Here is a 144179-nt window from a genome sequence, read left to right as displayed (position 1 = left end):
TAGTCACGTCTCAAGGCCCCTCTTATATTCTTTTGCTTTCCACTTTGAATTTTTATTTTCACAAAAAATATAAGATTTACTGTTATGCAGACTACTGCATTAGTGTAAAAAATGGTATAAATATTATTGGTGCACTTGTGAAAGAATATTAGACTCACCAGTTGACGTGTATTGCACGCTTGGCACGATTTGTTTACTTTTGAAGTTTGGTAAAAATCGAACACTTCTGCTACTTTGAGCTCAATTTCAAGGCACTTTTCATTGTAAAACCAGTCAAAATCACCTCAATTTCTGTAATATGTCTTCCATTCTATAAAATGAGACCAAGAAAACTAGAATACAACAATAAAAACCATACGAAAATACACTGCAAAGTCGCTGATTTATTAAAAAAAAAATGGTCAAAGTTTTTTTTTTCTCATTATGCACTGTGTGCTGCAGGATTTTTTTTAGACTGTGCACACTGACCACATAGACCCATTCTTTCATATGAAGGCCTACCAGCTTTCTCCCACTAGATTTGAGGCCGCTAGAATTTATGAGTACTAGTACGTCAAAAACCCCTACGCGTAAGACGTACTAGTACGACCAAAACCCTCAAAGGGTTAATTGTGACTATGAAATAAGCTACCATGGGCCCAGTGGTAAAGAAATTGAGCAACACCATAGCAGTGAAGGAGATAGTAGAAAAATACAAGAGTGGCGTTCGAATGGGGGAGCTTGCCAGGATGTACGGCAAAAACAAATCAACTATCACTTCTATCCTGGCAAAGAGAAAAGAACTCAAGGAACTGACTCAAGACGGGCTGGAGTTTTGAGACTATGACCGCGGGTTCAATCCCGGCCGGGGGTATGGTTTAACTCAAGGAAGCTGATGTTGCAAAAGGTGTTGCCATGTTATCCAAAAATAGATCACAAACAGTCAAAGAGGTTGAGAAGTTGTTGGTGGTGTGGATCAATAGTAAACAGATAGCGGGTGATAGTGTTTCAGAGTAGATCATTTGTGAGAAGGCAAGGCAGTTGCATGCTGATCTTATAAAGAAAATGCCTGGAACCAGTGCTGATGTTAGTAAATTTAAGGCCAACATAGGCTGGTTCGACATATTTAAGAAGAGTAGTGGCATACACAGTGTTGTAAGGCATGGTGAGGAAGCAAGTTCAGACAAACGTGCGGCTGAAAACTTTGTGAGTGAATTTAAGGGATGCGAAGAGACTGAAAAATTCAAACCCCAACAAGTGTTCAATTGTGAGGAAACAGGCCTGTTTTGGAAGAAAATGCCAAAGAGGACCTACATTACTCAGGAGGAAAAGGTACTGCCAGGACACAAGCCTATGAAAAACAGGCTAACTCTTTTGTTCTGTGTTAATGCTAGTGGGGATTTTAAAGTGTATCACTCAGGAAATCCCAGTGTGTTCAAGAAAAACAATATCATCAAAAATAAACTGTGTCTTGTGGAAAGCAAATAATAAGGCATGGGTCACGAGGCAAATTTTCAGAGTGGGTCCATGAAGTGTTTGGCCCTAGTGTGAAAAAATACCCCCTTGAAAACAATTTGCCACTCAAGTGACTCCTGGTAATGGACAATGCTCCTGCTCATCCTCCAAACTTGGAAGACCTATTGTCTAGACTTCAGTTTCATCAAAGTGAAGTTCTTGCCTCCTAACACCACTCCTCTCCTCCAGCCCATGGACCAGCAGGTCATTTCTAACTTCCAAAAACTCTACACCAAAGCAGAGTTTGAAAGGTGCTTTGAAGTGACCTCAGACACTCAGTCAACCCTAAGAGTTCTGGAGGAAGCACTTCAGTATCCTCCATTGCACAAGCCTTATAGGTAAGGCTTGGGAGGGAGTGACTTCCAGGACTTTGAACTCTGCTTGGAGACAACTGTGGCCACAATGTATCGTCCGGAGGGATTCTGAAGGGTTTGAGGCTGACCCTTACCCTGCTGACTCTCTGCCTGTTGTGGAAGGTATTGTGGCATTTGGCAAGTCCGTGGGGTTGGAGGCGAGTGGCGAGGATGTGGAAGAGTTGGTGGAGGACCACAGGGAAGAGCTACCCACTGATGAACTGCAAGAGCTTCAAATGGAACAGCATCAGACCACAGCTGAGGAACTTGCTTCAGAGGAGGAGGAGGAGGAGGAGGAGGAGGAAGAGGAGGAGGGAGTGAAGCAGGTGCCTTCTTCAGTGATTAAGGACATGTGTGCGAAGTGGAATGAGTTGCAAACTTTTGTTGAAAAGTATCACCCTGACCAAGCTGAAAAAAGCCATATCTGCAACATGTTCAGTGACAAAACCTTGTCCCACTTCAGGGAAATCTTAAAGAGATGCCAGAAACAGAGCACTCTTGACAGTTTTGTGCAACTCTCAAGCTGGTCCTAGTAGCCTTAAAAGATGGGAAGTAACCCCAGATAAGGACTTGTTACCTAAAGTCTTTATGGAAGGGGGATTCCCCTTCCAGATGCCAGCAAGTCTCTTCAATAAAGGTAAGGAAATGTTATTTTAAATGTTTACTTAAATTTTAATTTATCTACATATGTATATGTATTTATCTGTTGTGTGTATGTAAAACTATAGTTATTTAAAAAATTTATTTTTTGTGAATATTTTTGAGGGTCTGGAACGGATTATTTGGCATCAAAAAATTGGCTCTACCAACGACGAAAAACTCGTCTAACGGCATGCAGCCTGAGCGGGCCCAGCCACTCCAAGACTCTGTGTATAGACAGTATGCCAGTGTTTACAAGCTGTTGCGGTCGATTCCAAGTGTACCTGCGATATATTTTGTATTATTCCAGCGTTTTCAGTACTTGTAACTGCTAAATAAGCCACTATGGGCCCCAAGAAAGCTTCTAGTGCTAAAAAGGGTGAGAAATACTCTCAAAATACTATCGCACCACGGTCAATTGCTGCTGCACCACCGTCAGCTGCTGCTGCACCACAGTCAGCTGCTGCTGCTGTACTACCGTAAGATGTTGCTGCACCACCATCAGCTGCTGCTGTGCCAGTCAGCTGTACTACTTGAAGATGTGGAGAGTATTGTTGGTGTGGCTTATCAAGAATACCGAGAAACAATTAACCCCAGAGGGTTAGCCACCAAAGATAACCCAAGAAAGTCAGTGCATAATCAAGGACTAACTTATTTCCTTTGGGGTCCTTAATCTTGTCCCCCAGGAAGCGACCCACATCAATCAACTAACACCCAGGTGAACAGGAAAAAGTGCCTGGAACTAGTGCTCATATTGGTTAATTTAAGACCAGCAAAGGTTGGTTTGAGAGATTTAAGAATTGTAGTAGCATACACAGTGTGATAAGACATGGCAAAGCTGAAAAATTCCAACCCCAACAAGTGTTCAATTGTGACGAAACAGGCCTGTTCTGGAAGAAAATGCCAAACAGGACCTACATTACTCAGAAGGAAAAGGCACTCCCAGGACACAAGCCTATGAAACACAGGCTAACTTTCTTGTTTTGTTGTAATGCTAGTGGGGATTGCAAAGTGAAGCCTTTACTCATGTATCACTCTGAAAATCCCAGCGTTCAAGAAAAACAGTGTCTCATCACTCAACAATACTCTTCAATAAAGGTAAGTATCATTTTAGTATTTATGTATGTATTGTGCATGTCTAATTGCTTTCAGTGTAAGGAAATGTATATTTCATATAGAAAAAAATTAGTTTTTTAATACTTTTGGCTGTATGGAACGGATTAATTGGATTTCCATTATTTATGGGGAAAATTAATTCGACCAACGGCAAATTCGACTAACGGCTAGCTCTCTGGAACGGATTAATGCCGTTGATCGACAGCTCCTGGAGAGCGAAACGTTGCCACAATAAAAATGTCACATTAGTTGCACTTGTGTCCTTTTACTTTACAATAATATAACCTATGGAGAATGTATACATAATTGTAACACATTGTCTTTTATGTTTCAGTGATTAATAAGTACAAGAAAGAGTTCACATTACAAAAACAAACATGCAAGTCAGCCTTATACACTGCAAGAGATACAGATCAACATTCAGCACACAGCAGATGGCATATCAGGCATTAAAACAAATTTTCAACATGATTCATGTACATTTAAAAACGCATTCAAGAAGCATGGATAAGCATGTTAGATAGGAGCGAATGGAGACAAATGGCTTTTAGAATCTGACGTGCTGTTGGAGTGTGAGCAAGGTACATAACATTTACGAAGGGATTCAGGGAAAGTGGCAGGCCGGACTTGAGTCCTGGAGATGGGAAGTACAGTGTCTGCACTCTGAAGGAGGGATGTTAATGTTGCAGTTTTATAACTGTAGTGTAAGTGCACCTCTGGCAAGACAGCGATGGAGTGAATGATGATGAAAGTTTTTCTTTTTCATGCCACCCTGCCTTGGTGGGAGATGGCCAATGTATTAAAAAAAAAAATCAACAATTTTTCTGACTAATAAACATGCATTCTCCATCAGTTTGAATACCCTATATTATGAGACTGCTGTAAGAAATTTCTAATGTGGGTTTCTGTGAAAGCTCCAAACATTGCATTTCCTCTTGCAAGGCTATTTATGAAACAAACTATTTTCATCTTTAAGGCTTGAATATTGCTAGGCTTACCATAATTTCTGACTCAAACTGGGACATTTTTAAAGTTTTGGAAAAAAAATGAAATATAATAAAGTAGGTACATTTTTAATGCAAACAAATAGGAGTTAAACTGTACCAATTTCTCAATTAAGGATTACCGAGTGAAAAAGGACAAAATGCATAAAGTACAAAATCACTCTTTGAAGACCCATTCATATTTCTCACTTGCTTCAACTACAACTTATATCACTGTTTATTTTGCACTACATTAGCCCTTTTACTGAAGATTATGTCATTCTACCTCTTTCCTGAGACCATACATTGTTCATCAGTGAGAATAACCTTTCAACAGGAGCAGAAATGCCTGGTACACAAACATACTCCATGATATGGCTGAGGTTGGCTAGAGAATGTTCTGCTCCTTTAAATTATTAAAAAGTTGAACCCATTTTTTTTCACAATTTAACATCAGTTATTTTTCATGTGTGGCAGTTTGAAGAACAAAATGTTTTGGCAAGCACTACTTCATTAAACAGTTCATTACAGTATTGCCAAACATTTCATCAATTTTTAGAGCTGTTTCCATTTTGGGCCATGTAACATTATTGTTGCTTATTCAGATAAAATATTCTCCATTATCAAAACCTTTTTTCCACAGGTCAATATAAGACAGACATCCATCACAAAATTTTATAAACTCATAATCAAATCAGCATGGAAATCTTCGCTATCATCTAATGCCTTTAATTTTTTTTTTTTTTTTTTTTTTTTTTTTTTGCTCCTTGCTGTATAGTTATCTCTTCTTTCTTCAAGATGTGTTTCCTAATTTAAGTTCAATAACAATATTAGTTCATCAGTTGCAGTCACTTTCACTTCTTCCATACCAAGATTATTTTACTGAACTGCTGTAGCTGTCCATGAACAAATCAAATATATTTCACTACTTTTATTCAAAAAAAAAAAAAAAAAAAAAAAACAAAAAAAAAAAAAAAAAAAAAAAAAAAAAAAAAAAATGGGCAGTGTTCTTGAGAACAATAGTAAGACTTTAGTCCTTCATAAATTTGGAGGATTCTCTCAATAGCTGGAAGCAGTGAAAGAAATTGGGGATTTCTGTGCTGCAAAACCTTTTTGTACTCAACATATACAAATTGGCAGAATTCTCTCAGCTAAGTAACATGCAGTGTATATGTTGAAACTACTTATAAATTTTAACCGCTAGAGCTTCTACTTCAACAAGTAACATATCAGCAGCAATTTGGAGACAAATGTGCACAAAGTGAACACCACAACCAATGCCCGCAATCTCTCTCCCAATTTCCTGCTTTAATCGACTGTAAGCACTATTTTTGGCTTTTCTTTTTACATTTCCAAAATTTGTGTTGCAGTTATCACCACAAAAACCAACAACTTTTTGGGATAAATCATATCTGTTAATGACTGATAAACACTGTCAGTATTTCAGATGTTACACCAGGAACTGAAAGTCTAAAAGTCTGACTTTAATTCCATGTTCTGGTAAACAAACATAGCATAAAAGGAATAATTTTGTTATCCTTTCAGTTGGAAACGTCAATTGTTATGGTCACAAAATCTGACTTGCTTATATCTTCATGAAGTTCATAACCTTTCACTGGTGTAACATCATTCAAAACAATAGCCTCACACTTCGTTCTGGCAAGACAAAACTTTGGTTCAAAGAACTTAAGAGATTAATTTAGAGGAGCAATCAGCTGTTTTGAAGTTAAATTGTGAAAAACAGTACGAAATGCAAATGTTTCTTTGGCGGCTATTAACAATTCTATATCAACTGGTTCACTGCCTTCTTTGTCTGCAAAGACCTGGCCAGATGCTGTATTTCCCTGTTGACTACTTGTTCAATCAAGATGATGTTTACCATGGCCCACAGGCTTATATAGTAATTCTAACCTGGTTTATCTGGTACTACAGGAACTGGTCACATTTCACCTCTTGAAAATTATATATGCTGGAAGAAGACTGAAGAAGTCTGAGCAACAGAGGCTGACAGAAAATTCTGTCCTTATGGCGACTCTTCTTTTCACTACTTCAAAATTTCATCCTATATATCTCGTCTTAGCAATTTGTTTTAGCATAGCAATGTGACTTTTAGCAACCTCACCCTAGGGTGTTTTCCGGTCTGTGACCAGGCCTCCTGGTGGATCATGGTGTGATCAACCAGGCTGTTACTGTTGGCTGCACGCAACCCGACGTACGAGCCACAGCCCGGCTGGTCAGGTACTGACTTGTGGTGCCTGTCCAGCGCCTTTTTAAAGACAGTCAGGGGTTTATTGGTAATTCCCGTTATGTATGCTGGGAGACAGTTGAACAGTCTTGGGCCCCTGACACTTATTGTATTGTCTCTTAACGTGCTAGTGACACCCCTGCTTTTCATTGGGGGGATGTTGCATCGTCTGCCAAGTCTTTTGCTTTCGTTGTGAGTGATTTTCGTATGCAAGTTCGGTACTAGTCCCTCTAGGATTTTCCAGGTGTATATAATCATGTATCTCTCCAGCCTGCGTTCCAGGGAATACAGGTTTAGGAACTTCAAGCGCTCCCAGTAATTGAGGTGTTTTATCTCCGTTATGCGCGCCGTGAAGGTTCTCTGTACATTTTCTAGGTCAGCAATTTCACCTGCCTTGAAAAATGCTGTTAATGTGCAGCAATATTCCAGCCTAGATAGAACAAGTGACCTGAAGAGTGTCATCATGGGCTTGGCATCCCTGGTTTTGAAGGTTCTCATTATCCATCCTGTCATTTTTCTATCAGATGCGATTGATACAATGTTATGGTCCTTGAAGGTGAGATCCTCCGACATGATCACTCCCAGGTCTTTTACATTAGTTTTTCGCTCTATTGTGAGGTTGGAATTTGTTTTTTACTCTGATAAAGTTTTAATTTACTCACGTTTTTCTTATCCGAGTAATTGAAATTTCTCATCATTGAACTTCTTATTGTTTTCTGCAGCCTATTTTAAGATTTGGTTGATGTCCACCTGGAGTCTTGCAGTGTCTTCAAGCGAGAACATTAGCATGCAAATTTGGATGTCATCCGCAAAGGAAGACACAGTGCTGTGGCTCATATCTCTATGTCAGATATGAGGATGAGGAACAAGATGGGAGCGAGTACTGTGCCTTCTGGAACAGAGCTTTTCACCGTAGCTGCCTCGGACTTTACTCTGTTGACGACTACTCTCTGTGTTCTGTTAGTGAGGAAATTATAGATCCATCTACCAACTTTTCGTGTTATTCCTTTATCACGCATTTTGTGCGCTATTACACCATGGTCACACTTGTCAAAGGCTTTTGCAAAGTCTGTATATATTACATCTGCATTTTGTTTGTCTTGTCGTAGTGATCCAATAGTTGAGACAGACAGGAGCGACCTGTTCTAAACCCATGTTGCCCTGGGTTGTGTAACTGATGGGTTTCTAGATGCGTGGTGATCTTGCTTCTTAGGACCCTTTCAAAGATTTTTATGATATGGGATGTTAGTGCTATCTGTCTGTAGTTCTGTGCCATTGCTTTACTGCCCCCTTGGTGGAGTGGGACTATGTCTGTTGTTTTTAGCAGCTGTGGGACAACCCATGTCCATGCTCCTTTTACATAGTACATATTAAAAGCACACGATAGGGGCTTCTTGCAGTTCTTGATGAACATGGAGTTCCACGAGTCTGGGCCTGGGGCAGAGTGCACGGGCATGTCATTTATCACCTTTTCGAAGCCATTTGGCATCAGGATAATATCAGATAGGTTTGTGTACCAAATTCTATCTCATAAAACATTAATTTAGGTCTTCAACTCTGTCTGGTTAGCAGCTCACTAAAAACAGTCATATTGGGACTTGAGTAGCTCACTCATTTCCTTGCTGTCATCTGTGTAGGACCCATCTCGTTTAAGTAGGGGCCCAATACTGGATGCAGTTCTTGACTCTGATTTGGCATAAGAAAAATATTTTGGGTTTATTTCAATATCATTTATAGCTTTTAGTTTTTCCCGCGTTTCTTGACTCCTGTAAGATTTCTTTAGCTTTAGTTCGATGTTTGCTGTTTCTCTGACCAGTGTCTCCCTAAGTGCTGCAGATATATTGGCCTCTTTTAGCCGCTCTGTTATTCTTTGCCTTCGCCTGTATAGGGAGCACCTTTCTCTTTCTAGTTTACATCTTTTATTTTCCTTAAGGACATATGCCATGAGCATGCCTCAAGTGCCACACAGTCAATTAGTTCTTGACATAGGTTTGGATCAGTGTTGCTTAGGCTATCTTCCCAGTTTATATCATTTAGAACTTGGTTTACTTGGTCCCATCTTATATTTTTGTTACTGAAGTTGAATTTGGTGAAGGCTCCCTCGTGACTGATCACATTCGGTCGGTCTGGGGCCCCGCGCGTACATGTGTACCAGGTATTGCCATTCCAGAGTACATTCTGACTGCTTTGAGGCATTTGAAGTAATTTAAATATTTTGAACATTTATGAATAGCAAAAGATACCCAAATATTCCAGTTATGATCGATCTCTTGCCTCAAAAGGAACAGCAATCAAACTGCAATACCCCAGACACTAGATCACAACTGATTTGATTAATACTGTATTATCAATGGCATAACTTCACTCATTTTAAAACTTATAATTTAAGCTCACATTCTTGGTCTTCGATCCTTTTGCCTAACTGCAATTTCGGAAAAATGTCATGACATTATTCATAGGTCTTTCAAGTTTCTTTCATTCATTATATTTCATTATGATAATTTAACTGTGCTTGGTTTGCATTCAATATTTTATTATCTGGCAACAGTAACTGGTTTCCAGTGAACACCATATTTTTTGTCGCAAACAAACTATTATGAGTAGTTTGTAATTTTTCCATGGACTTCTACCAAGGCAGAAGGTATATTGTGCTAAACGAATATGCAAAGGTTTGGCTAGTGCTTTCATTTGTCTGCTATGATGTAAAACAGTTCAGAGAGCAGGATCATACCTTTAAGTTCCCAAGTTTTCATTTTTTTTTTAATGAACCAGTCAGGGTGACTTATAAAGAAAAAGTTGTTGTTTTTAAATTTAGTAATTTATACAGGAGAAGGGGTTAGTTGCCTCTTGCTCCCAGCATTTTAGTCGCCTCTTATAACATACATGGCTTATGGAGGAAGTGTATTTTTATTTTTTGATCAATTTTTTTTTTTTACTGCTTCCTTTATGAGCATTAGAAAGTCAAAAATCCAACTATCACTTCAGTCTCATTTGTCAACTGCTTTTGCAAAATTCCTGTACAAATCTGCATATACTTGCTTCCAATGACACTTACAGTGGTCTACTAGCTGTGATAAGATTTTACTGCTCCTAACCACATTGTCCTGGGTTGTTAAGTGTGGCTTTCTAAAAAACTAGCACAGTGGAACCCCAGATTTTGTCCTTAATCTGTTCCAGAAAGTCAGTCTAAATCCATAACGGATAAAAACCGAAGCAATATTTCCCATAAGAAATAATGTAAATCCAATTAATCCATTTCAGACACCTAAAAATATTAACAAAAAATAAATTTTATAGAGAATAACTATAGTGTTGCAGCTCTTCAGTGGTTAGCTCTTCCCTGTGGTTGTCCACTAACTCTTCCACATCCTGGCCACTCACATCCAACTCTATGGACTTCCCCAAAGCCACAACAGGTATAGGTTTGTCAAGTTTACACTAACTTACATTAGGTTAGTAATAGAACTAGGCATTAAAACACAATAAAAAGTAAAATACATGAGTGAATGATGGTGAAAGTTTCTCTTTTTTTGGGCCACCTGCCTTGGTGGGAGAATGACAAATGAAAATGACAAAGGATTCTGCTCTTGACTCTCGCCCAGGCAGGTCACAGCAGCTCTCCTTACTTACTCTGTCTCCCTACGATCCCCGCTGGGGAGGGGAACCTTTACCAGCATTGTCATCGCCTTGACTTACACGATGAGCTACGCAAATCGTGTAAAGATCAAACCAAGAAATGGTACCGTTGATGATTCAACAAAGATTGCTCTTGCAACTATTGTTCAGGGAGCACTGGAAGTAAAATTCAACACCATATTGTCACTGAAAGAAGCATTCATTGTTGTGTGTCACGATGATGCTGAAGCAGAGAAGCTACTCACTACAGAAGCCATCACTACTCTTACTACTCAAGGGTTTACTGTTACGTCATCTCCTGCCCTCAGGGCAAGGAAATCAGTATTCCTAAAAAAACTGGACAAGATTCTGACGTCTCAAACACCTGCTGAACTCAAGTCATCCATCGAGACGCAAAATACTTGGGCTACTGTTGACAGCATTACAAAAATCCCAAATGCAACGTCCATGATCAAGGTCACCTTCACCGACGTGAACATGGCTGCCACTGCACTGAACGAAGGTCTTGCTGTCTACTACTACTACTACATCAGCCCTACCTACATTGAAGCAGAGAGATATCACTGCATCCAACATTGCTGGAACTGTTATTCATACCATCACACCACCAAAGCATGTCCAGTAAAAGACAAGAAGTTCTGCACTACATGTGGTAGTGAGGGACACGCCTTCAGTTCCTGCACCGCTGCTGCTCCATCACAACCAGCGTGCTTAAACTGCAAGAGTAATGATCACCATACACTGGCAGCAAAATGTCCTACAAGAAAGGATATTATGAAGAAAACACAAGATGCAGCAAAGAAAAAACCTACTAGCAACACTCCAACGTATGCAGCAATTGCAAAAATACAAGCAGACACTACAAAATTACTTCAAGCATCTACTCAGCCCGCCTCCACCACCACCACTACCATCACTCCTCCAACATGTGACGTAACGAAGATTCACTACTGTCTACTATACGCTCATATGCAAAACATGGCTGTACCTGGATCATTTAACTCTACCATCAACGAGTTATTTGCATTAAATAACATGCCTTCATTTACATTTCCAGCATCTCCACCTTCTGAAGAAATTCTCAAATTCACCAAAAACTTAATCGCCAACTCTTCTGCAGAAGTTCCATCAACACCACCAACTAGTGACGTCAATCCAACAACGACCAATGAGAAGCCTCCACCGCCACCACCTCTCACTGAATCCAACCAATCAGAAGCCTTACCACCAGAAACATCTTCTAATTCGTCTACTGAAGTTGAAAACGAAGCAACACCACCTTCCTCTACTCCACCACCGCCTTCTCTACTTAGCTCACGTCGATTACCTGGAACACCATGGGTTAAACACAAAGGACTCATATTCTACACCACGAGGCTATACCCTGCAAGCATGACTCGTCTAGAACTCATCCAACATCTCCAAGACAACACTGTATCGTACCAAAGCGAAGAAAGACCATTCCCTACCTACAACCAGATACTCCACCACCTCCAAACCAACGAATACTACTACAGCTCTCCCATAAGTGTGATACAACTCTCCCGAAAACAATTTACCGCACTGATAAACGGTTTAAGACCATAACCAACTCATCCTGCTTGCTGCCTTCTGACACTCCCAGCTCCTACCGCTGCCTTCGCCATCCTCTCCTAGTGAGCCAAGCAATGACATCAGTCAAGCCTCTCTATCGACGTCTCCAGTACTTTTGTACCACATGTCCCAAAGTGGTTGGGCCACTTGCCTTGATTCCTCCTCTTCCCCTCCTCCCCATCCTTTTCCAGTTATTTCCATCCTTCCATATCCTTCTTCCTTCCCATCTTACGACAGATCTCGTCGTCCTCGATTCGATTCGATTCTGCCTTGGTGGGAATCGGCCAGTGTGTTAATAAAAAAAATATTTGTAGCTTTAATGTAGGGCGAAAGGCGAGTAGTACAGTGGACCCTCAGTTAATGATATTAATCTGTTCCAGAGAGCTTGTCCTTAACCGATTTTATTGTTATCCGATTTAATTTTCCCCACAAGAAATAATGGAAATCCAATTAATCCGTTCCTGCTGTCAGGAGGAATGACAGAATAGTACTTTAATATGATGCTATCATCAACTCTACAGCTTATTTATCTATCACAATTCATCTAATATGACATAATAAACAATATTAATAACACAGAAGCATGATATATACTCTAGAATGAATAAAATATGTCATAATGTATGAGAGGAGTAAGTGTTGGTGGTGGATTTGGGTTTATAATGGCCACTGAGAGAAGCCGTACATATTAGTGGTGGAGGAGGCTTCTGCCACCACCACTATCCACAAACAATATATGTATGTAATTTATAAATAAGAAATATTTACATTTTAATTTATAAATAAGAAATTTGCACTTACCTTGGAGATGTTAGTTTAACTATGTAGTTAGTTTGATGGAGTGCAGCAGGCATGCAGAGAGTGCAGCAGGCATGCAGGGAGTGTAGCAGGCATGCAGGGAGTGCAGCAGGCATGCAGGGAGTGTAGCAGGCATGCAGGGAGTGTAGCAGGCATGCAGGGGGTGTAGCAGGCATGCAGGGGGTGTAGCAGGCATGCAGGGGGTGTAGCAGGCATGCAGGGAGTGTAGCAGGCATGCAGGGAGTGTAGCAGGCATGCAGGGAGTGTAGCAGGCATGCAGAGAGTGTAGCAGGCATGCAGAGAGTGTAGCAGGCATGCAGAGAGTGTAGCAGGCATGCAGAGAGTGTAGCAGGCATGCAGAGAGTGTAGCAGGCATGCAGAGTGTGCAGCAGGCATGCAGAGTGTGTAGCAGGCATGCAGGGAGTGTAGCAGGCATGCAGTGTGTGTAGCAGGCATGCAGAGAGTGTATCAGGCATGCAGAGAGTGTAGCAGGCATGCAGAGTGTGTAGCAGGCATGCAGAGAGTGTAGCAGGCATGCACAGAGTGTAGCAGGCATGCACAGAGTGTAGCAGGCATGCACAGAGTGTAGCAGGCATGCACAGAGTGTAGCAGGCATGCACAGAGTGTAGCAGGCATGCACAGAGTGTAGCAGGCATGCACAGAGTGTAGCAGGCATGCACAGAGTGTAGCAGGCATGCACAGAGTGTAGCAGGCATGCACAGAGTGTAGCAGGCATGCACAGAGTGTAGCAGGCATGCACAGAGTGTAGCAGGCATGCACAGAGTGTAGCAGGCATGCACAGAGTGTAGCAGGCATGCACAGTGTAGCAGGCATGCACAGAGTGTAGCAGGCATGCACAGAGTGTAGCAGGCATGCACAGAGTGTAGCAGGCATGCACAGTGTGTAGCAGGCATGCACAGAGTGTAGCAGGCATGCACAGAGTGTAGCAGGCATGCACAGAGTGTAGCAGGCATGCACAGAGTGTAGCAGGCATGCACAGAGTGTAGCAGGCATGCACAGAGTGTAGCAGGCATGCACAGAGTGTAGCAGGCATGCACAGAGTGTAGCAGGCATGCACAGAGTGTAGCAGGCATGCACAGAGTGTAGCAGGCATGCACAGAGTGTAGCAGGCATGCACAGAGTGTAGCAGGCATGCACAGAGTGTAGCAGGCATGCACAGAGTGTAGCAGGCATGCACAGAGTGTAGCAGGCATGCACAGAGTGTAGCAGGCATGCACAGAGTGTAGCAGGCATGCACAGAGTGTACCAGGCATGCAGAGTGTAGCAGGCATGCAGAGTGTAGCAGGCATGCACAGAGTGTAGCAGGCATGCACAGAGTGTAGCAGGCATGCACAGAGTGTAGCAGGCATGCAGAGTGTAGCAGGCATGCAGAGTGTAGCAGGCATGCACAGAGTGTAGCAGGCATGCAGAGTGTAGCAGGCATGCAGAGTGTAGCAGGCATGCAGAGTGTAGCAGGCATGCACAGAGTGTAGCAGGCATGCAGAGTGTAGCAGGCATGCAGAGTGTAGCAGGCATGCACAGAGTGTAGCAGGCATGCAGAGTGTAGCAGGCATGCACAGTGTAGCAGGCATGCAGAGTGTAGCAGGCATGCACAGAGTGTAGCAGGCATGCAGAGTGTAGCAGGCATGCACAGAGTGTAGCAGGCATGCAGAGTGTAGCAGGCATGCACAGAGTGTAGCAGGCATGCACAGAGTGTAGCAGGCATGCACAGAGTGTAGCAGGCATGCACAGTGTAGCAGGCATGCACAGAGTGTAGCAGGCATGCACAGGCATGCAGAGTGTAGCAGGCATGCACAGAGCACAGAGTGTAGCAGGCATGCACAGAGTGTAGCAGGCATGCATGTAGCAGGCATGCAGGCATGCACAGAGTGTAGCAGGCATGCACAGAGTGTAGCAGGCATGCACAGAGTGTAGCAGGCATGCACAGAGTGTAGCAGGCATGCACAGAGTGTAGCAGGCATGCACAGGCATGCACAGAGTGTAGCAGGCATGCACAGAGTGTAGCAGGCATGCACAGAGTGTAGCAGGCATGCACAGGCATGTGTAGCAGGCATGCACAGTGTAGCAGGCATGCAGCAGGCATGCACAGAGTGTAGCAGGCATGCACAGAGTGTAGCAGGCATGCACAGAGTGTAGCAGGCATGCACAGAGTGTAGCAGGCATGCACAGAGTGTAGCAGGCATGCACAGAGTGTAGCAGGCATGCACAGAGTGTAGCAGGCATGCACAGAGTGTAGCAGGCATGCACAGAGTGTAGCAGGCATGCACAGAGTGTAGCAGGCATGCACAGAGTGTAGCAGGCATGCACAGAGTGTAGCAGGCATGCACAGAGTGTAGCAGGCATGCACAGAGTGTAGCAGGCATGCACAGAGTGTAGCAGGCATGCACAGTGTAGCAGGCATGCACAGAGTAGCAGGCATGCACAGGCATGCAGAGAGTGTAGCAGGCATGCAGAGTGTAGCAGGCATGCAGAGAGTGTAGCAGGCATGCACAGAGTGTAGCAGGCATGCACAGAGTGTAGCAGGCATGCACAGAGTGTAGCAGGCATGCACAGAGTGTAGCAGGCATGCACAGGCATGCAGAGAGTGTAGCAGGCATGCAGAGTGTAGCAGGCATGCAGAGAGTGTAGCAGGCATGCAGAGTGTAGCAGGCATGCACAGAGTGTAGCAGGCATGCACAGAGTGTAGCAGGCATGCACAGAGTGTAGCAGGCATGCACAGAGTGTAGCAGGCATGCACAGAGTGTAGCAGGCATGCACAGAGTGTAGCAGGCATGCACAGAGTGTAGCAGGCATGCACAGAGTGTAGCAGGCATGCACAGAGTGTAGCAGGCATGCACAGAGTGTAGCAGGCATGCACAGAGTGTAGCAGGCATGCACAGAGTGTAGCAGGCATGCACAGAGTGTAGCAGGCATGCACAGAGTGTAGCAGGCATGCACAGAGTGTAGCAGGCATGCACAGAGTGTAGCAGGCATGCACAGAGTGTAGCAGGCATGCACAGAGTGTAGCAGGCATGCACAGAGTGTAGCAGGCATGCACAGAGTGTAGCAGGCATGCACAGAGTGTAGCAGGCATGCACAGAGTGTAGCAGGCATGCACAGAGTGTAGCAGGCATGCACAGAGTGTAGCAGGCATGCACAGAGTGTAGCAGGCATGCACAGAGTGTAGCAGGCATGCACAGAGTGTAGCAGGCATGTAGGAGGCGAGAGGAAGGCAAGTTTATTATGCTTCAATATGACGCTAATTTATCTATCACAATTCATCTAATATGACATATTAAACAATATTAATAACATAGAAACATAATAAATACTCTAGAATGAATAAAATGTCAATGTATATGAGGAGTAAGTGTTGGTGGTGGAGTTGGGTTTATAATGGCCACTGAGAGAAGCTGTACATATTAGTGGTGGAGGAGGCTTCTGCCACCACCACTATCCACAAACAATATATATACGTAATTTATAAATAAGAAATATTTACTTTTTAATTTATAAATAAGTAAGCAAGTTTATTCAGGTATATACAAATACAGTTACATACAAAGATTATCACACATAGCAGCATATATGCAAAGTACCTAAGATAACCGCAAAAAAAAAAGTCTGAATGACTTGCGTATTTCCACTGGGGTCCTTAACCGAGTTTTTCATTGTTAGCCGAGCCAATATTTTGAAGCAAAAACACATCGGTACCCGATTTTATCGCTATCAGATAGCATCATTAACTGAGGGTCCACTGTATTTATTTGTAGTCCCAGGAGGACTACATCTGCCTGGGCTATACCTACCAGCTATATACACTGTGGCCCACAGCCATATTATTATTACTGGATGAACGGTTCAGAGAACCAACAAATTTATATAGACATGTGCAACATTTGGGTATTTTAAATGAGGAAACGTTTGACGCTACAGTGGCTTCATCAGTCCATGCAAAGGAGAATGATGGACTGATCACATTGACTCAAGGCTGAGGGACTGATTACCTCGAAATCCTCCTGTTCTTCACCATTCTTTGTATAGACTGATGAAGCCACTGTGTGGCGAAATGTTTCCTCATTAAAGATGCCCAAATGTTGCACGTGTGTCTAATTTATCATATTATTACCACTGACATACCATGTTCACTGAGTTTTAAGGGCAGTGACTGGGCCAGACACAGATCATACAGTTTTCTCTAATGCTGAACCAGAGAAAACGTGATGTTTTCCCTCCACCGACTCATCCCTCGATAGCATATAAACACTGCACATTTATATGGTATGCAACGTGCTTCGTATTTTTGAAGAAAATATCATAGATGGATTAATGAAAATGTCAATATTAATGTAAAATAAGGCATTTAATGTGCCCATGAGTGAGTCATGAACGTATGAGAGGCCCAAGGGGACACGTCTGATATGGACAATTTCCGGAACAAGGTATGAAATCCGGAGCAAAATTTTGCCAAAAAAGTGGTTTCTAAACCTGTATTCCCTGGAACGCAGGAGGGAGAGATACATGATTATATACACCTGGAAAATCCTAGAGGGACTAGTACCGAACTTGCACACGAAAATCACTCACTACGAAAGCAAAAGACTTGGCAGACGATGCACCATCCCCCCAATGAAAAGCAGGGGTGTCACTAGCACGTTAAGAGACCATACAATAAGTGTCAGGGGCCCGAGACTGTTCAACTGCCTCCCAGCACACATAAGGGGGATTACCAACAGACCCCTGGCAGTCTTCAAGCTGGCACTGGACAAGCACCTAAAGTCAGTTCCTGATCAGCCGGGCTGTGGCTCATACGTTGGTTTGCGTGCAGCCAGCAGCAACAGCCTGGTTGATCAGGCGCTGATCCACCAGGAGGCCTGGTCACAGACCGGGCCGCGGGGGCGTTGACCCCCGAAACTCTCTCCAGGTAAACTCCAGGTAATACGATATCCGGTGAAGATGAAATCCAGGGTTCCACCGTAATATACTTTCTAAGCACCATATCATGAATTTTATGGTGTTGAATTCAAGTGTGAATGGACAGTACTTTTTGTCACAGTCCACCGCCTCCTCAGTGATTTTTTTTTTTTTTTTTTTTTAGGGCCTTGAGAATTTCACCTGCATCTAAACTTTGTCCAAGGTACACTTAAGAGTCAGGTAGAATTTAGCCAATAATGGCTGACTAACATTACTTACTGAACTATGGAGCTCTCCAATGTGCTCATTTATCTACAGTACAATGCTCTTTATCTATTATTACTTACTTCCAACTGAGGAGTTTAAAATCCCCTAAAAGACATTTTGTGTACAATTTTCTTGTCTAAACAAATAAAACTGGTATTTTACACCAATTCCACCCTACCCTTTGACAGCAGTGCATTGTAAATGAAGATTATCAGCTTCTTATCTTGTAAATGTACAAGGTATGCAGGCCTAGCTGACATCAATGATATACATCCTACTATATAGAAAGCCCCTTGTTATGCAGAGCATTTTGGGCAAATTACATGAGTTTTGTCCTGGGATGCGACCCACACTAGTTGACTGGCACCCAGGTGCCCATTTTTTTACTGGTGGATGAACACGGACAACCAGTGTAAGGAAATACGGCCAATGTTTCAACCCTCGCCGGGGATCAAACCTGGATCATCACCTTGTGAAGCGAGAGCTTTTGCCACCATACCAGAGGCCACCTTGGCTCATCTATACATACTATGCATAACTTGGCAGCTAAACTTTATTGTGAAAATGGTTTAGAGAAAAACTTTGTGGCAGATCCAATGCACCAATGTTGCTCTTGTTTCAATTCTGGTGTAATTTGAGTCAAGATATGTTTACAACATTTCCTCAGCAACCCACAATTAACAAATCTGCAAATTTACCCTGGTGATATTTTTATCTGGGATAGAAAAATGCTAAGAAAACTAGGGTAAACTTGTTACAGATCTCCTTATTTTATATCTGAGTGTACAAACAAGCCCCACAAAATCTGGATAAACAAAATTTTGATATATAACTATGGAAATGCATCTAGTTTCAAAGGGCAATATAAATATGTGGAATAACAATTAGTTACAGGGGCATCCTTTCCTAGGCAGTGGAGGAACAATGAACGAAGCAATTGCATACCAAACTCACTACACATTCCCAGAGGACGTGTGCTAAATAGTCAATTAAGAAATTACTAAAGTTTTTCAAAAAGGGTGGATCAAAATTAGTAACAGAGTTACACTCTTGATGCTGTAATAAACAATGAGCAAGCACATCTTTACCAAACTATACTAATTTCTTAAGTGCAGAGAATACACTGCATAGTCACTCGTAAACATCACAAACTGAATTAATGCACATTTTCTTACTATTAGGGATTTAATTTGTTTTTGTATCAGTACAATATCTTTAAAAACAGTATTTAAAAATTGCTTTACAAATCTTATCACTTGCCTTGAGGTAAAGACACAGCATGGAAGAGTCAACCTGCCCAATTTATGAATCTATACATAGTCCCTACAAATTCACTGAGGATTACTTTCATATGGTAAAGCGAAACTAGATACTGCTATTAAAAAAAAAAGTTAATACTGACATTCCTAAAAAACAACAATAAACAGAAAAAATAGGCACTGGAAAGCCAATGAGTCAGAAAAAATATTGGATAATTTAATCCATTCACTAATTGCCCTTCATTTAAAATGTTGATAAATCAAAATTTCTAAATATGAAAGTATACAAATTTGTAGGGACAATTGTCAAGTGCAGGAAATACAAAAATTCATCAGCAAAATGAGCGATATATATATAGGGTGTATAAAGTGAACATAGATAAGAATAAGGTGATGATGGTATCAAATGATTTAGATAAAGAAAAATTGGATATCACATTGGATAGTAGTAGTATGGAAGAAGTGAATGTTTTCAGATAATTGGGAGTTGATGTGTCAGCATATGGGTTTATGAAGGATGAGGTTAACCACAGAATTGACGAGGGAAAAAAGGCGAGTAGTGCATTGAAATATGTGTGGAGACAAAAAAAGTTATCAATGGAGGCAAAGAAGGGTATGTATGAAAGTATAGTGGTACGAACACTCTTAAATGGGTGTGAAGCTTGGGTTTTAAATGCTACAGCGAGGAGGCGGTTGGAGGCAGTGGAGATGTCCTGTCTAAGGGCAATGTGTGGTGTAAATATTATGCAGAGAATTTGGAGTGTGGAAATAAGGTGGTGTAGAATTAATAAAAGTATTAGTCAGAGGGCTGAAGAGGTTGTTGAGGTGGTTTGGTCATTTAGAGAGAATGAATCAAAGTAGAATGACATGGAGAGCATATAAATCTATATGGGAAGGAAGGCTGGGTAGGGGTCGTCCTTGAAAAGGTTGGAGGGAGGGGGTAAAGGTTGTTTTGTGGGCGAGGGACTTGGACTTCCAGCAAGCGTGCATGAGCATGTTCGATAGAAGTGAATGGAGACGAATGGTTTTTGGGACCTGACAAGTTGTTGAAGTGCGAGCAGGGTAATATTTAGTGAAAAGATTCAGGGAAACCAGTTATTTTTATATAGCTGGACTTGAGTTCTGGAAATGGGAAATGTAATGCCTGCACTTTAAAGGAGGAGTTTGGGATATTGGCAGTTTGGAGGGATGTGTAATAGGACGGTATATATAAAACTGGGGCCCTGATATTATATTCTATAGGGAGTTTATTATATTAATTCAGGTCACTTTTTGTATTGTATCTTTATATGTGCTTCCAAACTGTTGTATCTGGGCACCTCTACAAAAACAGTGATTATGTATGAGTGAGGTGAAAGTGTTGAATGATGATGAAAGTATTTTTGTTTTGGGGATTTTTCTTTTTGGGTCACCCCGCCTAGGTAGGAGACGGCTGACTTGTTGAAAAAAAAAAAATATATAGGCTTTCACATTTGTGCAAAATTCTTTAAATATATAATAAATTTTAAAATGAAGGGTGAGGATATAAAACCAACCTTCACATAAACCCCAAAATTTAAAACTGTTCCAGTAAAAAGTATTCTGAGCTAAGAAAGTTAAACAGATAATTGGAGACATTCACCAAACTCAGGGAACATGTGTAGCAAATCTGATTTAGCTCTACCTGGTCCTCAATCCAGTGGCTCTTACATTTGTTAGGGAGCTACACTGCCTAATTATAACAAACTATCAATGAATTGGTAAGTAATTTAAAATTAAAAAGAAACTTAAGCTACTGCAATGAAACAAGTAATGGGAAGATGTCAATGAAAGCTACAAAGCCCAATATCTAATTAAAATACATACACAATAATGTTATACTAGCAAGAACAAAAAAAAAATAGATAAAGAGAGCCAAATGCAGAAAAAAACAACTGGAGAAGAAATGGTATTTGTCTGGAGACATTGGAAAATCTGACCAGGAAACAATTTGGGATTTTTAAAATTTGCAATTAATTCTATAAACATCTGAAAATGAAAATCCCCAAAGGAATGAGATGATTAGTTGTAAAGCAGCCACCAGGGAACCTTTAACACCTTACAATTACAAGGTATCACAATGTCAGTGCATAACTAAAGTGGAAGTGTAAAGGTAATCTTCTCCACTATTAGTCCTAGTGCTACACATTTTATTCCTGTGTAAGCATGTAGACCATGTTTCACTCATTTGTTTATAAAAAACATCTTAAGGTAACCAGGCACTTGGTGTCAGTATCATTCTCCTATAAATTACAAATATACCCACCTTTGGTTGAGTGGAAGGATGCAAAGCCCAACACATCTCTCATCTGCTTCTCCTCTGCTGTTAATTCTTGTACAGGAGAATCTAAAAAGAAACAGTTGGATAATTAACTGATTAAAAACTATCAATCTATCGCACTATCAGTAATTGGTTATCTCTTTGTAAAACAATATTGTAAAACCCTAACAGAGATAACAGTTATCAACAACCACTAATATTAGTGCCTTGTGACTCAACCTGGGGCATTTAACAAACATTTACCATATAAAGTTCTATCCCAAAAGTTATTACAACCCAAAGTTAGTCTAAACAAACCCAAGTTGCATTCTCTAAGCTGGTTTCCAATATATCATTGTGCAATTAACGCAACACTTAATTCAAATTAATTTGCCTTCCTTTTCTACCATGCGTGTACAGTAATAAATATGAGAACAATATACTTGAGATAGCATAAAATAATCTTAAATACTAAGGTGAAATGCATAGCCATTGCATGAATATTCTAAAGTACAATACTGTACTATATAACCAGTTTCACTGAAATCTAACTAAAAATTGTCGTATATCTGTCGAATGGTTCTACAGCGCAGCTTCAGACCAAATCTCTTTAAATCAGAATGGAAAAAAATTACATGAAAAACAAGATTAAGAAACAAAATTAAGAGAATAAAATACTGATTGCCAGTAGCAATACTAAAAAAATTTACCTGCAGTGTTATGTAGTGAGAAAAATCAACACTTGCCTGAGTGCAAAATGTTGATCAGAATACCCTTGCACTGAAGACAATAATGGTACTTTACCTCCCTGATAATTGCAAGCCACCACCCAACTACCTAATATCACACTTGTTAAACATAACACTAACCATCGTGTCGTCCAGATGGCCCTGCCATATAAACAGGAGATCTACGATGAGACCTAGGGGACCTAGATCTTGAACGTGACCTGGAGCGAGACCTACGATCTCGTCTCTCGCGTTCACGATCTCTATCACGTCTTCCTGGATCTCTCTCCCGGGAATGAGACCTGCAATATAATATACATACACTAAATGAAACAAAAATGAAGAAATATGGAAAAATTAAATAAATTTATTAATCAATACTGAATACAAAAATATATAAATTTCAGGGAAAGAAATGAAAAACTAAACATTCTTTAGTTTAATGACCTCTCATTTATCAAGGTGTACTTTTAGGTTCTAAACACATTATTGTTAGAAAATAAACAGAACAGTACTTTTGTTTTAACACACTGGTCATCTCAAGCCGAGGCAGGGTGATCCGAAAAAGAAACATTTCACCATCATTAACACTATCACTGTCTTGCCAGACACAGATACAACAGTGTACCAGATGTCCTAAACAGCAAATATCCCAAACCCCTCCTTTAGAGTGCAGACACTGAACTTCCCACCTCCAGAACTCAAGTCAAGAATATATAAAAACAAAATACACAGTGGAAAGACTCCAGATCTAAGACCTTAAACAACAATTGGTAGAGGCACCTTAAGATTCCACAAATATTTTGCTAAGCTGTCACCATCAGTCCAGTTGCACTTGATACTACAGGAAATACATTTTCAAGCAAAAACTAAATACAGTGGAACCTCTACTTGCGAGCGTGTCCACATGCGAGTTTTTCCAAATACAGTGGACCCCCGGCATACGATGGCATCGCGTTACGTTAAATCCGGCATACATTTTAACGCAAAAATTTTGCCTCGCCTCATGTTAAAAAACTCGCCTCACGCGATTCGTTTGGGAAGCATCCCACGTGTGGCCTCAGCGCCAGTGTTCACAAGCCAGCCAGTGCGGTCGCATCTACGCATACATTCGGTACATTTCACATTATCCCAGTGTTTTTAGTGCTTGTAACTACAAAATAAGTCACCATGGACCCCAAGAAAGCTTCTAGTGCCATCCCTATGGTAAAAAGGGTGAGAATTAGTATGGAATTTAAAAAAGAGATTAAGGAAATGTGTGCAAAGTGGCTTGAAGTGCAAACCTTTATGTATGAAAATCACCCTCACACAGCTATTGCAAGCCGTGCTGGTGACTATTACAATGACAATGTTGTGAACCACTTTAGACAAATTGTGAAGGAACGAGAGGTACAGAGCTCTATGGACAGATATGTTGTGCAACATAGGTCTAGTGACTCTCAAGCTGGTCCTAGTGGCATTAAAAGAAGGGAAGTAACCCCAGAAAAGGACTTGATACCTCAAGTCCTAATGGAAAGGGATTCCCCTTCTAAACAATAAGTTCGACACTCTCCCCTCCTCCCATCCCATCATTCACCACCTGATCTTCATTAAAGGTAAGTGTCATGTATTCTACTGTTAGTAGAGTACTACTAACTGTGCATGTCTTCTTCAGTTTGTGTGCATTAAACTTAATATTTCATGTGGTAAAACTTTTTTTTTTCATACTTTTGGGTGTCTTGCACGGATTAATTTGATTTCCATTATTTCTTATGGGGAAAATTAATTCGCCTTACGATAATTTCGGCATACAATGAGCTCTCAGGAACAGATTAATATCGTATGCTGGGGTCCACTGTAAGAGAAGTCGATGGGTCGATTTTTTTGCAAAATTTCCACAAGGCGGGTTCCTTGACACTAGTGAGGGTCTCTTGCTCTTGATCTCGGGAAGTGTGTCTTATTTGTTTGTTAGACTATCTTATTGAAACTTGGGCAATGTAAGATGGAAAGATGGTTCTTAACATACACCAAAATTGAAAGAAATCTAAGCATAGATAATGGAGTTCACTTCTCAGCAATTAGCCACCCCTTAGCGGTAATTTCGAATGGTTTTTATGGTTGTATTCTCATTTTTTTGGGTCTCATTTGATAGAATGGAAGATATATTACAGAAATCGATATGATTTTGATTGCTTTCACGACGAAAAGTACCTTGAAGTTGAGCTCAACGTAGGAGAAATGGTCCATTGCTTGGCTATGTTCCAGAGTAAACAAATGATGTCACTGTCCATTCCAATATGCAGTCGTGAATGGGTTGACATTATTTATACAATTATTGCAAATAAGGAATAACAGTAAATCTTTTATTTTTTGTGTGAAAAAAAATTACAAATTTATATAGTGTGTGAATAAAAATTACAAATTTATATAATATGAGGAACTTTTAAATGTTAAGGAAGAAACAGAGGCAGTAATTTCATGCACTGGTCAGGGAGGTATACCATCTTTTAGGAGTGAAGAAGAGCAGAATGTAAGTGTGGGGGAGGTACGTGAGGCATTACGTAAAATGAAAGGGGGTAAAGCAGCTGGAACTCGTGGGATCATGACAGAAATGTTAAAAGCAGGGGAGGATATAGTGTTGGAGTGGTTGGTACTTTTGTTTAATAAATATATGAAAGAGGGGAAGGTACCTAGGGATTGGCAGAGAGCATGTATAGTCCCTTTATATAAAGGGAAAGGGGACAAAAGAGACTAAAAATTATAGAGGAATAAGCTTACTGAGTATACCAGGAAAAGTGTACGGTAGGGTTATAATTGAAAGAATTAGAGGTAAGACAGAATGTAGGATTGCGGATGAGCAAGGAGGTTTCAGAGTGGGTAGGGGATGTGTAGATCAAGTGTTTACATTGAAGCATATATGTGAACAGTATTTACATAAAGGTAGGGAAGTTTTTATTGCATTTATGGATTTAGAAAAGGCATATGAGAGAGTGGATAGAGGAGCAATGTGGCAGATGTTGCAAGTATATGGAATAGGCGGTAAGTTATTAAATGCTGTAAAGAGTTTTTATGAGGATAGTGAGGCTCAGGTTAGGGTGTGTAGAAGAGAGGGAGACTACTTCCTGGTAAAAGTAGGTCTTAGACAGGGATGCGTAATGTCACCATGGTTGTTTAATATATTTATAGATGGGGTTGTAAAGGAAGTAAATGCTAGGGTGTTTGGGAGAGGGGTGGGATTAAATTTTGGGGAATCAAATTCAAAATGGGAATTGACACAGTTACTTTTTGCTGATGATACTGTGCTTATGGGAGATTCTAAAGAAAAATTGCAAAGGTTAGTGGATGAGTTTGGGAATGTGTGTAAAGGTAGAAAGTTGAAAGTGAACATAGAAAAGAGTAAGGTGATGAGGGTGTCAAATGATTTAGATAAAGAAAAATTGGATATCAAATTGGGGAGGAGGAGTATGGAAGAAGTGAATGTTTTCAGATACTTGGGAATTGACGTGTCCGCGGATGGATTTATGAAGGATGAGGTTAATCATAGAATTGATGAGGGAAAAAAACGTGAGTGGTGCGTTGAGGTGTATGTGGAGTCAAAAAACGTTATCTATGGAGGCAAAGAAGGGAATGTATGAAAGTATAGTAGTACCAACACTCTTATATGGATTTGAAGCTTGGGTGGTAAATGCAGCAGCGAGGAGACGGTTGGAGGCAGTGGAGATGTCCTGTTCAAGGGCAATGTGTGGTGTAAATATTATGCAGAAAATTCGGAGTGTGGAAATTAGGAAAAGGTGTGGAGTTAATAAAAGTATTAGTCAGAGGGCAGAAGAGGGGTTGTTGAGGTGGTTTGGTCATTTAGAGAGAATGGATCAAAGTAGAATGACATGGAAAGCATATAAATCTATAGGGGAAGGAAGGCGGGGTAGGGGTCGTCCTCGAAAGGGTTGGAGAGAGGGGGTAAAGGAGGTTTTGTGGGCAAGGGGCTTGGACTTCCAGCAAGCATGCATGAGCGTGTTAGATAGGAGTGAATGGAGACAAATGGTACTTGGGACCTGACGATCTGTTGGAGTGTGAGCAGGGTAATATTTAGTGAAGGGATTCAGGGAAACCGGTTATTTTCAAATAGTCGGACTTGAGTCCTGGAAATGGGAAGTACAATGCCTGCACTTTAAAGGAGGGGTTTGGGATATTGGCAGTTTGGAGGGATATGTTGTGTATCTTTATATGTGTATGCTTCTAGACTGTTGTATTCTGAGCACCTCTGCAAAAACAGTGATAATGTGCGAGTGTGGTGAAAGTGTTGAATGATGATGAAAGTATTTTCTTTTTGGGGATTTTCTTTCTTTTTTGGGTCACCCTGCCTCGGTGGGAGACGGCCGACTTGTTGAAAAAAAAAAAAAATGTATAATAATAATAATACATATAATAATAATAGTATAATAATATAATAATAATACAATTATAATACATGTATAATAATAATACATCTTTCTTTTTTCAACACAACGGCTGTATCCCACCGAGGCGGGGTGGCATATAATACATTTTTTTTTTTCCAACAAGTCAGCCGTCTCCCACCGAGGCAGGGTGACCCAAAAAAAGAAAAAAAATCCCCAAAAGAAAAATACTTTCATCATCATTCAACACTTTCACCACACTAACACATTATCACTGTTTTTGCAGAGGTGCTCAGAATACAACAGTTTAGAAGCATACACATACAAAGATACACAACATATCCCTCCAAACTGCCAATATCCCAAACCCCTCCTTTAAAGTGCAGGCATTGTACTTCCCATTTCCAGGACTCAAGTCAGACTATATGAAAATAACAAATCCATACTTTCCCTAGGCTTTCTTAACTTGTTTAAACTCACTCCAAATTTTTTTCTTATTTTCATTAAAATTTCTTGACAGTGCCTCTCCCACTCTATCATCTGTTCTCCTTTTGCACTCTCTCACCACTCTCTTTACCTTTCTTTTACTCTCCATATATATGCTTCAATGTAAACACTTGATCTACACATCCCCTACCCACTCGGAAACCTCCTTGCTCATCCGCAATCCTACATTCTGTCTTACCTCTAATTCTTTCAATTATAACCCTACCGTACACTTTTCCTGGTATACTCAATAAACTTAATCCTCTATAATTTTTACAGTCTCTTTTGTCCCGTTTCCCTTTATATAAAGGGACTATACATGCTCTCCGCCAATCCCTAGGTACCTTCCCCTCTTTCGTACATTTACAGTGGACCCCCGATTAACGATCTTTTTTCATTCCAGAAATATGTTCAGGTACCAGTACTGACCGAATTTGTTCCCATAAGTAATATTGTGAAGTAGATTAGTCCATTTCAGACCCCCAAACATACACGTACAAACGCACTTACATAAATACACTTACATAATTGGTCGCATTTGGAGGTGATCGTTAAGCGGGGGTCCACTGTATTAAACAAAAGTACCAACCTCTCCAACACTATATCCCCCCCTGCTTTTAACATTTCTGTCATGATCCCATCAGTTCCAGCTGCTTTACCCCCTTTCATTCTACGTAATGCCTCACGTACCTCCCCCACACTTACATTCTGCTCTTCTTCACTCCTAAAAGATGGTATACCTCCCTGACCAGTACATGAAATTACCGCCTCTGTTTCTTCCTTAACATTGAAAAGTTCCTCAAAATATTCTCGCCATCTACCTAATACCTCCATCTCCCCATCTACTAACTCCCCTACTCTGTTTTTAACTGACAAATCCATACTTTCCCTAGGCTTTCTTAACTTGTTTAACTCACTCCAAATCTTATTTTCATTAAAATTTCTTGACAGTGCTCTCCCACTCTTATCATCTGCTCTCCTTTTGCACTCTCTCACCACTCTCTTTACCTTTCTTTTACTCTCCATATACTCTGCTCTTCTTATAACACTTCTGCTTTGTAAAACCTCTCATAAGCTACCTTTTTTTCTTTTATCACACCCTTTACTTCATCATTCCACCAATCACTCCTCTTTCCACCTGCCTGCATTTTTAAAACCCAACCCTCTTCAACCCCCCCCCCCCCCACTACTCATCTTTGCACTAGCCCACCTTTCTGCCAACAGTCGCTTATATCTCGCCCAAACTTCCTCCTCCCTTAGTTTATACACTTTCACCTCCCTCTTACTTGTTGTTGCCATTTTCCTCTTTTCCCATCTACCTCTTACTCTAACTGTAGCTACAACTAAATAATGATCTGATATATCAGTTGCCCCTCTATAAACTTGTACATCCTGGAGCCTACCCATCAACCTTTTATCCACCAATACATAATCTAATAAACTACTTTCATTACGTGCTACATCATACCTTGTATATTTATTTATCCTCTTTTTCATAAAATATTTATTACTTATTACCAAATCTCTTTCTACACATAGCTCAATTAAAGGCTCCCCATTTACATTTACCCCTGGTACCCCAAATTTACCTACTACTCCCTCCATAACATTTTTACCCACTTTAGCACTGAAATCCCCAACCACCGTTACTCTCACACTTGATTCAAAACTCCCCACGCATTCACTAAACATTTCCCAAAATCTCTCTCTCTCTACACTTCTCTCTTCTCCAGGTGCATACACGCTTATTATAACCCACTTTTCACATCCAATCTTTATTTTACTCCACATAATCCTTGAATTAATACATTTATAGTCCCTCTTTTCCTGCCATAGCTTATCCTTCAACATTATTGCTACTCCTTCTTTAGCTCTAACTATTTGAAACCCCTGACCTAATCCCATTTATTCCTCTCCATTGAAACTCTCCCAGCCCCTTCAGCTTTGTTTCACTTAAAGCCAGGACATCCAGCTTCTTCTCATTCATAACATCCACAATCATCTCTCTTATCATTTGCACAACATCCAAGCACATTCAGACTTCCCACTTTGACATATATAATATATACAATAATATACAATATATATAATAATAATCCTAGGTAGTAGGTTGGTAGACAGCAACCGCCCAGGGAGGTACTACCGTCCTGCCGAGTGTAAAACGAAAGCCTGTAATTGTTTTACACAATGGTACGATTGCTGGTGTCCTTTTTTGTTTCATAAACATGCAAGATTTCAGGTACGTCTTGCTACTTCTACTTACACTTAGGTCACACAACACACTTTTTTTTTTTTTTTAACAAGTCGGCCATCTCCCACCAAGGCAGGGTGACCCAAAAAGAAAGAAAATCCACATCATCTTCAAATCTCTACTGCTCCTGCCTACTTTCTGTACTCAACTGAAGAAGCCTACTGTGTAGGCGAAACGTTTCAAAATAAAGATATCTAACTGTTGCATGTGTGTCTTACCTAACAACTTGTCGGTATTTTATACCATTTCGATGTTCACTCTGTCAGACACTGCAACACAATGGTATCTTGGTACAGAACAAAACTACTTGGACAACTTCTAGTGAGAGTTGGATTTGAGAGGGACTTGACCTCTCAGTGGCTACATTCTCACTACTACTACTACTCTGCACCTCTCCTTCTGACAGTATTTAAGTCTCAACACTGTCGTTTGATCTTCAGTTAGTTCCAAACTTTGGAACAGAACTTCTCCAGGCTGAGGGACTGACAACCTCAAATCTACGATTTCAAGGGTAATGGACTGATTACATCGTCTTCAAATCTCTACTGCTCCTGCCTACTTTCTGTACTTGACTGAAGAAGCCTATTGTGTAGGCGAAACGTTTCGAAATAAAGATACCTAACTGTTGCATGTGTGTCTTACCTAACAACTTGTCGGTATTTTATACCATTTCGATGTTCAAGGCAATGTAGCAAAAAAGCTAAGAATTTGGTCAACTAGAAGAATGGAATTGGCCTACAGTAGGACTCAAAGTCAGCGAAACTGCCAGCGAGTAAATTGCGCCAAGACCTCTAACTTTGCGCTTGTGTAATTCCACAAGTTTTCCATCAAATTTCATACTTTTGGTATCATTACATTCGAAAAAAGATTTTCAAACATTTCTTAATAAAAAGGGGAGGAGGCTGAAATTCTTTTGACAAAAAACAAGTTTCAGATCAGGGGTCTGGACTCTGAAAGGGATAAACTGTGTATGACATATATAAATGTGAAATTGTTTTGGGCCCCAAATTTGCTGAAAGTCACTATTTCTGCCTCGGCTCAAATGTTTGTGACCTGCCACCTTGTTACACCAAGGAAAACACTAATGAAGGGTCAGGCTGGTCAATGAAGTGCATACTAAATATCAGTGACTCAATAAGATACGTAAACAAGGTGTGTGATATGCCACTTTGCATTTATGCAAGTTTAGATTTAGGTTTAGGCTTTTGTACATAGTATAGAGTTTTATTTTACGAAAATCCATTACAGTGATGCATATTTTAAACCCAAAATAACCAGTAAAGCAAAACAACGTGACTTATTTCCATGTTGTGAAAGCTATCACACACTGAATCATTTGAAATATCATAAGACTATGTACACAGTGTTTTCAGTGCTTTAGGCACAAAAAACTACTTAATTAACAGTGTATGTATTAAGTATTTTTTAACCCAGAATAATTTTAATATAGTATAACCTAAGTGTTCTTATTACCATGTACCTTGCACTGACTTTAAATGCTTCTATGCACATGATCTATTTTAAATTGGATATCATTTATGTTTTATAAACACGTACAGTACCTAAAATACAGTGGAACCTCAGTACTCAAACTTAATTCATTCCAGAAGGCTGTTTGAGTGCCGATCAATATGAGTATCAAACCAATTCTTCCCAACCAATTTTCTTTTTGGTTGGCTGTTATCACTAATCTTCATAGGCTCCACAATGACTAATTTATACAAATATAAAAAAAAAAACACCCAAAAATGCGAAGAAAAACGAAATAGTTTACAGCAATGTTCTGGCAGGTCGTGTTTGTTTGGTCAAGTGCCGAGCTTTGTTCAAGATTGGAGCTGTTTGAGTACTGAGGTTCCACTGTACAGTATTATAGTCCTCCTAGTAATAAGTTAGGTTTTACCTTACCTGAAATGCTCCGCATAACTAATGGGCTTTCCATACAACTGATATAATGCTATCCAACTTTGTATAAATGATGTATCAGGTGGAAATAAATACCAATTAACTGACTGATTCTTATGGCAGCTACAGTGAAAAGCTGTTCTACAAGGTACAGTACTCACTCCAATCCTTTTCCTCATCCTCATATCTGACAGATGTAAGCCACAGCACTATGTCCTCCTTTGCTGATATCAGAATTTGCATGGCAGTCATCCATTAAGGACACTGCAAATCTCCAAGCAGACATTAATCAAGTCTTTAAATAGGCCTCAGAAAACAGTATTAAGTTCAATAAGGACAAATTTCAATTACCACACTACGGAAAACAAGGAAATAAAAACTGGATTAGAATATAAAACAAATTCCAACCACACAATAGAGCAGGCGGTGCAATATCCCCTCATTGAAAAGTAGGGGCCGCACGAGTACACTAAGAGAACACGATAAGCGTCGGGGGCCCCAAGACTTTTCAACTGCCTCTCAGCATACATAAGGGGGATTACCAAGAGACCCCTGGCTGTCCTCAAGGAGAAGCTGGACAGGCACTTAGTCAGTACCTGACCAGCTGGGATGTGGTTCATACGTCGGTTTGCATGTGGCCAGCAGTAACAGCATGGATGATCAGGCCCTGATCTACAGAGAGACCTGGTCATGGACCAAGCCCTGGGAGCGTTGTTCCCCTGAACACCCTTCAGCTCAAAATATTGCTTTCATCTTCCACCTACCTATCTATTAATTCCTTTCTTGATTTTAAAAATATAAAGTACCTGAAGAAAACTTACCTATGCCGGTGGTACCTTTCCCGATCTCTCTCCCGTTCACGTTCTCTCTCTCTCCCCATTTTGAACTGCCTGCAAAAGAAAGGTTTTATTTATGCAAATGATATTTATGCAAATGATATAAAAAATTTTTACTTAAACACGTGTATACAGTATTATGGCACAACACTACTGTGAAGCACGAGTAAATATACCAGCAAATATCAATTAGAAATTATGGGGACCGTGAGTTTTCTAGATTAATCAATTTTCCTGTCTCAGAAATACAGTTTCCAACTGAGTCATCTCCCCTGCCTTGTAAATCTACTAACATTTACATGTGTACAGTTAATTCAGAAAATGTGGAAGAGAAAAACTGTCTTGCACAGTACCATGAACACGAGCCATATACTGTATGTACATTATGATTATACATTCGACGAGCTTTGAGTTTTTCTATTCTCGGAACCCTGCCCTGCACCAAGCTTTAGAGATTACCTGGTCAACTAGTCACTGACTGGTTAATGGTCCAAGTCAGACTGAAATGTCATCGTCATTTGTGTATTGTTCCAGTCACGGTGTTGTGCCTTTTTGTTCTTTATTACTTTTTCCAATATAAAAATTAGAGTTTTTAAGGAGTAACAGACACACACTTGAGCCTTGTTTCAGGGCCTGACTACTGACATTGCATTTGTCTATATTAATTAAACTGCATCTGCCACTTCTCTGACCACTGCATCTGCCACTTCTCTGACCACTGCACCAGTCTATTCAAATATTCCTGGAGTGCTCTGTCCTCATTAGAATGAATTGGAAGGCCTAATTTGGTATCATCAGCATATAGTGACATAAGCAAATTTGCTGACGACACCACAAAACAGGCCATCCAATTCATTCTAATGAGGACATTAGAGCACTCCAGGATCAGGATGATTTGAACAGACTGATGCAGTGGTCGGAGAAGTGGCAGGTGCAGTTTAATATAGTATTAATACCAGTAGAATTACCAACGATATGTTAAGTAAACCTTCCCAGAGAAGCTGGGCAACAAGGGGTTATCCTAGATAATACATATGATAACTGTACTAGCTGTAATATATTTGCTACCTCTCACGTTTGTAATAATGCATAATTAAAATTTACGACAATGTATGTCTAGTCCTAAGTAGTGTGTAAGCACTGGGATCAGTCTGAAACGCACATGCATGTTAGCGACTTTCTTTGAGTTTAATATTTTATAACTATACTTCGTATACTACACAAATAAAATTTGTTAATGTACCTATGCCTAAACAAACTAATAAAAATAACAATAATAATGTTTATTTCTGCGAGTCATACAAATAATGTAAATAAATCTGTCATTACAACAGTAGACACAAAGCCACTAATTATGCAAATCATTTCAATCATATCACAGGCATCAAGAGAGCAAAATATTGTGGTTGTAAGTATATGATGCTTTTAAACCACATATAACACTACTCCTGGAAGGGCCAGGAGCTGTGACTCGACCCCCTGCAACCACAAATAAGAGAGTACCACAAAAATTTCCTCGCTAGCTTCTGGTGTTTCCCCTGTATGTTTAAGTACATAAGGACAATTAACATGTGTAAATTACCAAGATAATCCAAAGAAAAAGTAAAAACTATTTATTTTCATTAAGATCCTTGTAATATCTTATTATTTAAAGCTTAACGATACTATAAGTGATAAAAAAAATATTAATATTTTCGAGGTAATCACAAGGATCAATAAGTTATGTGCTAGCAATATTTATCACAACGTACACATAAAATATACAAGAAAATAAAATATTAAAGTGTTAGTACGTGGCAACACCTCACTTTATGGCCACCATTATCCTAATATAAAACTGTTAACTTTATCTCACTCTAGCATACTTATTATAGTAGCAGCAGTCTTCTGAAGCAATAAAACAATAATAAGAAACCCACAGAGGCTCCCGGCAAGTGATAATCACCAAATATATCATGGATGCGAGACTACACCAGAATTTCCCTTTTGGCGCCTGGAGTCAGCGTGTGAAAAACAAGATGACCCAGACGACTTATTTACCGGCTTATTACGCGTGTCAGGAGCCTTACTGGGGCACTGCCCATGCCCCACCACTACCACTACCCACCACTCAACACTACCACGCAACACACCATCACACACAGGGTAACTTACAGTAGAGAGCAGGTATTATGAGCGAGGTGATGGAGGACACAGTAACGACGCCGCCGCAACACCACCAGCAGCACTACTAACGTTCTTCTATCAGAATCCGCCCCAGCAATCCGGATTTTGCGCGCTTTGCGTCAAAAACGCTATCTCTCATCAAATTTTACAGTAAGTAAATAAGTGACCGGGGGAAGGTAATTGCTCATACTCAAAAATTTTGTTCATGATTGCAATTATCCCGAAAGTAATTCTTCAGTATTCATTACCTTTGAATTTTTGGGGCTCTTTTCCTTTGTACCTAGTTCGCTATAAAAATTTTGGAGCCCCCCCGGCCCCATTGTGTACCTCTGAATCTTAAATACCTTTGTAACTTGTAGTTGTGACTAGACCTCCCGGAGTTCATTCCCTTTTGAAATTTTTGGTTATTCCTTTTTTGGGACATTACCTCTCTTGCTCAGCTATAAAACTTTGAGGCCCGTCCTGGCCCCATTTGTACCCTGAATTTTTTTATCATACAGGAGGGGTTGGGGTATAATAAACATATTAAACTAACTAGAAAGTAAAAAATAAGTATAAGAAAGTATAAGAAGTCAGGTATACACAAATAAAAAGTTATATAGAAATTATACATGGGCCATATGTGGGGGGCCTGGGGGGGGTAATTTTTGAAACTGATTGAAGGCCATTGGTGAAATGCCTTGATTTTAAACTGATGGAAGATGGGGAGGGGTTGTGGAAAAAGCGGGTTTTTCAACACTGGGTTAAACAGAAAATGTATAAAGGCATTCAGCATGGTTAAAATAAAGACAATAGAACGGTCAGCTAACAAGGGGGCGCAGGGGGGCAGCAAGGACTGGCCCCTTTGGTTTACTATACTAATAGCAGGGGGAAATAAGATAGATAGCAAAGATTAATTGCAAGTGCAGAAAACATAGATAATTGCTAAAAGAGACCTGGCTCAATCTGGATAGAATGCCTCTGAATTACATACAAGGTATAAATTATTCCATGACAGGGTCCGGGAAAAAGGGGGGTGGCGTTTATGTCAGGCAATTTAAATTGTTGGGGAAGACAAGTTTAAATTGAAGGCAGCCCTGAATCTGTTTGGTTAAACTTCGGGCCCAAAAAACAATTTTGGGTGTATTTAAGGGCCCCAAATCTTGATAGGGGGGCAAAAACTTTGGGACGTTGGGGGCTCTACTACAAAAATGTTTTGCAATGGGAATTTAAATATGACAGATTGACGGGAGCAATTTGACAAAATTTAAGTCGGGTATTTTTATGATCCAGGTTGTTTTTAAAAAGTTTTAAAGAAACAGGGAAATAACCTCCGCTTGTTCTTGCCAGTAAAAACCCTTTAATAATTTTGATGTTTGTGGCTTGGGAATATAAAAACACTCATTTTTAATTCTGGAATTTCCCCCTAAAAATGCAATCAAGTCCCCGTCCCTACCTTGTGATTTCATAGGATGAAAATTACTTGGGTGGGCTGAACTGGAATGCCCTGACTAAGGGTAGGAGGTGGTATTTGGATATGATGTTTTCAGGGCATAGTTCAGCTGCTCAGTCAAATTATGTTCCAAATGGGAAATCAGATCAAACAAAATGATCCTAAAGGGATGCAATGATTAAAATATCGTTGGAAAAGAGAATATAAAATCAAAAGGGGGGAAAATTTAAAAATCGATATATTCTTAAAGAGAAAATAAAAAAAATTAGAAAACGAAAAAATTTTGATTTAAAAGTTAAAGAATCGAAGACAAACCCCAAAAAGGATTCTTTAGGTATACAGAGAAGATCAGACAAGATAGGCCCCCAAAATTTCCCTTATCACTGACATGATAAGAAATTTTAGAATTTTTTAACACATACTTCCCCCCAGTTTTTCACAGGAGGATACCAGCTATACCAGTAATGATAAATTATGAAACAGGACGATAATAAACTGTACTATTAGGGCCCAAAAAAAATAAAAAATTTTGAAATAACAAATGGGTATAACAAACAAGGGCTAGGAATGTAAAAGACTTCACACCGGTAATCTTTTCAACATACTACAAATGGCATGGCGATAAATGGAAAAAGGGAAATGTGATACCCATTTTCAAAAAAGGTGACAGGTCCTTATTGAATAAACCAAAGCCTAACCTCCATAGTGGGGAAAAATTTTTGGAATCCCCTTTGAAATTGTAATTGAAAAACTAAATTAATCAAGAATCTCGGGATGGTTTACAAGGGGGTTTCCCGCCTTACGAATTTATTAAACCCGGGTTTTGAGGGGGTAGATCATGGTAATGAAAATGATATTTGTATATGGACTTCATAACTTTTGGGGTAAACAGAACTTTTGGAAAATTCAATGGAAAGAGGGTTTTTTTCCCGGATAAGGGATGGTTGAAAATAACAAGAGTTTGTTGGGGGGGAAATCAGGTGGGGGTCACGACGGTGTTCCCAGGGGTCGTGTTCCCCCCGTTTTTAAAAACTACATAAACGTTTGATGAGGGGATAAAGGGGCATCGCAAGTTTTCCGTGCACCAAAATGGGGCCCTCAATTCATTCTGACGAGGAAATTGACACTCCGGAAATTTTTAAAAGCTGATGCATTTTGGGAAGTGGCAGATGGGAATAGACAAAACAAAGTTCTAAATGTTGGACAGGGCAATAACCCCATATAAACTAAATAATGATCAATATTGGATTGCGAAAAAGGGGTTCTGGTTAGTAACTGAAAAAAGACTGCAATGTTGCAATAAACTTGAATCCTTTTATAAAAAACATAATTAAAAGTCCTGGTTGTTTTAACTCTCCCTCTGGTTAGGCCCCTTTGATTATGCTGCCAATTTGGTCACCTTTACAGAATGGATATAAATTCTCTGGAAAAAGTCAAGGAGGATAAAAGTTGATCCCAAACCCGAAACCTTCCTATGAGGATGACTAAGGGCCCCGAAAAAACCCTCTCTAGAAAGACGTAGAATTAGGGGATAGGTTTAGGGGATAAAAGGGGAAAACAGGGGTAAAAAAAGGGAGTAAATAGCGTGAAAAAATCCCAAACCCAGACAGGGCTCCAAAAAATTTTTTGTTGGAAAAAAAAGATTCAGGGAAGGGTTAGGAAAGTACTGGTTTGGGAATAGATTGTGGATGGTGGGAAAACTCCCAAGAGTTAAGGCAAAATTGTTGCTTTAAAAAAAGGGGGATAAATCATGAGTAGATTGGGGGGTGAGTTAGATGATACTTTCTGGTCCCCTTGTTTCCTCCCTTGTCAATGTGACCGACCACTAGGTTGGGTGCATTTGGGTTGCCGGAGACTTGGACCTGCCTCGCATGGGTAACCCTGCAGGTTCCCTCGTTCTTTGCATTTCTTATGAGCCGAAACCCCGGGCAGACTGGTACTTTTTCCCAAAAATTTCTATTTTAATTAATATTAATATTTGCACTGATAATTCTTATAGTTTTTACCAGTGCGGACTTGAATGGGTCATTTTTTGTTATTTGTTTGATTGTAAATTATAGTGTGTAGATGGTTCATTACCTTTGTAACTTTGTAAAGTGTGCCAATCTCCAGTCATTACCTTTTTAACTTTTTAAAAATTTGACAAGATCTACCCGGGGTTCAGTACCCCTTTTAAAATTTGTAATGGTGCCAGATCACCTGGGTTCAGTACCTTTGTAACTTGTTCATGTTGACCAGATCTCCTGGAGATTTAAATTTGTCTTTTCATTATCATAACTCGGGGCCTTCCCGGACCCATTATTACCTTTGAATCTTTTTTACTACCACCCACAGGATGGGTCTGGGGTGGATAATAAACATATTAAACTAATAATAATAATAATAATAATAATAATAAAAATTATGATGATGAAAAAAAGCTCAAAAACAAAAAACATAAAAGAAGGAAAACTGCAGCAGGCCTCTGGCCCATGCGAGGAGGGCCTTCCCCCGGCCAAGCCAATGCACCCAACCGGTAGGTCGGCCCATTTGGGTTAAAGGGAGAACGGCAACCGCCTGGTCACAAACTATCAGGTCAACCCCACCCCCTTCCCCTCATGTATTTATCAACCTTTTTTGGTAAACAACTTCTGACCTCTATAACTGTACTTGGGAGTTTGTCCCCAAACATCCCCAACTCTTTCCCAAAACCCGTATTTTCCCATATCCTTTCCCGAATAATTTTCAACTTAAAAACCATTTCCCAAATCCCTTTTAGGGCAGATTTTCGCACCTTTTCTCCCCTTTTTTTTTCCCTTTTTTAAACTTATATCCCCAAACCTCTTTTTAAAAGCTTTGGGGTTGTCTATCCTCATAGGAAGGTTTTGATACCGGGGTCAACTTTGTCAAAAATTCGGTAGTCGTGGAGAATCTCACGACTCGGGGCTTTGGGGGGCCCGGTGGCCTGGTGGCTAAAGCTCCTTCCCCCACGGAGGGCCCGGGGTTGATTCCCGGGGGGTGGGGAAAAATTTCGCAGTTTCCCTTAAACCGTTGTCCCGTTACCTACGCAAATAATCCGGGGGTTTTGTCGACTGGGTGGGGGGCATCCGGGGACAAGATTTGGACCCCAATGGAAAAATTGCGTCCTCGATGACCCTGACTTTTTTGGGTTATCCCGGGGGGTTTCCCTTTTGGGGGTTAAAAAACGAACGAAATCTTATTTATCTTATTTTTCCCCCAGGTTGAGGGTGAACCTCATCTTCTGTACATAGTTCTCCTGTCTTAAGTTATGTCCTAATTTGTTTTTAAATTGAACATTTTAACTCTTGGGGATCTTTATTGGGGAAAAGTTTAACATCATCAAAAAACCAAAATTAAGTAAAAAAATCAAAAAGCTTCAAAAACACAAAAAAAAATTAAAACTACAAACAACATAACTGCATTAGGAAAAACACAAAAACTACAATAATACTAATAAATTGATTTATTTCCTGTAAAGTAAAAGGACACAAGTGCAACTAATGTGGCATTTTATTGTAGCAACGTTTCGCTCTCCAGGAGCTTTATCAAGCCATTAGCTTTATCAAGCCATTAGCTTTATCAAGCCATTAGCTTGATCAAGCTAATGGCTTGATAAAGCTCCTGGAGAGCGAAACGTTGCCACAATAAATGTCACATTAGTTGCACTTGTGTCCTTTTACTTTACATATTGTCGGTAATTCTATCAACTTTATTACGATTTATTTCCTGCAGTATACTGATAATGTAGTTTTACACGTAAAAACTGTTAGGCACAAAAGAAAGCCACTAGCATGTCGTGCATTTTAAAATCTTAGTTATTGTATATACTCGTTTATAAACAATTCAATATTCTTCAGTACCTGGAGTTTACCTGGAGAGAGTTTCGGGGGTCAACGCCCCCGCGGCCCGGTCTGTGACCAGGCCTCCTGGTGGATCAGCGCCTGATCAACCAGGCTGTTGCTGCTGGCTGCACGCAAACCAACGTACGAGCCACAGCCCGGCTGATCAGGAACTGACTTTAGGTGCTTGTCCAGTGCCAGCTTGAAGACTGCCAGGGGTCTGTTGGTAATCCCCCTTATGTGTGCTGGGAGGCAGTTGAACAGTCTCGGGCCCCTGACACTTATTGTATGGTCTCTTAACGTGCTAGTGACACCCCTGCTTTTCATTGGGGGGATGGTGCATCGTCTGCCAAGTCTTTTGCTTTCGTAGTGAGTGATTTTCGTGTGCAAGTTCGGTACTAGTCCCTCTAGGATTTTCCAGGTGTATATAATCATGTATCTCTCCCTCCTGCGTTCCAGGGAATACAGGTTTAGAAACCTCAAGCGCTCCCAGTAATTGAGGTGTTTTATCTCCGTTATGCGCGCTGTGAAAGTTCTCTGTACATTTTCTAGGTCGGCAATTTCACCTGCCTTGAAAGGTGCTGTTAGAGTGCAGCAATATTCCAGCCTAGATAGAACAAGTGACCTGAAGAGTGTCATCATGGGCTTGGCCTCCCTAGTTTTGAAGGTTCTCATTATCCATCCTGTCATTTTTCTAGCAGATGCGATTGATACAATGTTATGGTCCTTGAAGGTGAGATCCTCCGACATAATCACTCCCAGGTCTTTGACGTTGGTGTTTCGCTCTATTTTGTGGCCAGAATTTGTTTTGTACTCTGATGAAGATTTAATTTCCTCATGTTTACCATATCTGAGTAATTGAAATTTCTCATCGTTGAACTTCATATTGTTTTCTGCAGCCCACTGAAAGATTTGGTTGATGTCCGCCTGGAGCCTTGCAGTGTCTGCAATGGAAGACACTGTCATGCAGATTCGGGTGTCATCTGCAAAGGAAGACACGATGCTGTGGCTGACATCCTTGTCTATGTCGGATATGAGGATGAGGAACAAGATGGGAGCTAGTACTGTGCCTTGTGGAACAGAGCTTTTCACCGTAGCTGCCTCGGACTTTACTCTGTTGACGACTACTCTCTGTGTTCTGTTAGTGAGGAAATTATAGATCCATCGACCGACTTTTCCTGTTATTCCTTTAGCGCGCATTTTGTGCGCTATTACGCCATGGTCACACTTGTCGAAGGCTTTTGCAAAGTCTGTATATATTACATCTGCATTCTTTTTGTCTTCTAGTGCATTTAGGACCTTGTCGTAGTGATCCAGTAGTTGAGACAGACAGGAGCGACCTGTTCTAAATCCATGTTGCCCTGGGTTGTGTAACTGATGGGTTTCTAGATGGGTGGTGATCTTGCTTCTTAGGACCCTTTCAAAGATTTTTATGATATGGGATGTTAGTGCTATTGGTCTGTAGTTCTTTGCTGTTGCTTTACTGCCCCCTTTGTGGAGTGGGGCTATGTCTGTTGTTTTTAGTAACTGAGGGACGACCCCCGTGTCCATGCTCCCTCTCCATAGGATGGAAAAGGCTCGTGATAGGGGCTTCTTGCAGTTCTTGATGAACACAGAGTTCCATGAGTCTGGCCCTGGGGCAGAGTGCATGGGCATGTCATTTATCGCCTGTTCGAAGTCATTTGGCCTTAGGATAACATCGGATAGGCTTGTGTTAATCAAATTTTGTGGCTCTCTCATAAAAAATTCATTTTGATCTTCGACTCTCAGTCTGGTTAGCGGCTTGCTAAAAACTGAGTCATATTGGGACTTGAGTAGCTCACTCATTTCCTTGCTGTCATCTGTGTAGGACCCATCTTGTTTAAGTAGGGGCCCAATACTGGACGTTGTTCTCGATTTTGATTTGGCATAGGAGAAGAAATACTTTGGGTTTCTTTCGATTTCATTTATGGCTTTTAGTTCTTCCCGCGATTCCTGACTCCTAAAGGATTCTTTTAGCTTAAGTTCGATGCTTGCTATTTCTCTGACCAGTGTCTCCCTGCGCATTTCAGATATATTGACCTCTTTTAGCCGCTCTGTTATTCTTTTCCGTCGCCTGTAAAGGGAGCGCCTGTCTCTTTCTATTTTACATCTACTCCTCCTTTTTCTTAGAGGAATAAGCCTTAAGATGAGATAAGATTTCGTTCGGATTTTTAATCCCCGGAGGGTTAGCCACCCAGGATAACCCAAGAAAGTCAGTGCGTCATCGAGGACTGTCTAACTTATTTCCATTGGGGTCCTTAATCTTGTCCCCCAGGATGCGACCCACACCAGTCGACTAACACCCAGGTACCTATTTGCTGCTAGGTGAACAGGACAACAGGTGTAAGGAAACGTGTCGAAATGTTTCCACCCGCCGGGAATCGAACCCGGGCCCTCCGTGTGTGAAGCGGGAGCTTTAGCCACCAGGCCACCGGGCCACCGGGCCTTGTGCATACATCGAGTGCCACCGAGTTAATCTGTTCTAGGCATAAGTTTGGGTCTGTGTTGCTTAGTATATCTTCCCAGCTTATATCGGTTAGGACTTGGTTTACTTGGTCCCACTTTATGTTTTTGTTATTGAAGTTGAATTTGGTGAATGCTCCCTCGTGACTAGTCTCATTTTGTCGGTCTGGGGCTCCACGCATACATGTCTGAACCTCAATTATGTTGTGATCTGAGTATATTGTTTTTGATATGGTGACATTTCTTATCAGATCATCATTGTTAGTGAAGATGAGGTCTAGTGTATTCTCCAGTCTAGTAGGCTCTATTATTTGCTGGTTTAAATTGAATTTTGTGCAGAGATTTAAAAGCTCGTGTGAGTGTGAGTTTTCATCAGAGCTGCCTCCTGGTGTTATTACTTCTTCTACGCTGTCTTTAATATGTGATGATGATGTTGTAGTCTATCTCAGGGGCCCAGGACGCCAGGGGCCCAGGACGCCAGGGGCCCAGGACGCCAGGGGGAATAAGTCACCTTGTCTGACTTTCTTGAGTTATACTGGAGTTTACCTGGAGTTTACCTGGAGAGAGTTCCAGGGGTCAACGCCCCCGCGGCCCGGTCTGTGACCAGGCCTCCTGGTGGATCAGAGCCTTATCAACCAGGCTGTTGCTGCTGGCTGCACGCAAACCAACGTGGAGAGAGTTCCGGGGGTCAACGCCCCCGCGGCCCGGTCTGTGACCAGGCCTCATGGTGGATCCCAGCCTGATCAACCAGGCTGTTACTGCTGGCTGCACGCAATCCAACCTACGAACCACAGCCCGGCTGGTCAGGTACCGACTTCAGGTGCTTGTCCAGTGCCTGCTTGAAGACAGTCAGGAGTCTATTGGTAATCCCCCTTATGTATGCTGGGAGGCAGCTGAACAGTCTTGGGCCCCTGACGTTTACTAGGTTCTCTACACATATGCTGCTATGTATGATAATTTATGTCAAATAAGATAGGATTTTAAGATAAGATTTTGCTCCGATTTTTAGCCCCGGAGGGTTAACCACCCAGGATAACCCATGAAAGGCAGTGTGTCATCGAGGACTGTCTGTCTTATTTCCATTGGGGTCCTCAATCTTGTCCCCCAGGATGCGACCCACACCAGTCGACTAACACCCAGGTACCTACTTACTGGGTGAACAGGACAACAGGTGTAAGGAAACGAGTCGAAATATTTTTCACCCCGCCGGGAATCGAACCCGGGCCCTTTGCGTGTGAAGCGAGAGCTTTCCCAGCCAGGCAGTTTACCAGGTATTTACGTATAACTGTACCTGCATAAACTTACTTACAAACACTGTATACTTCTGTATACAGCATTATAAATGCTCATTGGGTCTTATCTAACAAAGACCTATTGTGACTTGTGTAATCTTGTTATTTGTTACCCAGTTATGATCAGTGTTTTTAGTGGCAATAAGATATCTTTTCATTTCGTATTCCATACTGTATCGTCCACAACATCTATATTTTTAACCCTGGAGTGTTAGCCAGTTACGATAACCCAGGATAAGGAATGCTACCTGGAGTTTACCTGGAGAGAGTTCCGTGGGTCAACGCCCCCGCGGCCCGGTCTGTGACCAGGCCTCCTGGTGGATCAGAGCCTGATCAACCAGGCTGTTGCTGCTGGCTGCACGCAAACCAACGTACGAGCCACAGCCCGGCTGATCAGGAACTGACTTTAGGTGCTTGTCCAGTGCCAGCTTGAAGACTGCCAGGGGTCTGTTGGTAATCCCCCTTATGTGTGCTGGGAGGCAGTTGAACAGTCTCGGGCCCCTGACACTTATTGTATGGTCTCTTAACGTGCTAGTGACACCCCTGCTTTTCATTGGGGGGATGGTGCATCGTCTGCCAAGTCTTTTGCTTTCGTAGTGAGTGATTTTCGTGTGCAAGTTCGGTACTAGTCCCTCTAGGATTTTCCAGGTGTATATAATCATGTATTTCTCCCTCCTGCGTTCCAGGGAATACAGGTTTAGGAACCTCAAGCGCTCCCAATAATTGAGGTGTTTTATCTCCGTTATGCGCGCCGTGAAAGTTCTCTGTACATTTTCTAGGTCGGCAATTTCACCTGCCTTGAAAGGTGCTGTTAGTGTGCAGCAATATTCCAGCCTAGATAGAACAAGTGACCTGAAGAGTGTCATCATGGGCTTGGCCTCCCTAGTTTTGAAGGTTCTCATTATCCATCCTGTCATTTTTCTAGCAGATGCGATTGATACAATGTTATGGTCCTTGAAGGTGAGATCCTCCGACATGATCACTCCCAGGTCTTTGACGTTGGTGTTTCGCTCTATTTTGTGGCCAGAATTTGTTTTGTACTCTGATGAAGATTTAATTTCCTCATGTTTACCATATCTGAGTAATTGAAATTTCTCATCGTTGAACTTCATATTGTTTTCTGCAGCCCACTGAAAGATTTGGTTGATGTCCGCCTGGAGCTTTGCAGTGTCTGCAATGGAAGACACTGTCATGCAGATTCGGGTGTCATCTGCAAAGGAAGACACGGTGCTGTGGCTGACATCCTTTGTCTTCTAGTGCATTTAGGACCTTGTCGTAGTGATCCAATAGTTGAGACAGACAGGAGCGACCTGTTCTAAACCCATGTTGCCCTGGGTTGTGTAACTGATGGGTTTCTAGATGGGTGGTGATCTTGCTTCTTAGGACCCTTTCAAAGATTTTTATGATATGGGATGATATGGGATACGGGTGCATTTTTTCGTTGAATATATATTGGGAATTTACTTTAATTTCTACTTTAGGTATTAAAGTAATCTTGTCGAGTGGTGAACAAGTTACAAGTAGCCTTACATAACGGGTCTAGGGACTGGACCCCAAAGTTTTGATAACTGAACAAGTTACAAAGGTAATAAACTCCACGTAGATCTGGTCACAGTTATGTAGCAGATAGGATTTACAACATATTAGTGTGTAAACACTCAGCTCACACACTGAGGTTCGTGGTTCAATCCCCGGTAGGGGTAGAAACATTAAGATGTGTTTCCTTAAGATACCTGTTGTCCCTGTTCACCTAGCAGTAAAATATGTACCTGGATGTTAGTCGATTGGTGTGAGTCGCATCCTGGGGACAAAATTTATTTAATCTGCCCGAAATTAAGATAAGATAAGATAAGATTTCGTTCGGATTTTTAACCCCGGAGGGTTAGCCACCCAGGATAACCCAAGAAAGTCAGTGCGTCATCGAGGACTGTCTAACTTATTTCCATTGGGGTCCTTAATCTTGTCCCCCAGGATGCGACCCACACCAGTCGACTAACACCCAGGTACCTATTTGCTGCTAGGTGAACAGGACAACAGTGTAAGGAAACGTGTCGAAATGTTTCCACCCGCCGGGAATCGAACCCGGGCCCTCCGTGTGTGAAGCGGGAGCTTTAGCCACCAGGCCACCGGGCCACACCACCAGGCCACCGGGCACAACAAGGGGCTTTCTATATAGTAGTATGTCACTGATGTCAGCTATGGTCTGTATACCTTGTACATGTGCTTGTAGAAATAAAGATATTATTATTATTATTAATATTAAATATGCAGGAGTTTCACTCGGTCATAAACGTTTGTAACACATTTCCTCAGTCTTTACCCGGGATGTTTGTTCCCATCAAACTCCAATCCTGTTTTTTTTTTTCCGCACTACCGCTGACAGGGTAAGTTGCTGAGTATAGGGTACGAAATAAACTAGCCGCTCACGGGGCACAAATAAAAACTGTGAAACACCGAAGGATGGCCAATTGGTCAAAGGCGCCATCCATCAGTCACTGCCCACTCTGCGGATTCCTAAGGCATAGGTTAAGCCTGTTGTTGACTCAGCCAGTGTGGGTAACACTGAACACACTGACTGATGATGTAGTGGCCAGACTCAGGCTTGGTTACAAGTACTGACTGATGATGTAGTGGCCAGATTTAGGCTTGGTTACAAGTACTGACTGATGTTGTAGTGGCCAGACTTAGGCTTGGTTACAAATACTGACTGATGTTGTAGTGGCCAGACTTAGGCTTGGTTACAAGTACTGACTGATGTTGTAGTGGCCAGACTTAGGCTTGGTTACAAGTACTGACTGATGATGTAGTGGCCAGACTTAGGCTTGGTTACAAGTACTGACTGATGTTGTAGTGGCCAGACTTAGGCTTGGTTACAAATACTGACTGATGTTGTAGTGGCCAGACTTAGGCTTGGTTACAAGTACTGACTGATGTTGTAGTGGCCAGACTTAGGCTTGGTTACAAGTACTGACTGATGATGTAGTGGCCAGACTTAGGCTTGGTTACAAGTACTGACTGATGTTGTAGTGGCCAGACTTAGGCTTGGTTACAAGTACTGACTGATGTTGTAGTGGCCAGGCTTAGGCTTGGTTACAAGTACTGACTGATGTTGTAGTGGCCAGACTTAGGCTTGGTTACAAGTACTGACTGATGATGTAGTGGCCAGGCTTATGCTTGGTTACAAGTACTGACTGATGTTGTAGTGGCCAGACTTAGGCTTGGTTACAAGTACTGACTGATGTTGTAGTGGCCAGACTTAGGCTTGGTTACAAGTACTGACTGATGTTGTAGTGGCCAGACTTAGGCTTGGTTACAAGTACTTCTGGCAGTTTGGGAGACACACAGATGATGATCAAACTAAATGTAAATTATGTGATCAGGCATATGGTCACTGTCTTGAGCACTATGTGCTTAATTGTCCACTTATTGAGGAATACAGAGACAGACAGTGTAATAACCTATGTGACATGTCAAGATATCTTATTAATGAAAATAAGATACCAGATATACTAAGCAAATTTCCTAAATTTGCTTGTAACAGATAAGTGAACTGTAGATATGTAGATAAATAAAAACCCATATGTACACCTGTTAACCCTTCTGAGGCCTAGTTCCTGGGTCTTTTGTGTATCCACATGCTCTTGCGCTACCGTCCACAGGATGGATATGGGGTGTAAGTAAGTAAGTTTATTCAGGTATACACAAATACAGTTACATACAATTATCATACATAGCAGCATATGTGTAGAGAACCTAGGATAACCCAAAAAAGTCAGACAGAGTGACTTATTTCCATTGGGGTGCACAATAAACTAGCCACTTCGGTGGCAAAATCTAAATCTACAAATACATGATAGCCCTATTACATACCTAGTTGACATCAATTCAAATTCAAATTCAAAGTTTATTCTCTATAAGGATTACAATGCTGAGTTTACAGAAATTTGGTTATTGTTTGGTTTACATGTAGTAAAATTGTGATTACAGAGTGTACCACTAGAACGCTTAGCATGGCTAGGCATTTCGGGCAGACTTAGTTTTATTCTTAATTGTAAAATATTACAAATTATGAGGTAAGTTGGTATTATGGCTAAGTGACTAAATACTAGTTTGTGAGTTTAGCAATGTGAATGCTTTTGTTTTGGCACAGTACATAGTTTCAGTATTGGAGTATAACAGGATTCATTATTTTAAGACTGAGGTTAATATTTCTGTTTATGGTCAAATGAGTGAGTGAGTGTAAGTGTGGTATTCGTGTAGTTAGTTGACGGGGTGTATCAGGGAGATAAGATGTTTTCTAATGGTAGTTTTGAAGGTGATGAATGTGTCTGCAGTTCTAGAGTTCTCAGGTAGGGTATTCCAGATTTTAGGGCCTTTGACATACATTGAATTTTTGTAAAGGTTTAGTCGGACACGGGGAATGTCGTAGAGATGTTTGTGTCTGGTGTTATGCCTGTGGGTTCTGTCACAACTATCAAGAAAGCGTTTTAGGTCAAGGTTGATATTAGAGTTTAAGGCCCTGTAGATATAGATTGCACAGTAGTAAGTGTGGATGTACTGGACTGGGAGTAAGTTTAGATCTATGAAGAGTGGGGGGGGGGTGTTGCCAGGGATGGGATTTAGTGATTATTCTTACTGCAGCTTTTTGTTGGGTTATTATTGGCTTTAGGTGTGTTGCTGCAGTTGATCCCCAAGCACAAATAGCATAGGTGAGGTATGGATAAATAAGTGAGTGGTATAGTGTGAGAAGGGCATTTTGCGGCACGTAGTATCGTATCTTGGAGAGGATCCCAACCGTTTTGGATACTTTTTTGGCTATATGCTGGATATGGGTGCTGAAATTCAGGTTGTTGTCAAGGTATAAGCCTAGGAATTTTCCCCCATTATTTCTGGTAATTAGAGTGTTGTCAATCTTAATGTTAATTTGTGCATCTCCTGCTCTGCTACCAAACATAATATAGTAGGTTTTGTCAGTGTTAAGCGTAAGTTTATTGGCTGTCATCCAAGTCGATATTTTAATCAGCTCCTCATTCACAATGGTGTTGAGGGTGGCAAGATTAGGGTGAGAGATGACATAAGTTGTGTCATCAGCAAAGAGAATGGGTTTCAGGTGTTGGGATACGTTTGGAAGGTCATTGATGTATATGAGGAAAAGCAGGGGACCAAGGACACTTCCCTGCGGAACTCCAGTATCTGGTTATGCAGAGATTTTCGGGCATCTTATGGTAATCTTGTCCCCAGGATGCCACCCACACCAGTCGACTAACACTCAGATACCTACTTAATGCTATGTGAACAGTGTTAGCAAGTGTAAGGTGACTAACCCTCAAGTACATAATAATAATAGTACCCACAATCAGTGGCCAGGCTTCAAACACCTTTTATTGTACAGCAATAAAGGAATGGAACAGACTGCCTGCACATGTCAAAGCCAGTCATAGCATGAACCAGTTCAAGAAGAGTGCCAAAAGGTGTCTGATGAATGTAGCTACAGAAAGGGAGGGGAATGATTTTTTATTTTCTAGTTAACACACGTGTAATTTTACCTTATTACTAGTAATAACCCTCGTATTGTAGATAGTCTTAATGACCCTCATGTAGTAGATAGTCTTAATGACCCTCGTGTAGTAGATAGTCTTAATGACCCTCGTGTAGTAGATAGTCTTAACAGTATGATAATAAGATGTTATCTCCATTACAGAATAATAATAAGATATTAGCACCTCTATTTTATAATAATAAGGTAAAAGGACCCCAATGGAAATAAGTCACTCTGACTTTTTGGGTTATCCTAGGTACTTTACACATATGCTGCTATATATGATAATTCTATGTAACTGTATTTGTGTATACCTGAATAAACTTACATATTTACTGCTAGATGAACAGTGTTAGCAGGTGTAAGGTGACTAATACCCAGGTACCTACTTACTGCTAGGTGAACAGTGCTAGCAGGTGTAAGGTGACTAATACCCAGGTACCTACTTACTGCTAGGTGAACAGTGCTAGCAGGTGTAAGGTGCCTACCACCTAGGTACGTACTTACTGCTAGGTGAACAAGGGAAGTAGGTGTAAGGTGACTAATGCCCAGGTAACTACTTATTGTTAGGTGAATAGTGACAGCAGGTGTAAAAAAACACGCAAAAATGATTCCACCTGTGCCGGGATCGATCTGTGGACCCTCAGTGTGTGAGCTGAAGATGCTACTAACCAAGCCTCTTCAAGGGGGGCTCCTTGGCGCGGGGAAGAGGCTCTTGGTCTGAGGAATTAGACCTTTTGGTCTCCTTCCTCAGACCGAACCTAATTACCCCCCAATCCCCCCTTGTCTATCCCATCCTCCCCATCCTCTCTTTTTCCCTTTCCTCCTCCTCCTCCTCCCCACCCCTCCCTTATTCCCTTCCTATTTTTGACCTTTGGGATTCTTCCCAGAGGCACGATGGTTCCTAGGAAGGGGGAAGGGTATGGGGTTCATCCCATTCTACTGAGGTCCTTGGCAATGGTGTAGCTTGCCGTGGAATCTGGATCACCTGGGAATGTCCCAATCCCTCTCCGGTCTCCCGGGGGGGGGGGTGGCTTTGGGTGTCTTTTGGGTGACGGGTGTATATCTGGAAGCTACCTTTCGGATTCCAGAGGGTGGTGGCCAAAGGAGGTATGCTTTGTGGTGGGTGTCCGGCCGCCCTCTCTTTCGTCCACCGAGATGGCTCGGCAGATGTGAGTTTGCTATCGCAGATTGCTGGTTTACTGGCATGTAGGGTAGAGTATGGCACAGGTTCCATGCTGCATCTACACTACCTGTGGTGCTGAGGTCCTCTTGGGTGCGGAGAGAGATTTACGCCCCTTTCCTTCCTCCTAGGAGCTATTCCTCCACGTTTCCCCCCCCCCTTTTTTTATTTTCTCTCCTTTCTTTTTTTCTAAAAAAACAAAAAGAAAAGTTGTGACCTAACCATGGAGTTCCCAACCCATGAACCTGCTTTCCCCGGGCCCCTTTCTGATACCGTACCCTGTTCTGACCCTGCCTCGTTATCTGACCACTCTTCAGGCATTTCTCATGCCCCTGTACCTCCTGCTGGTGCCGTTTCAACGCCTGCTCCAGGTACCGGGGTTTCGACTGGCTCCTTTAATACATCTGACCTCTGCTTTTCTTTGACTATGCTTCTGGCTTCTCCCTTTATGGTGCAGCGATTTTCTTCTCCCTTTATGGTGCAGCGATTTTCAGATCACCCGCCCGTCCCACATCGGACCAACTCCGGTCCCGCACCTAAATGCCCAAAACCATTACCTGATGATACTCCTTCGCCTCCCTCTCATTCTGCTCAGAAAAGACTGACACGTCATGCACTCCCTTCACACGCTATGTTTCAAAATACACACTGGACTAAGTTTTTTACTCTACAACCGACTTCCTCTACTGCCTATCTTTCTGACCATAGTATTGGCAAGGCGCTCCTCCGCCATGTTGGTAGAGATATATCCTTTTATGCTCTCAAGAGTGGTACACGCATCATCACTGTCCAGAATGCTACCCAAGATCATGATCTATCTCTCCTTACAACTATTGATACTATCCCTGTAACTATTGAAAAACATCATTCTCTCACTTCTTGTAGTGGTACTGCCATTCTGCCCCATACCATTGTCCAACAGAATTTCCAGACATGTGGCGATGACATTCTAGAACAATTAGACCTCCAAGACCTCCCCATCGCCAAAGTAGACATTTATGTCCTCCCTGCCTGCAGGCGGAGATGATACCCATGCAAAGTAGCTCGCTTAACTTTTGACTGCCGTGAGTTTCCATCCTCTGTATATATAGTGGGACACCATTTACAAGTTTGAAAGGTGATCCATACACCACAACAGTGTAGAAATTGCTGGCATTTTGGTCATTTCTTATTCTCGAGTTACTAAACGTCCAGCCTCCTTTGGGGTCCCAACTTCTGCAGCCTCCTCTGTGGTCACCCCCTTCTGCAGTCACCCCTATCTCTAATTCTTTTGCTGTCCTGGGCTCTGAGATCCCTACCTGGGTGCCTCATTCTGTTCTCGCCTCTTACTCTTGTCACTCACGTTTCTGTGTCTACGAGACCTCGTACAACACCTACTCCCCATCGCCCCTCTCCTCAGAAGCCCAAAGCGTCCCCAGTGTTAAAATCTCCTTTCACCCCTCCTTAAGTAAGTAAGTTTATTCAGGTATACACAAATACAGTTACATAGAATTATCATACATAGCAGCATATGTGTAGAGAACCTAGGATAACCCAAAAAAGTCAGACAGTGACTTATTTCCATTGGGGTCCTCTTACCTTATTATTATAATATAAAGGTTATAATGTTTTCTTACCATTCTATAATGAAGACAACATCTTATTATCATACTAAAAAGACTATCCACTACACGAGGGTCATTAAGACTATCTACAATATGAGGGTCATTACTAGTAATAAGGTAAAATTACACGTGTGTTAGCTAAAAAATAAAAAATCATTCTCCTCCCTTTCTGTAGCTACATTTATCAGACACCTTTTGGCACTCTTCTTGAACTGGTTCATGCTATGACTGGCTTTGACATGTGTGGGCAGTCTGTTCCATTCCTTTATTGCTGTACAATAAAAGGTTTTTGAAGCCTGATCACTGACTGTGGGTACTACAAAGTTGTGCTCTCTCCCCCTAGTACTGTGATTGCTTTGGTTCCCAACCTTGACAAAATTGACAGCAAGATATTCTGGACACTGTTTGTGAGCAATTTTATAAACATGATTTAGCTTCAGTTGTTTTACTCTGTCTTCAGCATTCAGCATATCCAACTGCTGTAATTCATCCTGGCCTACATGTTCTCTTGGTCCCAGGTCCAGGATGAATCTTCCCTTCTGCAACCTGCTCATTTTTCCTTCCCAGTTTCTGTACCCGGTTCTTCACCTCTACCTCCTTTCCCTTTCCCCTCTCAAGTTTCTTCCTCTTCTGCCCCTTTCCAGGTCGCTTTCTCTCCAGATGTCCCTTCCCAAGCTTCTCAAGTTCCCTCTACCCTTTCGTCCCCCCCTACTCTTTTATTTATTTATTTATTTATTTATTTATTTATTTATTTATTTAGTAATTTGAGCATACATACAGAGGTACAAAAAAATACAGGTAAGAGCAGCATGCCAAAGCCACTTATATGCATAGCATTACGGGCTGGCTTAAAATTAACTTAAGATTAACTAAGCAATGATGAAATCAGTGATAAGACATTATTGTAAACAGAACTATAAAGCACAAATGAGTATTACAAAGACAGGTCATATGGTTGCATGCATTGCTGTACATTCAGTCGAATGGAGTATTCTGTTAGATTGGGTTTTAGGTTTAACATTTATGTGATATAATTGTGAGAAACATTTAAGATATACAATTTATAAGGTTCAGTTATTCAGTATTTATTTGGTTTTGGGTGAGTAAGTGATCTTTGAGAAGAGACTTGAATTTATAAACAGGTAGTGTTTCTTTTATATTTACAGGTAATGAATTCCAGATTTTAGGGCCTTTTATGTGCATTGAGTTTTTGCATAGCGTGAGATGGACACGAGGAACATCAAAGAGTGATCTGTGCCTTGTGTTATGGTCATGTGTTCTGTTGAGGTTGGCAAGATGTTTGAGGGGAGGGTTAATATCAGAGTTAAGTGTTCTATGTATGTAATAGGTGCAATAATAAGTATGGATGTTTTGTATGGTGAGTAGGTTGAGTGTTTTGAATATTGGTGGAGTGTGCTGCCTGTAGTGAGAATTTGTTATCATTCTAACTGCAGCCCTTTGTTGGGTAATTAGTGGTCTGAGATGGTTAATTGTTTTTGAGCCCCATGCACAAATTCCATAGGTGAGATAGGGGTAAATAAGAGAGTGATATAGGGCCAGGAGGGCTGATTGTGGAGCATAGTACCGTATCTTCGATAGTATGCCTACAGTCTTGGAAATTTTCTTAGAAATTTGTTGTATATGTGTATGAAATTTGAGTCTATTATCAAGGTGGATTCCTAAGAATTTTCCCTCTGTTAGCTTTGTGATAGGTGATCCGTTTATCATTATGTTAAGAGGGACATCTGTAGCTCTGTTACCAAACTGAATGAAGTGGGTTTTGTCAATGTTTAGTGTAAGTTTGTTAGTCCTCATCCAGGTAGATATTTTCTGTAACTCGGTATTTACAGTATTGGCTAGCGTGACTGGGCTCGGGTGAGAGAAGACGTATGTAGTGTCATCTGCAAATAGTGTGGGTTTGAGTAATTGCGAAGCATTTGGTAGGTCATTTATGTATAGGAGAAAGAGAAGAGGGCCAAGGACACTTCCCTGTGGGACACCAACTGTTATTGGTTGTGCGGAAGAGTTTGCCCCATTTGCGTACATATATTGGCTTCTGTTGCTGAGGTATGACTTGAGGTAGTTGAGGGAGTGCCCTCTTATACCATAGTGTGACAATTTTACGTGGAGCAAGTCATGGTCAACTGTATCAAAAGCTTTACGTAAGTCAATGAAGATCCCCAGCGGGACTTCTTTTTTCTCTATTGCAGTGTATATATGTTTTAGCATGTGTATAATAGCATCATTAGTATTTTTATTAGGCCTGAATCCAAATTGGCAGGGGTTGAGTATGTTTTGGGAGATAAGGTAGGAGTAGATTCGTTTATGAATTAATTTTTCGAAGATTTTTGAGAGAGGGTGTAAATTGGATATTGGCCTATAGTTATTCAACTCTGTTTGGTCTCCTCCTTTATGGATCGGGGTGACCCTTGCTATTTTGAGAACTGTAGGGAAGGTGGAGGATTCAATGGATTTGTTAAAGAGTGTTGCAATGATTGGTGATAGCACTTGTGACACTTTTTTGTATATAAAGGGTGGTAAGGTATTTAAATCTCCTGCCTTGTTTTTTAGTGCGTTGATAATAAGGGAGACGTCGTATGGGTTAGTCGGAGCTAGGAACAGTGTGTTCGGGTAGTTGCCGGTGAGGTAGTCATTTGGTGGGGTATCTGAGCTTGGGATTTTATTGGCAAGGTTTTGTCCTATAGTGGAGAAGAAATCATTGAGTCTGTTTGCTGTTTCTGTTGGTGGGAGTTGGGGTTCATCTGACTTTGCTAATTTTATTTCGCTATTTCGTGATATCTTTTTTGTTCCCAGAATTTCTGATAGGGTTTTCCAGGTCTTTTTTATATCACCTCGTAAGTTGGATAATCTGTTCTCATAATACAATTATTTTGCCCTTCTTATCAGGCTGGTTAGGATTGACGAGTAACGTTTTGTTTGGTCTCTGGTTATGTGACCCATTCTGTACTGTTTTTCATATCGGTGTTTTGTATTTATGGATTTGAGAATGCTGGGGCAGGCATTCTCAGAAGTGCATGCCTTGGTGGTCTCCTGCTTGTGCTCGGGCAGTACGTTCGAAACGCGCTGCGTGGGGCAGGTACCGGTACAATATAACCACAGAGAGACTTCTTGATTTTAAGCAGAAGTGAGCAGTCGCTTGCCATGTCATCCATAACGCTAAACGCACGTGCTGGCGAGATTATGTTTCCACCATCACCTCTGCTTCCTCTATGAGTGCAGTACGGAAATTGAGTGGTAAATACTCTCCCTACCCGGCTCCTGTTCTGCGGGTTGCTGGTGTTGATATAGCACACCCTCTTGATGTTGCCACTGAAATTGGTAATCATCTGGTCCGTATTTCTCAGGGGCTCCATCTATGCCCCTCGTTTCTTTCCTCAAAGTCTGCCAGAGAGTTAGTGCCCTTAGACTTTTCTTTTCTCAAAGAATAATCTTTTAATGTTCCTTTTACACTTCTGGAACTGGAGGTAACATTCAGCTTGCCGATCATCGGCAGCTGGGCCTGACGGCATTCATATTAGGATGTTACAACATTTACATCAGTCAGCCCTTGCAGTCCTCTTATGACTCTTTAATCTTATTTGGTCACAAGGAGTTCTTCCTCATCTGTGGAAATCTGCCATTGTTCTCCCTCTCCGCAAACCGGGTACTACGGGACGTGATGCCTCCCACTATCGTCCCATTGCTCTTACCAGTGCAGTTTGCAAGGTGATGGAACGTTTGGTAAATCGACGTTTAATGTGGTATTTAGAGACACACAACAGTCTCTCCACAAGTCAATATGGCTTTCGTAAGGGCCGTTCTACCACTGACCCCTTACTACGCTTGGATACGTATGTTCGTAATGCCTTTGCAAATAACCACTCAGTTATTGCCATATTTTTTGAACTTGAGAAGGCATATGACACAACTTGGAGGTATAATATTTTGGCCCAAGCCCACTCCTTAGGCCTCCGAGGCAATCTACCATCCTTCCTTAAGAACTTCTTAACTGACAGACATTTCTGTGTTTGGGTTAATAATATGCTCTCCCCGGACTTTGTCCAAGCTGAAGGTGTCCCCTGGGATGTGTTTTGAGCAAAACACTTTTTCTTCTTGCTATAAATGATTTGGCCTCTCTTCCACTCAATATTTGGTCATCACTCTATGTTGATGACTTGGCTATAGCTTGTGCAGACGCTGACTGTCACCTCATTGCAGTTTCTCTCCAGCATACGGTCAACCTTGTTTCCAATTGGGCCACCACGCATGGGTTTAAATTTTCAGGTACTAAAACTCACCAAATTACTTTCACTAGACGTTCTGTCATCTCTGATCATCCATTGCACCTCTATGGCTCACGTATCCCAGACCGTGATACGGTCAGGCAGAACTAGGCCTTTTGTTTGACCGTAGGTTATCCTGGAAACCTCACATTACCTCTCTGAGGGCAACTTGTCACAGCCGGCTGAACCTTCTTGTCACAGCCGGCTCATTTTTCATGGGGAGTTGATTGTAGAACTCTCCTTCGCCTGCATTCAGACCTAATTTTATCGAAACTCAATTATGGTGACAAGATCTATTTGGCGGCCTCTCCTGCTACTCTCTCGAGCCTTATTCCCATCCATCACCAAGGATTACGTTTATGCCTCGGTACTTTTCACTCTTCACCGGTAGAGAGTCTCTATGCGGAAGCGAATATTCCATCCTTGTCCGATCGCCGCGATGCCCATTGCCTTCGCTATTTATGTTCGCTCTCATGACCTCCGCAGTCCTTCCATATATAGGATAGTCACTGATGATAGTAGACATTCTTTATTTGTTCGTCGCCCCTGTTTACTGCGTCCTTTTTCTCTTCACCTACATTCGCTCTTGTCTTCCCTTCAGTTACCACCTTTCTATGTTCATGTAGCATCTCATTTTTCCCTACCCCCTTGGGAAGTTCCAGCTGTTCGTGTCTGTTCTTCCTCACTGCCATGCGCAAAAGCCCAACTGCCTACTGTAGCTTCCCGCTCTCTTTTTCTTGACCACTTCCGATCTCATTCTCATGCCATCACAATGTACACCGATGGTTCTAAGTCTTCTGATGGCATCGGATTCACAGCAGTGTTTCCGGACAGTGTCGTGCAAGGGCATTTATTATCTCGGCTAGTATTTTTACGGCTGAATTGAATGCCATTCTTGTAGCACTTATCCGTATTGCATCTATGCCCGTGTCACCCTTTGTGGTCGTTTCAGACTCCCTTTGTGCTTTACAGGCTAAACGAAAATTTGATACACCTCACCCCCTAGTTCTTCGTATCCAATTTTGTTTATGCCGTATCTCTACCAAGCACAAAGATATTGCTTTTTGTTGGGTCCCTGGTCATGTTGACATACAGGGCAATGAACAGGCAGACACTGCTGTGCGATCAGCAGTACATGACCTCCCATTTTCATATAGAGGTGTTCCATTCATGGATTATTTTGCTGTAATTGCTACCCACCTTTGCGCTCATTGACAACAACGTTGGTCTGATCTGGTAGGTAAGACACATAGGCAACAGTTAGGCAACTTTACTCTGAAACGTTTCGCCTACACAGTAGGCTTCTTCAGTCGAATACAGAAAGTAGGCAGGAACAGTAGAGATGTGAAGACGATGTAATCAGTCCATCACCCTTGAAGTCGTAGAATCTGAGGTTGTCAGTCCCTCAGCCTGGAGAAGTTCAGTTCCATAGTCAGGAACTATCTGAAGATCAAGCGACAGTGCGGAGACTTAAATACTGTCGGAAGGAGAGGTGCAGAGTAGTAGTAGTAGTGAGAATGTAGCCACTGAGAGGTCATGTCCCTCTCAGATCGTCTTCATCGTCTTCACATCTCTACTGTTCCTGCATACTTTCTGTATTCGACTGAAGAAGCCTACTGTGTAGGCGAAACGTTTCGGAGTAAAGTTGCCTAATTGTTGCCTATGTGTCTTACCTACCAACCTGTTGGTATTGTATACCATTTTGATGTTCATATTGGTCTGATCTGCTCTATAACAAACTTCATTCTATTAAACGAGTATAGGTTTCTGGCCGTCTTCTTGTCATCAGTGTCGAGGTTGGGAGACCATACAGTAAGTGTCAGGGGCCCGAGACTGTTCAACTGCCTCCCAGCATACATAAGGGGGATTACCAACAGGCCCCTGGCAGTCTTCAAGCTGGCACTGGACAAGCACCTAAAGTCGGTTCCTGACCAGCCGGGCTGTGGCTCGTACGTTGGTTTGCGTGCAGCCAGCAGCAACAGCCTGGTTGATCAGGCTCTGATCCACCAGGAGGCCTGGTCACAGACCGGGCCGCGGGGGCGTTAACCCCCGGAACTCTCTCCAGGTAAACTCCAGGTCTCCAGTCTTCGCGTCAGCCACACTCGTCTTACTCACGGGTATCTCATTGAGAGGAGCCCTGTTCCTCTCTGTGAGAACTGTCTGGGTCCAGTATCTGTTACCAACATTCTGTTGGATTGCCCACTCTATCAACGAGCATGCAGAATTTACCTTCTATGTCGTCTCTGCTCTGATGCCCTTTCTGTACCTTCCCTTCTTGCTGATGGACCCTCCTTTAATCCAAAAATTCATTGACTTTTTGACAGCAACTGATTTGCTCCACAAACTCTGATGATGATACCCTTAGCACTCCCCTCAGTCCCTTCTACCTCAATCTCTTGCTACCCTCTACCCCTGTACTATCCACTGCCCTGCTGTACTCCATACCCTAATAATCATCCCTCTCCCTCTTGCTACCCAATACCCTCACGTCCTTCCCTGCCCTGCAGTTCTGTATAACCCTTGTGGTTTAGCCCTTATTTTTTATTATAATAATAATATTACCAACCCAGCCACTGTGTTTAGGTGTGAGGTCCATCAGATTTGATTAAAAACCTTCTGTTCCAGGAGTGAAGCTGATTCATTACCTCTGTAACTTGCCATGATTAGTGACCAGATCTACCTGGAGTTCATTACCTTTGTAACTAGTTCAGCTATCATAACTTTGGGGTCCAGTCACTGGACCCATTATGTACCTTTGTAATCTTTTGACTACCGCCCACAGGATGGGTATGGGGTGCATAAAGATATTAAACTAAAGTGTGTGTGTGTGTGTGTGTGTGTGTGTGTGTGTGTGTGTGTGTGTGTGTGTGTGTGTGTGTGTGTGTGTGTGTGTGTGTGTGTGTGTGTGTGTGGTGTGTGTGACTCAACAATCAATATTTGCACCAATAACTCATTACAGTTGTGACCGGGTGTGGAAGTGTGAATTGCTCATTACTCTATAATTTGTTCATGATTGTAGCCAAAGTATAAACGTAAGTAACCATTCTACAGAATTCATTACCTTTGTAACTTGTGAGCTCATTACCTTTGTACCTAGTTCAGCTATCAAAACTTTGGGGGCCCAGTCCCTGGACCCATTACGTACCTCTGTAATCTGTAAATACCTTTGTAACTTGTCATGATTGTGACCAGACTTACCTGGAGTTCATTACCGTTGTAAATTGTGAGTTCATTACCTTTGTAAATTGTGAGTTCATTACCTTTGTAAATTGTGAGTTCATTACCTTTGTAAATTGTGAGTTCATTACCTTTGTAAATTGTGAGTTCATTACCTCTGTAACTTGCTCAGCTATCAAAACTTTGGAGTCCAGTCCCTGGACCAATTATGTACCTCTGTAATCTTTTGACTACCGCCCACAGGATGGGTATGGGGTGCATAATAAACATATTAAACTAACTTCCCTTTTCTTCCCCCTTAGAAAATTTCTCTTTCTTTCCCAATTCGTTCCCACTTATGGAAGTAAGCTTATTTAGGTACGGGTACACATAACTACAGTTATGTGTACCCGTACCTAAATTACTAGGGATAACCAAGAAAGGCAATACAAAGTGACTTATTTCCATTGGGGTTTTATATATATATATATATATATATATATATATATATATATATATATATATATATATATATATATATATATATATATATATATATATAACAACACTGCGCTAGCCAAGGATTCGAACCCATGTTGTACTGGCCTGCCTCATGGTAAGCGAGAACCACATGACGCTTTAAACCACAGGACCATCCAACCCTACAAGAATGGTGCAGCCAGCACAGAACTAGCTGTTGGGCCGCCATCCGAGGGCATACAGAGGTGTGGGAGCTTCTAAGCTAATTTCATTCTCATTCCTGTTTGGTGTACTAGCCTCACAAGCAGCGTCATATGGTTCTCGCTTACCATGAGGCAGGCCAGCACAACATGGGTTCGAATCCTTGGCTAGCGCAGTGTTGTTATTGATCAATACCACTCGTTCGTGGTTACAATAATATATAAATGCTGCTCGTGAGGCTAGTACACCAAACAAGGATGAGAATGAAATTAGCTTAGAAGCTCCCACACCTCCGTATGCCCTCGGATGGCGGCCCAACAGCTAGCTGTGTGCTGGCTGCGCCATTCTTGTAGGGTTGGGTGGTCCTGTGGTTTAAAGCATCATGTGGTTCTCGCTTACCATGAGGCAGGCCAATACAGCATGGGTTCGAATCCTTGGATAGCACAGTGTTGTTATTGATCAATACCACACGTTCGTGGCTACAGTTATATGTATATATCTCTATATATATATATATATATATATATATATATATATATATATATATATATATATATATATATATATATATATATTTCAACAAGTCGGCCGTCTCCCACCGAGGCAGGGTGACCCAAAAAAGAAAGAAAATCCCCAAAAAGAAAATACTTTCATCATTCAACACTTTCACCACACTCGCACATTATCACTGTTTTTGCAGAGGTGCTCAGAATACAACAGTCTAGAAGCATACACATATAAAGATACACAACATATATTTATGTGTGTGTGTGTGCGCTGCCTCCCTTCCCTTCCCGCTTGTGTGTGACTAGTTAATGGTCCAAGTCGGACCGAAACATTGTCACAAGTTTCATTCTCCTATGTTCGGGATAAGGACCCTTATGGAAATGTCACTGTGACCTTTTATGGGTTATCCTAGGTAATTTACACATACGTTACTTACGTAAGATAATTTGCGTAGCTGTACAGGGTGACCCAAAAGTCTGGACACACACTTCATGTGTACCTGTACCTAAATAAATTTACTTGTTTGTACAATAGAACCTCTGGTCATGAACGCTTCCAAACACAAGCAAATTGGTTGATGACCAAATAATTTGCCAAATTTTTGCATCCAGTCACGAACACATAATCGGGTGCTGAACAAACACAGCCGAGCTAATTTTCACATTCTGTGCCATTTTTTTTTTTTTTTTTGCATGAGTCAATTTTCCCTATTTCCTGTTGTGTATACCTAACAAAGACTCGCCTTGTAGTTGGTATCTGTCAGACATGCGTTCATTCACTGTGACCTTGAGGATAAGGGATAAAGTATCATCCTTATAGAGAATAAACTTTGATTGATTGATTGATCCTCTTATCCCCTCCTGGGCACTTATATTAGAGAAAACGTAGTGTAGTACAGTGCTAACTGTGATATACACTCGTAATGCACCATAAAACTAGGTAAATTTATTCAGGTATACACAAATACAGTTACACAGATTATCATACATAACAGCATATGTGTAGAGAAAAAGGATAACCCAAAAAAAGTCGATTTTTTTTTAAGTGCACGCTCGTTTTCATCAATTATCTCGGAAGCAAGTTATTCATAAATTACAGTAATTATGACTATGATAAATTCGGATTAGCAATGTTTTATCAGCAGGTAGTGCACTGTGGCCTTGTGCCAGTACCCAGCTAGGGTCACAGTGCCCCGTGACCTGATGGCTAAAGCTCTCGCTTCACACGGCGAGGGTCTGCGTTCGATTCCCAGCATGGGTAGAAACATTGGACGTGTTTCTTTGCACCGGTTGTCTATGTTCACCCATCAGTAAAATGGGTACCTGGGAGTTAGTCGTTTGTAACTTGTGAGTTCATTACCTTGTACCTAGTTCAGCCATCAAAACTTTGGAGCCCGGTCCCTGGACCCATTGTGTACCTCTGTAATCTGTAAATACCTTTGTAACTTGTCATGATTGTGACTAGACCTACCTGGAGTTCATTACCTTTGTAAATTGTGAGTTCATTACCTTTGTAAATTGTGAATTCATTACCTCTGTAACTTGCTCAGCTATCAAAACTTTGAGGCCCAGTCCCTGGACCAATTATGTACCTCTGTAATCTTTTGACTACCGCCCACAGGATGGGTATGGGGTGCATAATAAACATATTAAACTAACTAGGAGTTAGTCGACTGGTGTGGGTCGCATCCTTGGACGAAACTGACCTAATTTGCGGGAAATGCTCTGCATAACAAGGGGCTTTCTGTATAGTAGTATGTCACTGATGTCAGCTATGGTCTGTATACCTTGTACATGTACTTGTAGTAAATGAAGATATATTAGTATACATGATTTTTGGTAAATATTTTTTTTTCAGTTGTTTGCTGGGCTATCTTATTAAAACTTGGGCAATGTATGATGGAAAGATGCTTCTTAACGTACACCGAAAATGAAGGAAATCGGACGATAAATAACGGAGTTCACTTCTCAGCCATTAGACGTCACTTAAAAACTTAAAAAACTGGGTGTGGCCCAGTGGCCTGGTGGCTAAAGCTCCCGCTTCACACACAGAGGGCCCGGGTTCAATTCCCGGAGGGTGGAAACATTTCGACACGTTTCCTTACACCTATTGTCCTGTTCACCTAGCAGCAAATAGGTACCTGGGTGTTAGTCGACTGGTGCGGGTCGCAGCCTGGGGGACAAGATTAAGGACCCCAATGGAAATAAGTTAGACAGTCCTCGATGAAGCACTGACTTTCTTGGGTTATGCTGGGTGGCTAACCCTCTGGGGTTAAAAATCTGAACGAAATCTTATCTGTTTACAGCGAACGGTTCGTAGGTTTTCTCAGCGTTATTCAAGGTTTTTACATTTTGTTTACTATTACACTGTGCATTCTGTGGTATAATTAACTATTTTTGTGATTAAAACCTTAAAAAAAAATTACATAAACTTCGTAGGGGTCTGGAACGGATTAATCGTATTTACATACAATCCAATAGGGAAATTATGTTCGGGTTACGACCAAATCGGATCGCAACCAGAGTTTTGGAACGAATTATGATCGTGACCAGAGAAACCATACCCCGGCCGGGATTGAACCCGCGGTCAGAGAGTCTCAAAACTCCAAACCATCGCGTTAGCCACTAGACCAGCTAGCCACAATAAGATTCGTCCAATTAGGTATATTTCTACACCATATGGTGTAGAAATATACCTAGTTGGACGAATCTTATTGTGGCTAGCTGGTCCAGTGGCTAACGCGACGGTCTGGAGTTCTGAGACAACTCTCTGACCGCGGGTTCAATCCCGGCCGGGGTATGGTTTGTTCGCAATCATGTCATTACGATTTCATGAGTCTCGTCGTGACCAGAGGTTCCCGGTGGCCCGGTGGCCTGGTGGCTAAAGCTCCCGCTTCACACACGGAGGGCCCGGGTTCGATTCCCGGCGGGTGGAAACATTTCGACATGTTTCCTTACACCTATTGTCCTGTTCACCTAGCAGCAAATAGGTACCTGGGTGTTAGTCGACTGGTGTGGGTCGCATCCTGGGGGACAAGATTAAGGACCCCAATGGAAATAAGTTAGACAGTCCTCGATGACGCACTGACTTTCTTGGGTTATCCTGGGTGGATAACCCTCCGGGGTTAAAAATCCGAACGAAATCTTATCTTATCTTATCTTGTATATTGAGAACTAAGGGTGAGACGCAAGCTTTGGTAGCCCTCACAACCACCAACACTAGAAGGGTTCGAAACAGCGCAAGGTGTCACTGGCCCTATAAACCCTAATAACAAGAAGAAAAATTGGTACATCTACAACAACTGTGTTGTTATTGTGTTGTTATTTGTATTGCTTGTATGGTGACACATGTTTCTCATCATTATATATTCATAATATGATAGTGCAGTGTTCAACATGGTCGAAAATGATACCAGGTGCCCACCAGTGGGTCAATAACGCACTATAACTGAAGCGTTTCACACACGCACTACCACGGTGAAACGTTTTGCACTCACTACCAGACGGTGAAACGTTTCGGACACGACTACTACACATAAGAACATTATTATTATTATTATTATTATAATCATGTGGAGCGCTAAACCCGTAGGGTTTTACAGCGCATGTAGGGGGGATGGAAGGTATTCAGGCTCATTTCAGGGAACTGGAGCACAGATCCAATTCCCTAGATCAAGAGCCTTTTACCAGCTCAAGAAACTTCCCTTGAGGGGTATAAGATCATAAGGAAGAAGGAACACTGCAGCAGACCTACTGGCCCATGCGAGGCAGGTCCAAGTCACCTACAAGCTTATGCCACTAACTCAACATAGTCATGTCTAGGTCAAATCCACTTAAGGAAGGAGCAAGGCATTGGGCCTGACTAGCACAAACTAGTCCTGACTAGTATAAGCTAGTCAGGTCCAACTTGTACCCACCCACACCCACTCATGTATTTATCTACCCTATTTTTAAAGCTAAAGAATGTTTCAGCTTCTATGACGGTACTCGGGAGTTTGTTCCACTCATCCACAACTCTATTACCAAACCAGTGCTTTCCTATATCCTTCCTGAATTTGAATTTTTCAAACTTGAAACCATTGCTGCGAGTCCTGTCTTGGCTACATATTTTTAACACGTTACAAATTTACATCCCCTTTATTTATTCCTGTCTTCCATTTATACACCTCAATCATGTCCCCCCTAATTCTACGTCTTTCTAGAGAGTGCAGATTCAGGGCCCTTAGTCTATCCTCATAGGGAAGGTTTCTGATACATGGGATCAACTTTGTCATCCTCCTTTGTACATTTTCCAGAGAATTTATATCCATTCTGTAATACGGTGACCAAAACTGTGCAGCATAATCTAAATGAGGTCTAACCAAGGATGCATAGAGTTGAAGAACAACTTGAGGACTTCTATTATTTATACTTCTTGATATGAAGCCAAGAATTCTGTTAGCTTTATTGCGAACACTTATGCACTGTTGTCTTGGTTTCAGATTACTGCTAACCAGAACTCCTAAATTCTTTTCGCAGTTAGTAATATTAAGATCTACATTATTTAGTTTATATATGGCATGGTTATTTTCTTGTCCAACATTTTGAACTTTGCATTTGTCTATATTAAAATGCATCTGCCACTTCTCTGACCATGCATGAGTTTATTCAAATCATTTTAAGTGCTCTAATAGCCTCATTAGAATGAATTGGATGGCCTATTTTGGTGTCGTCAGCAAATTTGCTTACATCTATGTCATTTATGTAAATTGTGAACAATGAGGGGCCCAACACTGACCCCTGTGGAACACCACTTGTGATGTTCCCCCACTCTGATTTCTACCCATTTAAGCAAACTCTCTGCTGCCTATTTGTCAACCATGCCTCTACCAGGGAAAAAATTTCTCCTTTTCCGTGTGCACGGTGAAACGTTTTGCAGTACAGCAGGCGGACAACACATGCATGCACAGGTACCCCGTAGCCTGGCTGGCAAAGCTCTGGCTTCACACGCTAAGGGCCTGGGTTCAATTCCCAGCGGGGTGGAAACATTTTGACGCGTTTCCTTACACCTGTTGTCCTGTTCACCCAGCAAGTAGATACCTGGGTGTTAGTCGACTGGTGTAAGTCGCATCCTGGGAGACAAGATTGAGGACCCCAATGGAAATAAGTCAGACAGTCCCTCGATGATGCACTGCTTTTTTTGGGTTATCCTGGGTGATTAACCCTCCAGGGTTAAAAATCTTTTCTTATTCACCTGGAACACTTTTCTTGTAGACGTTTTGGTTCATTGGACGTTCATCACCTCAGATGTTCAAGGACCAAAACGCCTTCAGTAATGGTGTCCTAAGCAAATGCATTTGATTTCGTAATGTTATGGGATGTTTTGCTCACTGAGCAAGTTGACAAAGTTGCCATAATAAATGTGCTTGTGCTGCACTTGTGTCTTATCTACTGTTATTGTTCAAGTGGACAGAACACTTCAGGGGCCAAGTAGAAGAAGTAAGTCAGGCTCATAAGGTGGGCATGAATCTATGGTCCCTCTTAGTGACCTGACCTAATTTCAGGTCATCTGCTTACATGTGACAATGTCTTCAAGGCTCCAGTATGAAAGGCTGTTTTCTGGTATCCTATTTTGGTTCTCTACCATTTTAGAAGATTTTTTTTATTTTAAATGCCAATATTGTCAGCACAATTAATTTTAGGGCTTCCGACAGTGAAAGGAAATCAGCTTTAATATACTTTTTATCAGCTTTTGTTAATTGCATTTTCCAGTATTTATAAAACACTTGTCAATGTGACCCCTCTTTAGTTTGATGGGGCTTCCTAGTTATATTTAATAAATACTAGTACAGTGGACCCTCAACCAACGGCATTAATCTGTTCCAGAGAGCTTGCCGTTAGTCGAAATTGCCGTTGGTTGAATTAATTTTCCCCATAAGAAATACGCAATGGAAATAGAATTAATCCGTTCCTGATGCCCCAAAATCTGAAAAAAAAAAAAAAATTACACGAAATATAAATTTCCTGACACCAAAACGAATGGGACATGCAAAATAAACAATAATTAAATGCCACTTACCTTTATTGTGGAGTTGTTGATGAGTGATGTGCCAGCAGCAAGGGAGATTCAGGATTGTCTATTGCTTGGAAGGAGAATCCCCTTCCATAAAGACTTCAGGTACCAAGTCCTTTGGTGGGGTTACCTCCCTTCTTAGTTTTTTAATGCCACTAGGACCAGCTTGAGAGTCACTGAACCCCTGTCGCACAAAATAACTGTCCAGAGAGCTCTGTTTCTCACGAGCCCTTAGGATTTCCCTAAAATGGGACACAAGAGTGTCATTGTACATGTTGCCAGTGTGGCTTGCAAGTTCTGTGACAGAATAAAATTCATCCATAAATGCTTGCACCTTTGTAAACATTGAACACACTTCCCTAATCCTTGACGAAGTCATCTTCCTCCATCTCTCTTCATCCTGCTCTGAAGAACATTCCTGAGATGTGATCTGTTGCTGTTGCACCTGAAGCTCTTGCAGGTCTGCAGTGGTTAGTTCTTCCTCGTCGTTCTGCACCAACTCTTCCACATCCTCGTCACAAACCTCCAACCCCAAGGACTTCCCCAATGACACAATAGCTTCCACTGCTGGCATAGGCTCCTGAGGGTTAGCCCCAAACCCTTCAAAATCCTTCTGTTCTACACCTTCTGGCCACAGTTTCCTCCAAGCAGAGTTCAAAGTCCTCTTAGTCACTCCCTCCCAAGCCTTACCTATAAAGTTTACACATCTGAGGACATTGAAGTGATCTTTCCAAAACTCTCTTGGGGTCAGTTGAGTGTCTGAGGTCACTTCAAAGCACTTTTGAAACACTGCTTTTGTGTAGAGTTTTTTGAAGTTTGAAATGACCTGCTGGTCCATTGGCTGGAGGAGAGGAGTTGTATTAAGAGGCAAAAACTTAACTTTAACAAAACCAAACTCCCCTGCAATTTCCTCTTGCAAGTGGTGAGGATGAGCAGGAGCATTGTCCATTACCAGGAAGCACTTGAGTGACAATTTCCTTTCCTGGAGGTATTTTGTCACAGTGGGGCCAAACACACCATAAAACCAGTCCAAGAAAAATTCCCTAGTGACCCATGCCTTACTGTTTGATCTCCACAGCACACACAAATTACCCTTGACGATATTGTTTTTCTTGAACACTTTGGGAGTTTCAGAGTGATACACCAATAAAGGCTTCACTTTGCAATCACCACTAGCATTACTACACAACATTAATGTCAGTGCAATCACCACTAGCATTACTACACAACATTAATGTCAGCCTGTCTTTCATAGGGTTATGTCCTGGGAGTGCCTTTTCCTCCTGAGTAATGTAGGTCCTGTTTGGCATTTTCTTCCAAAACAGGTCTGTTTCGTCACAAACACTTGTTCAGGTTTTAACTTTTCAGTGTCTGTGTACTCCTTAAAGTCCTGCACATATTTTTCAGCTGTTTTTTTGTCTGAACTGGCTGCCTCACCATGCCTTACCACACTGTGTATGCCACTACCAATCTTAAACCTCTCAAACCAGCCTTTGCTGGCCTTAAATTCATCAGCAGCAGCACTATTTTGAGGCATTTTCTTCATGAGATCATCATGCAACTTCTTTGTCTTTTCACAAATTATAGACTGAGAAACACTATCACCTGATAATTGTTTTTCATTTATCCATACCAATAACAGTCTCTCTACCTCTTCAATCATTTGCGGTCTCCATTTTGAAAACATACTTGAACCTTTCGCAACAACAGCTTTTTGGATTGCCTGTCTGTTCACCGTTAGTACTGATGATTGAATGTGATTTGTTGTATTGCCTTTCTAACTCAGCCATACGCACTCCACTCTCATATTTTTCAGTGATCTCCTTCTTCATTTCCATCGTAATTCTCACCCATTTTAATACAGGCTTGGCACTAGAAGCTTTCTTGGGGCCCATGGTGGCTTATTTAGCAGTTACAAACACTAAAAACAGTGGAATAATCCAAAATATATGGGAGGCACACGTGGACACCGACCGCAACAGCTTGCAAAAAATGGCACACTGAGTGGTGGAGTGGCTGGGCCGCCCGCTCAGACCGCGCTCTGGGCACATGGACATGTTCTGGACGGACATCGTTGGTAGAGTGTTTTGCCGTTGGTTTAGGTATTTTTTTATGGCAAAAAGTGACGTTAGACGAAATTGCCATTACTTAATGCTGCCATTAGTTGAGGGTCGATTGTACAATGTGTGCCATGTTACATTTAACTGCTAATTTTCCTTCTTTTAATAAAATAAAAAAATTCCAACATGTATATCATAATTCTTCTTGTGCACATTCTTGTAAAACGGAAGGTGTTGTCCTGTCTGGTCCAGTTGCTTTCTTATTCACATCCACTAGCAATTTTTTAACTTTGCTATCAGTTATTTCAATATCCTCTATTTCAATAGTCTGGGATTAAAATCAGCTAACATTTAAAATATATTCAGCAAACCCACTCTGAAGCTTTCTATTTAATACCTCACACTCCTCTATTTCAGTGATTTTTGCCATTTTTCTTTATTTTTTGTATCATTTGTTTAACATTTGATTTACGTACTTTTTACAGACTTGAATAAAGCGTATGGTTCTATTTTGCTCTTTAGTACTAATTCTTTTTCAGAGTTTCTTTCTGCCTCTCTCTCCTTACATTTGTGTATTCATTCTTAGCCTTCTTGAATCTAATACGATACTTCACTAGTCTGCTTTCTACTACATGTATTGATTCCTAGTTCCATTTTGGTTCATTGCTCTCTAGCACATTCTATTAAACCATTCTTTATTATATCATCTTATATTCATTTTTAGATTAAACTGCCTGATTTCATTTTCATATATGTTACAGAGCTGCTTCCACAGATTATTTCCATCTTTTTTTTATATTATGATGTTTCACTGAGTCTCCCTAATTGTTGTTTTTAAAGTACTATATTTTCCTTTCTTATAATGCAAGCATTCTTCTTCTTTATGCATTGCCCCTTTACCTTGTCAGTTATATTTAACAGTCTCTGTTATTTTCAGTAGATCATGATAACTCTTTCCAAATGAATTTATATAGCTTATGTTGAAAGTTTCCTCCTCTGTTCATTGATGGTGTGTAACTTTCTCTAATTCCTGTTGCTTCATTTATATGTTGATGCATAAAAAACTGTCATTAAGAATCCTATTAACCCTTTATTTACAGTTTGAGCCTTATAAGCTGCCCAGCCTATTTCTTTATTGTTAAAATCTTCAATTGCAAATAACCTTTTTCTTTTCATAGTTACTATTCACCATTAGGCCCTTTATTATATTATGTAATCCCTCAGTTATCTTTTCAAATTCTTTTCTCTCCTAAGTACAGTATTAACTACTTAGATTTTCTATTCTTCATCTTGTACTTTGTATCACTAAAATTTCAAAGTTTTTTGTGTTTTGGATTTAAGTTTCTGTAACTTGTGCTAAGAGAAAAACTCAGAGAAAAATTTCAGTTCATGTGTCATCCTTTATGTGATTTATTTTCTTGTTTTGTAGTTTTGAATTTGTATTGTTGTTTTATACTTAAGCTTACAGTTTACTTTATATATGAATATGTTATATTTACGTATTGCAGGAACACTGAGGAGAAAATGGAGGAATCAGAAATTTCAGGCTTTAGTGACAATCGTGTTGAAATAAAAGCACCTTTGACGGTGGTTAGTGGATCATTAGAGATGATTGAAGAGACCAAGCCTCGTAATCAAGCTAGTAATGAGGAAGACAAAGTACTCACTGATACAGAGGCTGGATCACTAGAGATGACTGAAGAGATGAAGTCTTGTGATGAAACTAGTAATGAACATGAGAAAATACTCAGTGATACAGAGGCTGGATCACTAGAGATGACTGAAGAGATAAAGTCTTGTGATGAAACTAGTAAGGAACAAGACAAAGTGTTCAGTGATACAAAGGCTGGATCAGAGATGGCTGAAGAGCTAAAGTCTTGTGATGAAACTAGGAATGAAGAAGACAAAGTACTCAGTGATACAGAGGCTGGATCAGAGATGGTTGAAGAGATAAAGTCTTGTGATGAAACTAGTAATGAACAAGACAAAGTACTCAGTGATACAAAGGCTGGATCAGAGATGGTTGAAGAGATAAAGTCTTGTGATGAAACTAGGAATGAAGAAGACAAAGTACTCAGTGATACAGAGGCTGGATCAGAGATGGCTGAAGAGATAAAGTCTTGTGATGAAACTAGTAATGAAGAAGACAAAGTACTCAGTGATACAGAGGCTGGATCAGAGATGGCTGAAGAGATAAAGTCTTGTGATGAAACTAGTAATGAAGAAGACAAAGTACTCAGTGATACAGAGGCTGGATCAGAGATGGCTGAAGAGATAAAGTCTTGTGATGAAACTAGTAATGAAGAAGACAAAGTACTCAGTGATACAGAGGCTGCCGAAGTGGAAACAGACTTTCACATAGAAAGTGAAATGAAAGATTTAACAGAAGCAAAGAAAAATCCATCACATGTGAGTGAAAATGATGAATTGAGAATGTTGAGTGATACAAAGACAAATAAAGTGAGAGAAGAATTTTCCAAGGAAAATGAAATGAGAGATATACCAAAGGCAGTTAAAAGTTCATCAGATGTTATTAAAAACAGAGAAGCCAAAGTACTGAGTGATGCAGAAGCTACGACTGCTAACGTAGAGGCAGGTTTTAACAAAGAAAATGAAATAAAAGACATAGAGACAGAGAAAAAGTCATGTAATGTTATCGAAGACAACGAGGACAAAGCGCCGAGTGATGCAGAAACTACTAAAGTAGAAGGAGACTGTGATGGAGTTAATGAACATAAAGACATAGCAGAGGCAAATCAAAAGTTGTCAGAAGTAATTGAAAACAACAGACACACCATTGCTAGTAATGAGCAACAAGCAGATGATGACATACATAGAGAAAGTGATACAGACAAGGAGCATAATGAAAATGAGAAGGTAAAAATGAACAATGAACCAGATTGTCCTTCCAGTCAAGATTATGAATTAATTGCTGGACATTATTATTATACAGATCACACATCAGGCCAAAGATACAAGTTTGATGCAATTGCTGGTGAATGGGTTGTAAATAATGGAGAGAAAGATAATGAAAATAAGGATGCACGGAAGACAACAACGGACAGTGAAGGAAGAACGTATTACTATGCTGAAAATATGTACCTGTGCAAAGACTCCCATGGAAATGTATTTTACTTAAATGATAACCAAGAGTGGAAGTCATGGTCAGAGCGACCAAGTCCCAATGCTAACTCAAGTGAAGAACAAAATATTTCAAAATGGTATTTTTATCAAGGTGATTCAATGTTTTATAGAGACAATGTGTCAAATATTGTTTACAAGTTAAATAAAGAAAGTAATGCATGGGAAGTATATGAAGGAAAATTGAAAAGAAAAAGACCACGGATTGACGAGGAGGAAGAATTCGACACCGATGAAGATTCTGATGAAGAATTTGGCAATGAATTACAGCCTCCTGGTGCACGTAGTGACCCCAACATTACCTATGATGGAGTTACATATACTAAACTTGACCCAAGTGACAAGATGATGTATGAGTGGGATGCTAACAGACGAGCATGGTTCCCCAAGGTAATTAAGTGTATGTATTTATCTTGCATTCTGGAGGTGGGAAGTATTTTGCCTGTTCTCTGAAGGATGGATGGGGATGTGCTTCAGAATGCCATTTACATTGTGATGTCTGTGTGCTCTTCGAAATGAATAATGAATGCTTTCTTCTTTGGGCCATCTTACTTTGGTGGGAAAGTGCTAAAGTTATAAAAACAAAGACTTGAGTCCTTATGGTGGGGAAGGGTGGGGATATTTGCAGTTTTGAACTGTAGTACTGGCACCCCTCTGGCAAATCAGTGATGGAGTGAATGATGGTGAAAGGGTTTCTTCATTTGTGGGTCATCCTACCTCAGTGGGAGATGGCAAGGTGATGAGATTAACACAAAATCTAGGCAGTAAAAGATGGGTCATCAGATTGGAGAGATGAAGTATGGAGGAAGTGAATGTGTTTAGATATTTGGAAGTGGACTTGTGAGTAGATATTTCTATGAAAGATGAGGTGACCCATAGAATTGATAAAGAGAAAAAGTTGAGTGGTGCATCAAGGCATCTGTGGAGACAAAGAACTTATCCATGGATGCAAAAAAAGGGGGTAATGTACCAGATTATAGTGGTACCATCTTTACTATATGGGTGTGAAGCATGGGTTTTAAATGTTACCGTAGAAGGAGGTTGGAGGAGCAGAGATGTCATTTTTGAGGAGACTGTGTGGTATGAGTATTATGCAGAGAATTAAGAACTTGGAGATAAGAATTAAATGTGGGGGTTACTAAAAGTATTATTCAGAGGGCTGAGAAGGGGTTGTTGAAATAGTTTGGATATTTATAGAGAATGGATCAAAATAGGATGTTTAGGAGTGTTTATAAATTTGGGGTGGAGGGAAGGATAAGGATTGTCCTAGTGCCCCAGTGCCCCGTATCCTGGTGGCTAAATCCCTCGTTTCACACGGCGAGGGTCAGGGTTCGATTCTTGGCGAGGGTAGAAACATTGGGCATTTTTTTTACACCTGTTGTCTATGTTCCATATCGGTAAAATGGGTACCTGGGTGTTAGTCGACTGGTGTGGGTCGCATCCTGGGACACAATTGACCTAATTTGCCTGAAATGCTCTGCATAACAAGGAACTTTCTTTATTGTAGTATGTTATTGATGTCAGGTATGCCTGTATACCTTGTACTTGTACTTGTAAAATAAAGATTATTATTATTATTATTTTTATTATTATAAAGGTTGGAGAGAGGGGCCAGAGGAAGTTTTGAGTGCTTGAACATCTAATGGGCTTGTGTGCGAACATAAGATAGGAGTGAGTGAAGGCAAGGTTTCTGTTGACTTGATGTGCTGTTGGAGTGTAAGGTATCATGAAGGGATTCAGAGAAACCTGTTAGTCAGACTTGAGTCCTGGAGGTGGGAAGTACAGTGCCTACACTCTGAAGGAAAGGTGAGTATGTTGCAGTTCAGAGGACCATCTGATCTGTGATGTCAGTATGATGCTGGCAAGACAGTAATTGAATGAGTGATGGTGAAGACGTTTCCTTTTTTTCTGGGTCACCCTACCTCAGTAAGAGATGACTGGTGTGTTAAAAATAACTTAAAATTGTCAGCATACATTTAAGAGAGATTTGTTGAGAGATCAATTTTAAGGGCAGCTTGGTTTGTTTAACTGGCTGCCTTTAAAGTGCAGCCAATTAAACAGGTTCATGTAAATGATCAAAAGGGTCAAAAATGCAAATGCTAAAGTTGAGGCTTTAAGATTAATATAGACCTGGTGAATACACCAGTACAATGTCTAACAGGGTATACCTATCTATACATCTTCATTATACACAGTTTATATTATTTCTCCCACTTCTATAATGTTTTTTACCAAAAGACCAATATTATTCAAGAAGAATTTGCTTACTGCTTCCCTAAGAAAATAATAATACCTGTAACATTAATAATAATTGCAATAATAATCATAATAATAATAATGATTATAAATACATGTATAGTAATTTAGTTATTATGTTTTGCAGGTTGATGAGGATTTCATGGCTACATATCAGCTGTCATATGGGTTCAACCCAGATGGTACCAAAAATTTAAATCCGCTGAAGTTTGATGATGAGGCAGAGGAAGCAGCAGCAAGATTAGATGAGGAAGAGGAAAACAAGAAAGCTAAGGCCAAAGCTAATCAAACAAAGAAAAAGCCATGTAAGCTTATTCATTTACCATTTACAGTAAAAACCTCTCATTAAAGGACTAATGGGGGGGGGGGGAAGAGGTGTATACTAAGGTGTCCCATGGCTTGGTAGACAATGCGTTTGCCTCATGTACTGAGTGTCCGTGGTTCGATCCCCGGTAAGGATAGAGACATTGGGCGTGTTTCCTTACACCTGCTGTTCCATTCACCTAGCAAGCAAGTAGGTACCTTGGTGTTAGTCGACTAGTACGGGTTGCATCCTGGGGGACAAGATTTAAGGACCCCAAATGGAGATAAGACAGACAGTCCCTCGATGACACACTGACTTTCTTGGGTTATCCTGGGTGGCTAACCCTCTGGGGTTAAAAATCCAAACAAAATCTTATCTCTTATCTTACGGTAATGCCAATAGTCCACAACTCCGAAATCACAAAATTAATATTTCATGATTGTCCAGTTGTCTTCTGAAGTAGTGGACTTGGTCCATTGATGTTAAATACAACCAGACACTAAAAATATGGGTATTGTATTGTATGGTAAAGTTCTCCTCAACTTATGATGGCATTATGTTCCAATGAATCAGTTGTGAGTTGAAAATATCATAAGTCGAATATGAGTATTCTCCTTACAACAGACCAGCCGTATCCTACCGAGGCAGCATGGCTCAAAAGGAAAGACAAAAGTTTCTTCTTTTAAACTTAGTAATATATACAGAAGGGGTTACTAGCCCCTTGCTCCAGACATTTTAGTCGCCTCTTACGACATGCATGGCTTATGGAGGAAGAATTCTATTCCATTTCCCCCTTGGAGAATGTATGAATACTATATGATAAATAAATACTTAAATGATTAACTTCTGTCAATAAGTAAATAAACAAATAATTACTGTAACTAACTAAATACCAGTATTGAAAAGTAAATAAATGAATACAAGATCAAAATTCAAAGTTTGACGACTACTGAATGTGCATCACTATTGCACCATCATAAGTTGAAATATCGTAAATCAAGCCATCGTACAGCAAGGAACATTTTATTGTATTGTGCGTAATTTAAAGTAATTTGACTTACATTTTCATGGTATTGAGATGAGGTGTAAGCTGCTATGGTGACAGTAGCAGCTCAGAATAGCTTTTATTCTGAGTCATAGGAGCTCTACCAGTGAAAATTATGTAGATGGTTGAGAAGACATAAATGGTTGAGAAGACATAGATGGCTGAGAAGACATAGATTTCTGAGAACCACATGCTTTCTTACCATCACTTGCTTTTGAAACCATTGTTAATTATTATTAATTGCATTTTACTATTAATGTAAATAAAGTCATGGAAAAATGTTCTATATCTAGGCAAAGTTAGAGGCTGAACGATGAGTGTATACATAAATGAGCACAAATAATAAATGGGCACATGCAGCCTACTGCTCAGTGAACAGTGAAAATGGACAGTTCCTGGATGTGGCCACTTTTCCCAAACCGGACAAGTGTTGGAGTAAGCAGACTTGGCCTGATGCTTCAGAAGACAATCAGACACTATCACAGTGGACAAAATACAGAATTGTGAACTTTTGTCCATTTTGTTCAATAATTAGAGGGTGTCCCATCAGTTTTTTGTCTGAATTTTTGGTCAAAAATTATTTCTATGGACAAAATACAGAATTATGAACTTTTGTCCATTTTGTACAATAATTGGAGTGTCTGACCAATTTTTTTTTTTTTTTTTGTCTGAAATTACTAAAATCTGTTAATAAGGTTTTACTGTACTTTTAAGGTTGGTGAGTTGAAGATTTCAAACATTTACAAATAAGGAACTTCCATTAGTTCTGTAATTGTCCTTGTAAGTGTTACGGTTCGAATCTTAGTCGTTTGCCAGGTTTAGTGCCCACCGTAACAAAATCACTTCCAAGAACACATAGGAACTTCCAATATTGGAAATATAAGGCACAAATGAGGATTACTCAGCATTTTGCAGGCTTTTTATTAAAATATTTTCCTTGGATATTCGTAAATATCTATTAAATATTAATTAATGAGATTCTTTCAATAAATTAAAAGTCCTACATTGTAGGTATACAATAATACAGGTTTCAACAGTAAATTAGCACTTTCAATGTCTATACGGACACTACACTCGAAAATATTCAGAGGAGTAGGACTATTTCCTCAATAATAACATGGCTTTAATGAGTATGTCCATCAAAAAGGAACTCCTTCACTGAGTAAGGTCAATATCACTTGTGACTTCTACACATGACACTCTTTGACACCTCGTATACTGAAGATATCTGGATATGACTTCTGCCAACTCCACCAGAGAATTTTCAACTCGAGCCAGTTCAGGAGTTTCTCAAATAGATACTCCAAGATACCAGGAGAGAACCGTACTAGAAAGTCTGCCAAGACGTTGTTCACACAGTCAGCAGTGAGAGTGAACTGCCACAGACAGTGAATCCCTTCTTGACATCAACTCGTCAATAGGGGGAGAGGGTAGAGCGGTGCAAACTACCCACCAATGGACATACCTTGTTATCTACACTTTACTCAAGATATATATATATATATATATATATATATATATATATATATATATATATACACATCATACCCGGGTATATTCCTAAACCAGATAATATTATAAACTAGTGGAATCTTTAATTTAGCTAATATTAAAGAAACCCAGAGTATAATATTAAGTGGATTATACATATAAATTAATCACAAAGGGCACAAAGGGCGTAACACTCCTCCCGTACGACTGACTGTCGCACCAATAGACTTCAACTCATACCAGGCACACAATGCCTCTATTCTACACTATATATCCAGACAATTGCAAAGACAACGTCCTTCAGAGTAAAAAAAAAATATTTTCCAGGGTCACTATGAAGCAGGAGTCAGGAAACGGATTTTTAATCTTTGCTCCATCTCAGAGGTAAACACACAATAGTTGACCTCTGGCGACGTCAGAAGCTGAGGACGTCATGGGAACACAACAGGAGACATGGCCAAAGCAGTGTACATTCTCAGCTTCTGCCAGACTGACATCCTGGATCTCAACTCCATAAGGACTCTTTTGTTACAGCAATCTCCTCACTGTTGATGGCAAAAGTCAAAATATTAAACACAAAACCAATATTAATTATTTGAAAAGAAAAAAAAAGAAAAGGGAATGTCTGATTTATCCTTAAGGGCGGGACAGAGCGTCAGCAATTACGTTATCCTGGCCACGTATGTGGTTAATACTGACTGAAAAGGGTTGAATTCGAAGAGCCCATCTCTGAATCCGGGCATTCTTCGACTTCATAGTATTAATAAAGGTCAAAGGGTTATGGTCTGAATTGACTGTGATTTTGTGGGGAGTAGTGCCCAGGTAAACTTCAAAGTGCTCTAAAGACAACACTAAAGCTAATGCTTCTTTCTCTACCGTTGCATAATTTAACTGGTGGGACTTTAATTTGGCAGAAAAATAGCAAATAGGATGAAGAATATTAGAGGAGGATGAGGGTTGTAGCAAGACTGCTCCCACCGCATAGCTACTGGCATCTACATGCAAAGAAAAAGGGACATCAAAATTTGGACTTTGTAATACTGGGGACGATTCAAGTAATCGTTTCAATTTGCTAAAAGCCATGTCACATTCTGAGGTCCAGCAGAATTTAACTTTAGAACTGGTTAATTCAAACAGGGGAGCTGCCACCTGGGAGAAGTTGGGGCAGAACCGGCGGTAGTAGCCGGCCATCCCTAGAAATCTTTGTACTCCTTTTCTGTCCCGAGGTATAGGGAAATCTGAAATGGCTTTGATCTTATCATTAAGAGGTGCTACGGTTCCTTGTCCGATACTAAAGCCTAGATATTTTATTCAGGCTTGCCCAAACTCACACTTGGCTAAATTAACCGTAAAATTGTATTCTTCTAGTTTTTTCAGAAGTGCTTCTAGCCGAGACACATGCTGTCCCCACTCTTCACTTATCACCACTAAATCGTCCAAATAAGCTTCCACACCTTCCAGCTCATAAGTTAGACTATTCATCAGCCTCTGAAACGTAGACGCCGCATTACAGAGGCCGAAGGGCATAACTAAATAGTTAAATAGGCCACCAGGAACAGTAAAAGACGATATCTCTTGGGCTCGTGTTGACAGTGGTACTTGGTAATAACCTCGTAACAGGTCTAGTCTACTCACATATTTAGCCCCGGAGACTTTATCTATTAAATCGTCTACCCTAGGTAGAGGATACCCATCTGGTAAGGTCACGGAGTTTACCTTCCTGTAATCTGTACACATACGGTAAGATCCATCGGCTTTAGCCACGAGGACACAGGGCGAAGCCCACGGACTTTTGCTGCATTCGATCAAACCGTGAGTTAACAGAAAATCTATTTCCTCTCTAAGTGCCTTATTTTTCACTGGGCTCGTTCGATACGGGGCTTGCTTGATTGGCAGGGCACCTTGTACATCCACATCATGTGTCCCCAGAGTGCAACGTTTGGGGACGTCTCCGAATAAACTCGGATAAGCCGTTAGCAACTCTTTAATCTTTCTAGCTTGGTCATCTCCTAAATTACATAAAAACTGGTCCATAGCGCTCAACACTTCTGAATTTTTTAGACGTACTTCTACCCCTCTAGAACAATCTGTAAGGCATGTATCCTCTTCTTGTGGTAGAATGGAAGTAGTGGGCGATGTTCCCCCATAATACCTTTTCAACTGATTTACATGGTAGACATGGTTGGACTTCTTTTTACCTGGAGTACGAACTAAGTAATTTACCTTACTCAGTTTCCTCACTATCTCCATGGGTCCTTCATACCTGGGCTGCAGCGTATGTCCAGGAACTAATTTTAGAGCTAAAACTTTATCCCCTACTTGAAAAGAGCGTAGAGCAGCCTTCTTATCGAAACGCTGCTTCATTTTAGTCTGGGCTTTTGCTATGTTTTCTAAAGCCAGGCTCCTCGTGAAGGACAAGTGCTCTTGCATTAAAGATGGCGATAAATACAAAGGTGGATCGGCCCTTCCGGACCATACTTCCTTTAACACGGCCAATGGTCCTCGTACAGCATGTCCATATATTAGCTCAAAGGGGCTGTACCCTAAACTTTCTTGCTCACTCTCCCTGATTGCGAGGAGGAGAAAAGGGATTCCCTCATCCCAATCCTTAGAGAACTGCTCACAATAAGCACGCATCATGAACTTTAAAGTTTGGTGAAATCTCTCTAAGGCCCCCTGGGTTTGAGGTCTATAAGCTGTAGAGAGTAAGGGTCTAATACCGAGTCCAGATAATACTTCTCGGAACACTTTGGAAGTAAAATTAGAGCCTTGGTCTGATTGAATTTCCCGAGGCAACCCTACCTGGGAAAAGAATCGAATTAGAGCCCTTAATATAGCTCGAGCATTTATTTTTCTTAATGGAACAGCTTCAGGATACCTGGTGGCAGCATCCATTATAGTCAACAGGTATTGATTACCCAACCTGGTTTTAGGAAGAGGCCCTACACAATCGATTATCAAACGAGTAAAAGGTTCTCCTTCTACTGCAATAGGAATGAGGGGAGCAGGTGGCGGTGTCTGTGCTGGTTTACCTATTTTCTGGCAAATCGGGCAATTTCGAAGGTACTCTACCACCGTCTCTTTCATCTTAGGCCAGAAAAAATATCGAGACAACTTTCTCAGTGTCTTCCGTATCCCCAGATGTCCACCCATTGGACTATTATGGGCCACTTCCAGAGCCAGAGTTCGGAACCTTCCCGGTAAAACCAGTACCTGTTTCGTAGCACATAAATTAATACCTGGGGCAGTTGTCGTAGGAATTTTCCTCAAAAGAAGGCCATTACTATAATAGAAGCAATCTTTTACATCTGCCGCCTCAGTTTCAGTAATGGCTAGTCCTCTTACTCCCTCCAACGAAGAGTCTTCTCGCTGTTCTTGGATCAAATTTTCTTGCTTAAAATCATTAATCCGCAAGGCCATTAGATCTGATGTACTAATTTTTGGTAACTTATCTTTAGCTTCTGGCATGTGAGTATCACTAAACAATACATCCAGGCCCCAATCACAGGGATTATTGCTCAAAGACGAAGGGAGTGAATGAGACTTTGCCATGGCTCTCGTAACTACGGCGAGAGGAAATAAAAGTGGACCCTCCTTGCAAGCCTCAAGGGCAAAATTTTCAGCTGAGGTATTCTCTATGACGAGAGGTTCTTTACAGATCCCTCCCAGGCCCAAGTCGTTTCCGACAAGTAGGTCTACTGACCTAATGGGGAATTCTGTTTCTGATATACCTACCACCGCATATCCATCATAAGAACCTATTTTCAAGTATATTTTATGGAGGGGAACCCGAGACACGGTCCCTCCATACGCCTCTAAAAGCACATCTATCTTGGTATAGGTCGAGTCATTCAAGGAGAGAACACCTTCCCTCAACAAAGTTAGGTAGCTCCCGGTGTCTCTATAAGACTTTACTTCAACGAGTTGGGATTTGGTACTCCCGGCCTTACCGATAGAAAAATAAGGACTCATTGCCTCACTTACTTTCTTTTTGGACATGATTGAGGGAGTCAGTCATCTAGAAGTGGGAACCTTTTGACCGGCTGAATCTTGCTCAATCCATGGGTCCAGCTGTCCCTGGGACCTGGTAGACGTCATCTGTACGGGAATCACATCTAGAACTCTATTCTTCCGGTCTCTTTCTAGCTTGAAACAGAGGCTTCTCACATGCCCTTTCTTCTGACAGTAGGAGCAGATAGGTTTCTTCCTCGCTTTATCCACCTCCAGGTGGAGCTTAGTATCGAAATGTTCCCCAGCATTAGGTTTAAGAACGGCGTAAGGAGCCACCTGATGGGGAGGTAATTTCTGACGGATCTCTTCTCTTGGCCGGTATCGCCAATCCCTCGGGGGTGTTCTCCTTACTTTCTCTCGAGGGGATTTATCTCCCATTAACTGAGAGGAGATTTCGTAATGATCAGCGAGCGAGGCGGAAGTTAAGACATCCAAAGTCTGGTGATCAATTAAAAACTTACGCAAGTCTCCCGACAGAGCATTATTAAACTCTTCCTGTAAAATTAACTGAGTTAAGCTTTCCACAGAGTCACAGCCCGAGGCCCTTAACCACCTTTCCAGGGCTACCTTCTTCTGACGGGCAAAGTCTACCCACGTTTGCCCGGGTAGCCGTTGTAGGGTACGGAAAGTCCGTTGGTAGCTCAATGGGAGCAAGTCATAAGTTTCCAAAATTACTTTTTTAACGACCTCATAATTCACATACTTATCATAAGGCAGAGTAGCTGTACATTTTTGAGCCTTACCAGTTAATGTTGTGTGCAATAGGGTGGCCCAATATTCCTTAGGCCATTGCATCCCCCTTGCCTGGTTCTCAAAGGTGTGAAAATAGGTGTCAAGGTCCGCTTCATTGAACCGAGGCACTAAAGATGCTGCCTTATGTAAATCAAAGGAGAGGTTCGGGGAAACCGTCAGTCTCACGTCTCTCTCCACTTGTTGTCTTTCACAACGGATTTTCTCTCTCTCAAATTCTTCTTCATACAGTTTTCGCTGTGCTTCTAACTGAGCCGTTTGCAGATTTATGAGATGCATCATTCTCTTAAAATAGTCCAGAGAGACGGGTGTCAAGGGAATTGGTGGAGACGGGGGAAGAAATCCTTCCTGTCGTATCTTGGGCCGAGCTCCTGCTCCTCGCACGGCATCATAGTTCGGCGCCGGACTATTAGAAACCCCTGCTTCATTTTCCCTTTCAGGGGGAAATTTGTCACGTGACATTTCCTCAGCTCCTGGCATTGACATACTCTCAGCAACTAAGGAATTTGTAGGACTTCCAGGGACTGATTTGCCGGCTCCACCTAATGCCTCTAGATCGTTTGCTCGAGACATGCGATCCAGCTGGGATGTTAGACTTTCGACCTCTGAATCAGGCGACTCAGAAACTTCAAGAGGTATGAGGAATAAGATATTCCTTATAATAGACCGAACGGTTTCTGTGGTATAACGATTGTTATACCTCACCCCTAAATGCTTCGCTATCCGCCAGCACTTCTGCAGTTTCAAAGTCTCTAACTTATCCAAAGTCAATTCGTTAACCAGTTGCTGTATGTGAACTTCCATTGGGAAGATATAGTCGGGATATCCTCCCGGACAGGCCCCCACTTGTTACGGTTCGAATCTTAGTCGTTTGCCAGGTTTAGTGCCCACCGTAACAAAATCACTTCCAAGAACACATAGGAACTTCCAATATTGGAAATATAAGGCACAAATGAGGATTACTCAGCATTTTGCAGGTTTTTTATTAAAATATTTTCCTTGGATATTCGTAAATATCTATTAAATATTAATTAATGAGATTCTTTCAATAAATTAAAAGTCCTACATTGTAGGTATACAATAATACAGGTTTCAACAGTAAATTAGCACTTTCAATGTCTATACGGACACTACACTCGAAAATATTCAGAGGAGTAGGACTATTTCCTCTATAATAACATGGCTTTAATGAGTATGTCCATCAAAAGGAACTCCTTCACTGAGTAAGGTCAATATCACTTGTGACTTCTACACATGACACTCTTTGACACCTCGTATACTGAAGATATCTGGATATGACTTCTGCCGACTCCACCAGAGAATTTTCAACTCGAGCCAGTTCAGGAGTTTCTCAACTAGATACTCCAAGATACCAGGAGAGAACCGTACTAGAAGGTCTGCCAAGACGTTGTTCACCCAGTCAGCAGAGAGAGTGAACTGCCACAGACAGTGAATCCCTTCTTGACATCAACTCGTCAATAGGGGGAGAGGGTAGAGCGGTGCAAACTACCCACCAATGGACATACCTTGTTATCTACACATTGCTCAAGATATATATATATATATATATATATATATATATATATATATATATATATATATATATATATATATATATATATATATATATAATTATATACATCATACCCGGGTATATTCCTAAACCAGATAATATTATAAACTAGTGGAATCTTTAATTTAGCTAATATTAAAGAAACCCAGAGTATAATATTAAGTGGATTATACATATAAATTAATTACAAAGGGCACAAAGGGCGTAACAGCTAGTTCTTTTTTTTTTACATTTAGTAATGTATACAGGAGAAGGGGTTACTAGCCTTTGCTCCTGGCATTTTAGGCACTTCTTATGACACACGTAACTTAGAGAGGAAGAATTCTTCTCCACTTTCCCCATAATTATTTGATCTAATATTTTCATGCTATAGGTAGTAGGGTGGTAGATAGCAGCAACCATGCAGGGAGGTACTATCATCCTGCCAAGTGAGTGTCAAGTGGAAATCTGTAATTGCTTTACGTCATGGTAGGATTGCTGGTGTCTTTTTTCTGTCTCATAAACATGCAAGATTTCAGGGAAGTCTTGCTACTTCTGCTTACACTTAGGTCACACTGCACATGCATGTACAAGCATATACATGTATATACAAACCCCTATGGGTTTTCTTCTATTTTCTTACTAGTTCTTCTTCTTGTTTATTTCCTCTTATCTCCATGGGGAAGTGGAACAGAATTCTTCCTCCGTAAGCCATGCGTGTTGTAAGAGGCGACTGAAATGCCGGGAGCAAGGGGCTAGTAACCCCTTCTCCTGTATATATTACTAAATGTAAAAGGAGAAACTTTAGTTTTTCCTTTTGGGCCACCCCGCCTCGGTGGGATACGGCCGGTGTGTTGAAAGAAAGAAAGATATCTTCATACTTTTCTATTATTGGGGTAATACTAATACTATAACTTCCTATCACATTAGTCTCATGAGTTTTCCTTGATATGTCAATGACAGACTGATTTGATTGCTTTGTTATGCAACCTGTAACCATCCTGTGGGTGGTAGTCAAAACATAGATGCACAAAATTGGACCAGGAACTGGATCTGAACAGTTTTTCTTTTGGGTAACACACTTATGGTTATTGAAGTTAGTATACTTCTCTCAGCTACACTATAGTTTGGAGAGGAAATCTTGCAGGTACATTTCTGTTTATCCTGAACCATTATCAAGTACAGAATCAAGGATACTTTGCTTGATTTTTGGTAATAAAGAACTCATGTGAAGAAAGTCGTTCAACATTCTTGGACATTTTTACATTCAGGTACATAATGATGTATGATGTGAGAGTAATTCTGAAAAAAAATTACACTAAACTGTCATATCTGTAAGCCTCTAAGGGTATATGGAAAAAGGGGAGTGTATCAGAATGTGGCAGTGCCAGTACTTTTATATGAGTGTGAAGTATGATCTTCAAATGTTGCAGCACAGAAGAGTGGAAGTAGGAAGTTGTCATGATTAAAATCAGTGTGTTTGTGTGAATGTTATATAGAGAATAAGAAATTAAGAAACAAAAGAACATGTGAGGAATAATTTCAAGAGTAGAAGTAGAATTTTTTATGTTTTAAGCATGTAAGAACAGTGAAATAAGTTATATTTGCTAAGATGTATAAATCTTAGATAGATGGAAGGAGGCATAGGGAACATTGCGATCTGCTTTGCTAGTGCAAGTTGTTGTTATAACAAGTGATTATGTATGAATGATGGTGAAAATGTTGAACAATGATGAAAGTTTTTTCTTTCTTCTTGGGTTATTCTTTCTTTTTGGGTCACCCTGCCTTGGTGGGAAATGGCCAATGTATTACAAAAAAAGTAATCATTTGGTAATTTCTCAAAAAAAAAAATTATTCACACATACATATTTTTATTTTGTCTTAATATACAAAGACTATAACGGCAGTTCTTTACATTACTCAATCAAGAAATTAGTTGTATATAGTTGCAACCTTATAAGACAGCCCTTCAGGATTCCATCAGTAAGAAAATTTAATCTTTATTGCATTTTAATGATAAGACAAATATCTTGCTGCTTCACAACTATTTATTGTGGATGAATTTTCATTAGTAAACTTTTTTAAAGCATTTATTTAGTGTATAACAATTTCATTTGGGTCATGAACTCTGGTCTGACGTGCCTCACAGATGTAGTGCATCATAGTGGTGCAAAGTGTATGCTTCCAGTGATAGTTAGAGCTGGAGTCCAGGTAGACACAGTGCCAGCGAGATGCTGTAGGGAAGTCCTGTGTCATGAAGCCGTTGTATGGCATCACCTCCGCTGAGGAGCCCCACGTCCACTGCCTGGTAGACCAGTTGTATATACCTCCTACCCATCTGTTAAGTGTAGCTGTGTTTGCCACAGAAAAATATATAATTAAAATCATATTGTTGAAGAGCAGGAACTGGTACCAAGTACAATATAGCACAGTACAGTACAGTATGGTACAGTATAGTACAGTTCAGTACAGTACAGTATAGTATAGTACAATACAGTACAACACAGCACAACACAGCACAATACAACACAATACAGTATAGTTTGTTGAGACAAACAGTATTCAAGGATGACCTTTTGTCTTCAAACAACCTTCTGCTGTGTACAAGCTTTATAAAATAAATAGAAATATACAAAATATCACATTGAGGGTGTGTAGTAGGTTGATGGGGAAGAGTTATTGTTAACATCATGGTACTCAGAGGCTAATGTAAAAGTGAATGCTCTTTGATGGTGTTGAATAGTTTGTGTTCATGACATTATCTTTCACATGTTTTTCTCATTTACTTATCAACATTGAGACCCAGCTGGGCCTCTCCTCTAATTGTTTTTTACATATGTTGTGACATACCTTTATATATTGGACTAGAGACAAACTTATTTGTTGTCTTTTAAACCAGGCTATTGCTGTTGTATCACACATATGCACACACACACACAGGTATATTACAGGCCCATTGACTTACATGGCCATAACAGCCTGGTTGATCTTACACTTATAGGATTTTTCCTTTTAAAATCTAGTACTATTGGCTCTGGCAAAAATTTCTTACATCTAGTAATAGAAATTTGAAGAATTTTGGGGCACAGATGTTGAAAGTGCTTTCTAATTGTGCCTTTGGTATTCCTGCTCTATACTGAGTTTACTCTACACTTCTTCATATATCTTTCACTCTGGTAAGTTGTTATACCAGTGTACAGATTGGGGACCTGACCCTAAAGTATTTCCATGCATAGCATATATTATTAAGTATCTCTCTCTTTTCCATTTTAGAGAGTATGTATGAAGTGCTTTAAGGCACTGCTAGTAGTTTAGATGTTTTATTGATTCTTTACAGTCAGCAAATGATCTCTGTATTTCTCTCCTTCTTTGAAAAGAGCTGTGAACATAGAACAATATTCCAGAAGTGAGATGATAAGTGATTTCAGTGGTACCATCATTGGCATGGCTTCTTGTTTTGAAAGTTTCCTTAATCCAATCTACCCCTTGCTGCATTTATCTTGTTATATTCTCTAAACATAGGCAGCCTAACATCATTAGTACTATACACATATGACCTGCACAAAGGAGAATGAAACTTATGATGACGTTTCATTCTCCTATGTGTGAGTTATTTGTGTATTGTTCCAGTCACAGTATTATGTCTTTTTATTCATCATTGTTACTAAATCTTTCACATCCCTTTCATTCTCTTTGTTTTGTATTCTGTGCTCATTTTGTTTTCCTTCCAGTACTTCAGGGATTTTGTCATAGTGGTCTGTTACCTGTGAGAGGCAGGAACTTCATGCACTAAAGCCATGTTGACTGGGTTGAACAATTCATGCTCTATTATAAAATCAGTCAGATGACATTTTGGAGCCCCACATAGACTTTCATGCTGTGAATGTGTAATGTTTTGCTAGAACTCTGCTGCTGCTCTTGTAAAGTGCCAGTTATATCTCTGTGTTATAGAGACTTTTAGATTTCAACTGGTGCCTGGTGCCAGGTGCATGGGTCTATTGGAAGTTAGTTTTTCAGTTTTTAATTACAGTAATAATAATAATAATATTATTAATCTCCATAGGGAAGTGGAACAGAATTCTTCCTCTGTAAGCCATGCTTGTCGTAAGAGGCGACTAAACTGCCAGGAGCAAGGGGCTAGTAACCCCTTCTCTTGTATACATTACTCAGTATAAAAAAGAGAAACCATTGTTTTTCTCTTTAGATCACCCTGCCTCGGTGGGATATGGTCAGTTTGTTGAAAAAATAATAATAATACAGCAGGCATGTGTGAGCATGTTAGATAGGAGTGAAGGGAGACAAATGACTTTTGGGATCTGACGAGCTGTTGGAGTATGAGCAAGGTAATATTTTGTGAAGGGTTTCAGAGAAACCAGTTAGCCAGTCTTGAGTCCTTGAAGTGGGAAGTACAATGTCTGCATTCCAAAGGAGGGATTTAGAATACAGTGGACCCCCGGTTAACGATATTTTTTCACTCCAGAAGTATGTTCAGGTGCCAGTACTGACCGAATTTTTTCCCATAAGAAATATTGTGAAGTAGATTAGTCCATTTCAGACCCCCAAACATTCACGTACAAACGCACTTACATAAATACACTTACATAATTGGTCGCATTCGGAGGTAATCGTTATGCGGGGGTCCACTGTATTTCCTATTTGAAGGGACATCTAAACTGTCATATCTGGGTACCTCTGGCAGGACAGTGATAATGTGAATGATGGTGAAAGTGTTTCTTCTTCGGGTCGCTCTGCCTCGGTGGGATACGGCTGGTTTCTTGAAATAATAATAATAATAATAATAATAATAATAATAATAATAATTTTTAACATTGGCCATCTCCCACTGAGGTAGGGTGACCCGACAAAGCCAAAAACACTTTTGTTGTCACTCATTCAGTCACAGTCTTGCCAGAAGTTACCAGCATCACAGCTCAGGTGACCTTCCACATTGCAAAATCCCCATCCCTCCAGAGTGCAGGTGCTGTGCTTCCCATCTCCAGGACTCAAATCCAATTAATCAGTTTCCCCAAATCCTTGCTCACACTCCAATAGCACTTCAGATCATAAAAACCACTTGCCTCCACTCATTCCTATCTAACACACATTCCTGTTGGATGTCCAAGCCTCTAGCATGCAAAACCTTATTTAGCCCCTTCCTCCAACCTTTCCTCTGTAGTTCCCTGATCAGTGGCGGCTCGTCCATAGGAGCTGCAGTACCCCCAGATGCTCACTGCCAGACGTATGACTTCATCAACCTTACACTAAAATAATTTGCATCCGACAAATGTATTACAGGAAAAATCTGTTGTATGTTGTTTTCAGTGTATTTATAAGCGAATTTTTTATTTTTTTGTTGAAACGAGATAAAAAATTATTAAAAATAAGTCTGATGTGGTACAATAGTATGTATAGGTATTACTGGCATTGCATCTGGCAGCGAGGAGCTGCACGTTCACGTATATGTGAATGCTTATCATTATTAAATTTAGTTTAATTTTAAAAATTATTACTCTAATAATGTTTATTGTGCTGTTCTATGAGGCTTGTAGTCACGCAGTCCCCTCATTCTATTTTTTTGACGTGCTGCCACTGCCCCTGACCCCTCCTTCCCTTCACCCCAGATTTATATACCCTCTTAGTTATCCTATTTTGCTCCATCTCTAAATGTCCAAACCATAACCTCAACCCCTCCTTAACCCCTTGAATAATATTTTTGGTAATCCTGCACCTCCAAATCTCTAAACTACAAATTCTCTGCAAAATTTTCAAACCATGCATTGCCCTCAAACACAACATTTCTACTGTCTCCAGCCTCCTCCTCACTGCAGTATTTAAAATCCATGCTTCACACCCATACAGTATTGTTGCTACCACTATACAGTGGACCCCCACCTTACGAACGCATCGCGTTACATTAAATCCAACATACGAAGCATTTGAATGCAAAAATTTTACCTCGCCTAATGATAAAAAACTCGCCTTATGTGATTTGTCTGGGACACATCCCATGTGTGGCCTCAGGTGCCTTGTGGGTGCCAGTGTTTACAAGCCAGCCAGTGCGGTCACATCTAAGCATACATTCAGTACATTTCATATTATCACAGTGTTTTTAGTGCTTGTAACTGCAAAATAAGTCACCATGGGCCCCAAGAAAGCTTCTGGTACCAACACTGTGGTAAAAAGGGTGAAAATTACTATGGAAATGAAGAAAGAGATAATTGCTAAGTACAAAAGTGGAGTGTGTGTCTCGGAGCTGGCCAAGTTGTATAGCAAACCTCAATCAACCATCGCTACTATCTTGGCCAACAAAACGGCAATCAAGGAAGCTGTTCTTGCAAAAGGTGCAAGTTTGTTTTTGAAACAGAGATCGCAAGTGATAGAAGATGTTGAGAGACTGTTATTGGTGTGGATAAACGAAAAACAGATAGCATCTCTCAAGCGATTATATGTGAAAAGGCTAGGAAGTTGCATGACGATTTAATTAGAAAAATGCCTGCAACTAGTGATGTGAGTGAATTTAAGGCCAGCAAAGGTTGGTTTGAGAGATATAAGAATCGTAGTGGCATACATAGTGTGATAAGGCATGGTGAGGCTGCCAGTTTGGACCAAAAAGCGGCTGAAAAATATGTGAAGGAATTCAAGGAGTACATAGACAGTGAAGAATTGAAACCTGAACAAGGGTTTAATTGCGACGAAACAGGCCTGTTTTGGAAGAAAATGCCAAGCAGGACCTATATTACTCAGGAGGAAAAGGCACTCCCAGGACATAAGCCTATGAAAGACAGGGTTACTCTTTTGATGTGTGCTAATGCTAGTGGTGATTGCAAAGTAAAGCCTTTACTGGTGTATCACTCTGAAACTCCCAGAGTGTTCAGGCAAAACAATGTCCTCAAGGCTAATTTGTGTTTGCTCTGGAGGGCAAACAGTAAGACATAGGCCACTAGGGACTTTTTCTATGACTGGTTACACCATGCATTTGCCCCCACTGTGAAAAATTACCTAATGGAAAAGAAATTGGACCTTAAGTGCTTCCTGGTATTAGACAATGCTCCTGGTCATCCTTCAGACTTGGCAGAGTGACTTTCTGGGGACATGAGCTTCATTAAGGTTAAGTTTTTGCCTCCTAATACCACTCCTCTCCTGCAGCCCATGGACCAGCAGGTCGTTTCAAACTTCAAAAAACTCTACACAAAAGCTATGTTTCAAAAGTGCTTTGAAGTGACCTCAGACACTTTAGTATCCTCAGTTGATTAAACCTTGTAGGTAAGGCTTGGGAGGGAGTGACTAAGAGGACCTTGAACTCTGCTTGGAAGAAACTGTGGCCACAATGTGTAGAAGAAAGGGATTTTAAAGGGTTTGGGGCTAACCCTGAGAAGCGTATGCCAGTTGTGGAATCCATTGTGGGATTGGGGAAGTCCTTGGGGTTGGAGGTTAGTGGGGAGGATGTGGAAGAGTTGGTGGAGGAGGACAACGAAGAACTAACCACTGATGAGCTGCAAGATTATCTTCAACAGCAAGAGGCCAGACCTGAGGAAACTGGTTCAGAGGAGGGGAGAGAGAAATTGAGGAAGTTGCCTATTTCAAAGATTTAGGAAATGTGTGCAAAGTGGGTTGAACTGCAAACCTTTATGGATGAAAATCACCCTGACACAGCTACTGCAAGCCGTGTTGGCAACCTGTACAATGACAATGTTATGGCCCATTTTAGGAAAGTCTTAAAGGAACAGGAGGTACAGACCTCTATGGACAGATTTGTTGTGCGACAGAGGTCCAGTGACTCTCAAGCTGGTCCTAGTGGCAGTAAAAGAAGAAAGGAAGTAACCCCGGGAAAGGACTTGCTACCTCAAGTCCTAATGGAAGGGGATTCCCCTTCTAAACAATAACTTCCACACTCTCCCCTCCTCCCATCCCATCAATCATCACCAGATCTTCAATAAAGGTAAGTGTCATGTATTCTATTCTTAGAAGAGTAGTAATTGTGAGTGTCTTCTTCATTTTGTGTGTATTAAAATTAGTATTTCACGTGGTAAAAAAATTTTTTTTTTTATACTTTGGGGCGTCAGGAACGGATTAATTTGATTGCCATTATTTCTTATGGGGAAAATTAATTCGGCTAACAATAATTTCGGCTTACGATGAGCTCTCAGGAATGGATTAATATCGTAAGGCGGGGGTCCACTGTACTCTGGTACATTCCTTTTTTTGCCTCCACAGATAAAAATTTTTTTTGTCTCCACAGATGCCTCAGTGCACCACTCACCTTTTTCCCCTTTGTCAGTTCTATGGTTCACCTCATTTCTGGAGTGCAATGGATAAGTGAAGTAGTAGCAGCAGCAACACCTATTCTTGAGCTTCCCCAGCACTCGGGCTTAATGCCCAAAGCTGGGGTGTGGCTCCTAAAGGATTTCTAGTGCTTGCTGCCTTTGCACCTCCTGACATTGTCTGCTGCTATGCAGCTGCCACACCCTTTGAGCCAAGTGTAGGCAGTGTTTGTGGCAGCCCAAGGTGCCTAACTTCTCCCTCTAAGCCTCGTGGGGGCGGGAAATGAGGCTAGGCCTGGGGACATCTGGTCTCAAAAGACGAGGAGGTACTTGTACCTCCTCTCATGGCAGACATTGGTTTGAGACACTCCCACGACAGGGAGTCAAGGCGGGGCTCCCTCATAAAACTATCCACCAACAAGTCCACTTCCAAATATCTGAACACATTCACCTCCTCCATACTGTCTGTCTCCAGTCTGATATCCAATCTCTTATTGTCTATTTTATTGATACTTTTATCACCTTGTTCTTTCCTGTATTCACTTTTAATTACCTCTAGAAAGTTTTTCTTCTATTTTAGATAAGGAGCATTTGACACTAAAGATTAATTCTGTTTTGTACGATACTTTTTTTTTTTTTAATTTTTCTGGAGAGTGTCTCTTCTCTTTGAAAAGAGAAGTTGTAATGATGATAGATACATAAATATTTGGACAAATTGTGAGCCAGTAGTGATTGGTTTTCATTATTAAAAACCCAAAGACCATGCTGAGCATTTTAAAGTACATACATACATATTCCATTTATAGCATTTCAGTAGAAATTTTATTGTTTGTGTTTGAAAATTGAGAATGTCAATAAAAAAGTGTGTACAATGCATACAGTTGTATCTGGACATAGAAGAGATTGGTAGTTACTAAAAAAAATTTTTTGTGTCTTAACACTGAAAAAAAAAATTGAGTAAAGAATATAGCTTCTAGAAAGGAAATTAGTAAGGATGTAATAAAACTCTTGTCAGATTATTACTTCCCTAGATGTTTGCTACCATTTATTAACATTGATCATTACTGTATTAGAAATTGTCAACTTACCAAACTCAGGTTTATTGAGATAGTTGAGGACAGTTTGATCCTCCCATTGTGATTCCAGAGAAGCAAGTTGACTCTGCAAGTCTCTGCACTCAAAGTGAGCATTATGCCATGTGGCAATCTCACTGCTGAAGTAATAGCAACTGTGTCCTAATCGAATGAAATTGGGTGGACAAATGTACCGCTGCCGCCATGCATCTTCTTGTGTGGTCTGGTCTTGGCACCATCCTGGGTGGGAAATTTGTAAAAACATTAATTATTGCTCTTGGTTTCCTTTTGGTTGTGAGTATATGTGCTGTTGGAGTGTGAGCAAGATAATCTTTACAAAGGGATTCAGGAAAATTGTGTAGTTGGACTTGAGTTCTGAAGGTGGGAAGTTCAGTGCTTGTATTCACAAGATTATTTAACCCTTTGACTGTCGCAACCCCCAATCCTGAGGTGTCTCCTGGTGTCGCAAAATTTAAAAAAAAAAAAAAAAAATTTTTCTTATGAAATGATAGAGAATCTTTTCCCGATTGTAATGACACCAAAAAAAACGAAATTTGATGGAAAACTGACGGAATTATGCTCTCGCGAAGTTAGCGACCTCGGCGCTGTTTACAAATCGGCGATTTTGCCCAATTTGAGCCCTATTTTCGGTTAATTCCATTGTTCCAGTTGCCCAAACTCATAGCTATTTCTTTAGAACTCCATTTTTTCTATCAATTGAGTACAAGAAACTGCCCATTTACCGATTTCAACTACCTGATAATGTGGTCAGAAATTTGTAATTTGGCCAATTTCACAAAAACTAAAAAATATGACAATTTCAAAATAAGGTCCAGAATGAACAATGCAGACATTCCTGGCTCTAAAATAACATTTTCTTTGCTCATCAGTCATGTCTCCAGGCCCCTCTGATATTACTCTTGCTTTCTATTTTGAATTTTTATTCAAACAAAAAATAGAAGACTTACTATTATGCAGACTACTGCAATACTGTAATAATTGTATAAATAACATCAACCCATTCATGACTGCATATTAGAATGGCTAGTTGGACATTTATTGGACAATGGCATCATTTGTTTACTTTTGAACATTGGCAAAAATCAAACATTTCCCCTACTTTGAGCTCTATTTCTAGGTACTTTTTATAGTAAAATCAATCAAAATCACCTCTATTTCTATAATATGTTTTCCATTCTATCAAATGAGACCACGAAAACGAGAATACAACCATAAATACTATACGAAAATAGACCACAAAGTCGGCATTTTAATTAAAAAAAACGGTTGGAGTTTTTTTTTTCTCATTATGCACTGCGTGCTCCAGGATTTTTTTTATATGGTGCACACTGACCACACAGACCCATTCTCTCACATGTGGGCCTACCAGCTTTCTCCTGCTTGATTTGAAGCCGCTAGAATTTATGAGTATATATGCGTCAAACACGGTACCTCGTAAGACGTATATATACGTCTTACGAGGTGTATGTATACGCCTCCTCCTGCATCACCTCACCTCACCACAGTATATAAGCCACGTCTATGGCCCTATGCTGTACATTCTACAAGATTGATGGACTGAACACATTGACTCCAGGCTGAGGGACTGATTACCTAATACTCCTCCTCTCCTTACGCCTTCCTCTTTGTATTGGACTGATGAAGCCACTGTGTGGCGAAACATTTCCTGAATAAAGATTCCCATATGCTGCATAAGTGTCTCAATCTTCAACTTGTCGTTTTTTCAAACCATTCATCACAACTGTCAGACACTGCAGCATCATGGGATCTTGTTACAAAGAATTCTTCAACACTTGTTCAACCTTTGGATGAAGACCTACTTCGACTAGTGGATGGTACCACTATGACCCCGCCTCCTCCTGCATCACCTCACCTCACTACAGTATATAAGCCACGTCTACGGCCCTATGCTGTACATTCTACAAGATTGATGGACTGAACACATCGACTCCAGGCTGAGGGACTGATTACCTCATACTCCTCCTCTCCTTACGCCTTCCTCTTTGTATTGGACTGATGAAGCCACTGTGTGGCGAAACGTTTCCTGAATAAAGATTCCCATATGCTGCATAAGTGTCTCAATCTTCAACTTGTCGGTTTTTCAAACCATTCATCACACACGTATATATACGGCCGCGACAGTCAAAGGGTTAAATTGTGATGTCTGCACATTTCTGACAGGACGGATATTTGAATGATTGATGGTCAGTGCGTTTTCTCCTTTGGGTTACCCTGCCTCTGTGGGATGTAGCTGGTGTATCAAAAATTCATTGTTTGCAGTCTCAGTATTTTACCAAGTTACCCTAAATAATCTGGATGAATGTCAAGTACTGCTTTAAAAATACTATGCTGAGGAGCAAAGTGTCATATTAAGATCCATTCCCATAATATGAATTAAGATAGGATAAGATTTGTTCAGATTTTTAACTCAGAGGGTTAACCACCCTGGATAACCCCAAGAAAGTCAGTGCATCATCAAGGACTGTCTGTCTTATTTCCATTGTGGTCCTCCAATCTTGTCCCCCAGGATGCCACCCACACCAGTCAACCAGTGGTACAGTGGACTTCCGGTTATTTGCCGGTTCTGTTATCGACCAACTCAGTGATTCGCCGTTTTTTCAGCTCCTGGTTATTGGCCGTTAATTCAGCAATCAGCCATTCGGCTGGGGCCGCTTGACCGTCAGTTTGGCTGTGTCTCTTGGTGGCTGAGGAAGCTTCTGCTCATACATCCAAATATTTTGCTTATTTCCCATTGTAGTTTGTGTTATTTTTGCAGTGCAACTGTGAAATAAGTAACCATGGCTCCAAAGAAAGTTCCTGTGGTAAAGAAGGTGAGAAACACCATGGAATCTAAACGTGAAGTGATAGAAAAGTTTGAGAGTGGTATGAGGGTGGTGGAGCTTGTTAGGATGTACAGCAAGAATAAATCAACAATTACATCCATCCTGGCAAAGAAAGAACAAATCAAGGATGCTTATGTTGCAAAAGGAGTAATTTTTCTAATTAAACAAAGGCCACCAATAATGGAAGAGATGGAAAAGTTATTATTATTGTGGATTAAGGAAAAAGAATTAGTGGGAGACAGTGTTGTGGAGTCAATTATTTGTGAGAAAGCAAGGCAGTTGTATGAGGATCTTGCAAAGAAAATGCCTGGAACAAGTGCTGCTGTTTGTGAATTTAGGGCCAGCAAAGGATGGTTTGATAGATTTAAGAAGCGTAGTGGCATACACAGTATTGTAAGGCATGGTGAGGCTGCAAGTTCTGACAAATGTCAGGCTGAAAAATTTGTTCAGGAATTCCAGGGGTACATAGAGGCTGAAGGATTCAAACCCCAACAGGTGTTCAGTTGTGACAAAACAGGCCTGTTTTGGAAGAAAATGCCAAACAGGACCTACATTACCCAGGAGGAAAAGGCACTGCCAGGACACAAGCTTATGAAAGACAGGCTTACTCTTTTGTTATGTGGTAATGCTAGTGGGGATTTCAAAGTGAAGCCTTTACTTGTGTATCACTCAGAAAATCACAGTGTGTTCAAGAAAAACAGTGTCATGAAAAATAGATTGTGTGTGATGTGGAAAGCCAATCATAAGGCATGGGTCACAAGGCAAATTTTCAAAGAGTGGGTTAATGATGTGTTTGGCCCAAGTGTGAAAAAATATCTCCCAGAAAAGAAATTGCCACTCAGGTGCCTCCTGGTACTAGACAGTGCTCCTGCACATTCTCCAGACCTGGAAGACCAAGGGTTTAGGGACTTCAATTTTATAAAAGTGAAGTTCTTGCCTTCTAACACCACTCCTCTCCTCCAGCCCATGGACCAGCAGGTCATTTCTAACTTCAAAAAACTCTACACAAAAGCAGTGTTTCAAAAGTGCTTTGAAGTAACCTTGGACACTCAGTTGATCCTAAGAGAGTTCTGAAGGAATCATTTCAGTATCCTCCATTGCATAAGCCTTATAGGTAAGGCATGGGAGGGAGTGACTTCTAGGACTTTGAACTTTGCTTGGAGAAAACTGTGGCCAGATTGTGTCCAAGAGAGGGATTTTGAAGAGTTTAAGGCTGACCCTGACCCTGCTGACCCTATGGACTCTATTGTGGAACTGGGGAAGTCCCTGGGGTTGGAGGTGAGTGGCGAGGATGTGGAAGAGTTGGTGGAGGACCACAGGGAAGAGCTAACCACTGAAGAGCTGCAAGAGCTTCAACTTGAACAGCAACAGACCGCAGCTGAGGAACTTGCTTCACAGGGGGAGGAAGAGGGAGTGAAGGAGGTGCCTTCTTCATTGATTAAGAACATTTGTGCAAAGTGGAATGATGTGCAAAGTTTTCTCGAGAAGTACCACCCTGACAAAGCTGAAACAAGCCATATCTGCAACATGTTTAGTGACAAAACCCTGTCCCACTTCAGGGAAATCTTAGAGATGCCAGAAACAAAGCACTCTGGACAGTTATTTTGTGAGACAGGGGTCCAGTGACTCTCAAGCTGGTCCTAGTGGCATTAAAAGACAGAGACGGGAAGTAACCCCAGAGAAGGCTTTGCTACCTAAAGTCTTTATGGAGGGGGATTCCCCTTCCAAACACTAACTCCTCCCTCTTACCTCCTCCCTATCTTCCAGAATCTAGCATTAGCCTTCAATAAAGGTATGTAATATTTATATAATTGTTAAAAAAATATTTTTTTTTGTGAATATTTTTGTCTGGAATGGATTAATTGTATTTACATTAATTCTTATGGGAAATATTATTTTGGTTTTCGGCTGACCTTCTGGAACGGGTTACAGGTGATAACCGAGGGTCCACTGTACCTACTTACTGCTAGGTGAACCAGGACAGTAAGTTCCAGGTGCTCCACCACTCTCCTCCTGATAATCTTCTCCATGACTTTGCATACAATACATGTCAGAGACACTGGTCTGTAGTTTAGTGCCTTGTTTCTGTCTCCTTTCTTAACCCTTTGGGGTCAATAGGTCCTCTCAGAGACTTGTTCTCAGGGTCGGCCAAATTTCAAAAAAAAAAAAAAAAAATTGTTCTTATGAAAAGATAGAGAATCTTTTCCCGATCATAATGACACCAAAAGTATGAAATTGGATGGAAAACTTACGAAATTATGCTCTCGCGAAGTTAGCGGTCTCTGACTGTGTTGTCAGGCCGATTTCCCTTAACCTTTCTTCATAGGACATTCCCCTTAGCTCTGGAACTAACCTTGTCGCAAACGTTTGCACTTTCTCTAATTTCTTGACGTGCTTGATCAAGTGCGGGTTCCAAACAGGTACTGCGTGTGTGTGTGTGACCTAATTAATGTTTGCATTAATAACTCAATATGATTGTGACTAGATACAAACATGTAAATGGTTCATTACCTTTATAGGGGAATAAGTCTGTTGGGTATACCTGGTAAAGTGTATGGTAGAGTTATTATTGAAAGAATTAAGAGTAAGATGGGGTGTAGGATAGCAGATCAACAAGGAGGCTTTAGGAAGGGTAGGGGGTGTGTAGACCAAGTGTTTACAGTGAAACAGTATTTAGATAAGAGTAAGCAGGTTTTTGTGGCATTTATGGACTTGGAAAAGGTGTATGACAGGGTGGATAGGGAGGGCAGTGTGACAGATGTTGCAGATGTATGGAATAGGAGGTAGGTTATTGAAAATGGTGAAAAAATTTTGTGAGGATAGTGAGGCTCAGGTTAGAGTATGTAGGAGAGAGGGAGATTATTTCCCAGTAAAAGTAGGCCTTAGAAAAGTATGTGTGATATCACCATGGTTGTTCAGTATATTTATAGATGGGGTTGTAAGAGAAGTGAATGCTCGGGTGTTGTCAAGAGGTGTGGGGTTAACCCTTTCAGGGTCCATGCCATAGTTCTACAGCTTTGAGTTTTGGGTCCAAACCGTAGTTCTATGCTATGAACTCAGCTCAGATAAACTGTGAGTGGTAAATTTGGGCCTAGATATGAGAGAATACATCTGTGTGGTAGGTGTGCACCACATAAAACAAATCCTGCAGCACACAATGCATAATGAGAGAAAAAAACTGAGACCGTAATTTTGGATTAAAAAAAGCAACTTTGCGGTGCTTTTTTTGTACGTTTTTTATACATACTTGCATTTGTGATTTCTTGGTCTCATTTGATAGAATGGAAGATATATAACAGAAATAGAAATGATTTTGATTGGTTTTAGTACTGAAAATGGCTTGAAACTGAGCTCAAAGTAGCCAAAATGTTAAGTTTTTGCCAATGTTCAAGAGTAAACAGATGGCATCAAGTATCTAATATGCATCAGCTGGTGGATCTAATATACTTTCACGAATGTGGTGATATTATTTATAAAATTATTGCAATATTTCATTGCAGTAAATCTTCCATTTTTTGGTATGAATAAAAATTCATTATGTGAATAAAAAATCAAAATAGAATTCATTTGTAAAGCCTGAAAATATAACTAATGAACAGAGAAAATGTTAGTTTAGTGCCAGGAATGTCTGCATTGTTTATTCTGGACCCTATTTTGAAACTGGAATATATTGAACTTTGTGTTAAATTGGCCAAATTACCAATTTCCGATCACTTTATTGGGTAGTTGAAACAGTTGACTTGGTGATTTCTTGTGCCAAATCGATAAAATAGAAGCAATACTAGCAAAATGGCTAAGAATTTGGTCGACTGGAATGATGTAATTGGCCTAAAATGGGAGTCAGAGTCAGCAAAATCGCTGATGTGTAAATATAGTTGACACATCAAAATTCGTGAGAGCATAATTTTATCGATTTTCCATAAAATTTCGTATTTTTTGTTTTATTACCTTCAGAAAAAGATTCCCTACCATTTCACAAGAAATTTTTTTTTTTTTTTTTTTTTTTGAAAATTCTTGGACCCTGTGGACAAATCTCAGATTTTGGGTCTGGTCCCTGAAAGGATTAAAAGATAAAGAATATAACACAAAATGAGAGTTGTCACAGTTGGTCTTTGCTGATGACACTGTGCTTCTGGGAGATTCTGAAGAGAAATTGCAGAGCTTGGTGGATGAGATTGGTAGGGTATGTAAAAGAAGAAAATTTAAAGTAAATATACGAAAAAGTAAGGTAATGAGGATAAAATTAAGTAACGAAAGATTGGATATCAGATTGGAGGGAGAGAGTATGGAGGAGGCAAATGTATTCAGATATTTAGGAGTAGACATGTCAGCAGATGGGTTTATGAAGGATGAGGTGAATCATAAAATTGACGAGGAGAAAAAGGTGCACTTAGGAGTCTGTGGAGACAAAGAACTTTGTGTGAATCATGAGTGGTAAATGTTGCAACAAGGAGAAGGCTGGAGGCAGTGGAGATGTCGTGTCTGAGGGTAATGTGTGGTGTGAATATAATGCGGAGAATTTGTAGTTTGGAAATTATGAGGAGGTGCAGGATTACCAACACTATTATCCAGAGGGCTGAGGAGGGGTTGTTGAGGTGGTTCAGACATGTAGAGAGGTTGGAACAAAATAGAGTGACTTCGAGAGTGTGTAAATTTATAGTGGAGGAAAGGTGGGGTAGAGGTCAGCCTTAGGAAAGGTTGGAGGGAGGGGGTAAAGAAGGTTTTGTGTGCGAGGGGCTTGGACTTCCAGCAAGCAAGTGTAAGTGTGTTAGATAGGAGCGAATGGAGACAAATGGTTTTTAGGATTTGATGTGCTGTTGGAGTGTGAGGAAGGTAATATTTATAAAGGGATTTAGGGAAACTGGCAGGTTGAACTTGAGTCCTGGAGATGGGAAGTACAGTGCCTGCACTCTGAAAGAGGGGTGTTAATGTTGCAGTTTTATAACTGTAGTGTAAGTGCTTCTCTGGCAAGACAGTTATGGAGTGAATGATGGTGAAAGTTTTCCTTTTTCGGGCCACCCTACCTTGGTAGGAAACGGCCAATGTGTTAAAAAATAATAATAATAATAATAATAATAATAATAATAATGCCTTTGTACCTTATTCAGCCATCAAAACTTTGCAGCCCAGTCCCTGGACTCATTATATACCTCTGTAATCCTTTGAGTACCACCCACAGGATGAGTATGGGGTGCATAATAAAGATGTTAAACCTACCTTTCTTGCTGAGAAAGAGAAAAACCAGGAAAGATAGTATGTGTTCCTTCATGGCTTAAAGAAGGCTTGTGAGTCGTTGAGTGGAGACTGGAGAGTCAAGTGGTCAAGATGTGTTATGTGTTACGTGTTTTAACCAACGATGTATCCCTGATGACTTCCATGACTTAAATGCTCCCTAACTTTACTCTCACATTACAGACTCTTTACTGAGCTATTGATCTTAGCATTTATATATGTTACAGCTATTACTGCGACCCATTAAAACAGCAGTATAAGTGTAATATAAAGAACATAAAAATACATGTGGCAACTGTAGTGGACTCTCCTTGAAGTGTCTCTGGCATGAGGTTATCATTATTGTCTTCAGAATGATAAGATTATCTCAAGCATTGTTTATCATATCAATAAACATCCATTTGTAAACTTTCCTCCAGTAACTAGTTGCTCTTTACCAACACTTGTTAATGACAGTATTCACACTTACAAGGACCCCAGTGGAAATATGTCACTTTGTCTGACTTTTTTTGGGTTATTCTGATGGGTGATTTACACATATGTTACTATGTATATATGATGATTTGTGTAACTTTATTTATGTGTACCTGTACCTAAATAAACTTACATTGTTAGAATGGTTTCTCTAAGTCATTTTCACTGATTCATGTTAGTCAGTGCCAGAGCAGCTGGGCTGTGGTTTGTATATTGGACTGTGCAGCCAGCAGTAACAACCTAATTGATCAGGTCCTGAGCCACTGGGAAATCTGGTTATGGACTTGGCTGTGGGGGCATTGATCCCTGGAATACCCTCTAGGTAGACCACATAGTGGCAGTGACCATCACACAAGCCATGGTGGTTTGTGTCTGATGTGTTTGATGGTTCAAGAGTATCTGTGTATTTGGCTTCAATGAAATGTTCTGTGTATTGTTGTGTTTTGTTGTATGTTTACAAACAATGTTTGGCAGAATAATTATGATATGTATGTGGTAGTGTTCTTACCTCCCTCCCTCCCTCCTTATCTTCCTCCTTATCCTCATCTTCCTTATCCTCTGCCTTCTTATCTTTCTCCTCATCCTTCTTATCTTCTTCTATCCTTCCTTCCTTCCTTCCTCCCTCCCTCCATCCATCCATCCATCCATCCATCCATCCATCCATCCATCCATCCATCCATCCATCCATCCATCCATCCATCCATCCATCCATCCATCCATCCATCCATCCATCCATCCATCCATCCATCCATCCATCCATCCATCCATCCATCCATCCATCCATCCACCTATGCACCCACCCACCTACCCACCCACCCACCTTTACCTGCTCCTTCTCTAACATCTCCCTGTGTATATATTTCATAAAGTGGTCTTCTCTCTCTATTCTTTGTGCACTTTGTATTTCTAAATCAATGTATTAGCTTCATTTGTGATTATGTATGCAGGTATTGTGATTATATATACAGGTACTGTATTTGATCTAAAAAGAAGATTGTTGTAATGGTGTCATCTTGTTTTAGGTGGAGTCTGTGCAGTTAGCCATACAGATCCTTGATGAGTACCAGGTGGGTAATAAGAAGATCCACGTTGAACAAGCCAAGTTCCAACAAAAGGGAGAGTACAATCCAAAGCTGAAACCGCGCAAGAAGCAAAAGAAAGTCTTAGAAAAAATCCAGAAACGACAGGAAAAGTAAGCCTTTTTGCCATGAGGGTTTTGAGTCTGGTTCTGGTACAGTAAGTCCTCAATTTATGAGCACATTGAGAACCTTCTGTATTGTGTATACAATATCATTATTATACACAATTCATGGGGTCCCCAATGTGTTTGTAAATTGAGTACTTACTGTATTTACACGTGATTCTCAACCTGGGATGGGGTTACATTCCAATGAACCCACGTTAAGTCAGAAATATTGTTAGTCGAATATGAATGTGACGTGCTAAACAAATAAATAAATAACCACTGTCACTGAATAAGTAAATAAACAAATAATTACTCTAACTAAATACCAGTATTGAAAAGTAAATAAATGAATGAAAGTTGTGGACTTGTTGCCTTCATCCTGGGTAATTATCTTTAGTTTCATCTCTAAAGTAATTTCTTTTGCACCATCGTAAAGTTGAAATACAGTGGACCCCCGCTTAACGATCACCTCCAAATGCGACCAATTATGTAAGTGTATTTATGTAAGTGCGTTTGTACGTGTATGTTTGGGGGTCTGAAATGGACTAATCTACTTCACAATATTCCTTATGGGAAAAAATTCGGTCAGTACTGGCACCTGAACATACTACTGGAATGAAAAAAGTTCGTTAACCGGGGGTCCACTGTATAGTAAGTCGAACCATCATGAGTCAAGGATCACCTGTAATTGATAAAAAGAGCTATTCATTATATTTCAGTTATTTATTATAATGATTGGCATAAAAATTTGGTCCAGTAATTTCTTTATCTTGTAGGTTATTTGACTGGCGACCTGAGCCTCTGCGAGGCCAACGGCAAAAGAATGAAAATACAGTAGTGATTCGCAATGCATTTGACCCAAAAGAGTTTGTGGATGCTATGGAGAAAATATTGGTTCATAAAGATGCCCTAAGAAATCAGTGTGAGAATTTTGGCAAAATAAAGAAAATGGAAATGCATGATGTAAGTTGGTATAAAGTAATGGATTGTTGGTTTATCACTGTTGTATTGTTTAGTTATACACATTGTTGGTTTATCACTGTTGTATTGTTTTAAATATACACATTGTTGGTTTATCACTGTTGTATTGTTTAGTTATGCACATTGTTGGTTTATCACTGTTGTATTGTTTAGTTATATATACACATTGTTGGTTTATCACTGTTGTATTGTTTAAATATACACATTGTTGGTTTATCACTGTTGTATTGTTTAAATATACACATTGTTGGTTTATCACTTGTATTGTTTAGTTATACACATTGTTGGTTTATCACTGTTGTATTGTTTAGTTATACACATTGTTAGTTTATCACTGTTGTATTGTTTAGTTATACACATTGTTAGTTTATCACTGTTGTATTGTTTAGTTATACACATTGAGGTTAAGATTTTACAACTATATAAAGTTGAGAGAATACTATAATAGCAAGCTATGTGATATATAAATACTACATATAGTTGTATTTATTTGCCTCTTTAAAGCAGATGAAATACATTAATAATTTAGAGTTTTCCCTTAAAGGTTAGGTAAGGCTTGTCAAGAAACAGGACAAGTGTTTAATGACACCTGACAGATGATGACTCACCATTGGAGCTTCTGATCATCTGACTGAGGCCTTCTGCTGGCCTACCAGTTCACCCCTTTAAAAATTACAGTCATAGTTATAACCAAATGTAAATATGATAATGATCACAGCTATGTACACAGTACTCCATGTACATAACGTTCTTACACTTTTCATAACTTTCAACTTTAACCCTTACAGGGTCGAGAGGCCCTCTCCTAAACTTGTTCCCAGGGTCGAAAATTTCTCAGAAAAAAATAATTTTTTCTTATGAAAAGATAGAGAATCTTTTCCCGATCATAATGACACCAAAAGTATGAAATTTGATGGAAAACTTACAGAATTATGCTCTCGCAAAATTAGCGTTCTTGACGATGTTTATGCATTGGCGATTTCGCCCACTTTGAGCCCTATTTTCTGCCAATTCCAGTGTACTAATCGACAAAATCATAACTATTTTGCTAGAACTCCACTTTTTCTGTCGAGTGAGTACAAGAAACCACCCATTTACTAATTTCAACTATCCAATAAAGTGGTCAGAAATTAGCAATTTTGCCAATTTCACACAAATTTCAAATGATGCCAATTTCCAAATAGGGTCCAGAATAAACAAGACAGACATTCCTGGCACTAAAATAACATTTCCTCTGTTCATTAGTCACATTCCCAAGCCCCTCTTACATTTCTTTTGCTTTCCACTTTGAATTTTTATTCTCACAAAAAATAGAAGATTTACTGTTATGCAGACTACTGCATTAGTGTAGAAATGGTATAAATAATATCAGTGCACTTGTGAAAGAATATTAGACTCACCAGTTGATGTGTATTGGACGCGTGGCATGATTTGTTTACTTTTGAACTTTGGCAAAAATCGAACATTTCTGATACTTTGAGCTCAATTTCAAGGTACTTTTCTTTGTGAAACCAATCAAAATCATCTCAGTTTCTGTAATATGTCTTCCATTCTATAAAATGAGACCAGGAAAACTAGAATACAACTATAAATAGCATATGAAAATACAGTGCAAAGTCGCTGTTTTAAACCAAAAACACGGTCAAAGTTTTTTTTTCCTCATTACGCACTGTGTGCTGTAGGATTTTTTTTTATACTGTGCACACTGACCACATAGACCCATTCTTTCATATGTAGGCCTACCAGCTTTCTGTCGCTAGATTTGAGGTGCTAGAATTTACGCGTACTAGTACGTCAATAACCCTAGCCATACTAGTATGTTGGGAACCCTGAAAGGGTTATCCCTTTGACTGTCGCGGCTGTATATATATACGTCTTACGAGGTACCGTGTTTGACATATATATACTCATAAATTCTAGCGGCTTCAAATCAAGAAGGAGAAAGCTGGTAGGCCCACATATGAGAGAATGGGTCTGTGTGGTCAATGTGCACCATATAAAAAAAATCCTGGAGCACGCAGTGCATAATGAGAAAAAAAAACTCCGACTGTTTTTTTTAATTAAAATGCCGACTTTGTGGTCTATTTTTGTATAGTATTTATAGTTGTATTCTCGTTTTCTTGGTCTCATTTGATAGAATGGAAAACATATTATTGAAATAGAGGTGATTTTGATTGATTTTACTATAAAAGAACCTGGAAATGGAGCTCAAAGTAGGGGAAATGTTTGATTTTTGCTGATGTTCAAAAGTAAACAAATGATGTCATTGTCCAATAAATGTCCAACTAGCCATTCTAATATGCAGTCATGAATGGGTTGATGTTATTTATACAATTATTACAGTATTGCAGTAGTCTGCATAATAGTAAATCTTCTGTTTTTTGTTTGAAAAAAAATTCAAAATATAAAGCAAGAGTAATATCAGAGGGGCCTGGAGACATGACTGATGAACAAAGAAAATGTTAAATTAGAGCCAGGAATGTCTGCATTGTTCATTCTGGACCTTATTTTGAAATTGTCATTTTTTTAATTTTCATGAAATTGGCCAAATTGCAAATTTCTGACCACATTATTGGGTAGTTGAAATTGGTAAATGGGCAGTTTCTTGTACTCAATCGATAGAAAAAATGGAGTTCTAAAGAAATAGCTATGAGTTTGGTCGACTGGAACAATAGAATTAGCCGAATATAGGGCTCAAAGTGGGCGAAACTGCCGATTTGTAAATATCGCCGAGGTCACTAACTTCGTGAGACCGTAATTCCGTCAGTTTTCCATCAAATTTTGTTTTTTTTGGTGTCATTACAATCGGGAAAAGATTCTCTATCATTTCATAAGAATTTTTTTTTTTTTTTTAAATTTTGCGACACCAGGAGACACCTCAGGATTGGGGGTTGCAACAGTCAAGGGGTTAAGCAAGAATCACTGTGAAATGATTCTCTGTTGGTGGGACACACTTTTTCCCATAACCACTTGCCTGTGGGTGTTTTTGTGTTACAATATGTTGCTGACTATGAAACATTTTAATTGTTTGTCCATAGCTTCAATCTTTTCGTTTCAGTTTTTTATTGTTTTATTATTAACCCTTTGACTGTTGCAACCCCAAATCCTGAGGTGTCTCCTGGTGTCGCAAAATATTTGAAAAAAAAAAAATTATTTTTCTTATGAAATGATAGAGAATCTTTTCCCGATTGTAATGACACCAAAAGTACAAAATTTGATGGAAAATTTACTGAATTACACTCTCAAGAAGTTAGCAACCTCGGCGATATTTACGAATCTGCGATTTCGCCCACTTTGAGCCCTATTTTCGGCTAATTCCATTGTTCCAAACGACCAAACTCATAGCTATTTCTTTAGAACTCCATGTATTCTGTTGGTTGAGTACAAGAAGCTGCCCACTTACTGATTTCAATTACCCAATAAAGTGGTCAGATATTGGCAATTTGGCCAATTTCATGCAAATTAAAAAATATACCAATTTCTAAATAGGGTCCAGAATGAACAATGCAGACATTCCTTGCTCTAAAATAACATTTTCTTTGTTCATCAGTCACGTCTCCAGGCCCCTCTGATATTACTCTTGCTTTCTATTTTGAATTTTTATTCAAACAAAAAATGCAGACTACTGCAATATTGTAATAATTGTATAAATAATGTCAACCCATTCATGACTGCATATTAGAATGGCTAGTTGGACATTTATTGGACAATGATGTCATTTGTGTACTCTTGAACATCGGAAAAAATCAAACATTTCCCCTACTTTGAGCTCCATTTCAAGGTCCTTTTCATAGTAAAACCAATCAAAATCACCTCCATTTCTATAATATGTTATCCATTCTATCAAATGTGACTACGAAAATGAGAATATAACCATAAAAAACTATATGAAAATGCACCTCAAAGTCGGCGTTGTAATCCAAAAATGCGGTCAGAGTTTTTTTTTCTCATTATGCGCTGCTTGCTGCAGGTTTTTTTTATACTGCGCACACTGACCACACAGACCCATTCTCTTACGTGTGGGCCTACCAGCTTTCTCCCGCTTGATTTGGAGCCGCTAGAATTTTTGAGTATATCGTCAGACACATTGGCTTGTAAGACGTATATATACGACCGAAACAGTCGAAGGGTTAACACATCGGCCAATTCCCACCTAAGCAGGGTGGCCCAAAAAAGAAAAACTTTCATCATTCACTCCATCACATTCTTGCCAGAAGGGTGCTTTATACTACAGTTATAAAACTGCAACATTAGCATCCCTCCTTCAGAGTCCAGACACTGTATGTACTTCCCATCTCTAGAACTCAACTCTGGGCTGCCAGTTTCCCTGAATCCCTTCATAAATGTTACTTTGCTCACACTCCAACAGCACGTCAAGTATTACAAACCATTTGCCTCCATTCACTCCTATCAAACACACTCATGCATGTTTGCTGGAAGTCCAAGCCCCTCACATACAAAACCTCCTTTACCCCCTCCCTCCAACCTTTCCTAGGCCGACCCCTACCCTGCCTTCCCTCCACTACAGATTTATACACTCTCAAAGTCATCCTGTTTTGTTTCATTCTTTCTACATGTCCAAACTACCTCAGTATCCCCTCCTCAGCCCTCTGGGTAATAGTTTTAGTAATCCCACACCTCCTCCTAGTTTCCAAACTATGAATTCTCTGCATTATATTCACACCACACATTGCCCTCAGACATGACATTTCCACTGCCTCCAGCCTTCTCCTCGGTGCAACATTCATCACCCATGCTTCACACCCATATAAGAGTGTTGGTAAAACTATACTCTCATACATTCCCCTCTTTGCTTCCATGGACAAAGTCCTTTGTCTCCACAGACTCCTAAGTGCACCACTCACCCTTTTCCCCTCATCAATTCTATGATTCACGTCATCCTTCATAGACCCAACTGCTGACACGTCCACTCCCAAATATCTGAATACATTCACCTCCTCCATACTCTCTCCCTCCAATCTGATATCCAATCTTTCATCACCTAATCTTTTTGTTATCCTCATCATGTTGCTCTTTCCTATACAGTGGACCCCCGCATAGCGACCTTAATCCGTGCAAGAGGGCTGGCTGTTATGCGAAATGTTCGTTATGTGAATGAATTTTCCCCATAAGAAATAATGGAAATAAAATTAATCCGTGCAAGACACCCAAAAGTATGAAAAAAAAATTTTTTTACCACAAAAAAATGTTAATTTTAGTACACACAAACTGAAAAAGGCATGCACAATTACATGACACTTACTTTTATTGAAGATCTGGTGATGATTGATGGGATGGGAGGAGGGGAGAGAGAGTGTTAGTGTTTAGAAGGGGAATCCCCTTCCATTAAGACTTGAGGAGGCAAGTCTTTTTCTGGGGTTACTTCCCTTCTTCTTTTAATGCCACTAGGACCAGCTTCAGAGTCACTGGACTTCTTTCGCACAACATATCTGTCCATAGTGGCCTGTACCTCTCGTTCCTTTATGATTTGTCTAAAGTGGTTCACAACACTGTCATTGTAACAGTCACCAGCACGGCTTGCAATAGCTGTGTGAGGGTGATTTTCATCAAAAAAGGTTTGCACTTCAAGCCATTTTGCACACATTTCCTTAATCTTTGAAGTAGGCAATTCCTTCAATTTCTCTCTCCCCTCCTTTGAACCAGTTTCCCCAGGTCTGGCCTCTTGCTCTTGAAGTTGATCTATCAGCTCATCAGTGGTTAGTTCTTCATTGTCCTCCTCCACCAACTCTTCCACATCCTCCCCACTAACCTCCAACCCCAAGGACTCCTGAGTAATGTAGGTCCTGCTTGGCATTTTCTTCCAGAACAGGCCTGTTTCATCACAATTAAACACTTGTTCAGGTTTCAGTCCTTCAGTTTCTATGTACTCCTTGAATTCATGCACATATTTTTCAGCCGCTTTGTGGTCCGAACTGGCAGCCTCACCATGCCGTATCACACTATGTATGCCACTACGCTTCTTAAATCTCTCAAACCAACCTTTGCTGGCCTTAAATTCACTCACATCATCACTAGTTGCAGGCCTTTTTTTAATTAAATCCTCATGCAACTTCCTAGCCTTTTCACATATGATCGCTTGAGAGACGCTATCTCCTGCTAGCTGTTTTTCATTTATCCACACCAATAAGAGTCTCTCAACATCTTCCATCACTTGCGATCTTTGTTTCGAAAACACAGTTAAACCTTTGGCAAGAACAGCTTCCTTGATTGCCGTTTTCTTGCCCACAATAGAAGAGATGGTTGATTTGGGTTTCTTGTACAACCTGACCAGGTCGGTGATACGCACTCCACTTTCATACTTATCAATGATCTCTTTCTTCATTTCTATAGGAATTCTAACCCTTATTGCTGTAGGGTTGGAACTAGAAGCTTTCTTGGGGCCCATGGTCACTTATTTTCCAGAAACAGCACCGAAAACACTGTAATAATACGAAATATTCCGATTGTATGCTTGAATGTTACCGCGGAGGCTGGCTGGTAAACAATGGCACAGGCGGCACATGTGAGGCTGGCTGAGGGCGCACATTGGACGCGTCTCGGACGAAGGCCGCTGAGCGGGTTTTTGTCTGCTATGCGGGGCAAAATTTTAGCGATCAAAGCGTCCGCTATGCGGATTGTCCGTTATGCAAGGCGTCCGTTATGCAGGGGTCCACTGTATTCACTTTTAATTTTCTTCTTTTACATACCCTACCAAATTCATCCACCAACCTCTGCAACTTATCTTCAGAATCTCCCAAAAGCAGTGCCATCAGCAAAGAGCAGTTGTGACAACTCTCACTTTGTATTTGATTTTTTATCTTTTAACTCCACACCTCTTGCCAAGACCCTCGCATTCACTTCTCTTACAACCCCAACTATAAATATATTGAACAACCACAGTGACATCACACATCCTTTTCTAAGGCCTACTTTTACTGGAAAATAATCTCCCTCTCTCCTACATACTCTAACCTGAGTCTCACTATCCTCGTAAAAACTCTTCACTGCTTTCAGTAACCTACCTCCTATACCATACACCTGCAACATCTGCCACATTCCCCCCCCCCCTTATCCACCCTGTCATATGCCTTTTCCAAATCCATAAATGCCACAAAAATTCTTTAGCCTTATCTAAATATGTACTGTTTACCTATAGATTTCACTGTAAACACTTGGTCCACACACCCCCTACCTTTCCTAAAGCCTCCTTGTTCATCTGCTATCCAACTCTCCATCTTACTCTTAATTCTTTCAATAATAACTCTACCATACACTTTACCACATATACCCAACAGACTTTTTTTTTTTTTTCAACAAGTCGGCCGTCTCCCACCTAGCCAGGGTGACCCAAAAAGAAAGAAAATCCCCAAAATGAAAACACTTTCATCATCATTCAACACTTTCACCTCACTCACACATAATCATTTGTGTAGATAATGAACAATAATTTCTATAGAAGGTTTAATATATTGTGTTCTTTACAGCTACACCCAGATGGTGTTGTTCAAGTAACATTTGAGGAAGTGGAGTCTGCAGACATGTGCATAGCAACACTCAACAAGCGTCTCTACAACAAGAGAATCCTTCACGTGTCAGTCTGGGACGGAAGAGAAAAGTTCAAGTATGTATCAAGTGGTGGAAATGTTACTGTTGGGAGGGCCTTGTGCTATGACTATGGTCAATTGGGAGGGGTCTTGTGTCATACCATGCTCAGTTGGGAGGGTCTTGTGTGATGATCATGCTCAGTTGGGAGGGTCTTGTGTCATGACCATGCTCAGTTGTGAGGGGGTCTTGTATCATACCATGCTCAGTTGGGAGGGTCTTGTGTCATGATCATGCTCAATTGGGAGGGTCTTGTTTCATGACCATGCTCAGTTGTGAGGGATCTTGTGTCATACTATGCTCAGTTGGGAGGGTCTTGTTTCATGACCATGCTCAGTTGTGAGGGATCTTGTGTCATACTATGCTCAGTTGGGATGGTCTTGTGTCATGATCATGCTCAGTTGGGTCTTGTGTCATGATCATGTTCAGTTGGGAGGGTCTTGTGTCATGATCTTGCTCAGTTGGGAGGGTCTTGTGTCATGACCATGCTCAGTTGTGAGGATCTTGTGTCATGACCATGCTTAGTTGGAAGGGTCTTTCTTGTGTCATGATCATGCTCAGTTGGGAGGGTCTTGTGTCATGATCATGCTGAGTTGGGAGGGTCTTGTATCATGATCATGCTCAGTTGGGAGGGTCTTGTGTCATGATCATGCTCAGTTGGGAGGGTCTTGTCATGAAAATGCTCAGTTGGGAGGGTCTTGTCATGAAAATGCTCAGTTGGGAGGGTCTTGTGTGATGATTATGCTCAGTTGGGAGTGTCTTGTGTCATGATCATGGTCAGTTGGGAGGGCCTTGTGCCATGACTATGCTCAGTTGTGAGGGTCTTGTGTCATGATTATGCTTAGTTGGGAGTGTCTTGTGTCATGACCATGCTCAGTTGGGAGGGTCTTGTGTGATGATTATGCTCAGATGGGAGCATCTTGTGTCATGATCATGCTCAGTTGGGAGGGTCTTGTGTCATGATCATGCTAAGTTGTGTGGGTCTTGTGTCCTGATCATGCTCAGTTGTGAGGGTTTTGTGTCATGATCATGCTCAGTTGGGTCTTGTGTCATGATCATGTTCAGTTGGGAGGGTCTTGTGTCATGATCTTGCTCAATTGGGAGGGTCTTGTGTCATGATCATGCTCAGTTGAGAAGGTCTTGTGTCATGATCTTGCTCAATTGGGAGGGTCTTGTGTCATGATCATGCTCAGTTGAGAAGGTCTTGTGTCATGACCATGTCCAGTTGGACGGGTCTTTTATGATGTTCAAGCATAGTTGGAAGAGTCTTTTGTTATGGCCATGCACAGTTATTTACAGTTCACTACTTTTCAAGGGTGAAGAGTAGAAATTGGAGTCTCATAGCTCAGCAGTAAAGCCCTGGACCTGCTACCACCAGAGCCATAGGTCTATCCCCCACCCATTCTTCTGTTTAGTGCCAGATCAATCAGGCTGTGATGGATATGTGGGCCAGCAGGCCACTGGCAGTAACTGTTTGGTTGATCAGGCAAGCACCAGACAAGCCTGGCCTAGGGCCAGGCTGTGACAGTAGTAAAACTCTTGAAGTCTTTCAGAGGTATGTCAAAGGTAGCCTTCCCTTCATTAGGTCAAGTCTAATTGCCTCTCATTCCGAAGACACAGTATGACCCCCTACAGTTTAGCACTCTCCCTTGAATGTATTAATACAGGTATACCTTTCTAATACAGCTGGATAGATTCCAGACTACTGATGTAAAGCGAATATCGCTTTAAAGTGAGTCATAGCCTTTTTTTTTAATTGGCAGTGCATATAAAAGCCTGAAATGTTTCTCCATCATATATTGTGTGCAATAGCACTAGGCCTAAAAATGATGTAAAAGTAAAAATAATAATTAAAAATGATGCAAAAGTATAAATAATAAATAAAAAAATGGCACTGGTCAGCTGATGTGCACATCACTGCTGAAAATAATAAGCGAATATAATTGAAAGCGCTGTATTAGCGAAGCACCATATTAGCAATAATAACCTTAAGGTTTAGGATATATGTGAGAAGGAATTGCTAGTATGTAGAGTACTGTAAGAGGCAGCTCAGTTAAGAATAGTGTCACTTTCTAGAAACACACCCATTACACTGGGCAATACTTAGCCAAGACAGTCCCACAATATAATCATGTTAAACGTTAGTTCTTTCTTTCTTTCAATGCAACGGCCGTATCTCACCATAAATTCTAGTTATTCACATAAAAGACTAACTTCAGATAGAAAAATACAGTGGACCCCCGTTTAACGATATTTTTTCATTCCAGAAGTGTGTTCAGGTGCCAGTACTGACCGAATTTGTTCCCATAAGGAATATTGTGAAGCAGATTAGTCCACTTCAGACCCCCAAACATATACATACAAACGCACTTACATAAATACACTTACATAATTGGTCGCATTGGGAGGTGATCGTTAAGTGGGGGTCCACTGTACAGTGGACCCCCGGTTAACGAACTTTTTTCATTCCAGTAGTATGTTCAGGTGCCAGTACTGACCGAATTTTTTCCCATAAGGAATATTGTGAAGTAGATTAGTCCATTTCAGACTCCCAAACATATACATACAAACGCACTTACATAAATACACTTACATAATTGGTCGCATTGGGAGGTGATCGTTAAGTGGGGGTCCACTGTATTCAGATCAGGAAACAGGTGGAGCTTGAACCCATGGCAGGCGAGTCAGAAAACTGGCAGGCCAATGTGCTAACCACTGGACCAGCTGGCTCTAATAGGATTCATCCAACTAGGTGTATTTCTAGGACTTGCCTACCATGGGTCCAATCCCTACCCATTCTTTGATTTGTTTGTAATTGTGTTATTACAGTTTCACGAGTAAAAAATATTCAGTCCTATATCTGATCAGTGCATTGTATAGTACTGTTATACAATGTAACTTTCACCAGTATAGTCCAGCATGCATCAAGTTGTGAGTGGATGGAGAAATATGAGGAAATTTTGGAGAGATTATTGTGTGGTTAATGGTGAGGTGGCCAACATCAGCTGACACTATTTTCCTGCTATATCCAACTCTTAAAATATGAAAAGAAGCAACCCAGATTCATTTACATTGAAGACCTGTGCTGTATAAGCACCAAACAAATTAAAATTTAAATTAAAATTTAATACTCATATTTAGTACGTATATAGTATATAAAAAAATATATAAACAGTAGGTATAGTTTCCAAAAACAGCAGCTTACTTTGACTACTGTAATTTTAACTTAATAATCATTATTGTTACAGCTGAACATTGTATGTATACTGTGTGTCCATTTTACATTGTCCAACATTGCTTCCTCACTCAGAGTAGAATTTTGGTCAAACTGACTGAGAAATTACTGTACTTTATATAACTTTCCTTATATGTATGTGTATTGTAATAGTTTTTAATCTTAATAATTTCTCTAATATTTTTCTTAGGATTGAAGAAACAGAAGAAGAACGAGAGGAAAGATTGAAGAGATGGAGCAAATTTTTGGAGAGTGGAGGAAGCACAGATGAAGGAAGCAAGTGAAGAAATATCAAGTAGAAATAAGGCAGCAAATGCTTCATACTTATGGTCAAGATTTTTGAAGAGGTAAACTTATCAAGGATGTTGTGGATAGTGCTTAAATTGCTTCTAATAATTGTGTGTCTCCATGGGGAAATGGAACAGAATTCTTCCACCGTAAGCTATGAATGTCGTAAGAGGCGACTAAAATGCCGGGAGTAAGGGGCTGGTAACCCCTTCTCCTGTATATACAGTGGAACCTCCACTTGCGAGTGCATCCATGTGTGAATTTTTCCAAATATGAGCAGTCGCTGGGCCGATTTTTTGCTTCCATATGCGAGTGAAATTTCCATAAGCGAACAGGCCTCAAGGGAAGTTCCTTGACGCTGGTGAAGGGCTCTTGCTCTTGATCTAGGGAATTGGATCTCATTTGTTTGTTGGACTATCTTATTGAAGCTTGGGCAATGTATAATGGAAAGATGTTTCTTAATGTACACCAAAAATGAAAGAAATCGGACCATAAATAATGGAGTTCACTTCTCAGCCATCAGCTGCCCCTTAGCAGTATTTTCGTATGGTTTTTATGGTTGTATGTATTCTTGTTTTTTTGGTCTCACATGATAGAATGGAAGATATATTATAGAAATAGATATGATTTTGATTGGTTTCACAACTATAGACCAATATCTAACTTACCACTGCTTTCTAAAATCTTTGAAAATTTAATTCATAGACGGATCTATTCCTACCTCGTTTCACACAACATATTAAACCCTTGTCAGTTTGGATTCTGGAATAATAAAAGCACAAATGATGCTATCATACACATGCTAGAACTAATATATACCGCACTTGAAAAGAAAGAAGTCCCGCTGGGCATTTTCATTGATTTGCGTAAAGCTTTCGATACAGTCGACCATGAACTGCTGTACTCCAAATTAATGCACTATGGTATCAGAGGCCACTCCCTCAACTACCTAAAGTCATACCTTAGTAACAGAACTCAATATGTCTATGCAAATGATGCAAACTCTTCCACCCAACCAATCACAGTAGGAGTCCCACAAGGAAGTGTCCTTGGACTACTCCTCTTTCTCATCTACATCAATGATCTACCGAATGCATCACAGCTACTCAAACCCATATTATACTAGCAAACACAGTCAATGCTGAATTACAGAAAATATCTGCCTGGATGATGACTAACAAACTTACCCTGAACACTGATAAAACCTATTTCATTCAGTTTGGAAACAAAGCTACAAATGATCCACTTAACATAACGCTAAGCAGATCATCAGTCACAAGACTCACAGAGGGAAAATTCCTAGGTATCCACCTTGACAGTAGCCTTAAGTTCCAGACACACATACAACAAATCACCAAGAAAATCTCCAAGACTGTAGGTATACTATCAAAGATAAGGTACTACATTCCACAATCAGCTCTCCTGGCACTGTACCATTCACTCATATACCCTTATCTTACAAATTATTTATATTGTGATAATAATAATTCTCCATGGGGAAGTGGAACAGAATTCTTCCTCCGTAAGCTATGCGTGTTCTAAGAGGCAACTAAAATGCCAGGAGCAAGGGGCTAGTAACCCCTTCTCCTGTATAAATTACTAAATTTAAAAAGAGAAACTTTCGTTTTTCTTTTTGGGCCACCCTGCCTTGGTGGGATACAGCCGGTTTGTTGAAAAAAAAAATAATAATACGTATAATAATAATAATAATAGTATAATAATATAATATAATATTAATGTAATACAATACATATAATAATAATATGTGTACAATAATAATAATGTACTATATGATAATAATTATAATAACAGACAGCTTCAATGATTACCACAACAATGTGAGAGTGGTTGTGGCTGCGTCCACCTGTCACATAATGACATATTTTATTCAGTCTAGAGTATATATCAGGTTTCTGTGTTATTTATATTGTTTATTATGTCATATTAGATGAATTGTGATAGATAAATAAGCCATAGAGTTGATATTAGGGAAATTATTGAAATATTTTATCGTGCCTGGAATTCCACTGGAACAGATTAATTCCATTTCAGCTAATTTAAATGAGGAAAATTGACTCTGCAAACGAGCAAATCCAGATGTGAGCAAGGTCACAGAACGGATTAAACTCGTAAGTAGAGGTTCCACTGTATTACTAAATGTAAAAGGAGAAACTTTCATTTTTCCTTTTGGGCCACCCTGCCTTGGTGGGATACGGCCAGTGCATTGAAAGAAAGAAGAATTATGTGTGTATTGAGTGTGTACATATAATATTTTACATAATACTTCAATAGAAAACATGCTACTGTAAAGTGTAACTGTGGTACTGAGTGTATATTGGTTCAGCTTGTGTTGTGCAAGGTTCTACATCTTCAAGTGATAGCAGAGGGAATCTTAGCCATTTTATAGACAGTTAACATACATACTCATGGAACTGGCAGAATTAAAACTCATGACAGGCCAGTCCTAAAACTAGCAGGCCAGTGCCTAACCATAGTACCATGCTGGTCTAATAAGATTAGATGTCCAGTTAGGTGTATTTCTGTACATTAAGAAGGTTATCATGCACCCCCCACTCTGACCACAAATATAGGTTTTTACAGATGAATCTCACAACAGTATGACTGTCAGGATCTAGCTCAAACCTCTTCAAAACATTTGAGCTACCAATAGATTTTTCCACACCCATGTTAGTGTGAGATTTGTCAGTAAAAATCTGCATTTGTGATCACAGTGGTGCCCATGCTAACCTTTCTGCTGTATATAGAAATACACATAGTTCGATATCTTTAATATGAATGGTTATAATCATAACCATGGTTTTTACAGGGGTGGACTAGTAAGCCAGTGGAAAGTCTCGGTCAGATGACCAAACGCTGCAGTGGCGGGTCATTATCTGACTAAGACCCACATCAGGAAACAATTGTCTTGCTTCCTGACAAACCTAACCTAACTTTAGTTTGATGAATCTTATTAGGTTGACATGGTACAGTGCACTGGCCTGCTGGTTTTAGAACTGGCTTACCATGGGTTCAGATCTTGCCTATTTCATGACTTGTTTGCAATCATGATATTACAATTTCATGAATGAATCACAAGTAATGTGTACTGTATATGCCTATAGTAAATATTGTACTGCATATGCCTATATTAAATATTGTACTGTAAATGCCTTTAGTAAATATTTTATATTGGTGAATTTTGTTAGTGCCTGATTCTAAAATATTGTTATAAAACTTGTTTTATTTTATTCATTTAAAAATTTAAAAAAGAGGAACACTGCAGTAGGTCTTTTCATTTTATTATTAACATCTTTATCTATCCTGTAATTGTTTTACATGATGGTAGGATTGCTGGTGTCTTTTTTCTGTCTCATAAACATGCAAGACTTCAGGTACGTCTTGTTACTTCTACTTACACTTAGGTTACACTACACTTGCATGTGCAAACATATATATACACACACTTCTCTGGGTTTTCTTCTATTTTCTTATTAGTTCTTGTTCTTCTTTCCTCTCATCTCCATGGGGAAGTGGAACAGAATTCTTCCTCCGTAAGCCATGCGTGTCGTAGGAGGCGACTAAAATGCCGGGAGCAAGGGGCTAGTAACCCCTTCTCCTGTATATATTAGTAAATGTAAAAGGAGAAACTTTTGTTTTTCCTTTTTGGCCACCCCGCCTCGGTGGGATACAGCTGGTGTGTTGAAAGAAGAAGAAAGAAACACGCAAGATTTCAGGTACGTTTTGCTACTTCTACTTACACTTAGGTCACACTACACATGCATGTACAAGCATATATATACACACACCCTTCTGTTTTTCCTTCTATTTTTCTTACTAGTTCTTTTTTTTCTTCTTCTTCAACAAGTAAGCAGTCTCCCACCGAGGCAGGGTGACCCAAAAAGAAAGAAAATCCCCAAAAAGAAAATACTTTCATCATCATTCAACACTTTCACCACTTCATTTACATGTAATCACTGTCTTTGCAGAGGCACCCAGATACAACAGTTTAGAAGCATGTATAAAGATGTATAACATACCATTCCAAACTGCCAATATCCCAAACCCCTCCTGTAAAGTGCAGGCATTGTACTTCCCATTTTCAGTACTCAAGTCCAGCTTTATAAAAACAGCCGGGTTCCCTGAATCCCTTCACTAAATATTACCCTGCTCACACTCCAACAGCTCATCAGGTTTCAAAAACCATTCATCTCCAGTCACTCCTATCTAATACACTCACACATGCTTGCTGGAAGTCCAAGCCCCTTACCCACAAAACCTCCTTTACCCCCTCCCTCCAATCTTTTCTAGGATGACCCCTACCCCGCCTTCCTTCCCGTACAGATTTATAAGCTCTCCAAATCATTCTACTTTGATCCATTCTCTCTAAATGACCTAACCACCTCAACAACCCCTCTTCAGCCCTTTGACTAATACTTTTAGTAACTCCACACCTCCTCCTATTATCCACAGTCCACTGCCTCCAGCCGCCTCCTCGCTGCAGCATTTGCAACCCAAGCTTCATACTTAAATAAAAGTGTTGGTATCACTATACTTTCATACATTCCCTTCTTTGCCTCCATGGATAACATTTTTTGTCTCCACAGATACCTCAACTCACCGCTCACCTTTTTTTCTTCATGAGTTCTGTGGTTACCCTCATTCTTCATAAGCCCATCTGGTGACAAGTCAACTCCAAAATATCTGAAAACATTCACTTCTTTCATACTCCCACCCTCAATGTGATATCCAATTTTTCTTTTTCTTGTTTTTGTTTATTTCCTCTTATCCCCATGAGGAAGTGGAACAGAATTCTTCCTCTGTAAGCCATGCATGACATGAAAAGCAACAAAAATGCTGGGAGCAAGGGGCTAGTAACCCCTTCTCCTCTATACACTACTAATGTTAAAAAGAAAAATTTTTGTTTTTTCTTTTTGGGCCACCCTGCCTTGGTGGGAGATGGCCGGTTTGTTGAAAGATTATTTGGTGTAAGTCTGATGAGAGTTTATTTGTTTGGTACTATTTTGCAAAAAAATATGTGGATTTTTATATTACCGTACTTTTTTAAAGATATTTGTCAGATTTATGCATTTTTATTCTCCTTTGTTTTTGAAATTAAATAAATAAATATAAATTTATATATTTTTTATTTTTTTATTAACACATCGGCTGATTCCCACCAAGGCAGGGTGGCCTGAAAAAGAAAAACTTTCATCATTATTCACTCCATTACTGTCTTGCCAGAGGTGTGCTTACACTACAGTTATAAAACTTCAACATTATCATCCCTCCTTCAGAGTGTAGACATTGTACTTCCCATCTCCAGGACTCAAGTCTGGTCTGCCGGTTTCCCTGAATCCCTTCATAAATGTTACTTTACTCACACTCCAACAGCACGTCAAGTATTAAAAACCATGTGTCTCCATTCACTCCTATCAAATACACTCACGCATGCTTGCTGGAAGTCCGAGCCCCTCACACACAAAACCTCCATTACTCCCTCCCTCCAACCTTTCCTAGGCCAACCCCTCCCCGCCTTCTCTCCACTACAGATTTATACACTCTTGAAGTCATTCTATTTTGTTCCACCCTCTCTACATGTCTGAACCACCTCAACAACCCCTCCTCAGCCCTCTGGATAATAGTTTTGGTAATCCAACACCTCCTCCTAATCTCCAAACTACAGATTCTCTGCATAATATTTACACCACACATTGCCCTCAGACATGACATTTCCATTACCTCTAATCTCTAGGATGCTGCAACATTCACACCCATATAAGACTGTTGGAACCACTATATTCTCATACATTCCCCTCTTTGCCTCCTTGGATGACGTTCCTTGTCTCCAAAGATGCCTCAGTGCAATGGAGGAAGTGAATGTGTTCAGATATTTGGGAGTGGATGTGGCAGCAGATGGGTATATGAAAGACGAGGTAAACCAAAGAATTGGTGAAGGGAAAAAGGTGGGCGGTACATTGAGGTATCTGTGGAGACAAAGAACGTTATCCATGGAAGCAAAGAGCAGAATGTATGAGAGTATAGTGGTACCAACACTCGTATATGGGTGTGAAGCAAGGAGGTGGCTGGAGGCAGGGAAGATGTCATGTCTGAGGACAATGTGTGATGTAAATATCATGCAGAAAATTAGGATGTGTGGAGTTACTAAAAGTATTATTCAGAGGGCTGAGGAGGGGTTGTTGAGGTGGTTTGGTCATTTAGAGAGGAGGGTATATAAATTCCATAGTGGAGGGAAGGCTGGGGGGAGGGAGTAAATCAGCTTTTGTGTTCAAGGGACTTGGACATACAACAGGCATGTGTGAGTAGAGACAAATGGTTTTTGGTACCTGACAAGCTGTTGGAGTGTAAGCAAGGTAATATTTTGTGAAGTGATTCAGGGAAACTGGTTAGCTGGACCTGAGTCCTAGAGGTGGGAAGTACACTCTAAAGGAGGGGTTTAGGATATTTGCTGTTTGGAGGGGCATCTGAGCTTTTGTATCTGTGCACCTCTGGCAAGACAGTGATAGTGTGAACGATGGTGAAAGCATTGCTTTTTAAGGTCACCCTGCCTCGGTGGGAGACGTCCAGAGTGAATTTCAGATCTCAACTGCTGACTCCCTTTATTGTGAATAATTGAGCAGTCACTGTACTTCTTGACGAGAAGCCTAGCAGTCTAGTGCTATAATCTATATTATAAGCACTTATATCCGTGGCTCACAAAAATAACAGAGCACATGTATTGCTGGGTACACTTTTAAATTAATATGAATAAAACTAAACATTATATTTATTTAGTTTTATTTTTAACAATTAATATTTGGTCACATTTCCTTTACATTTGATAAGCATTTAGATCCTTCTGGGCGAAGGTGTTGGTGAGATTGTTCAGGAGTCTGGTCAAACATCTTCAACATACCTCATTTTATTCTTTATCCCTTTAACTGTTTTGGTCGTATATATATGTCTTACGAGCCACCGTTTTTGAAGTAGGTTGGTAGACAGCAACCACCCAGGGAGGTACTACCATCCTGCCAAGTGAGTGTAAAACAAAAGCCTGTAATTGTTTTAAATGATGGTAGGATTGCTGGTGTCTTTTGTCTGCCTCATAAATATGCAAGATTACAGGTACGTCTTGCTACTTCTACTTACACTTAGGTTACACTACACATACATGTACATGTTTATTTATACACACTCATCTGAGTTTTCTTTGATTTTATCTTAATAGTTCTTGGTCTTATTACTTTTCCTTTTATATCCATGGGGAAGTGGAATAAGAATCTTTCCTCCATAAGCCATGCATGCTGTAAAAGTCAACTAAAATGCCGGGAACAATGAACTAGTAACCCCTTTTTCCAGTAATAATTACTAAAAAGAATAAGAAGAAAATTGTCAAAATGGGAAGTTTGAATGTGCGTGGATGTTGTGCGAATGATAAAGAGATGATTGTGGATGTTATGAATAAGAAGAAGCTGGATGTCCTGTCTTTAATTGAAACAAAGCTGAAGGGGGTGGGAGAGTTTCAGTGGAGAGGAATAGATGGGATTAGGTCAGGGGTTTCAAATAGAGTTAGAGATAAAGAAGGAAGGAGTAGCAATAATGCTGAAGGATAAACTATGGCAGGAAAAGAGGGACTATAAATGTATTAATTCAAGGATTATGTGGAGTAAAATAAAGGCTGGATGTGAAAAGTGGGTTATAGTAAGCATTTATGCACCTGGAGAAGAGAAAAGTGTAGAGAAGAGAGAGAGATTTTGGGAAATGTTGAGTGAATGCGTGGGGAGTTTTGAACCAAGTGTGAGAGTACTTGTGGTTTGGGATTTCAATGCTAAAGTGGGTAAAAATATTGTGGAGGGAGTAGTAGGTAAATTTGAGGTGCCAGAGGTAAATGAAAATGGGGATCCTTTAATTGAGCTATGTGTAGAAAGAGGTTTGGTAATAAGTAATACATATTTTATGAAGAAGAGGATAAATATAGAAGGTATGATATAGCACATAATGAAGGTAGTTTGTTAGATTATGTATTGGTGGATAAAAGGTTGATGGGTAGGCTCCAGGGTGTACATGTTTATAGAGGGGCAACTGATATATCAGATCATTATTTAGTTGTAGCTAAAGTCAGAGTAAGAGGTAGATGGGAAAAGAGGAAAATGGCAAAAACAAGTAAGAGGGAGGTGAAAGTGTATAAACTAAGGGAGGAGGAAGTTCAGGTTAGATATAAGCAACTATTGGCAGAAAGGTGGGCTGGTGCAAGTATGAGTAGTGGGGGGGGGGGGGGTTGAAGAGGGTTGGAATAGTTTTAAAAATGCAGTATTAGAATGTAGGGCAGAAGTTTGTGGTTATAGGAGGGTGGGTGCCGGAGGAAAGAGGAGTGATTGGTGGAATGATGAAGTAAAGAGTGTGATAAAACAGAAAAAGGTAGCTTATGAGAGGTTTTTACAAAGCAGAGGTGTTATAAGAAGAGTAGAGTATATGGAGAGTAAAAGAAAGATGAAGAGAGTGGTGAGAGAGTGCAAAAGGAGAGCAGATGATAGAGTGAGAGAGGCACTGTCAAGAAATTTTAATGAAAATAAGAAAAAAATTTGGAGTTAAACAGGTTAAGAAAGCCTAGGGAACGAATGGATTTGTCAGTTAAAAACAGAGTAGGGGAGTTAGTAGATGGGGAGATGGAGGTATTGGGTAAATGGTGAGAATATTTTGAGGGACTTTTAAATGTCGATGAAGACAGGGAGACGGTAATTTCATGCACTGGCCAGGGAGCTATACCATCTTTTAGGAGTGAAGAAGAGCAGAATGTGAGTATGGGGGAGGTGCATGAGGCATTACATAGAATGAAAGGGGGTAAAGCAACTGGAACTGATGGGATCATGACAGAAATGTTAAAAGCAGGGGGGGATATAGTGTTTTAATGGTTAGTATTTTTGCTTAATAAATGTATGAAAGAGGGGAAGGTACCTAGGGATTGGCGGAGAGCATTTATAGTCCCTTTATATAAAGGGAAGGGGGACAAAAGAGATTGTAAAAATTATAGAGGAATAAGTTTACTGAGTGGGATTAAATTATGTGGAATTGAATACAAAATGGGAATTGACACAGTTACTTTTTGCTGATGATACTGTGCTTATGGGAGATTCTAAAGAAAAATTGCAAACGTTAGTGGACGAGTTTGGGAGTGTATGTAAAGGTAGAAAGTTGAAAGTGAACATAGAAAAGAGTAAGGTAATGAGGGCATCAAATGATTTAGATAAAGAAAAATTGGATATCAAATTGGGGAGGAGGAGTATGGAAGAAGTGAATGTTTTCAGATATTTGGGAGTTGACGTGTCGGCAGATGGATTTATGAAGGATGAGGTTAATCATAGAATTGATGAGGGAAAAAAGGCGAGTGGTGCATTGAGGCATATGTGGAGACAAAAAACGTTATCTATGGAGGCAAAGAAGGGAATGTATGAAAGTATAGTAGTACCAACACTCTTATATGGGTGTGAAGCTTGGGTGGTAAATGCAGCAGCGAGGAGACGGTTGGAGGCAGTGGAGATGTCCTATCTAAGGGCAATGTGTGGTGTGAATATTATGCAGAAAATTCGGAGTGTGGAAATTAGAAGAAGGTGTTGTAGACAGCCTGTACTGTCTGCACAGACAGCCCATGCTGTCTGCCAGCTTAGTTCATATTTCGCGCCACTCAGGTGCTGCCCTCTGTAGCCAGGCCTCTCGGTAGGCACACCAGCCTGCCGGCCCATGCCTCCGCCTCACTCACACAGCGGCCTAGCAGCAACACACAAGGCCTCCCAGCTCTCTCTCGTGGGATGGCCCTGCCTGGGCCATGGGCACAACACATAAGCCTGTGTACCCACCACGACTTAACAATAAAGTAAGAAGCCTCCGAAGACGTATCATTAACCACCCGCTTGCAGCACCTACCAAACAAACTCGTTATATTGGTACCAGCGGTGGTCGCAGCAGTGTGTTTGCCCAAAGCGAGGAAGGAAGAGGGATGAAGTCATCTTCACTTCATCATCCCATGCAAGAAGCATCCGTCTCTCAACAAGTTATCCTGATGTCGTGTCTGCACGTTTGAGCATCCAGACACAGGTACAAGCAGGATCCAGGCCGAAATTTGCCGAAATTCTCCGAGAATTGTAAGTGGCGTCACAGTGACCCCACGCTACAGCATCCCACGCTACAGTGTCCCACGCTGTTTCTCAAGTCACGTGTTCAGCGTCACTTGTATGTTGCTGTTGTTGTTGTTCAGCTCAGCACAGCCGTTTCAGCAAGCCAGAGGTGAGTTTTGTGGTGATTTCTGCGTCCAGTGTGAGTTCTCTACGTACATGTATTTGTAGGTGGAGGAGGAGAGGAGAGGAAGTGGCTGTTCCTCACCTTGCCCATGCTCGCCCTACTCACGCTCACCCGTCTACCATACACCACTCACCACTGCCCACTCCCTCTGCTGTGTTTTCTGCTGTTTTCCGTGTGAATTCATTGCCAGAGCTGTGTATCCGAGTGCCCGAGGCCACTCGAAGCTACGTGGATCAGCATGCCACGTAGATCACGACATCACGTGGATCGCGACGCCACGTGGGTGTGGGCGATGTCACGTAGACCTACGAGCTACGTGAGTTACCAGATGTCCCAGGCCACATGCTGTGGTCTGCTGCCCGCATCACATCGACGTCACCCACGATGCTGCCCGACTTCATGACATCACGATGTCTGCCTGACGTCACCTCGAGATGTCTGCTGACGTCACCTCGAGATGTCTGCTGACGTCACCTCGAGATGTCTGCCTGACGTCACCTCGAGATGTCTGCTGACGTCACCTCGAGATGTCTGCTGATGTTAGTGCTGCTGACATCATCACGCCTGACATCACATGATGTCACCATCGAGTGCTCAGTAATTATTTCCGTATTGTCGAGAAGATTGAGAGAAAATATATGTCGTGTGTTAATTAATTCCTCTCAGTCAGTGTTCTCACATTTTAGTATGTCTTAGTGTCAGTTTTATGCACAGAAAAGCATCATTTGCTAGTTTAAGCCATGTTGTACCGCGGTGTGTGTAAAGTTTCCGTGTGTCCAGTGAGGTCTGAGCCAGACCTGAGTAGCACCACTGTGTTAAGTCACCCGTGTGACCAGTGTGTTTGACAGCTGATTACTCAGCCCTGAGCGTATGAGCCCTCTTGTACAGAAAGCTTTTATGCTCGTCGCTCGTGTTGTTCTTCAGAATCGTACCTGCTACGATTCCCATTGAGTTTTGTTTCACTTCACCTCCAGACCATCAGAGTGCAGTTATATGTAGAGAAACAAGTCTGGGGACGCTTAGACTAACCTCTGCTATAACTCCAACTGTCGAGAGATGATACTCGTCAAGCCGCAGTCAGGCCTGTCGGCAGGCGCTGTGTCAGCCTCGTGTCACAAGCTTCAGTGAGCAGCCTGCACAAAGAAGATGTCACTTTGACTGCTAGCTCTCTCACTGCAGTCTGGTGTATGATGTTACGACTCCCAGATGTTTCGCCCAGTCGTCTCTGCCACGACTCGCTCCACAACTCGCTCCACGCTCACCGGCAGTGACAGCCCAGCGACAGTACCAGTCGAGAAGTGTCCTCCTGAGTCGCTTGCCAGAAGTCCTGCCCAGTTGCTGAGTTTTGTTGACGCCTCACTCGAGGGCACCAGCATGTCGTGCCCCAGGTTGAGTGAAAACCTGCAGCGACTCCTACGATGTCTGCTTCACTGTTCCAGAGACCGTAACCTGTTACGTCACAGCTCAGCCGCAGCGATGTCTCCTGTGTTGCAGTATCTGTCCAGACGCAGGAAGGCGTGCAGTGATGCCCTTCGACGCTCACTGCCTATGACCACGATGTTTAGCACACCCCACATGTTTTTTTCTTCCCTCCCTGTAGGAAGTTTTTTTTCCATGTCCATATGTATATATGTTTTTATTTTGTGTTCTGTGCCCTGTTCCTACGAGAGAGACCGAGCTCCTTTTACCACCAGTATTGTCGCGTCGGGACGACGCGCAGTAGGTGGCCGAGCGTATGTAGACAGCCTGTACTGTCTGCACAGACAGCCCATGCTGTCTGCCAGCTTAGTTCATATTTCGCACCATGCTGGTGCTGCCACCTAGAGGCCTTGCCACTTCAGTATGCCCAGACTTGCCTCACCCTCACTCACACAGCGGCCTAGCAGGAAGACACAAGTACTAGTAGCTCTCTCTCGTGGGATGGCCCTGCCCGGGCCATGGGCACAACACAAGCCTGTGTACTCACTACGACATTAACAATAAACAAAGAAGCCTCCGAAGACGTATCATTAACTCCCCGCTACCAGAATACCAAATAATCTTTTTCGTTATAGTGTGGAGCTAATAAAAGTAGTATTAGTCAGAGGGCTGAAGAGGGGTTGTTGAGGTGGCTTGGTCACTTAGAGAGAATGGATCAAAGTAGAATGACATGGGAAAGGAAGGCAGGGTAGGGGTTGTCCTCGAAAAGGTTGGAAGGAGGGGGTAAAGGTTTTGTGGGTGAGGGGCTTGGACTTCCAGCAAGCGTGCATGAGCATGTTAGATAGGAGTGAATGGAGACGAATGGTATTTGGGACCTGATGAGCTGTTGGAGTGTGAGCAGGGTAATATTTAGTGAAAGGATTCAGGGAAACCGGTTATATTTATATAGGCGGACTTGAGTCCTGGAAATGGGAAGTACAATGCCTGCACTTTAACGGAGGGGTTCAGGATATTGGCAGCTTGGAGGGATATGTTGTGTACCTTTATACGTACATGGTTCTAAGCTGTTGTATTCTGAGCACCTCTGCAAAAACAGTGATTATGTGTGAGTGAGGTGAAAGTGTTGAATGATGATGAAATTATTTTCTTTTTGCGGATTTTCTTACGTTTTGGGTCACCCTGCCTCGGTGGGAGACGATCGACTTGTTGAAAAATGGAAATCAAATTAATCCATTCCTGACACCCCAAAGTATGAAAAAAAAAATTTTTTTACCACATGAAATATTAATTTTGATACACACATACTGAAGAAGACATGCACAATTACTACTCTACTAAGAATAGAATATATGACACTTACCTTTATTGAAGATCCAGTGAAGATTGATGGGATGGGAGGAGGGGAGAGTGTGGAAGTTATTGTTTAGAAGGGGAATCCCCTTCCATTAGGACTTAAGGTAGCAAGTCCTTTTCCAGGGTTACTTCCCTTCTTTTAATGCCATAAGGACCATCTTGAGAGTCACTGGACCTCTGTCGCACAACAAATTTGTCCATAGAGCTCTGTACCTCCCGTTCCTTTAAGGCTTTCCTAAAATGGGCCATAACATTGCCATTGTGCAGGTTGCCAACACAACTTGCAGTAGCTGTGTCAGGGTGATTTTTATCCATAAAGGTTTGCAGTTCAACCCACTTTGCACACATTTCCTTAATCTTTGAAGTAGGAAACTTCCTCAATTTCTCTCTCCCCTCCTCTGAAGCAGTTTCCTCAGGTCTGGCCTCTTGCTGTTGAAGATGATCTTGCAGTTCATCAGTGGTTAGTTCTTCATTGTCCTCCTCCACCAACTCTTCCGCATCCTCCCCACCAACCTCTAATCCCAAGGACTTCCCCAATGCCACAATGGATTCCACAACTGGCATATGCTTCTCAGGGTTAGCCCCAAACTCTTCAAAATCCCTTTCTTCTACACATTGTGGCCACAGTTTATTCCAAGCAGAGCTCAAGGTCCTCTTAGTCACTCCCTCCCAAGCCTTACCTACAAGGTTTAATCAACTGAGGATACTAAAGTGTCTGAGGTCACTTCAAAGCACTTTTGAAACATAGCTTTTATGTAGAGCTTTTTGAAGTTTGAAATGACCTGCTGGTCCATGGGCTGCAGGAGAGGAGTGGTATTAGGAGGCAAAAACTTGACCTTAATGAAGCTCATGTCCCCATAAAGTCGCTCTGCCAAGTCTGTAGGATGACCAGGGGCATTGTCTAACACCAGGAGGCACTTAAGGTCTAATTTCTTTTCAGTTAGGTAATTTTTCACATTGGGGGCAAATGCTTGGTGTAACCAGTCATAGAAAAAGTCCCTAGTGACCCATGCCTTACTGTTTGCCCTCCACAGCACACACAAATTAGCCTTGAGGATATTCTTTTGCCTGAACGCTCTGGGAGTTTCAGAGTGATACACTAATAAAGGCTTCCCTTTGCAATCACCACTAGCATTGGCACACATGATAAGAGTAAGCCTGTCTTTCATAGGCTTATGTCCTGGGAGTGCCTTTTCCTCCTCAGTAATGTAGGTCCTCTTTGGCATTTTCTTCCAAAACAGGCCTGTTTCGTCACAATTAAACACTTGTTCAGGTTTCAGTCTTCACTGTCTATGTACTCCTTGAATTCCTGCACATATTTTTCAGCTGCTTTGTGGTCCGAACTAGCAGCCTCACCATGCCTTATCACACTATGTATGCCACTATGCTTCTTAAATCTCTCAAACCAACCTTTGCTGGCCTTAAATTCACTCACATCATCACTAGTTGCAGGCATTTTTCTAATTAAATCCTCATGCAACTTACTAGCCTTTTCACCTATGATCGCTTGAGAGATGCTGTCTCTTGCTATCTGTTTTTTCATTTATCCGCACCAATAAGAGTCTCTCAACATCTTCTATCACTTGCGACCTCTGTTTTGAAAACAAAGTTGCACCTTTGGCAAGAACAGCTTCCTTGATTGCCGTTTTCTTGGACACAATAGTACCGATGGTTGATTGGGGTTTACTATACAACCTGGCCAGCTCGGAGACACGCACTCCACTTTCATACTTAGCAGTGATCTCTTTCTTCATCTCCATAGTAATTCTCACCCTTATTCCTGTAGGGTTGGCACTAGAAGCTTTCTTGGGGCCCATGGTCACTTATTTTGCAGGTGAAATCACTAAAAATGCTGTAATAATACGAAATGTTCCGATTGTATGCTTGGATGTTACCGCGGAGGCTGGCTTGTAAACAATGCCACCGGCGGAACAAGTGAGGCTGGCTCAGGCTGCACATAGACGCGTCTCGGATGAAATGCGTTGAGCGAGTTTTTTAGCGCTATGAGAGGCCAAATTTTATCGATAAAATGTATCGCTACATGGATTTAACGTTATGTGATGCCAACATTAGGCAGGGGCCCACTGTATATATATATATATATATATATATATATATATATATATATATATATATATATATATATATATATATATATATATATATATATATATATATATATTATATACAGTGGACCCCCGCATAACGATTTTAATCCGTGCAAGATGGGTAATTGTTATGCGAAATAATCGGTATGTGAATGAATTTTCCCCATAAGAAATAATGGAAATAAAATTAATCCGTGCAAGACACCCAATAAGAGTCTCTCAACATCTTCCATCACTTGCGATCTTTGTTTCGAAAACACAGTTAAACCTTTGGCAAGAACAGCTTCCCTGATTGTCTTTCTGGTGCCCACAATAGTAGCGATTGTTGATTGGGGTTTCTTGTACAACTTGACTAGGTCGGCGATACGCACTCCACTTTCATACTTATCAATGATCTCTTTCTTCATTTCTATTGGAATTCTCACCCTTATTGGTGTACGGTTGGCACTAGAAGCTTTCTTGGGGCCCATGGTCACTTATTTTCCAGAAACAGCACCGAAAACACTGTAATAATACGAAATATTCCGAGTGTATGCTTGGATGTTACCGCGGAGCCTGGCTGGTAAACAATGGCACGGGCGGCACATGTGAGGCTGGCTGAGGGCGCACATTGGACGCGTCTCGGACGAAAATCGTTGAGCGGGTTTTTAATCGGTATGCGCGGCAAAATTTTTGCGATTAAAGCAAGCGGTATGCGAAATAATCGCTATGTGATGCCATCGTTATGCGGGGGTCCACTGTATATATATATATATATATATATATATATATATATATATATATATATATATATATATATATATATATATATATATATGTCGTGCCGAATATGTAAAATTGGTCAGTTAGTAAGAACTCATTTAAAAGAAAGTCTTTTCTGAAATTTTCTCTTATACCTTTAAAGATATTTTTTTTCATTAACATTGATGTAAAAAATTTTAATTTTGCACCAAAAGAATCTTAGAAAACTTACCTAACCTTATTATAACAAGAACAATTTATTTTAGCCTGCCCCCAACTAAATATATTTTATTTAAGTTTGCAATAATTTAATAATAATGAAAGACAATGAAATATATTTTTGTCGTTAGGTTCAGAATGATTTCGCCGAAATTATTGCATACACAAATTTTCGCTTGTCCTATATGGCAAGATGAGCGTTGCTATTTAAGCCAAGATCGCAAGTTCTGCCTATTCGGCACGACATATATATATATACTGTATATTTATATATATATATATATATATATATATATATATATATATATATATATATATATATATATATATATATATAGATATATATATGTATATATATATATAAATATATGTATATATATATGTATATATATATATATATATATATATGTATATGTATATATATATATAGGTAGTAGGTTGGTAGACAGCAACCACCCAGGGAAGTACTACCGTCCTGCCAGATGACTGTGAAACAAAAACCTGTAACTGTTTTGCATGATGGTAGGATTGCTGGTTTCTTTTTCTGTCTCATAAACACGCTAGATAACAGGGATATCTTGCTACTCCTACTTACACTTTGGTCACACTTCACAGACACGCACATGCATATATATATATACATACATCTAGGTTTTTCTCCTTTTTCTAAATAGCTCTTGTTCTTTTTTATTTCTTCTATTGTCCATGGGGAAGTGGAAAAGAATCTTTCCTCCGTAAGCCATGCGTGTCGTATGAGGCGACTAAAATGCCGGGAGCAATGGGCTAGTAACCCCTTCTCCTGTATACATTTACTAAAAAAGAGAAGAAGAAAAACTTTATAAAACTGGGATGCTTAAATGTGCGTGGATGTAGTGCGGATGACAAGAAACAGATGATTGCTGATGTTATGAATGAAAAGAAGTTGGATGTCCTGGCTCTAAGCGAAACAAAGCTGAAGGGGGTAGGAGAGTTTCAGTGGGGGGAAATAAATGGGATTAAATCTGGAGTATCTGAGAGAGTTAGAGCAAAGGAAGGGGTAGCAGTAATGTTAAATGATCAGTTATGGAAGGAGAAAAGAGAATATGAATGTGTAAATTCAAGAATTATGTGGATAAAAGTAAAGGTTGGATGCGAGAAGTGGGTCATAATAAGCGTGTATGCACCTGGAGAAGAGAGGAATGCGGAGGAGAGAGAGAGATTTTGGGAGATGTTAAGTGAATGTATAGGAACCTTTGAACCAAGTGAGAGAGTAATTGTGGTAGGGGACCTGAATGCTAAAGTAGGAGAAACTTTTAGAGAGGGTGTGGTAGGTAAGTTTGGGGTGCCAGGTGTAAATGATAATGGGAGCCCTTTGATTGAACTTTGTATAGAAAGGGGTTTAGTTATAGGTAATACATATTTTAAGAAAAAGAGGATAAATAAGTATACAAGATATGATGTAGGGCGAAATGACAGTAGTTTGTTGGATTATGTATTGGTAGATAAAAGACTGCTGAGTAGACTTCAGGATGTACATGTTTATAGAGGGGCCACAGATATATCAGATCACTTTCTAGTTGTAGTTACACTGAGAGTAAAAGGTAGATGGGATACAAGGAGAATAGAAGTATCAGGGAAGAGAGAGGTGAAGGTTTATAAACTAAAAGAGGAGGCAGTTAGGGTAAGATATAGACAGCTATTGGAGGATAGATGGGCTAATGAGAGCATAGGCAATGGGGTCGAAGAGGTATGGGGTAGGATTAAAAGTGTAGTGTTAGAGTGTTCAGCAGAAGTTTGTGGTTACAGGAAAGTGGGTGCAGGAGGGAAGAGGAGCGATTGGTGGAATGATGATGTAAAGAGAGTAGTAAGGGAGAAAAAGTTAGCATATGAGAAGTTTTTACAAAGTAGAAGTGATGCAAGGAGGGAAGAGTATATGGAGAAAAAGAGAGAGGTTAAGAGAGTGGTGAAGCAATGTAAAAAGAGAGCAAATGAGAGAGTGGGTGAGATGTTATCAACAAATTTTGTTGAAAATAAGAAAAAGTTTTGGAGTGAGATTAACAAGTTAAGAAAGCCTAGAGAACAAATGGATTTGTCAGTTAAAAATAGGAGAGGAGAGTTATTAAATGGAGAGTTAGAGGTATTGGGAAGATGGAGGGAATATTTTGAGGAATTGTTAAATGTTGATGAAGATAGGGAAGCTGTGATTTCGTGTATAGGGCAAGGAGGAATAACATCTTGTAGGAGTGAGGAAGAGCCAGTTGTGAGTGTGGGGGAAGTTCGTGAGGCAGTAGGTAAAATGAAAGGGGGTAAGGCAGCCGGGATTGATGGGATAAAGATAGAAATGTTAAAAGCAGGTGGGGATATAGTTTTGGAGTGGTTGGTGCAATTATGTAATAAATGTATGGAAGAGGGTAAGGTACCTAGGGATTGGCAGAGAGCATGCATAGTTCCTTTGTATAAAGGCAAAGGGGATAAAAGAGAGTGCAAAAATTATAGGGGGATAAGTCTGTTGAGTGTACCTGGTAAAGTGTATGGTAGAGTTATAATTGAAAGAATTAAGAGTAAGACGGAGAATAGGATAGCAGATGAACAAGGAGGCTTTAGGAAAGGTAGGGGGTGTGTGGACCAGGTGTTTACAGTGAAACATATAAGTGAACAGTATTTAGATAAGGCTAAAGAGGTCTTTGTGGCATTTATGGATTTGGAAAAGGCGTATGACAGGGTGGATAGGGGGGCAATGTGGCAGATGTTGCAAGTGTATGGTGTAGGAGGTAGGTTACTGAAAGCAGTGAAGAGTTTTTACGAGGATAGTGAGGCTCAAGTTAGAGTATGTAGGAAAGAGGGAAATTTTTTCCCAGTAAAAGTAGGCCTTAGACAAGGATGTGTGATGTCACCGTGGTTGTTTAATATATTTATAGATGGGGTTGTAAGAGAAGTAAATGCGAGGGTCTTGGCAAGAGGCGTGGAGTTAAAAGATAAAGAATCACACACAAAGTGGGAGTTGTCACAGCTGCTCTTTGCTGATGACACTGTGCTCTTGAGAGATTCTGAAGAGAAGTTGCAGAGATTGGTGGATGAATTTGGTAGGGTGTGCAAAAGAAGAAAATTAAAGGTGAATACAGGAAAGAGTAAGGTTATGAGGATAACAAAAAGATTAGGTGATGAAAGATTGAATATCAGATTGGAGGGAGAGAGTATGGAGGAGGTGAACGTATTCAGATACTATTTGGGAGTGGACGTGTCAGCGGATGGGTCTATGAAAGATGAGGTGAATCATAGAATTGATGAGGGAAAAAGAGTGAGTGGTGCACTTAGGAGTCTGTGGAGACAAAGAACTTTGTCCTTGGAGGCAAAGAGGGGAATGTATGAGAGTATAGTTTTACCAACGCTCTTATATGGGTGTGAAGCGTGGGTGATGAATGTTGCAGCGAGGAGAAGGCTGGAGGCAGTGGAGATGTCATGTCTGAGGGCAATGTGTGGTGTGAATATAATGCAGAGAATTCGTAGTTTGGAAGTTAGGAGGAGGTACGGGATTACCAAAACTGTTGTCCAGAGGGCTGAGGAAGGGTTGTTGAGGTGGTTCGGACATGTAGAGAGAATGGAGCGAAACAGAATGACTTCAAGAGTGTATCAGTCTGTAGTGGAAGGAAGGCGGGGTAGGGGTCGGCCTAGGAAAGGTTGGAGGGAGGGGGTAAAGGAGGTTTTGTGTGCGAGGGGCTTGGACTTCCAGCAGGCATGCATGAGCGTGTTTGATAGGAGTGAATGGAGACAAATGGTTTTTAATACTTGACGTGCTGTTGGAGTGTGAGCAAAGTAACATTTATGAAGGGATTCAGGGAAACCGGCAGGCCGGACTTGAGTCCTGGAGATGGGAAGTACAGTGCCTGCACTCTGAAGGAGGGGTGTTAATGTTGCAGTTTAAAAACTGTAGTGTAAAGCACCCTTCTGGCAAGACAGTGATGGAGTGAATGATGGTGAAAGTTTTTCTTTTTCGGGCCACCCTGCCTTGGTGGGAATCGGCCAGTGTGATAATAAAAAAAAAATATATATATATATATATATACATGTATATATATATATATATATATATTTACCTTCCTGTGTGTTTCTTTAGTCCCTAAACCTATAGTATTTCCTTTCCAATTTATAAGTTTTGGTTTATGATCATGTTCACATGGTACACTCTCTTGATGACACTCAGGTTGATGACCTCTCTCAGTAGTACACCCACAGGATGACACTCAGGTTGATGACCTCTCTCAGTAGTACACCCACAGGATGACACTCAGGTTGATGACCTCTCTCAGTAGTACACCCACAGGATGACACTCAGGCTGATGATCTCTCAGTAGTACACCCACAGGATGACACTCAGGTTGATGATAGTAGTACACCACAGGATGACACTCAGGTTGATGACCTCTCTCAGTAGTACACCCACAGGATGACACTCAGGTTGATGACCTCTCTCAGTAGTACACCCACAGGATGACACTCAGGCTGATGATCTGTCTCAGTATTATACCCACAGGATGACACTCAGGTTGATGATCTCTCTCAGTAGTACACCCACAGGATGACACTCAGGTTGATGACCTCTCTCAGTAGTACACCCACAGGATGACACTCAGGTTGATGATCTGTCTCAGTAGTACACCCACAGGATGACACTCAGGTCGATGATCTCTCTCGGTAGTACACCCACAGGATGACACTCAGGTTGATGACCTCTCTCATGTGAGAGTCAAGATTGTCATACCATCATTGTTACTAACATTGTCCAAGTGACTCCCAGCTGTTACTCTGTCATCTTACATGCATCACATTTGCATTGCCCTAAGGGAAGATGCCTGAATGCTGGTGAGGGGTTCTTCATCCAAGGAATTGAACTTATCCTCCCTTTCCTTGGATCAAACTTCACTGCCTTCCATTTCCCCCCATGCACTGTTTGATCTTACCTGTTTAGTGCTCATAAATGTAACAATAGTCACATTTATTTTATTGTTTGATCTGAGTCAGAGGAGTTACATTAATAAGTAAAATATGGTAATAATAAAAGGCAAATAAATTTTATTGGATTTATTTTTGGTGTTAATATTTTGTATACAACAGTTTTAACTAAAATCTAATGTTATATTTTATAGGATTCATCTAGAGTAAAGAAGACATAACATCCCAGTCTCAGTCAAGAATAAAACCATTAAAAAATTATATTTGATTATCCTTTTTATATATGCTGTACATAAATATAAATAATTAAATCATGATTATATTTTTTATAAAAACTGAACCTTTTCTATTTTCTTAAGTGTCCCCTCAAGGGAGGTTTGTTGATGCTGGTGAGGGGCTCTTGATTTAGGGAATTAAGCCTGAATACCTTCCTTCCCCCCTCTCCATAGGCGCTGTGAAATCCTACAGGTTTAGTGCTTCCCCATAATTATAATAATATAATTATCATAAGTGTTGGCATAAAAGTAAAAGTTGCCAAATGTGTCCAGATTTATCAAGGATTGAAAAGGGGCAAGATATTGATAATGGCTAGTGCAGACTGTCTTTGGGCTTGTTGATGTTTCTCACAACTGGCACTTGTGTACATACCTGGAGTGTCTAACATCAACCTGTACATTTCCTAGTACACATGCAGTAGTGGCGGTGAGCAGTCGTTTATTGTGACTTATTGGTGGAGTGTTGGTTTTTCTCTTGCCTCATTGTGCTATTTTGGTATGTTTTTTATTTTGTGAATGTGTCTGCAAGCTGTCTTTTTAAGGAGGAGAGGGCTTATGCATTGGCCATGATGGGAAAAGAACATCTCCATGAAGGAAACAGCACAGTGAGCAGGGCACTCTTGAGTTGGCTATTGTCTCATCTGGAGGTCCCATAACCTTCCCATCACTTGTTCCTGCTCCTAAACTGATCATTGGTTGACCTAAGAAGTCTTTAGTAGAGATAGATCAGTTATGAAAAAGACTGGTAACCCAGAACCCTGCAGTTTCATCATCTGAAGTAAAAAAGAAACTCGCCTAAATCTGTTCAAAGATGTGTCAGAGAGGACCATATGCTACAGGCTGATACTTTCAACCTTTACCTTCCCTTGTGGCATGCAGCTATAAAACCTGTTACCAAAGCTTATAACTACCAAGAGACTGGACTTCTGTAGTAAATACTGGGGTCCAGAGCAGTGGAGGAAGGTGATTTTTAGTGATGAATCCAACTTTAGGTGTATTCAAGGTATGCCAAGATGGATTCATTGTCATTGTGGTAGCAACAGGTGCGATGCCAAGTTTACAAAGAAAAATGTTATGGTGTGGGGTGCTTCTTAAAGAGAAAACAACGAATGGGATGCAGTATATTGAGGTACTGGAGAGCCATCTGAAATGGCTGACTCTCCAGGTTAAAAATCCAAACCAATCTTCTCTTGCAAGATTGTGAAGAGCTCAATACTGTTGATGGAACTCAACAAAGTGAATCTCCAAGAGATGGAACCACTGCTTTGTGTACAAAGCCTTTACAATATTGTCAACCTGATAGAAATTACTGCCATTTTGCCATTTTATATCATTATACATAAAAAAGTATCAATAAAAGGATTAGTGAAACAAAAAACTGAAAACTTACTTTATTCTTGTCAGCTAATGTTGGGTCATTATAGCTTTAGCTATTTCTTGTTTAATTCTTGAAGGCATACTATCAGGGAGATTTTTAATATGATCACTGTCCATTATGATCAAAGTTTTCTTCAGTTCATCAATCAGAGAGGCACTCTAGTCGTCACGTGAGGTCACAGACCCTGAGCTGCTTTGGGGATTAGTGTGGACGGTTACAAAGCATGGCTTGCTTCTGCAGTGTTTTAAAAATTGAGGTTGGAGAGTTGAAGGAGGAGGTCTTGCTTCTCCAGGAGGAGATTAGGAGGCTGAAGGTCCACCTCAATGGGTCTGGGAGAGAGTGTGAGGTGGCTGGAGTTGTGGGGAATGAGGCTTCTAGCAGTGAGGTGCAGTCTGTCTCTCGCTGTGAGGAGGCTGTAGTTGGGGAGGTAGCAACGGCTACCAGCAGTGAGGTGCAGTCCAGCACCTGCTACAAGTGGCGAGTGGTTCACAGTAATGGAAGGCGCATCAGAGTAAGGAAAGTTAAGAGTGAAGATCTGAAGGTAGGAAATCGCTTCTCTGTTTTTCAGGATGAATGTACTTCAGTGGCCAGTGAAGGTAAGGGTACTACTGCCCCTGCTAATGGAGGTAAGCGCATTCTTGTGGTTGGTGACTCTCAGGTAAGATATATTGACCGTGCTTTTTGTAATAGGAATAAGAAGATGAGAGATAGAGTGTGCTTCCCTGGAGCTGGTGTTGGGGACATTGTCAACAGGCTGGATAATATCATGTCAGGTAATGGCAACAAGCCCATTATCTGTCTCAGTGCTGGTGGAAATGATATTGGGAAGGGTAGGAGAGAAGAGCTGCTAGATAAGTACAGGTCAGCTATAGATTTCATTAAGTCTAAGGGAGGGATCCCAATCATATGTAGCATCTTGCCTAGAAGGGGAGTAGGAAATGAATGGTTGTCTAGGGCAATTGGTGTAAATTGCTGGCTAGACAGATACTGCAAGGAACTTGCAATCCCATTCATTGACAACTGGAACAACTTTTATGGCAAACATGATATGTATGCAAGGGATGGGGTACATCTCTCTGGGGCTGGGGTGGTAGCACTTGCAGACTCGATTGAGAAGGCCATTGGTGAAATGCCTATGATTTTAAACTGATGGAAGATAGAGGTATGGGTGTGTGTGGGAAACAAGCAGGTTGCAACACTTGGGTTGGAAACAGTAAATGTATAAAAGGCATTCAGCATGAAGTTATCAATAAAGACAATAGATCAGGTCAGCAAACAAAGGGGGACAGCAGAGGGCAGCAAGGGACTAGCTCCCTTAAGGTTTACTATACTAATAGCAGGAATGTAAGAAATAAGATAGATGAGCTAAGATTAATTGCAAGTGCAGGAAACATAGATATTATTGCTATAACAGAGACCTGGCTCAATCTGAAAGATAGAGAGATGCCCTCTGAATGTCACATACAAGGCTATAAATTATTCCACACTGACAGGGTCAACAGGAAAGGTGGTGGAGCAGCGATGTATTTCAGAGACAATTTAAATTGTTGTGTTAGACAAGATATTAAATTAGAAGCGTCAGCCACTGAATCTGTTTGGTTACAGCTTCTCGAGGGCCGAGAAAAACTAATTTTGGGTGTGATTTACAGGGCCCCAAATCTTGATAGGGAGTGCAGTAAACTTCTATGGGACGAAATTCGTAAGGCATCTACATACGAAAATGTTGTGCTAATGGGAGATTTCAACTATAGACAGATTGACTGGAGCAATTTGACAGGAAATTTAGAGTCAGGTGACTTTCTTGATACGATACAGGATTGTTTTTTAAAACAGTTTGTGACAGAGCCAACTAGGGGAAATAACCTCCTTGACTTGGTTCTTGCCAGTAGGGAAACACTAATTAATAATCTTGAGGTTAATGATGAGCTTGGGGAAAGTGATCACAAATCACTCAGTTTTAATATATCATGGAATTCCCCTAATAATGGCAATCAAGTCTCCGTCCCTGACTTTCGCTTGGCTGATTTCATAGGACTGAAAAATTACTTAAGTGGGCTGAACTGGAATGACCTGACTAAGGGTCAGGTAGGTGGTGATGGTTGCTGATATGATGCTTTCCAGGGCATAGTTCTAGCTGCTCAGTCAAATTATGTTCCAAATAGGGAAATCAGATCAAACAAAAATGATCCTAAATGGATGAACAATAGATTAAAATATCTGATTGGTCAAAAGAGAGGCATATATAGGCAAATCAAAAGAGGAGAGGGGCAATTAAGAAATCGATATATTCAGTTAAAGAGAGAAATAAAAAAGGGAATTAGAAAAGCAAAAAGAGATTATGAGGTTAAAGTTGCAAGAGAATCGAAGACTAACCCAAAAGGATTCTTTCAGGTATACAGAAGTAAGATCAGGGACAAGATAGGCCCACTCAAAAGTTCCTCGGGTCAGCTCACTGACAGTGATAAGGAAATGTGTAGAATTTTTAACACATACTTCCTCTCAGTTTTTACACAGGAGGATACCAGCGATATTCCAGTAATGATAAATTATGTAGAACAGGACGATAATAAACTGTGCACTATTAGGGTCACAAGTGACATGGTCCTTAGGCAAATAGATAAATTAAAACCTAACAAATCCCCAGGCCCTGATGAACTGTATGCAAGGGTTCTAAAGGAATGTAAAGAGGAGCTTAGCACACCTTTGGCTAATCTTTTCAACATATCACTACAAACTGGCATGGTGCCAGATAAGTGGAAAATGGCAAATGTGATACCTATTTTCAAAACAGGTGACAGGTCCTTAGCTTCGAACTATAGACCAATAAGCCTAACCTCCATAGTGGGAAAATTTATGGAATCAATAATTGCCGAGGCAGTTCGTAGCCACCTTGAAAAGCATAAATTAATCAACGAATCTCAGCATGGTTTTACAAAGGGGCGTTCCTGCCTTACGAATTTATTAACTTTTTTCACTAAGGTATTTGAGGAGGTAGATCATGGTAATGAATATGATATTGTGTATATGGACTTCAGTAAGGCTTTTGACAGGGTCCCACATCAGAGACTATTGAGGAAAATTAAAGCACATGGAATAGGAGGAGAGATTTTTTCCTGGATAGAGGCATGGTTGACAAATAGGCAGCAGAGAGTTTGCATAAATGGGGAGAAATCAGAGTGGGGAAGCGTCACGAGTGGTGTTCCACAGGGGTCAGTGTTGGGCCCCCTGCTGTTCACAATCTACATAAACGACATAGATGAGGGCATAAAGAGCGACATCGGCAAGTTTGCCGATGACACCAAAATAGGCCGTCGAATTCATTCTGACGAGGACATTCGAGCACTCCAGGAAGATTTGAATAGACTGATGTAGTGGTCGGAGAAGTGGCAGATGCAGTTTAATATAGACAAATGCAAAGTTCTAAATGTTGGGCAGGACAATAACCATGCCACATATGAACTAAATAATGTAGATCTTAATATTACGGATTGCGAAAAAGATTTAGGAGTTCTGGTTAGCAGTAATCTGAAACCAAGACAACAGTGCATAAGTGTTCGCAATAAAGCTAATAGAATCCTTGGCTTCATATCAAGAAACATAAATAATAGGAGTCCTCAGGTTGTTCTTCAACTCTATACATCCTTGGTTAGGCCTCATTTAGATTATGCTGCACAGTTTTGGTCACCGTATTACAGAATGGATATAAATTCTCTGGAAAATGTACAAAGGAGGATGACAAAGTTGATCCCATGTATCAGAAACCTTCCCTATGAGGATAGACTAAGGGCCCTGAAACTGCACTCTCTAGAAAGACGTAGAATTAGGGGGGATATGATTGAGGTGTATAAATGGAAGACAGGAATAAATAAAGGGGATGTAAATAGTGTGCTGAAAATATCTAGCCTAGACAGGACTCGCAGCAATGGTTTTAAGTTGGAAAAATTCAGATTCAGGAAGGATATAGGAAAGTACTGGTTTGGTAATAGAGTTGTGGATGAGTGGAACAAACTCCCAAGTACCGTTATAGAGGCCAGAACGTTGTGTAGCTTTAAAAATAGGTTGGATAAATACATGAGTAGATGTGGGTGGGTGTGAGTTAGACCTGATAGCTTGTGCTACCAGGTCGGTTGCCGTGTTCCTCCCTTAAATCAATGTGACCTGACCTGACTAGGTTGGGTGCATTGGCTTAAGCCGGTAGGAGACTTGGACCTGCCTCGCATGGGCCAGTAGGCCTTCTGCAGTGTTCCATCGTTCTTATGTTCTTATATCTTCCTCTTTAGATAATAATAATAATAATAATAATAATAATAGTAGGTTGGTAGACAGCACCCAGGGAGGTACTACCGTCATGCCAAGTGAGTGTGAAACGAAAGCCTGTAATTGTTTTACATGATGGTAGGATTGCTGGTGTCTTTTGTATGTCTCATAAATATGCAAGAATACAGGTACGTCTTGCTACTTCTACTTACACTTAGGTCACACTACACATACATGTACATGTTTATTTATACACACTCATCTGAGTTTTCTTTGATTTTATCTTAATAGTTCTTGGTCTTATTACTTTTCCTTTTATATCCATGGGGAAGTGGAATAAGAATCTTTCCTTCGTAAGCCATGCGTGTTGTAAAAGTCAACTAAAATGCCGGGAACAATAGGTTAGTAACCACTTTTCCTGTAATAATTACTAAAAAGAATAAATAGAAAATTGTCAAAGTGGGAAGTCTGAATGTGCGTGGATGTTGTGCAAATGATAAGAAAGAGATGATTGTGGATGTTATGAATGAGAAGAAACTGGATGTCTTGTCTTTAAGTGAAACAAAGCTGAAGGGGTTGGGAGAGTTTCATTGGAGAGGAATAAATGGGATTAGGTCAGGGGTTTCAAATAGAGTTAGAGCTAAAGAAGGAGTAGCAATAATGTTGAAGGATAAGTTATGGCAGGAAAAGAGGGACTATAAATGTATTAATTCAAGGATTATGTGGAGTAAAGTAAAAGTTGGATGTGAAAAGTGGGTTATAGTAAGCATATATGCACCTGGAGAAGAGAGAAGTGTAGAGGAGAGAGATAGATTTTGGGAAATGTTGAGCGAATGCGTGGGGAGTTTTGAACCAAGTGTGAGAGTAATGGTGGTTGGGGATTTCAATGCTAAAGTGGGCAAAAATGTTGTGGAGGGAGTAGTAGATAAATTTGGGGTGCCAGGGGTAAATGAAAATGGGGAGCCTTTAATTGAGCTATGTGTAGAAATAGGTTTGGTAATAAGTACATAATACATATTTTATAAAGAAGAGGATAAATAAATATACAAGGTATGATATAGCACAAAATGAAAGTATAGTTTGTTAGATTATGTATTGGTGGATAAAAGGTTGATGGGTAGGCTCAAGGATGTACACGTTTATAGAGGGGCAACTGATATATCGGATCATTATTTAGTTGTAGCTACAGTTAGAGTAAGAGGTAGATGGGAAAAGAGGAAAATGACAACAACAAGCAAGAGGGAGGTGAAAGTGTATAAACTAAGGGAGGAGGAAGTTCAGGTTAGATATAAGCAACTATTGGCAGAAAGGTGGGCTGGTGCAAGTATGAGTAGTGGGGGGGGGGTTGAAGAGGGTTGGAATAGTTTAAAAAATGCAGTATTAGAATGTAGGACAGAAGTTTGTGGTTATAGGAGGGTGGGTGCAGGAGGAAAGAGGAGTAATTGGTGGAATGATGAAGTAAAGGGTGTGATAAAAGAGAAAAAGTTAGCTTATGAGAGGTTTTTACAAAGCAGAAGTGTTGTAAGAAGAGTAGAGTATATGGAGAGTAAAAGAAAGGCGAAGAGAGTGGTGAGAGAGTGCAAAAGGAGAGCAGATGATAGAGTGGGAGAGGCACTGTCAAGGAATTTTAATGAAAATAAGAAAAAATTTTGGAGTGAGTTAAACAAGTTAAGAAAGCCTAGAGAACAAATGGATTTGTCAGTTAAAAACAGAGTAGGGGAGTAGTAGATGGGGAGATGGAGGTTTTGGGTAGATGGCGAGAATATTTTGAGGAACTTTTAAATGCTGATGAAGAAAGGGAAGCGGTAATTTCATACACTGGCCAGGGAGGTATACCATCTTTTAGGAGTGAAGAAGAACAAGATGTGAGTGTGGGGGAGGTGCGTGAGGCATTACGTAGAATGAAAGGGGGTAAAGCAGCTGGAACTGGCGGGATCATGACAGAAATGTTAAAAGCAGGGGGGGGGGGATATAGTGTTGGAGTGGTTGATATTTTTGTTTAATAAATGTGTGAAAGAGGGGAAGGTACCTAGGGATTGGCAGAGAGCATGTATAGTCCCTTTATATAAAGGGAAGGGGGACAAAAGAGATTGTAAAGATTATAGAGGAATAAGTTTACTGAGTATACCAGGAAAAGTGTACAGTAGGGTTATAACTGAAAGAATTAGAGGTAAGACAGAATGTAGGATTGCGGATGAGCAAGGAGGTTTCAGAGTGGGTAGAGGATGTGTAGATCAAGTGTTTACATTTAAGCATTTATGCTGTAAAGAGGTTTTATGAGGATAGTGAGGCTCAGGTTAGGGTATGTAGAAGAGAGGGAGACTACTTCCTGGTAAGAGTAGGTCTTAGACAGGGATGTGTAATGTTACACTGGTTGTTTAATATATTTATAGATGGGGTTGTAAAAGAAGTAAATCCTAGGGTGTTCAGGAGAGGGGTGGGATTAAATTATGGGGAATTAAATACAAAATGGAATTGACACAGTTGCTTTTTGCTGATGATACTGTACTTATGGGAGATTCTAAAGAAAAATTGCAAAGGTTAGTGGATGAGTTTGGGAGTGTGTGCAAAGGTAGAAAGTTAAAAGTGAACATAGAAAAGAGTAAGGTGATGAGGGTATCAAATGATTTAGATAAAGAAAAATTGGATATTAAATTGGGGAGGAGGAGTATGGAAGAAGTGAATGTTTTCAGATACTACTTGCGAGTTGACGTGTCGGCGGATGGATTTATGAAGGATGAGGTTAATCATAGAATTGATGAGGGAAAAAAGGTGAGTGGTGCATTGAGGTATATGTGGAGACAAAAAACATTATCTATGGAGGCAAAGAAGGGAATGTATGAAAGTATAGTAGTACCAACACTCTTATATGGGTGTGAAGCTTGGGTTGTGAATGCAGCAGCGAGGATGCATTTGGAGGCAGTGGACATGTCCTGTCTAAGGGCAATGTGTGGTGTAAATATTATGCAGAAAATTCGGAGTGTGGAAATTAGGAGAAGGTGTGGAGTTAATAAAAGTATTAGTCAGAGG

At 40.6% G+C, this 144179-nt stretch overlaps 3 protein-coding genes across 3 annotated transcripts in view; 1 reads left to right on the top strand and 2 right to left on the bottom strand.

The window, feature by feature from the left end:
- LOC128705558 (uncharacterized protein DR_0269) overlaps positions 1–34395 on the bottom strand; it is a 152948-nt gene extending 118553 nt beyond the window's left edge. Inside the window, exons 1-4 of the mRNA XM_070092241.1 lie at positions 34309–34395; positions 32140–32208; positions 22445–22605; positions 21582–21662 (exon numbers count right to left, since the gene is read on the bottom strand). Of these exons, the coding sequence (XP_069948342.1) occupies positions 21582–21662; positions 22445–22605; positions 32140–32198 (301 nt within the window). The 5' untranslated portion in view covers positions 32199–32208; positions 34309–34395. The remainder of the gene's footprint in view (positions 1–21581; positions 21663–22444; positions 22606–32139; positions 32209–34308) is intronic.
- Positions 34396–63522: 29127 nt separating this feature from the next.
- barc (RRM1_TatSF1_like and RRM2_TatSF1_like domain-containing protein barc) lies at positions 63523–119256 on the top strand. The gene is made up of 11 exons (XM_070093429.1): positions 63523–63606; positions 69940–71962; positions 73956–74159; positions 80127–80136; positions 81870–82064; positions 96357–96457; positions 101669–101737; positions 101908–102077; positions 102848–103034; positions 110537–110673; positions 114080–119256. The coding sequence occupies exons 2-11, from the start codon at positions 69956–69958 to the stop codon at positions 114171–114173; spliced, it is 3174 nt and encodes a 1057-aa protein (XP_069949530.1). The 5' UTR covers positions 63523–63606; positions 69940–69955; the 3' UTR covers positions 114174–119256.
- Positions 84833–100554, bottom strand: LOC128705584 (lithostathine-1). The gene is made up of 3 exons (XM_053800739.2): positions 100397–100554; positions 92331–92555; positions 84833–85332 (listed from the first exon to the last, which is right to left on the bottom strand). The coding sequence occupies exons 1-3, from the start codon at positions 100446–100448 to the stop codon at positions 85076–85078; spliced, it is 534 nt and encodes a 177-aa protein (XP_053656714.1). The 5' UTR covers positions 100449–100554; the 3' UTR covers positions 84833–85075.
- Positions 119257–144179: the final 24923 nt, after the last annotated feature.

The sequence above is a fragment of the Cherax quadricarinatus genome, chromosome 3 (assembly GCF_038502225.1).
Source record: "Cherax quadricarinatus isolate ZL_2023a chromosome 3, ASM3850222v1, whole genome shotgun sequence".
In the NCBI taxonomy this organism is placed as follows: Eukaryota; Metazoa; Arthropoda; class Malacostraca; order Decapoda; family Parastacidae; genus Cherax; species Cherax quadricarinatus.
The sequence above is the reverse complement of the archived record's forward strand: the minus strand, read 5'-3'. Positions and strand labels throughout refer to the sequence as shown.

What these genes read in the sequence shown, in the direction of transcription:
- barc (XM_070093429.1), top strand. Translation starts at nt 69,956, where the DNA reads ATGGAGGAATCAGAAATTTCAGGCTTTAGTGACAATCGTGTTGAAATA. An exon ending in CTTCTCTAACATCTCCCTGT is followed by an intron (nt 101,738 to 101,907) that starts GTATATATTTCA and finishes ATCTTGTTTTAG; the next exon opens with GTGGAGTCTGTGCAGTTAGC. An exon ending in GACGGAAGAGAAAAGTTCAA is followed by an intron (nt 110,674 to 114,079) that starts GTATGTATCAAG and finishes TATTTTTCTTAG; the next exon opens with GATTGAAGAAACAGAAGAAG.
- LOC128705584 (XM_053800739.2), bottom strand. Translation starts at nt 100,448, where the DNA reads ATGAAGGAACACATACTATCTTTCCTGGTTTTTCTCTTTCTCAGCAAG. An exon ending in TCTCTTTCTCAGCAAGAAAG is followed by an intron (nt 92,556 to 100,396) that starts GTAGGTTTAACA and finishes TTTCCCACCCAG; the next exon opens with GATGGTGCCAAGACCAGACC. An exon ending in TCTCAATAAACCTGAGTTTG is followed by an intron (nt 85,333 to 92,330) that starts GTAAGTTGACAA and finishes TGGCAAACACAG; the next exon opens with CTACACTTAACAGATGGGTA.